Consider the following 144,179-nt stretch of genomic DNA (forward strand, 5'->3'; position numbering starts at 1 on the left):
ATGCAGTCCCAGTCAAAGTTGCAGCAATCTTCCCACAGAAATGGAAGAGAGAATCCTAAAGATTCTATCCAGCAACTAAGGACAGTGAATAGCAAAAGGAATCCTGGGGAAAACGAACACAGCAGCAATTATCACACTTTCTTACTGCCACATATAGGACGAAGAGCTAGGTACCAAAACAGCACAGCCTGGCCTGCAAAGGAGGCACACAGATGCATGGAACAGAATCGAGAGCCCAGAAATCAACTCACACATCTATGGACATCTCATTTTCGACCAGGGAGCCAAGAGGAGAAAGCGGAGAAAAGAGACTCTAGACAGGAAATGGTGGTGGAAAGACTGCACGGCCAGATGTAACACAATGAGAGTAGACCGTGATGGTACACCAGGCACACACACCACCTCGAAATGGATTAAGGCCTTGTATGGAAGACTTGAAACCGTGACATTTCGAGGAGAAAACGCAGGCAGCTTGCTCTTTGCCATCTGGCTTGGCCGCCTATTTGGAAGAAGCATGTGTGACTGGGCAAGGGCAACAAAGGAAACAAGAAACAAGCGGGACTCCAACCAACGCAGAAGCTTCTGCCCAGTCAACGACACCATGGACTCAGTGCAAAGACGTCACAACAACTGCGACAGCAGGTTTGCAAACCACACATCAGAGAAGGGGTGAATAGCCAAAAGATCCAATGAAGTCATATGTCTCCACAGGAGAAAAAACAACGAGCCAAATAAATCCTGGGCAAAAGATGGAAACAGACATTTCTCTCAGGAAGATAGAAAGATGGCCAACAGGCTGTATGTAAACATGCTCATCATTAAGTCTCTGCTCAATGCAAATACGAACGGCACTGAGATAGCTCACAGTGGTCAAAATGGCTATAAGGATGAAGACAGGAACCAACAAGTTTCAGACAGGAGGTGGAGAGAAGGCAAGCCTCCTGCATTGCTGGTGGGAGTGTAAACCGGTGCAGCCACTATGCGCAGTGGTGTGGAATTGCCTCAGAATTTTGAGAATCCATCTACCACATGATCCAGGTATTCCTTTGTGGCATATATATCCAAAGAACTTGGAAACGCTAATGCACAGAGATCCGTGCACCGCTGTGCTCACCACAACCTTACTCCCGATATCGAAGACAGGGAAGCCTCCCTGGTGCCCATCAAGGGACGAATGGACAAGAAAGATGGGCTATAGCCACACAACGGCATAGCACTCAGCTGCAGGAACAGATGATTTCCAGCCATTTGTGACCAACAGAATGGCTCCTGAGGGTTTTAGGGGCATGGAACCAAGCCCCAGAGGGAAGGTCAAATACCATAGGGTCTCACTTACAAGGAGAAGAGGAAAAAAAGGACCAAGAAACAGGTAGCACGTGACATGGGATTTCTGGTTCCCAGAGGGAAAGGTGGCGGGGCCCAGAGGGAGAAATACTTGATTTGACACAAGTGTGTGGTGAGGGCCTGTAATTAGGCTTACGGTGGTGAAGATGATGTAACGTACACAGAAGTCTAAATCTATGAGGATGTAGATCTGAGGTATAGGATGTTATATTGCTGGGTTATGGCAAACAATTCACGTAAAATCAAAACTCCCAAAAGACGTTAAGGTTCACGGCTTAAAGCTTTGGAGTCTGTAAGAAATTAGAGAAGATGAACTTCGAAGGATTGGTAATCACCTCAAAATGCTAAATGATGCTACAGAAAGGTAGACCATTGCAAGGAGACGAAGAGGAACACTACCAAGAGAACGTGTTCCATGCTAAACTCATGAACCAGCGGAAAATGCTACCGTCCATGATGTTACTAACTGCCTTCACGAATGATCGCAGCAGGCCAACATCTTCCCAAGATCAGGCCAAAGGTTTGTCCAAAAGCCCAATTCAGGGTAGGCCCTGTGGTGTAGCAGGTAAGTGCCCAAGTTCTGATTGGGCGGCCCGGGCTTCACCTGCTATCATCAGGGTTGCAGATCAGATTACTAGCATTAGGAAATACAGATTTCACAGTATGGTGGGCACAGAGATCATAAAGAAGTAGAAATTCTGAGGAGACATTTTAAATACACACCAGAAAATGAAGGCTGAGAATATTACAACCTATGAATGCATAAGGTACAATTTCCCAAATGATGAAGGAAGGAAAACATGTGACCTGCCCTGGTGGAATTGTCAGACTCCTAGGAGATGACACGCTCATTGCCCATCAGAGAATTGCCTGGGCAAATTCAACTTGGGAGGAGCTCCAGGAATTTCTCTGGGGAAGGTCCACCCATTTGACCACATCCACAAAAGATAAGAGAGAAAACCGGGGATAATCTTCATGGAAAGAAACCCGTGTCTAGAGGGAATGTTGTAGACCTTTCAAAGTTCGAGGAGAAAGTTAGAAACCGACAAGAAATCCAGAACTGGGAAAACTATCCTACTTGGAAAATGGGAGTAGTCAGACTGGTATGAGATTGCTCTGAAACACTGAATTCATGGAGGTTGTCAGTACAACTTAGAATTCTGAGGGTGTTTATGATATCACGATGAACATGTCACCCAAGATGGCCACATGTTTACAGTCCAAGGATTGGCTTAGGCTAGGAGAATCAAGTGAGAGATACCCAGAAACAGCTTTTCCAAACAGAAACCGGGCACAGAAACTTGAAGAGACCAAAGAGACGCTGATCCAAGGCATGAGAAAGTAATCATTGTGATGATACCTCATGCTTTCTTCGTTTTCTTCCATTCCAAGAGCACTGAATTCCCTTCCGTTTCCTTGTGTCCTCTGCAATTTCTTTCCCAAAGGTTTGCTATTTCTCGGTTTACATATCTTTCACCTGTTTTGTGCAGGTTATCTCTAGATTACTTGTTTTTCTTTCTAGCATGCTTTTTTTTTTGAGGTTCAGTTTTTCTATCATTTGCAACTTTTAATTGGTTTTGTTTAGGCAGATGTTTACTGCTGTGCTCATATCTGCTGGCAACGCTGCCGTATTTGTTGAGGAAGACTGGCCCTGTCTAACACGCTTCGGATCTGCCTCTACACTACCTCGGACGCCTGCCCCTGAAAGGCTGCACGAGCGGTGAGGAGGCTCACCCCCAGAATTCCACGCGGCCAACCACACGCTGCCGACACAGAACACGCGGACGTCACCTATGCAACACTGGCCGGCCCCTTTCGTGTTCCATTGGCAACCTGCAGTTGAGTGGAATGGGACTTGAATATGCTACTTGAGCCGAAATCTGGTCCAGTGTAGACGAGGCCAGGTGGTTTTTCCGGTCCACTGGGATTTGTCAGAATTGGGTCTCTGCTGTCCCAGCAAGCATCATGGACACAGGGTTTCAGAGCCAGCTTGGAGCAGTCTGAGAACTCACCCTTCCCAGTTAGCCCAGGTTTGACATTCACTGCAAATTTTGGGGTTGGGACTTTCTCGGACTTTCAAACGTTCAAGCAGACTCTTTGTAAACACTGACTTCATTCACTGTGGAGTATTCAGGTGTGATTTCTGTTTGCCTTCCATTTTCTGGGAGCTTGTTTTCTTTCCTTAGTCTAATCGTAGTGGTCTTTCTGATCTCTCTCCCTTCGATATGCTTATCAGTGGGTTCTCCTTCATTCTAGGTTAGGAATTCTGTATTTTTTTAGTCACCATATGTTCTGTAGGCCGACGTGTGGGTGCTTTGGTGGTTGTTGGATGTTGTCTTTGAATTTCCATCTGTCAGTTGAAGGAATCTTTGCTATCCTAGCTTGCGTCCAACTGAGAACTGAGGACACGTGTCCATCTTGGTTCGTTTGACATGGTGAGATGAGAAACTCCAGATTAGACGTTGTCCTGGCAACCACCTTCACGGACACAATGGTTCCGAGACAAATTCGATGAGTCTGATGAATTCATCTCTCCAGGTGAGAAATCCTTCCGTCTCTTTCCCTGGATTTGGGAAGTTTCGACGTTCAGCCCTGAACCTTGAACGCTCCCCTAGATTACATCTAGATACTGGCTTACTTTATTTCTACAGAGTCTGTTACTGTTTGATTGACATCCTCAGCTCTGGCATGTGTATTTTTCTTTAAATATCATGGTAATGTTCTAGTTTTCAGTCAACCTCCTTCCATATGGTGTCAAAACACAGAATCAGTACTCCTTCTACGGCAAGAGAAGGGGGAGTTAATTTCATTGGAGCCCAACTGAGCACTGTAGCCTGGGAGGGCAGCCTTCACACAGGAATGAAGCCCTCTGGAAAAGGGTGCTTTTCAGCACACTTCTAGAGCCCTTCCAAACCAAGCTACATACCCCAAGCATGACAGGCGTCCATGCCTTCAAGGCTTCAAAGAGATCTCTTGGGAAACATTAGCATGTAGCCAGTGGGCCTCCGTGAGGCCAGAGCTATGCAAAGGTAGAGTTCTCTTCAAAGGATGTTAGGGGTCTACGAAAGGAGTCCTCGATTCTTCTCTTCAACGTCCCCAAGAGATCATTCTGTACTTTGGATTATGAGTAAGGCAGAAGGACAATGTAGGTCTGATAAGCCCCAAGTCTGGCCTCTTGTTTCAAATCAAGTTCCAAGATTGAATCTGCACGACCTCACCATCTACTTGAGTAGGTGACAATTTTCTCCTCTCAGTGCTTGTCCATCTATTATCGCTTGTTCCCAATGATTCCTTTCTTCTCCCTTGAATCAGAGTCTGTTTGATCCTTTCAAGTTTTTGTTTGGAAAAGCTGTTTCTGGGTATCTCTCACTTGAGTGTCCTAGACTAGGCCAATCCTCGGACTGTAAACATGCGGCCATCTTGGGTGACATGTTCACCGTGATGTCATAAACACCCTCAGATTCTAAGTTGTCCTGACAACCTCAATGCACGCAGTGTTTCAGAGCCGTCTCATCCCAATCTGACTAGTCCCCCTTTCCAGGTAGGATAGTTTTCCTTGCTCTGGATTTCTTGTCGGTTTCTAACTTTCTCCAAGGACTTGAAGGGTCTACTACGTTCCCTCTAGACACCGGTTTCTTTCCTTTAAGCTTATCCAGGGTTTTATCTCTTATCTTTTGTGGATATGGCCAAATGGGTGGACTTTCCCCAGAGAACGTCCGGGAGGCCCTCTCATGTTGAAGTTGCCCAGGCATTCCCCTGATGCACACTGATCGTGTGATCTCTTAGCAGTCTGACAATTCCACCTTGGCAGGTCACATGTTTTCCTTCCTTCATCATTTGGGGAAGTGTTCCTTATGCGTTCATAGATTGTAATATTCTCGTGGATCCTTTTCTGGTGCGTACTCATAAGGTCTCCTCACCATTTCTACTTCTTTATGATCTCTGTGACCACCAGACCTTGAAATCTGTATTTTCTATGCTAGTAATCTGATCCGCACACAAGATGCTAGCCGGTGAAGCCCGGGCCACCCAAGCGGATGTGGGCACTTACCTGCTACACCACAGTCAGGCCCCAAATTGGGCTTTTGGACCAACCTTTGGCCTGAATTAGGGAAGGTGTTGGCCTGCTTCGATCATTCGTGAAGGGAAGCAGTAGTAACATCAGGGACGGTAGCATTTTCCGTTGATTCATGATTTGGCTCAGACCATGTTCTCTTGGTAGTATTCCTCTTCATCTCTTTGCAAAGTTCTACCTTTCTGTATCATCATTAAGCATTTGGAGGCGATTGCTAATCCTTGGATGTTCATCTTCTCTAATCTCTTTCAGCCTCCAAAGCTTTAGGCCGTAAATCTGCACCCGTTTTCGGAGTTTTGATTTTATGTGAATTGATTTCCGTAACCCTGCATTCTAACATCCTATAGCTTTCAAATCTACATCCTCCTAGATTTAGACTTCTGTGTAGGCTACATCATCTTCACCAGTGTAAGTGTAGTTACAGGCCCTCACCACACACTTGTGCCTAATCAACTCTTTGTCCCTCTGTCCCCCGCACCCCTTTCCCTCTGGGAACTGCCAATCCTATGTCACGTGCTACCTGTTTCTTGGTCCATTTTTCCTCTTCTCCTTGTATGTGAGATCCGGTGGTATTTGGCCTTACCCCAGGGCTTGTTTCAGTTCCCCTGATACCGTCAGGAGCCATTCAGGTGGTCACAAATGGCTGTACTGCATCTGTTCCTACAGCTGAGTGCTATGCCATTGTGTGGCTATAGCCCATCTTCCTACTCCATTCGTCGCTTGATGGGCATCATGGAGGCTTCCAAGTGTTGCATATGGCGAGTAAGGCTGTGGGGAAAACAGTGATGCACGGGTCTCTGTGCATTAGTGTTTCCAAGATCTTTGGATATATACGCCACAGAGGAATACCTGGATCATGTGGTAGATGGATTCTGAAAATTCTGAGGCAATTCCACACTAGTGTGCATAGTGGCTGCACTGGTTTACACTCCCACCAGCAGTGCAGGAGGCTTGCCTTCTCTCCACCTCCTCTCTGAAAATTGTGGGTTCCTGTCTTCATCCTTATAGCCATTCTGACCGCTGTGAGCTGCTATCTCAGTGCCGTTCGTATTTGCATTGAGCAGAGACTTAATGTTGATGAGCATGTTTTCATACAGCCTGTTGGCCATCTTTCTATCTTCCTGGGAGAGCTCTCTGTTTCCATCTTTTGCCCTGGTTTTATTGGGCTCGCTGTTTCTTTTCCTGTGAAGACGTATGAGTTCATTGGATCTAATGGCTGTTCACCCCTTCCTGATGTGCGGTTTGCAAACATCTGCTTTCAGTTGTTGCACAGTCTTCGCAGTCAGTCGATGGTGTTGTTGACTGGACAGAAGCTTCTGCATTGGATGGAGTCCCGCTTGTTTCTTGTTTCCTTTGTTTCCCTTGCCCGGTCACACATGCTTCTTCCAAACAGGTGGCTAAGCCAGATGGCAAAGAGCTAGCTGCCTGCGTTTTCTCCTAGAAGTTGCACGTTTTCAAGTCTTCTGTTCAAGGCTTTAATCCATTTCGAGGTGGTGTGTGTTCCTGGTGTAACATCACGGTCTACTCTCACTGTGTTCCATGTGGCTGTGCTGTCTTCCCAGCACCATTTCTTGTCGAGACTCTCCTTTCTCTGCTGTCTCCTCTTGGCTCCCTGGTCGAAAATGGGCTGTCCATATGTGTGTCAGTTGACCTCTGGGCTGTCGATTCTGTTCCATGGGTCTGTGTGCCTCTTTTGGGCTCCAGGCTGTGCTGTTTCCATACCTAGCACTTAGTCCTATATCTGCAAATCAGAAAGTGTGATGGCTGCTGCTTTGTCCGTTTTCCTCAGTATTCCTTTGGCTATTCAGTGTCCTTTGTTGCTGGATAGAAACTCTAGGATTCTCTCTTCCATTTCTGTGGGAAATAGTGCTGCGACTTTGACTGGGACTGCATGGAATCCAGAGATGGCTTTATGTGGTATGGACGCTTCAAGTGTGTTAGTTCTTCCATTCGAAGAACACGGAATAGCCTTCCATTTCCTTGTGTCTTCCGGAGTTTCTTCCCCAGAATCTTTGCTGGATTTCGGTTTCCATAGCTTTCTCCTGTTTGGCCAAGGTTATTGCTAGATATCTTTTACTTCTTACTGGCATGCTTTCTTTTTTGAGGTTCAATTTTTCAATTCTTTGCAACTTTCGATTGGCTTTGTTTTGGCAGAAGTTTATGGCTGCGCTCACATCTGCGGGCCATGCTGCTGTATTTGCTGTGGAAGAGTGGAGCTGTCTAATGTCGCTTCCCATCTACCTCTACACTACCTCACACATCTGCCCCAGAATGGCTGGACGAGCCATGAGGATGCTCACCCACAGGATTAAATGTGGCCGAAGACGGGCTGCCGAACCAGAATGCGCGGACTTCACCACTTCCACACTGGCTGGCCCCTTTCGTGTTTCATTGGCAACCTGCATTTGAGTGGGACGTGACTTGAATATGCTACTTGAGCCCACCTCTGGCCCTGTGTAGATGAGGCCAGCTTCTTTTTCTGGCCCTCTGTGATGTCGGAGGATTTGTCAGAATCGTGTGTCTGCTGTCCTGTCTAGTTTCGTGGATGCAGGCTTTCAGAGCCCGCGTGGAGCAGTCCAATAACTCACCCTTCCCAGTTAGTCCAGGTTTGACCTTCACTGCAGTTTTTGGCGTTGTGACTTTCTCGGACTTTCAAACGTCCAGTCCGAGTCTGTCTAATGACTGAAGTCTTTCACTGTGGATTATTCAGATGTGATTTCTATTGGCCTTCCATTTTCAGGGATTTTTTTCTCTTTTGCAAAGTCTAATCGTTACAGTCTTTCTGACCTATCTCTCTTCGATATGCTTATCAGTCCGTTCTCCTTCATTGCAAGCTATGACTTTTGTATTTCTGTAATCACCATATGTTCTGTATGACGAGGTCTGAGTCTTTTCGTGATTGTTGCGTGTTGTCTTGGAATTTCCATCGGTCACCTGTAGAAAACTGCTATCCTGGCCGAGGTGACACTGAGCCCTGAGAACACGTGGTCGTCTTGGTTGCTTTGACATTCTGAGATCAGAAACTCCAGATTCGAGGTTGTGCTGGCAACCGCCTTCACGGACATTATGTTTCCGAGACATATGAGAGAAATCTGATGAACTCCGCTCCAGGTAAGATACTTTTCTGTCTCATTTCTGGATTTGGGAAGTTTCGAACTTTACTCCTGATCCTTGAGTGTTCCAGTAGATTACGTCTAGATACTGGCTTACTATATTTCTATAGAGTGTTTTACTTGTTCGATTTACATCCTCAGCTCTGGCATGTTTATTTTTCTATAAACATAATTGTAATGTTCTAATTTTGAGCCAACCTCCTTACATATGCTGTCAATACACGATATTAATAATCATTCTACTTCAAGAGATACTTGGAGAGAATTTCATTGAAGCCAAACCAAGCATACTAGACTGGTAGGGCAGCCCTCACAAAGCAACGAAGCCATCTGGAATAGGGTTCTTCTCAGCACAATTCTGGAGCTCTGTCAAACAATGGGACATACACGAAGCATGACGGGGGTCCATTCCTTCAAGGGTTCAAAGAGATATCTTGTGACACATTAGCATGTACCCAATGGGCCTCTGTAATGCCAGAGCTATGGAATGTGAGACTTCTCTTCAATGAATGCTAGGGGCATAGGAAAGGAAGCATCAATCATTGTCTACCGTGTCCTCAGGAGATCATTCTTAATTTTGGATTATGATTAAGGCAGAAGGACAATGTAGGTCTGATAAGCCCCAAGTCCAGCCTCTGGTTTCAAATCAAGTTTCAAGCTTGCATCAGCATGGCCTCCCCATACACTTGAGTAGATTACAATGTTCTCCACTCAGCGCTTGTCCCCTATTATTGCTTCCTCACAATGACTTCTTTCTTACCCCTTTAATCAGCATGTATTCTCTCTCTTCAAGTTTCAGTGCCTGGTTTCTGTTTTTAAATTCTCTTCTGGGTATCTCTAACTTGAGTATCGTAGCCTAGGAGAATCCTCAGACTATAACCATGAGGCCATCTTGGGTGACATGTTCACTGTGATGTCATAAACTCCCTCAAACTTCTAAGTTGTCCCAGCATCTTCTATGCACATGACTACTCTCCCTTTCCAGCTTGAATAGTTTTCCATTTCCTGGATTTCTTGTGGGTTTCTAACTTTACCCTTGAACTTTTAAATGTCTACTACATTCTCTCTAGACATGGTTTCTTTACTTTAAGTTTATCCTGGGTTTTATCTGTTACATTTTGTGAATATGGCCGAATGTGTAGACTTTCCCCAGTGAAAGTCCTGGAGTCCATCCAAAGCTGAAGTTGCCCACTCAAGCCTCTGATGTGCAATGATCGTGTCATCTCATGCAGTCCGCCAATTCTAACTATGCAGGTCACATCACTTCCTTCAGTCTGTATTTAGGGAAGTGTACCAGATGTGTCATAGATTGCAATATTTTCATGTTTTTTTCCTATTGCCTATCTCTAACGTATGCTCACAATTTCGACTTCTTTGTGATCTCTGTACACACCATACCATGAAATCTATCTTTCCCAATGTTACTAATCTGATCAGCACCAGTGATGCGAATCCATGAATCCCAGGCCACCCAATAGGAATGTGGTCACTTACACTCCTGAACACATGGCTGGCCCTGAATTTTACTTGTGGACCCATATTTTTCCTGAACTTGGGAAGAAGATGGCCTGCTGTGATTATTCGTGAATGTAATTACTCGTAACATCATAGACAGTAACATTTTCCCTTGGTTCATGTGTTTAGCACGGAACACATTCTCTTCATAGTATTCCCCATAATCTATTTGCAATGGTCTACTTTCTGTAGCATCATTAAGCATTTGGGGGAGATTCACAGTCCTTGGAAGTTCATCTTCTCTAATCTCTTTCAGCCTCAAATCCTTTATGCCCCAAATCAGCACGCCTTTTTGGATTTTTTCATTCCCTCTGGGAATCACCAATCCAAAGTGAAGGCTGACATCCACAGCTAGAATGTTCACTTTGGCACCAGTGAAATTCTCTCCCATCTCTGGCCGTAGAAGATTATTGACTATGTGTTTTGACAGCATATGTGAGGAAGTTGGCTGAAAATTAGAACATTACATTTATATTCAATGAAAAATAAACATGCCAGAGCTTAGGGTGTAAATCAAACAACTTACAAACCCTACAGAAATAAAGTAAAGCAGTATCTAGATGTAATCTACTAGAAGGACCATGGATCCGGGGTCAAGTTCCAGCCTTCCCAAATTTAGAAAAGAGACATAAAAATATCTTACCTGGAGACAGGAATTCATCAGATTTCTCTAATTTGTCTCAGAAACATTATGTCCATAAGGTGGTTGCCTGGACAACCTAGAATTTGGAGTTTCTGATCTCAGAATGTCAAACCAACCAAGATCACCTCGTGTTCTCAGTGCTCAGTTGGACCTAGGCTAGGATAGCAAAGATTCCCTCAAGTGAACGATGGAAATTCAAAGGCAATGCCCAACAATCATGAAAACACTCACACATCAGCCTAGAGAACACATGGTGATTAAAGAAACACAAAATTCATAACTTTTAATGAAGGAGAATGGACTGATAAGCGTATCTATGGGAGATACCTGAGAAAGACAATGACGAGTGATGTGGATTAAGGCTGCCCCAGCTCGAAAAGCCCAAGGTTACCTGGCCTACATGTCAAAGCATATGACCCAGTGAATTTTTTTTGGTATGAATTAGAGGTGCCCCAGTGAGAGAAGCCCAGGCGATGCTCACCTACATGCCTATCTATATGGCCAAATTCGTATCTAGTGTTATACGACCACACAATAACCAGACTCCATGTGTACTGAAGTCATTTAATGGCTTTTTACATCATCTTTTCTTTTTCCAGGAAAAATGTCACGTACCCATGCCTTATAAAATTTGCCCTTACCCTCAACTCAGGGCAGCAGCAGGACATCTGACTGCCCATGGATCCTTTCCCCATGCATCAGCAGCAGCTCTTCACTGCCCGTGGGTCCAGTTCCCATGCCTGCAGCTCTTCACTACCCATAGGTCCTGTCCCCATGAAGCAACTCTTTACTGCCCATGGGTCCTGTCCCCATGTTATCTTGTACCATTCTCTAAATAAAAGAGCATCTCTGCCAGGCCTTGCGAGACCAAGAAAGCTTTCTTCCGACTCCTCAGCTCACTGACCCACCATCATATATTGTGGCCCCCCTACCGGGAACTTGCTTCATCGGTTTCTGAGCTCAACTTCTGGTAAGTGCCCTTTTCTTCCTTGTGCCTCTCTCTGTTTCGAGGATGAATCTAAATTCACTTCTCCATCAGGAACTGTCTTGGATAGCTGTATGAATCTGCGTTTCCTACCCATGGCTACTCTATGGGGCAAATCATGGCATTCAGCTTGAAGAGAATCAGTACCTTAAGCCTAAGGGCGATGTAGAGTGAATTACCCCATTCCTTCCTGACCCTATCTCTAATATACAAATTTTAGGTGGGCACGGGTCGGCCACTTAAGTCATTAGGATGGTGGGCAATCTGCAAGACTCCCGTGGAAGGTTTCTTTTCCTAAGGTTGGATTGGGATAACTCCCATGGCACCTGACCATGCTCTGAACTGTGTGAATGTCCCAATTGGGACTCAAGTTCAAGGAAAGTACCAAAGTCTAACCTTTGGTTGCGTATGGGAAACCCTTCTCGGAGAATGCCTCCAACACGCAATTGGGTAGAATGTCCCCCAGAGCGGCGGAAAATGCCTCACTAATTTTCTCCATCCTGTTCTCTCTTGTACTTCTCCCTTTGTCTTGGGGACCATTCACCAGGCACCTATTACTGCCAGGCAGAATAGGAAAGATGTTCACCAGGCACCTGTATCTTCCAGGCATCCCAGGGATGATATGCAATGGATGCAATGCTGGGGGACACCCCCATCACCCCTTGTTATAGGAACCCCACAGTAGGAATGACAGGTAGGATGCTGCCCCAGGTTCAGGGGGGATTTTCAAGGTAATGGACCTGTCTCTTTCATCTTTCTTAGAGTTGCAATGGCGATTTTTGTCTCCTTTTGAGCTTTGCAACAGGCAAGCAAAGAAATCTGTCAACAGTCATGGCCTCCACCCCTGGGACCCCAAACTTGGCATTTCTGGGCCTGATCACCCCGGAAAGCCCAAGTAGGGTGCCCTCTCTTGGGGGTTGACTCATTGAGTGTTTTAGTCACCTACTGAGTTGGCTATGAGGGTAGCAGACCTGGGATTTATTCTGTGAACTGTCATGCTACAGTAGTGTGCCCCAGCATGGGAACTGTTGAGTGAGTCTTCTCTTGAGAACCCTCTTTGAGCGGCCATGAGGGTGAGGTCTGATGTCTTCATTTCCTTTATTTGTTTTGCTCATCATGTTCTCTGTTGTCACCAAGTCTTGGTTAAGTTCAGGCTGGACTTGACCAGAACCTGGAACTTCTGTAAAATCGGAAAACTTGAAAACCTTTTGCAAGGAACTTCATTCTCAACCCGGGTACTGGGAGCCCCGGCCTCCAGGCAGTTCAAGCCCTTTGTATGCACTCCTCCCTTCTCCACTTCACTGTCAGTCGGACACTGGCTTTACTGCCATGGGGAATGAGATAAGCATCCCTTAAGACTCATCACTCAGGGTCATTCTAACTAATTAGAAACACTTTCAATTGTATGCGTTATGCCCCAGAAACTCCAGCTGGTAGAAAATGTGTGATGTTTCTCTCTGCCTTTCTGGTGCAGTTGGACAGGTAGATCAACCTAGAACGTCCTTCAAGTTACAGTCCAGTTTCTGAGAAATCAAGAGCAACCGTCCTTAGAAAATCCTTGCAAGACTGGAAATACAGTTCTAGAGGCAGTTCAGATTCCACCTTGTTCCTTTACCATTAAAAGGATTATCTTCCCCCCTCTCCAGGAACTGCTATCTAGCATATCACTCTTTCTTAAGACTGAAAAAAAAAAAGGAGGGGCAGGGATAAATGGCCATAAGTGTGCCCTTGCAAAAAGTCTAGCATCTTGAGGGTCTTCTCCATAGGTCTTAGTAAAAAGGCTCAAAACAAAGTTTTGATTTGTAACTGGTGAGCTTTATATTATTGTACCTGATTCATGGCAGTAGTTTTTAAAACAATAGTTGTACAGTCTCTGTGTATGTGTGTCTATGTGTACATTATATGTGTGATATTTTAACCCCTGGATGGTGTGGCCTAAATTAAGATCTCTGTTTAGTTGGCTTAAAGTAAGTGCTTTCTTAAATTCTAAATGTAGTCCAAATTAACAGAGTGACTTTCAAGGTTAACGTGATGTGAATTAAACTTTGGTAAGTGAAAGCTTGTTTAAGTTTGTTGGTTTCATTGAAAATTGTCTTCTTGTCAGAGTTGTCAGTATTTGCATAGGATGCAGGCATTCAGACTCGGTTTACTAGTCATATAAGTTCACATTGTCTGTTAAATTTGTCAGCAAAATAATAGCTTTAAATGATGACCAGATTTGTCTAATGCCTCATGAGGCTTCCGTAGAAATCTGAACATAATTGTTGGAAACAAATGGTTTAAATACATAAAACTCATAAAAGTGAGTACAATAACTTTTATGGTCTGTATACTTGGGGAAAAAAAACAGCTTCGAAATCCTTTTTGGTAACAATCTTGAGTTTTGCCAAGTTAAGTTAAATGATAAAAAGATGAATATGAGAGTCACTTATGGATAGAACGGAACAGTCACACATTATTGTTAAACATATCTAAGTTATCTACTTTTGGCTTCTTATTGAAGAGGCAAAAAGCGTTTGGGTGTATCAAAAAGCATGCCTTGTTTTTTAGTGCGAAGTGTCATGTTTCTGAAGTTGTGAAGTGTTTAGAATGCTGATATAAAAGACATTTCATAATTGTTTAACTTTTTAGTGTTTACTAGGTCCGTTAAGCGTTAAAGGCTCTAACTAACATATGGAATTAAAGCTACTGGAAATTACTAAGCAAAAGAGCTCTGTATTCAAGGAAGTTAAAATGTATGTTTTCAGTAAAAAAGGTATAAAGAATGGAAATATTTTTGTTTGATGGGTTAAGAAAGATAAATTGCTCCTGATGTACTAGAAAGGAAAAAAGAAAGACTTTGGGACAAGTACTGAAAATGAAAAAGAAAGATGTAGAAGGTTTGTGAAGGAGGAATTCTGAAATGAGTTTTATGCCTGCTCAAGTAGACTAAAGTAAGCTCAATTAAGTGAATGAGTTTGAATGTGAAACATAAGTAGGTGCAGAAATTCAAATTTGGTTTTCTCTAAAAGGATGCATTTTCTTCAACCTTTGATCTGCTCTTGGTAAAGAGGATGTAAGAGCTGTTCCTTTGAGTACGTCTACCTAAGAGACAAATCTGTTTTGTGAAAATAATGGCTGAGGTTACTCTTAATATTTTTGACTCTTTCTGTTATCACTTTGAATGGATACCTGAGCATTGTTTCACCGTGAGTGTAGTTTGCTATTTGAACAACATTTTAAAAACTTTTGATATGGTGTGACAAGCTTCTCCCTCAGAAATATTCAAATCCTGAATGAAGGCGTTCTTTAGACCTGGTAGACAGAAGAATGGTTACTCTGAGGATTTTCAGAGGGTCCCTGAGACTTCTCAAAGAAATTTGCTCTCTCTTCCTACAAGGAGGAAAATGCTAAAGTAATTTGGCTTATTTGGTCTATTAAATTAAGGGGGAAACATTGTGAAATAAGTGACAATAGACTTTCTTAGCTGGTATTTGATGGGTAACTGTTATTAATATAGACGTCTCAAAATTAGATAGCATTCCTAAAATTCTGATCTGCCCTGGTTGTCAGTGATAAGTTCACTTATTATCTGGCAGTGTTATATGTCACAGGATTAGTCAAGTTTCTTTGCCAATTGCCCTTTTGATTTCTTTGTCCATTTGCAGATAGTTGTTGTTTTACTCTGATGCTTTTTCCTTTGCAAATATGTTTCAACTTCCGAGAAATTCCTGGAAAGGATTCTGACACAAAGAGTCTAAACGACAGGTTTCTGATAAACCTTCAGATTGTAAAACTGAACGGAGTAAGAAATGACAGAATTCTAACAGAAACTATGCTCATCGATCTGCTAACAGAAGATTGAGCTCAAGAATTGATTATACAGGACTGTGTGCACTGATTAGGACGATTATAAATTTTTAGGACTTCTGTTTGAAATATTGTTGAGTTTTGATGTGTTGTTTTGTTTTCTCATAATGAAGGAAATCTTTTTCTCTTTTCTCTTATGCTAACTATAACTTACAGCCATTTGGTGAAATTATACCGTTATGAGCAAAACTGAAACATTTATCTTTTTCTCCCTACCTTATCCCTCTGGAATTGGGAAACCCTTTGTGACTGAGTATGGTTATGTAGTGGCAATATTTGCATAAGTTCCATAAGAATCTGTTCTCCTTATAACAGGACACATTGGTTATATTACCAAGGCTTTGACTGGAATGTCATATTTGAAACACACAGGCTCAGATATGACAAGACAGCGTTTCAGGAACAAAGATTGGACTTTCTGGAATACAGCCACTTGGAAACACAGGCCTGGTACCTTGTTTACTGAGATTTTGGCAATCTTACCCTGTAAGTAAGGAAGCTTGCTTATCTGGCGGGTGCAAGGAACCTCTGAATATTTGGGAAGACCTCAAAGAGAACACCACTCAAATCTGTAGGTACTTCAGGCCAAATCTGATGGGAAGTCCTTGGCTTGGCTTTTCTGGCCTCGAGAGGCCTTCACAGTTCAATCTGAGATTCCGCAGGAAAAGATCCAGTGAAGCACATTTAAAAAAGCCTGTATGAACAATTACTATTCTTGCTGCTCTTATGTAAATAATTGGAGCAAGTTGTATTGAAACTACACTTGATTTGCAAGCCTGTTAAGTCTGATTTGGCTATCTTTTGTAAAAATGAGAGTGATTCAAGAGAGAAAAAATTATGTTTCTGTAGAAGCTATAGTAGGCATTCATGGATATTAGATTCTAGTTCTTTTCTTCCGCAATATTCATGTATTATTAATAGTAATGTCTCCTTGTGGCCATCTACCTCTGACACCTGGAAGTTCCCTGGCCACAATCAAACATTTTCCTTCAATACTACTGTCCAAATACTAACTAGATTTGCCTTGTCACACTTGGATCATACAGAACAAGTTCCAAAGGTAATGTCCCCAACTTATTAATACACACAGGATGGACAATACAAAATTTGGGATGAATATATTTGGTTCACTCCTACTAGTGGGCAACTCAGTAAAAGGCCACTTTCTTTTGGGGAAAAAAAAATCACCCCTGTGATACATGGCCTTATAGCACTCGACCTATGAGAAAAAATCCCTGTTAGATGTGTTCTCATATCATAGCCTTAAAAAAAATACTGATTGGTTTCAGACTGACTGGGATACATGGCTCAACACGTGTTGGTTAGCCCCTAATGGTGCTCAGTGGATATGTGGCTCCAATTTATGACCTTGGCTACCACCTACATGGATTGGACGATGCACTCTAGGCTTTGTCTGGATGCAATGTGGAACTACATTTACTATATCTCCTACTGCTAACCTACCCAACTTGCAACAGCACTTGACCAGCCCTGTCTTCCACTGGTATGACCATATTTCCACAATTTTCTTTCACCAATTAGGAATCGACTTTTGTAGTATATTCAAGTCTTGCACATGGAAGTCCTAGACAAATTTACTACGAAGACATTAAATGATACACAATGTAGCATTTCACTGCTCAATTTAGAAGTATCCCAAGTGTGTAAGGCAGTCCTCCAAATCCAAATGGCTCTGGATGTCTTGACAGCAGCACAAGGGGGCACCTGTGCCATTATAAAAACTGAATGTTGTGTCTATATTCCTGACTACCATCAAAATATTTCTGGCTTGGTTTCCCAGCCACCAAATTAAATCCATGTCTGACCAACCCTAAATCTAAATGATTGGTTGAACTCCTAGTCAGGACAAGGTTTCTGCACTACTTCAAAACCTTACTCATTGGGTTAAACATACTGCTTGTATTTCTTATGATATTTTGTTGTCTGTTTCATTGTTTGTCTTATCCATGTCAAAAATATTTCACTTCCTGGACCACCTCTTGTCAATGACTCTCTCATCTCCAGAGGATCTGTATAACTTGTCAATCTTGAACTCAATGGGGCAAGCCTTCTGGTCCACTAAACTGCCTAAGTGTACCTATGGCCCCATTTAGGGACAGCTCTACGACCCTGTACAGCCAGAAGTAGTCACAGAAGACTGACCATCATCCATATCCCCAAAGATTTCCAGTCCAAATAGGTTCAGGGAGGTTTTATGATGTGGATCAGGGCTGCCCCAGCTAGGGAAGCTGAAGGTGACCTGGACTACATGCCAAACTATATGACCCAGTGGATTTTTTTATGGTATGAATTAGGTCTGCCCCAGGGCGAGAAGCCCAGGGCATTCTCACCTACATGCTGATCTATATGGCCAGGTTCGTATCTAAAAATATGACAACACAATGTCCAGACCCCATCTGTACTGAAATCATTTAAAGACATTTTACATCATTATTTCTTTTTAGAGTAAAAATAAGTCATATACCCATGCCTTATGAAAGTAGCCCTAACCCTCTAGTCAGGGCAGCAGCAACAGCTCTGACCAGCCATGGGTCCTGTCGCCAGGCAGCAGCAGCAGTAGCTCTTCACTGCTAATGTGTCCTGTCCCCATGCTATCCTGTACTGTTCTCTCAATAAAAGAACACCAATGCAGGATCTTGAGAGTCCAAGCAATCTTTCATTCGAGTCTTCAGCTCGCTGAGCCCATATCAATGATTCTACCACGGAAAATAAAAAACGGTCCCAGAAAATGGAAGGCACACAGAAATCACACATGAATAATACATAAAGAAAGATGTCAGTTTTAGACATACTCTGAACATTCGAAAGTCGGAGTAAGTCACAATCCCAAAAACCCAAGCGAAGGTCAAACCTAGGCTAACTGGTAAGGGTGAGTTATGAGACTGCTAAAATCAGGCTCTGTAAGCCTGTGTCTATGAAGTTTGCAGGGACAGCAGAGACACAATTCTGAGAAATCCTCTGACATCACAGTGGAGAAGAAAAACAAACTGGCCTCATCTACACAGTGCCCAAGTTGGGCTCAAGTGGCATATTCAAGTCCCATTCCACTCAACTGCAGGTTGCCAATGGAACATGAAAGGTGCCGGCCCGTGGTGCAGTGGTGAAGTCTGCACGTTCTGGGTCGGCATCCCGGGGCTGGCCATGCGGAATCCTGGGGTGAACCGATCACCGCTGGTCCAGCCATTCTCGGGGAGGCATGGAAGGTAGTGTAGAGGCAGCAGGGAAGCAACGTGAGGCAGCGTCAGTATTCCTCAGCAAATACAGCAACATCAACAGCAGATCTGAGCACAGCCATAAACATCAGCCGAAACAAAACTAATGAAAACTTCAAAAGAACAGAAAAACTGAACCTCAGGAAAAAAAGAATAAGATCTCTAGAAATAAGCTTAGCCAAACAGGTGCAAGCTATGGAAATCGAAAACTAGCAAAACTTTGGGGAAAGAAATTCCAGAAGACACAAGCAAATGGAAGGGTATTCCGTGCTATAGGAATGTAGGAACTAAAATACTTGAAACCTCCATAACGGATAAAGCAATCTCTGGATTCCATGCAATCCCACTCAAAGTTGCAGAATCTTTGCCACAGAAATATGAGAATCCTTAAGTCTCTATCCAGCAACAAGGGACCCTGAATACCCAAAGGAATCCTGAGGAAAACGAACAAAGCAGGACATATCACATTTACTGATTTCAACATGTAGGACGAAGTGCTACGTACCGAAACGGCACAGTCTGGTCTCAAAAACAGACACAGAGATCAACGGAAAAGAATCGAGAGCCCAGAGGTCAACTCACACATATATGGACAGCCCATTTGCAATGAGGAAGGCAAGAGGATCAGTGGAGAAAGGAAAGTCTCAAGAAGAAAAGGTGGTGGAAAACTGCACAGCCGTATGTGACACAATGAGAGTAGACCATGATGTTACATCAGGCTCACACACCACCTCGAAATGGATTAAAGCCTTGAACGGAAGACTTGAATCCTTGAAACTTCTAGTAGAAAACCAGGCACCTTGCTCATGGCCATGTGGCATAGCCGCCTATTTGGAAGAAGCATGTGTGACTGGGCAAGGGCAACACACGAAACAAGAAACAAATGGGATTGCATCCAACGCAGAAGCTTCTGCCCAGCCGAGGAAACAATCCACTCAATGCAAAGACAGCACAACAACTGCGAGTGGATGTTTCAAACCACACATCGGAGAAGGACTGAATAGCCAAAAGAGCCAACAACCGCAAATGCCAACACAAGAGAAAAAACAACAAGCCCATTAAAACCTGGGCAAAAGATGGAAACAGAGTTTTACCAAATAAGATAGAAAGATGGCCAACAGCTGTATGAACACATGTTCATAATCATTACGTCTAAGGCCAATGCAAATCCAAATGGCAATCAGATAACAGCACATTGTGGTCAGAATGCCCATAAGGAACAAGACAGGAAACAACAAGTGTCGGAGAGGAGGTGGAGAGAAGGGAAGCCTCCTGCACCGTTGGTGGGAGTGTAAGCCGGTGCAGGAACTACACAAAGTGGTGTGGAATTTCCGCAGAAATTTCAGAATCCATCTACCATATGACCCAGCTATTCCTCTGCAGCGTATTTCTCCGAAGAACTTGGAAACACCAACGCATAGGAATCCCTGCACCGCTGTGTTCACCACAGCCTTAATCCTGATGTCCAGGACTTGGATATCGAGCTGGGGCCCATCAAGGGACGAATGGAGAAGGAAGATTGGCTATAGCCGCACAATGGGATAGCACTCAGCTGCAAGAAAGGGTGCAGTCCAGCCATTTGTGACACCAGAATGGCTCCTGAGGGTATGAGGGGAACTGAAAGAAGCCCCAGGGAGAAAGTCACATACCGTAGGATCTCACTTACAAGGAGAAGAGTAAAATAAGGAGAAACAAACAGGTAGCACATGACAAGGGATTGGTGGTTCCCAGAGGGAATCGGTGGCAGAAGACAGTGGAAGAAAGAGTTGATTAGGCACCAGTGTGTGGTATGGGCATGTCATTAGGCTTACGGTGGTGAAGATGATGTACCATACAAGAAGTCTAAATCTAGGAGGTTGTAAATCTGAAAACAATAGGGTGTTATAATGCAGGGTTATGGCAATCAATTCATGTAAAATCAAAACTACAAAAAGGCAAGCAGGTTTATGACCTAAAACTTTGGAGGCTGAAAGAGATTAGAGAAGATGAACTTCCAAGCATTGATAATCACCTCCAAGTACTTAATAATGCTACAGAAAGGTAGACAGTGGCAAAGAGATGAAGAACAACTCTACCAAGAGAACATGTTCCGTGCTAAACTCAGGATCCAAAGGAAAAGGTTACCGTCCATGATGTTACTACTAATTACCTTTACAAATAATCAAAGCAGGCCAACATCTTCCCCAATTCAGGCAAAATGTTGGTCCAAGAAGCCAATTCAGTGCTGGCCCTGTGGTGTACTGGGTAAGTTCCCACATTCCACTTGGGTGGTACAGGCCTCATCGGCGAGCATCACGGGTGCGGATCAGATTAGTAGCATTAGCAAATATAGATTTCACGGTATGGTGCAGACAGACATCCTAAAGAAGTCGAAATTGTAAAGAGACGTTATGAATACACATCAGAGTAAGAACCATGGGAATATTGCAATCTACGAACGCATCAGGAACACTTCCCCAAATGATGAAGGAAGGAAAACATGTGACCTGCCAAGGTGGCAATGGAGATGACACGATCATTACGCATCAGAGAATTGACCTGGAAAATCAATCTCGGGAGGGACTCCATGGCTTTCTCTGGGGAAAGTCCACCCATTAGGACTCATCCACAAAAGATAAGAGGTAAAACCCAGGATAATCTGAAAGGAAAGAAACTGGTGTCCAGCGGGATTGTAGTAGACCTTTCAAAGTTCGAGGATAAAGTTATAAACAGACACGGAATCCAGAAAAAGGAAAACTATCCTACCTGGAAAGGGGAAGTAGTCAGACTGGTATGAGATGGTCGTGAAGAACTGTGTGCATGGAGGTTTTCAGGACAGCTTAGAATTCTGAGGGTGTTTATGACATCACGGTAAACATGTCACCCAAGATGGCCGCAGGTGTCCAACCCGGGGATTGGCCTAGGCTTGGATACTCAAGTGACAGATACCCAGATACAGCTTTTGCAAACAGAATCTGGGCACAGAAACGTGAAGAGATGCAAGAGACGCTAATTCAATGGATAAGAAAGGAATCATTGGGAAGAAGTGATAACAGAGGGACAAGCACTGAGAGGAGAACATTGCCATGTCCTCAAGTCGATGGGGAGGCCATGCTGATTCAAGCTTGAAACTTGACTTGAAACAAGAGGCCGGACCTTGGGCTTATCAGACCTATGTTGGCCTTCTGCCTTACTCATAATCCAAAGTCAAGAATGATCTCTTGAAGACATTGAAGAGAAGAATAGAGGCCTCGGTCCTAGGTCCCTAGTATTCTGTGAAGAGAAGTCTCACTTTCCATAGCTCTGGCGACATAGGCACCCACTGGGTACATGGTAATGTGTCACTAGGCATCTCTTTGAAGCCTGGAAGGAATGGACCCCTGTCATGCTTGGGCTATGTCTCTTGGTTTGGAAGGACTCAGGAAGAGTGAGCAAAAGCACCCTTTTGCCAAAAGCTTCATTACTGTGTGAAGGCTGTCCTCCCAAGCTACAGTGCTCAGTTGAGATCAATGAGATTCTCTCCCCATCTCTTGCCATAGAAGGAGTATTGATTAGGTGTTTGACACCGCACATAACGATGTTTGCTGAAACTTAGAACATTACCATTCTATTTAAAGGAATATAAACATGCCACAGCTGAGGAGGTAAATTAAACAAATAACAAAACCTGTGGAAATAAAGTAAGCCAGTATCTAGACGTAATCTAGTGGAGCGTTCAAGGATCAGGTGTGAAGTTCTGAACTTTCCAAATCTAGAAACGAGACAGAAGGATCTCTCAGCTGCAGAGAGGAATCCATCAGATTCATCTAATTTGTCTCGGAACCATTGTGTCTGGGAAGGTGGTTTCCATGACAACCTCAAACATGGCGTTTCTGATCTCACAATATCGAACCAACCAAGATGACCACGTTTACTCAGTACTCAGGTGGATCTAGGCTAGGATGGCAAAGATTCCTTCAAATGACCTATGGAAATTCAAAGACAACATCTAACAATCACCAAAGCACTCACACATCAGCCTACAGAACCTATGGTGATTAAAGAAATACCAAACTCCTAACTTGAAATGAAGGAGAACACACTGATAAGCATATCGAAGGGAGATAGCTCAGAACCATGACGATTAGACTATGGAAAAGAAAGCAAGCTCCCAGAAAATGGAAGGCAAACAGAAATCACACTTCAATAATCCACAGTGATTGACTTCAGTGTATAGTTAGGGTCTGCTTGAACGTTTGAAAGTCCGAGAAATTCACAACCCCAAAACTTGCATTGAAGGTCAAACCTGGGCTAACTGTGAAGGGTGAGTTCTGAGACTGCTCCACGCGGGCTCTGAAACCATGTGTCCCGAAAGCCTGATTGGAAAAGAGACACGATTCTGACAAGTACTCCAACATCACAGTGGTCCAGAAAAAGAAGCTGGCCTCATCTACACAGGGGCAGCGTTGGGCTCAAGTAACATGTTAAAGTACATTCCACTCAACTGCAGGTTGCCAATGGGACACGAAAGGGGCCAGCCAGTGGGGCAGCCGTGAAGTCCCTGCGTTCTGAGTCGGCAACCCAGGGTCGGCCACGTGGAATCCTGGGGGTGAGCCTCCTCACGGCTCATCCAGCCGTTCTGGGCCAGGTGTGCGACCTAGTGTAGAGGCATATGGGAAGCAACGTTATACCACGCTACTCTTGCTCAGCAAATACAGCAGCATGGCCAGCAGATGGGAGCACAGCCATAAACTTCTGCCAAAACAAACCAATTAAATGTTGCTAAGAATAGAAAAAAGGAACAGCAAAAAAGAAAGCATGCCAGTAAAAATAAAAAAACATCTAGGAATAACATTGGCCAAACAGGAGAAAGCTATGTCTACCGAAATCTAGCAAAGCTTTGGGCAAAGAAATTCCACAAGACACAAGGAAACGGAAGTCTATTCCATGTTCTTTGAATGGAAGAACGAACACACTTTAAGCATCCATACCGCAAAAAGCAATGTCTGCATTCCATGTCGTCCCAGTCAAAGTTGCAGCAATCTTTCCCACAGAAATAGAAGAGAGAATATTAAAGTTTCTATGTGGCAACAAAGGACCCTGAATAGGAAAAGGAATCCTGAGGAAAACGAACAAAGCAGCATGTATCACACTTTCTGATTGCCAAATATAGGACAAAGCGCTAGGTACCGGTACAGCACAGCCTTTCCCCAAAATAGGCACACAGACCCATGGAACAGAATTGAGCCCAGCAGTCAACTGCCACATATATGGGCAGCCCATTTTCGACACGGGAGCCAAGAGGAGACAGCAGAGAAAGGAGAGTCTCGAAAAGAAACAGTGCTGGGAAGACTTCAGAGCCACAAGTGGCACAATGAGACTAAACCATGATGTTACACCAGGCACACATACCACATTGAAATGGATTAAAGCTTTGAATGGAAGACTTGAAACCATGAAACTGCTGCCGGAAAATGCAGGCAGCTTGCTCTTTGCCATCTGGCATAGCCACCTACTTGGAAGAAGCATGTGTGACTGGGTAAGGGCAACAAAAGAAACAAGAAACAAGCGTGACTCCATCCAACGCAGAAGCTTCTACCCGGCCAACGACTCCATCGACTCAATGCAAAGACAGCACAACAACTGCGACAGGATGTTTGCAGAACAGACATCGGAGAAGGGGTGAACAGCCATAAGATCCAGTGAACTCATACATCTCCACAGGAAAAAAAACAATGAGCCCAACAAAACCTGGGCAAAAGATGGAAACACACATTTCTCCCAGGAAGATAGAAAGATGACCAACAGGCTGTATGAAAACATGTTCCTCATCATTAAGTCTGAGGCCAATGCAAATCCGAAGTGCAATGAGATAGCAGCTCACAGTGGTCAGAATGGCTATAAGGGTGAAGACACGAAACAACAAGTTTCAGAGAGGAGGTGGAGAGAAGGGAAGCCTCCTGCACTGGAGGTGGGAGTTTGAGCCAATGCAGCCACTACACAAAGGAGTGAAAATTCTGAATGTTTCAGAATCCACCTAGCTTATGATCCAGCTATTCCTACGTGACGTATATATCCAAAGATCATGGAAACAGTAATGCACAGAGATCCGTGCACTGCTGTATTCACCACAGCCTTACTCCCGATATCCAAGACTTGGAAGCCTCCCTGATGCCCATCAAGCGACGAATGGAGAAGGAAGATGGGCTATAGCCACACAATGGCATAGCACTCAGCATTAGGAACAGATGCAGTCCAGCCATTTGTGACCACCAGAATGGCTCCTGAGGGTACTAGAGGAACTGAAACAAGCGCCAGGGGTAAGGTCAAATACCACAGGATCTCACGTACAGGAGAAGAGGAAAAACGGACCAACAAACTGGTAGCATGTGACATGGGATTGGTAGTTCCCAGCGGAAAAGTAGGCGAGGGCCAGAGGGAGAAAGAGTTGATTAGGCACAAGTATCGTGAGAGCCTGTAATTAGCCTTACGGTGGTGAAGATGATGTAACCTACGCAGAAGTCTAAATCTATGAGGATGTAGATCTGAAAGCTATAGCATGTTAGAATGCAGGGTTACGGCAATCAATCCACATAAAATCAAAACTCCAAAAAGGGGTGCAGACTTACGGCCTAAAGCTTTATAGGCTGAAAGAGATCAGAGAGGATGAACTTCCAAGGATTGGTAATCACCTCAAAGTGCTTAATGATGCTACAGAAAGGTAGACCTTTGCAAAGTGATGAAGCGGAATACTAGCAAGAGAACATGTTCCGTGCTAAACTCATGAACCAATGGAAAATAATACCTTCCATGATGTTCCTACTGATTCCCTTCACGAAAGATTGAAGCAGGCCAACATCTTCCCAAGTTCAGGCCAAAGGTTGGTGCAGAAGTCTAATTCATTGCCGGCCCTGTGGTGCAGCAGGTAAGTGCCCAACTTCCTCTTGCGTGGCCCAGGCTTCAGGGGCTAGCATCATGGGTACAGATCAGATTTCTAGCATTAGGAAATCCAGATTTCAAGGTATGGTTGGCACAGAGATCATAAAGAAGTAGTAATTGTGAGGAGACCTTATCAATACTCACCAGAAAAAGAACCATGAGAATATTAGAGTCTATGAACGCATCTTGTACGCTTTCCCAAATCATGAAGGAAGGAAAATATGTGACCCACCAAGGTGGAATTGTCAGACTGCCATGAGATCACACGATCATTGTGCATCACAGGATTTCCTGGGCAACGTCAACTTGGGAGGGAGTCCAGGACTGTCTCTGGGGAAAGTCCACCCATTTGGCCATATCCACAAAAGATATGTGATAAAACCCAGGATAATCTTAAAGGAAAGAAGCCGGTGTCTAGAGGGAATGTAGTAGACCTTTCCAAGTTAGAGGACAAAGTTGAAAACCGACAACACATCCAGAACAAGGAAAACTATCCTTCCTGGAAAGGGGGAGTAGTCAGACTTGGAGGAGACTGCTCTGAAACACTGTGTGCATGGAGGTTGTCAGGACAACTTTGAATTCTGAGAGTGTTTATGACATTACTGTGAACGTGTCACCCAAGAAGGCTGCATGGTTACAGTACCAGGATTGGCTTAGGCTGAGATACTCAAGTGAGACATACCCAGAAACAGCTTTTCCAAACAGAAACCTGGCACAGAAACTTGAAGAGATCAAAGAGATGCTGATTCCAGGGATAAGAAAGGTATCATTGTGATGATACTTCATTCTTCCTTCGTTTTCTTCCATTCCATGCGCAATGATGCCCTTCCGTTTCCTTGTATCTTGTGGAATTTCTTTCCCCAAAGCTTTGCTACTTCTCGGTTTACATAGCTTTCACCTGTTTGGCACAGCTTATTCCTAGATACCTTGTTCTTCCTAGTAGCATGCTTTTTTTTCTTTTTTGAGGTTGAGTTTTTCTATCCTTTGCAAGTTTTGATTGGTTTTATTTAGGCAGATGTTTACTGCTGTGCTCACATCTGGTGGCAACGCTGCTGTATTTGCTGAGGAAGACTGGCCCAGTCTAACGTCGCTTCCCATCTGCCTGTTTCCTTTGTTGCCCATTCCTGTCACACACGCTTCTTCCAAATACGCTGCTAAGACAGATGGCAATGAGCATGCTGCCTAGGTTTTCTCCTAGAAGTCTCACGGTTTCAAGTCTTCCATTCAAGTCTTTAATCCGTTTCGAGGAGGTTTGTGTGACTAGTGTAGCATCATGCTCTACTCTCATTGTGTTACGTTTGGCTGTGCAGTCTTCCCAGCACCGTTTCTTATCGAGACACTCCTTTCTCCGCTGTGTACTCCTGGTTCCCTGGTTGAAAATGTGTTGTGCATGTATGCATGTGCATATATGCGTGAGTTGACCTCTGGGCTCTCGATTCTGTTCCATGTATTTGTGTGCCTGTTTTTGGGCCCAGACTGTGCCGTTTCAGTTCCTAGCGCTTCGTCCTATATGTGGAAATCAGAAAGTGTGATACGTCCTGCTTTGTTCATTTTCTTCAGGATTCCTTTGGGTATTCAGTGTCCTTTCCTTCTGGATAGAGACTTTATTATTCTCTCTTCTATTTCTGTGGGAAAGATCACTGCAACTTTGACTGGGATTGCTTGGAATCCACAGATTCCTCTATCCGCTATGGACGTTTCAAGTGTGTTAGTTCTTCCATTCCAACAGCACGGAGTAGTCTTCCGTTTCTTTGTGTCTTCTGGAATTTCTTTAGCCAAAGCTTTGCTAATATTGGTTTACAATGTTTCCACCTGTTTAGTGAAGGTTAGTCCTAGATATCTTATTATTCTTAGTGACATGCTTCTTTTTTTGAGGCTCAGTTTTTCTATTCTTTGCAACTTTTAATTGGTTCTGTTTTGGCAGAAGTTTATGGCAGTGCTCACATCTGCTGGTCGTGCTGCTGTATTTGCTGAGCAAGAGTGGCACTGTCTAACGTCACTTCCCATCTGCCTCTACATTACCTCCCAGGACTCTCCCAGGATGGCTGTACCAGCGGTGAGGAGGCTCAACCCCAAGAGCACAAATGGAAGACCACGGGCTGCGGACCCAGAAGGCACGGACTTCACAGCTTCAGCAGTGGCCAGCCCCTTTCATGTTCCATTGGCAACCTGCTGTTTTGGAATGTGACTTCAATATGCTACTGGAGCCCAGCTCTGGCCCTGTGTAGATGAAGCCATGTTGTTTTCCTGGTCCACTGTGATGTCATAGGATTTCTGAGAATTGTGTCTGTGCTGTGCCAGCAAGCTTCATGGACACAAGGTTTCAGAGCCCGCTTGGAGCAGTCTCAGAAGTCACCCATTCCATTTAGCCCAGGTTTGACCTTCACTGCAGGTTTTGGGGTTGTGACTTTTCTGACTTTCAAACGTTTAAGCAGAATCTGTCTAAACACGGCCGTCTTTCACTGTGGATTATTCAGTTGTGATTTCTGTTTGCCTTACATTTTCTGGGACCTTTTTTTCTTTTCCATAGGCTAATCATCATGGTTTTGCAAAGCTATCTCCCTTCGATATGCTTATCAGTGTGTTCCCTTTTCATTCCAAGTTATAAATTCTGCATTTCTTTGATCACGATATGTTCTGTTGGCCGTTGTGTGAGTGCTTTCGTGATTGTTGGGTGTTGTCTTTGAATTTCCATCGGTCACTTGAAGGAATCTCTGCTATCCTGGCCGAGGTGACACTGAGCACTGAGAACATGTGGGCATCTTCCTTGGTTAGAGATTCTCAGATCAGAAACTCCAGATTTGAGGTTGTCCTGGCAACCATCTTCACGGACACAATGGTTCCACAACAAATTAGACGAATCTGATGAATTTCTCTTTCCAGGTGAGAGATCCTCCTGTCTATTTCTGGATTTGGAAAGTTCGAACTTCACCCCTGATCCTTGAACGCTCTGCTAGATTATGTCTAGATACTGGCTTACTTTCTTTCCACAGGGTTTGTTATTTGTTTGATTTACATCCTCACCTGTGGCGTGTTTATTTTTCTTTAAATATAATGATAATGTTCTAATTTTCAGGCAACATCGTTACATGTGGTGTTGAAACACATAATCAATACTCCTTCTACGGCAAGAGAAGGGGGAGAGAATCTCATTGATCCCAACTTAGGACTCTAGCCTTGGAGTGCAGCATTCACCAAGGAATGAACCCCTCTGCTAAAGGGTGCTTTTGAGCAAGTTCTAGAGTCCTTCCAAACCAAGAGACATACCCCAAGCATGACAGGGGTCCATTCCTTCCAGGCTTCAAAGAGGTGTCTTGTGACACATTAGCATGTAGCCAGTGGGCACCCGTGATGCCAGAGCTATGGAAAGTGAGACTTCTCTTTAAAAAATGCTAGTGGCCTAGGACGGCAGCCTTGATTCTTCTCTACAATGACCTCAAGAGATCATTCTTTACTTTGGATTATGAATGAGGCAGAGGGACAACATAGGTCTCATAGTTCCAACCTCTTGTTTCAAATCAAGTTTCAAGCTTGAATCAGAACAGCCTCCTCTTCGACATGAGGAGATGGCAATGTTCTCCTCTCAGTGCTTGTCCCTCTATTATGGCTTCTTCCCAATGATTCCTGTCCTATCCCTTGAATTAGCGTATCTTTGATCTCTTCAACTTTCTGTGCCCTGTTTCTGTGGGCAAAAGCTGTTTCTGAGTATCCCTCACTTGAATATCCTAGCCTATGTCAATCCTCGGGCTGGAAACCTGTGGCCATCTTGGGTGACATGTTCACTGTGATGTCATAAACACCCTCAGAATTCGAAGTTGTCCTGATGACCTCCATGCACACAGTTCATCAGAACCATCTCATCCCAGTCTGATTACTCCCCCTTTCCAGGTAGGATAGTTTTCGTCGTTATGTATTTCTTGTCTGTTTCTAACTTTCTCCTCGAACTTGAAAAGGTCTGCTACCTTCCCTCTAGACACTGGTTTCTTTCCTTTTGATTAATCTTGGTTTTCTCTCTTATTTTTTGTGGATGAGGATAAATGGGTGGACTTTCCCAAGAGAAAGTCAGGGAGGCCCTCCCAAGATGACTTTTCCCAGGCAATCCTCTGATGCGCAATGATCATGTCATCTCCTAGCAGTCTGACAATTCCACTTTGGCAGGTCACATGTTTTCCTTCCTTCATTATTTGGGGAAGTGTTCCTGATGCGTTCATAGTTTGTAATATTCCCATGGTTCTTTTTCTGGTGTGTACTCATAACGTCTCTTCAAAATTTATATTTCTTTAGGATGTCTGTCTGCACCATACCGTGAAATCTATATTTGCTAATGCTACTAATCTGATCCACACCCATGGTGCTAACCAATGAAGCCCTGGCCGCCCAGGCAGAACGTGGGCACATACCCAGTACACCGCACGGCCGGCACTGAAATGGACTTTTGGATCAAACTTTTGCCAGAATTAGGGATGATGTTGGCCTGCTTTCGTTATTAGTAATGGTAATAAGTAGAAATTCTCTCCCATTATCTCTTGCCGTAGAAAGAGTACTGACTCTGTGTTTTGACACCACATGGAAGGGGGTTGGCTGAAAATTAGAACACTACCATTATATTTAAAGAAAACTACACATGCCAGAGCTGAAGATGTAAGTCAAACCAATAGAAAACCCTGAGGAAATAAAGTAAGCCAGTATCTAGACCTAATCTGGTGGAGCGCCCAAGGATCAGGGGTTAAGTTCGAAATTTCCCAAATCCAGAAAAGAGACAGAAAAATCTGTTACCTGGGGAGAGGAGTTCATCAGATTTTGCTAACTTGTCTCAGAAACATAATGTCCATGAAGGCGGTTGCCAGCACCCCCACGAATCTGGACTTTCTGATCTCAGAATGTCAAATCAGCCAAGACGACCACGCGTTCTCAGGACGCAGTGTCAACTAGACGAGGATAGCAAAGATTCCTACAAGTGACCTATAAAAATTCCAAGACAACACCCAACAATCACGAAAGGACTCACACTTCTGCCTACAGAACCTAAGGTGATTATAGAAATGCAAAACTCATAACTTGGAATGAAGGAGAACGCACTGATAAGCATACCAAAGGGAGATAACTCAGAAAGACCATGACGATTGGACTATGGAAAAGAAAATAAGGTCCTGTCGAAGGGAAGGCCAACAGAAATCACAAGTGAATAGTCCACAGTGATAGACGTCAGTCTTTAGACAGATTCTGCTTGAACACTATGCAGTAGTGTTTCCGAGTTCTTTGGATCAACACGCCGCAGAGGAATAGCTGGATCATATGGGACATGGATTCTTCAAGTTCTGAGGCAGTTCCACACCGCTTGGCGTAGTGGCTGCACCAGTCTGCACTCCCACCAACGGTGCAGGAGGCTTCCCTTCTCTCCACCTCCTCTCTGACACTTGTGGCTTCCTGTCTGCTTCCTTATAGCCATTCTGACCACAGTGAGCTGCTGTGCCCTTGCAGTTTGCATTTGCATTGGGCTGAGACTTAATGACGGTGAACAAGTGTTCATGCACCCGTTGGCCCTCTTTCGATCTTCTTGGCAGAATTCTCTGTTTCCATCTTCTGCCCAGGTTTTCATTGGCTTGTTGTTTTTTTGTTCTTGTGGGGACGTGCGAGTTGATTGCATCTTTGGGCTTTTCACCCCTTGTCCGATGTGAGGTTTGCAAACATCCTCCCCCAGTCGTTGTGCTATCTTTGCATTCAGTCGATGGTTTCCTTCACTGGGCAGAAGCGTCCGCATTTGACGTGGTCCCGTTGGTTTCTTGTTGACTTGGTTGCCCTGGCCCAGTCGGACTTGCTTCTTCCAAACAGGCAGCTCAGACAGATGGCAAAGAGCACTCTGCCTAGGTCTTCTGCTACAAGGTTCACGGTTTCAAGTCTGCCATTCAAGGCTTTAATCCATTTCAGGTGGTGTGTGTGCCAGGTGTAACATCATGGTGTACTCTCGTTGTGTTCCATGTGGCTGTGCAGGCTTCCCAGCACCATTTATGGTAGAGACTCTCCTTTCTCCGCTGTCTCCTCTTGGCTCCCTGGTCGAAAATGGGCTGTCCATGTACGTTTGAGTTGGGCTCTGGGTTCTCGATTCTGTTGCATGGGTCTGTGTGCCTGTTTTGGGGCCCAGATTGTGCCGTCTCGGTACCTAGTGCTTCGTCCTATATGTTGAAATCGGAAAGTGTGCCACGTCCTGCTTTTTTCGTTTTCCTGAGGATTCATTTGCCTAGTCAGGGTCTCCTGTTGCTGGCTAGAAACTTTAGGATTCCCTCTTCTGTCTCTGTGGGAAACATTGCTGCAAATCTGACAGGGATTGCATGGAATTCAGAGATTCCTTTCACTGGTATGGACGTTTCAAGTGTGTTGATGCTTCCATTCCTAGATCCTGGAATCTACTTCTTTCTCCTTGTGTCTTCTTGAATTTCTTTCCCCCAACGTTTGTTAGTTTTCCATTGACATGGCCTTCACCTGTTTTGCTAAGTTTCTTCCTAGAGATCTTATCCTTCTCACTGGCATGCAGTTTTTCATTTTGTCTTTTCAGCTTGTTTTTCTATTCTTTGCAACTTTGAATCGGTTTTGTTTTGGCATAAATGCATCACTGAGCTCAAATCTGCTGGCAATGCTCCTGTATTTGCTGTGGAATTCTGGCCCTGTCTAACGTCCCTTCCCATCTGCCTCTGCACTACCTCGGATGCTTGCCCCAGAATGACTGAAGCAGTGGTGAGCAGGCTCACCCGAGGGCCCACCCGGCCCACCCCAGGCCACCGACCCAGAAGGTGCAGACCCCACCGCTGCACCACCGGCCGGCCCCTTTCATGTTCCATTGGCAACCTGCAGTTGAGGGCAATGGGACTTGAATATGCTACTTGAGCCCAACTCTGGCACTGTATAGATGAGGCCAGGTTGTTGTTCGGGTCCACTGCGATGTCAGAGGATTTGTCATAATCGTGTCTCTGCTGTCCCGGCAAGCTTCATGGACACAGGGTTTCATGGCCCGATTGGAGCAGCCTCATAACTCACCCTTCCCACTTAGCCCAGGCTTGACCTTCGCTGCCGTCTTTTGCCTTGTGAATTTCTCTGCCTTTCAAACGTTCCAGCAGAGTCTGTCTAAAGACGGACATCATCTTTCATTGTGGATTATCCAGGGGTGATTTCTGTTCACCTTCCATTTTCTGGGACCTTATTCTCTTTTCCATAGTGTAATCGTCATGGTATTTCTCAACTATCCCCCTTAGACATGCTTATCAGTCCGTTCACCTTCATTCCAAGTGATTAATTTTGCATTTCTTGAATCACCGTATGTTCTCTAGGCCGAGGTGTGAGTGCTTTCATGACTCTTGGATGTTGTCTTAGAATTTGCACCAGTCACGTGAAGGAGTCTTTGCTGTCCTAGCCCAGGTCAAACTAAGCACTGAGAACACGGGGTCATCTGGGTTGGTTTGACATCCTGAGATCAGAAACTCCAAATTCGAGGTGGTCCTGGCATCCCCCTTCACGGACACAATGTTTCCAAGACAAATTATACAAATGTGATGAATTCCTCTCTCCAGGAATGATATTTTTCTGTCTCCTTTCCGGATCTGGGAAGTTTCGAACTTCACCCCTGATCCTGGAACGTTCCCCTAGATTCCGTCTAGATACGGGCTTACTTTATTTCTATAGGCTGTGCCATTTGTTTGCCTTACATCCTCAGCCCTGGCCTGTTTATTTATCTTGAAACAGAATTCTAGTGTTCTTATTTTCAGCCCACTTTCTTAGATATGGTGTCAAAACATATAATCAACTATCCTTCTATGGCAAGAGGTAGGGGGAGAGAATTTCATTGGCGGCAAACTGAGCACACTAGCCTGGGAGGGCAGCCTTCATGAAGGAACGAAGCCCTGTGGAAAAGGGTGCTTTTCAGCACCCTTGTAGAGCACTTCCAAACAAAGAGACATAGCCCAAGCGTGACAGGGGTCCATTCCTTCAAGGCTTCCAAGACATCTCTTGGGACACATTAGCTATGTGACGCCAGAGCTATGGAAAGTGAGACTGATCTGCAAAGAATGCCAGGGGCCTAGGAAAGGAGGCATCGATTCTTCTCTTCAACGTCCTCAAAACATCATTCTTGACTTTGGCTTATGCTTAAGGCAGAAGAACCACGTAGGTCTGATAAGGCCCAAGTCCGGCCTCTTGCTTCCATTCAAGTCGCAAGCTTGAATCAGCATGGCCTCCCCATAGACTTGAATAGATGACAACGTTCTCCTCTCAGTGCTTGTCCCTCTATTCTCGCTTCTTGCCAAGGATTCCTTTCTTAGGCCTCGAATCAGCGTCTGTTTTATGTCTTCCAGTTTCTGTGTCCGCTTTCTGTTTCTCAAAGCTGTTTCTGGGTATCTCTGCCTTTTATAGCCTAGCCTAGGCCAATCCTCAGTCTGTAACCGTGCGGCCATCTTGGCGGACATGATCCTCGTGATGTCATAAACAACCTCAAAATTCGAAGTAGTCCTGACAACCTGCGTGCACACAGAGTTTCAGAGCCATCTCAGGCCAGTCTGACTCCTCACCCTTTCCAGGTAGGATAGTTTTCCTTTTTCTCGATTTCTTGTCAGTTTCTGACTTTCTCCTCGAACTTTGAAAGGCCTGCTACATTCTCTCTAGACACTGGTTTCTTTCCTGTAAGATTATCCTGGGTTTTATCCCTTACATTTTATGTAGATGGCCAAGTGGGTGGACGTTCCCCAGAGAAAGTCCTGGAGTCCCTCCCAAGTTGAAGTTGCCCGGGCAATCCTCTGATGCGCAATGATCATGTCATCTCCTAGCACTCTGCCGATTCCTACTTGGCAGGTACCATGTTTTCCTTCCTTCTTCCTTTGGGGAAGTGTACCAGATGCGTTCATGGATTGTAAAAGCCTCACGGTTCTTTTTCTGGTGCATATTGATAAGGTTACCTCACCATTGCTACTTAGTTTATGATCCCTGTCCGCACCGTACCATGAAATCTATATTTCCTAACACTGCTAATGTGATCTGCACCCGTGATGTGAAACACTGAGGCCTGGGCCGGCCAAGCGGAATGTGGGCACTTACCCGCTCCACCACAGGGCTGGCCCTGAATTGGACTTTTGGACCATCCTTTTGCCTGAGCTTGGGAACACGTGGGCCTGTTTGGATTATTCGTGAAGGTGATTAGTAGTAACGTCATGGACGGTAACCTTTTCCGTTGGTGCATGGGTTTAGCACACATCATGTTCTGTGGGTAGTATTCCTCTTCATCTATTTGGAATGGTCTACCTTTCTGTCGCATCAGTATGCATTTTGAGGTGATTTTACAGCCTGGGAAGTTCATCTTCTCCAATCTCTTTCAGCCCCAAAGCTTTATGCCGTCATTCTGGACCCCTTTTTGGATTTTTTGCTTTTAGGTGAATTTATTGCCATAACCCTGCATTAGAACATCCCATATCTTTCCGATTTGCATCCTCATCGATGTAGACTTCCGTGTAGCTTACATCATCTTCACCTGCGTAATCCTAATAGCAGGCCCTCACCACACACTTGTGCCTCATCATCTGTTTCACCCTCTCACACCTCCCCGCTTTGTCTCTAGGAACCCCCAATCAAATGTCCCGTGCCACCTCTTCCTGACCGCTTGTTTTTTCTTCTCCTCTTAAGTGAGGTCCTATGGTATTTGACTTTCTCCCTGGGGCTTGCTTCACTTCCCTAAAACCCTCACAGCCATTCTGGTGGTCACAAATGGCTGGGTTGCATCCTTTGATCCGGCTGACTGGTATGCCATTGTGTGGCTATAGCCCATCTTCCTGTTAATTCTTCCATTCCTAGATCCCGTAATATCCTTCTTTTTCCTTGTGTCTTCTATAATTCCTTTCTCCAAAGATTTGCTTGTTTTCGAATTGACATGGCTTTCACCTGGTTTGCTAAGTTTCTTCATAGAGATCTTATTCTTCTTACTGGAAACGTGTTTGTTTTCTTTTGTTTTGTTTTTTTTTGAGCTTCAGTTTTTGTATTCTTTGCAACTTGTAATCGGTTTTGTTTTGGCAGAAGTGCATCACTGAGCTCACATCTGCTGGCAATGCTCCTGTATTTGCTGTGGAAATTTGTCCCTGTCTAATGTCCCTTCCCCTCTGCCTCTACACTACCTCGGCCGCCAGATCCAGGATGACTGAAGCAATGGTTAGGAGGCTCACACTCAGGATTCCACCCGGCCCATCCTGGATCACCGACCTGGAAGTTGTGGACCTAACCACTACATCACTGGCAGGCCGCTTTCATGTTCCTTTGGCCACCTGCAGTTGAGTACAATGGGATTTGAATATGCTACTTGAGCCCAAGTCTGGCACTGTGTAGATGAGAGCAGGTTGTTTTTCGTGTCCACCATGATGTCAGGGGATTTGTCATAATTGTGTCTCTGCTGTCCCGGCAAGCTTCATTGAAACAGGGCTTCAGAGCCTGCTTGGAGCAGTTAGCGCAGGTTTGACCTTTGCTGCCGTCTTTTGGCTTGTGAATTTCTCTGACTTTCAAACGTTCAAGCAGAGTCTGTGTAAAGACTGACATCTCTCATTGTGGATTATTCAGGTGTGATTTTTGTTCACCTTCCATTTTCTGGGACTTTTTTCTTTTCCATATTATACTCATCACGGTCTTTCTCAACTATCTCCCTTAGATATGCTTATCAGTCTGTTCTCCTCAGTTTGTAATGATTAATTTTGTATTTCTTTAATCACTGTATGTTCTCCATTCCAAGGTGTGATTGCTTTCGTGACTCTTGGTTGTTGTCTTTGAATTTGCACCGGTCACTTGTAGGACTGCTTGCTATCCTAGCTGGGTCAAACTAAGCACTGAGAACATGTGGTTATCTGGGTTGATTTGACATCCTGAGATCAGAAACTCCAAATTCGCGTGGTCCTGGCAACCCCTTTCACGGACATACTGCCTTCACAAAGAAATGAAGCCCTGTATAAAAGGGTGTATTTCAGCACACTTGTAAAGCCCTTCCAAACAGAGACACATTAACATGTACCCAGTGAGAACCCATGACGCCAGAGCTTTGGAAAGTGAGACTGATCTTCAGAGAATGCTAGAGGCGTAGGAAAGGTGGCATCTATTCTTCTCTTCAATGTCCTCATGAGAACATTCTTGATTTTGGATTATACTAATGATAGAAGGACACTGTGTCCATGAAGGGGGTTTCAAGGTCCACCTCGAATTTGGAGCTTCTGATCTCAGGATGTCAACCTACCCAGATGATGAACAGGTGGCATGGAACATTTGATTGGGGATTCCCAGAGGCAAAGCAGGTCGGTAGGGGGGTGGGGGAAAGAGATGGTGAGGCACAAGAGTGTGGTGAGGGCCTGTGATTAGGCTTATGCTGGTGACTATGATGTAAGCTATCTGAGAGATATAGGATGTTTTAATGCAGGTTTATGGAAATAAATTCAGCAAAAATCAAAGATCCAAAAAGGGGTCCAGAATGATGCCATAAAGCTTTGGGGGCTGAAAAAGAATCGCTAAGGTGACCTTCCAAGGATGGAAAATCACCTTAAAATTCTTACTGATGCTGCAGAAAGGTAAACCATTCCAAACAGATCAAGAGGAATACTCCCCAAAGAACATGATCCGTGCTAAACCCATGAACAACAGGAAAGGGTTACTGTCCATGATGTTACTACTAATCACCTTCACAAATAATCAAAACAGGCACACGTTTTCCCAAGCTCAGTCTAAAGGTTGGTCCAAAAGTACAATTCGGGGCCGGCCCTGTGGTAGACGGGGTAAGTGCCCACGTTCTGCTTTGGTGGTCCGGGCCTCACTGATTCACATCAGGGGTGCAGATCTCATTAGCAGTGTTAGCAAATATAGATTTCATGGTACGATGCGGACAGAGATCATAAATAAGTAGCCCTTGTGAGGATAGCTTATCAATACGCAAGAGAAAAAGAACCACGAGACTATTACAATCTATGTACGCATTTGGTACACTTCCCCAAAGTACGAAGGAAGGAAAACATGTGACCTGCCAAGGTGGTGTTGGCAGAGTGCTAGGAGATGACACGATCATTTTGCATCAGAGGATTGCCTGGGCAACTTCAACTTGGGAGGGAGTCCAGGACTTTCTCTGGGGAATGTCCACCCACTTGGCCGCCTACACAAGATATAGGAGATACAACCCAGGATAATCTTATAGGAAAGAAACCAGTGTCTAGCGAGATTGTGCTCGGCCTTTCAAAGTTCGAGGAGCAAGTTAGAAACCGACAAGAAATCCAGAAAAAGGAAAACTCTCCTTTCTGGAAAGGGTTAGGAGTCAGACTGGTCTGAGATAGCTCTGAAATTCTGTGTGCATGGAGGTTGTCAGGACAACTTAGAATTTTGACGTTCTTTATGACATCATCGTGAACATGTCCCCCAAGAGGGCCGCATGGTTACAGTCTGAGGATTGGCCTAGGATAGGCTATTAAAGGGAGAGATAACAAGAAACAGCTTTGACAAACAGAAAGCGGGCACAGAAAGTAGAAGAGATCAAACCGACTCTGATTGAAGGGATAAGGAAAGAATCCTTGGCAAGAAGTGAGAATAGAAGGACAAGCACTGAGAGAACATTGTCATCTGTTCAAGTCTAAGGGGGCGGCATGCTGATTCAAGCTTGAAACTTGATTGGAAACAAGATGCCACACTTGGGCCCTATCAGAACTACGTTGTCCTTCTTCCTTAAGCATAAGCCAAAGTCAAGAATGAGGTCTTGAGGACATTGAAGAGAAGAATCGAGGCCTCCTTTCCTAGACCCCTAGCATTCTTTGAAGATCAGTCTCACTTTCCATAGCTCTGGCGTCACGGGGGCCCACAGCGTACATGCTAATGTGTCCCAAGAGATGTCTTGGAAGCCTTGAAGGAATGGACCCCTGTCACGCTTGGGGTATGTCTCTTTGGAAGTGCTCTACAAGTGTGCTGAAAAGCACCCTTTTCCAGAGGGCTTCGTTCCTTTGTGAAGGCTGCCCTCCCAGGCTAGTGTGCTCAGTTTGCCCCCAATGAAATTCTCTCCCCCGACCTCTTGCTGTACAAGGATTATTGATTATTTGTTTTGACACCATATGTAAGGAAATTGGTTTAACATTAGATATTAGAATTCTGTTTCAAGAAAAATAAACAGGCTAGGGCTGAGGATGTAAGGCAAACAAATGGCACAGCCTATAGAAATAACTTAAGCCCATATCTTGACGGAATCTAGGGGAACGTTCAATGATCAGGGGTCAAGTTTGAAACTTCCCAATCCAAAAAAGAGACAGAAAAATATCTTTCCTGGAGAGAGGAATTCATCAGATTTGTCTAATTTGTCTCGGAAACATTGTGTCCATGAAGGGGGTTGCCAGGACCACCTCGAATTTGGAGTTTCTGATCTCAGGATGTCAAATCAACCCAGATGACCACGTGTTCTCACTGCGAGTTTGACCTAGGCTAGGATAGCAAAGACACCTTCAAGTGACCGGTGCAAATACCAAGACAACAACCAAGAGTCACGAAAGCACTCACACCTCGGCCTAGAGAACATACGGTGATTCAAGAAATGCAAAATTAATCACCGGGAATGAAGGAGAACGGAGTGATAAGCATGTCTAAGGGAGATAGCTGAGAAATACCATGATGATTATACTATGGAAAAGAAACAAAGCTCCCAGAAAATGGAAGGCGAACAGAAATCACACCTTGATAATCTACAATGAAAGATGATGTCAGTCTTTAGACAGACTCTGCTGGAACGTTTGAAAGTCATAGAAATTCACAAGCCAAAAAAGGGCAGCGAAGGTCAAGCCTGGGCTAAATGGGAATGGTGAGTTATGAGACTGCTCCAAGCGGGCCAGGAAACCGTGTGTCCGTGAAGCTTGCCAGGACAGCAGAGACACGATTATGACAAATCCTCTGACATCACAGTGGACCCGAAGAACAACCTGGCCTCATCTACACAGTGCGAATTGGGCTCAAGTAGCATATTCAAGTCCCATTCCACTCAACTGCAGGTTGCCAATGGAACATTAAAGGGGCCAGCCGGTGGTGCAGCGGTGACGTCCGAACCTTCTGGGTGGGTGGCCTGACGTGGGGCACGTGGACCAACATGGTGTGCCTCCTCACCACTGCTTCAGTCATTCTGGGGCCGGCATCCAAGGTAGTCTAGAGGCAGATGGAAAGTGACATTAGACAGGGCCAGACTTCCACAGCAAATACAGGAGCATTGCCAGCAGATGTGAGCTCTTCGAGGCAGTTCTGCCAAAATAAAACCAATTAAACGTTGTGAAGTATAAAAAAAATGAAGCTAAAAAAAATAAAAACCAGCTTGCAAGTGAGAAGACTAAGATCTCTATGAAGAACCTTAGCAAAACAGGTGAAAGCTATGTCAATCAACAACTAGGAAACGTTTGGGAAAGAAATTCAAGAAGAAACAAGGGGAAAGAAGGATATTCCTGGATCTAGGAATGGAAGCATTAACACACTTGAAACGTCCATACCAGAGAAAGGAATCTCTGGATTCCATGCAATCCCATTCAATGTTGCAGCAATATTTGGCACAGAGATACAACACAGAACCCGAAAGTTTCTAGCCAGCAACAAGTGACCCTGAATAGGCAAAGGAATCCTAAGGAAAACGATCTAAGCAGGACGTGTCACACTTTATGCTTTCAACATAAAGGACGAAGTGCTAGGTTCCAAAACGGCACAGTCTGGGCCCTAAAACAGGCACACAGACCCATGCAACTGACTTGAGAGCCCCGAGCCCAACTCAAACTTACATGGACATCCAATTTTCAACCAGGGATCCACTAGGAGACAGTGGAGAAAGGAGAGTCTCTACAATCAACGGTGCTGGCAAGCCTGCACAGCCACATGGAGCACAACGAGAGTACACCATGATGTTACACCTGTCTCACATACATTCTGGAAATCGATTAAAGCCTTGAATGGCAGACTTGAAACCATGAACCTTGTAGGAGAAGACCTAGGCAGAGTGCTCTTTGCAATCTGTCTGAGCCACCTATTTGGAAGAAGCAAGTCCGACTGGGCAAGGGCAACAAAGGAAACAAGAAACAAATGGGACCACATCAAATGCACAAGCTTCTGCCCAATCAAGGAAACCAACGACTCAATGCAAAGACAGCACAACAACTGGGAGACGATGTTTGCAAACCACACATCGGACAACGGGTGAAAAGCCCAAACATACAATCAACTTGCACCTCTCCACAAGAAACAAAACAAAAAGCCAATTAAAACCTGGGCAAAAGATGGAAACACAGATTTCTCCCAAGAAGATAGAAAGAGGGCCAACAGGTGCATGAATATTTGTTCACCATCATTAAGTCTCAGGCCAATGCAAATGCAAACTGCAAGGGCACAGCAGCTCACTGTGGTCAGAATGGCTATAAGGAAGCAGACAGGAAACAAGTGGCAGCGAGGAGGTGGAGAGAAGGGAAGACTACTGCACTGCTGGTGGGAGTGGAAACCGGTGCAGCCACTACGCCAAGCAGTGTGGAACTGCCTCAGAAATTTAAGAATCCTTGTCCCATATGATCCAGATATTCCTCTGTGGTGAGTTGATCTAAAGATCCTGGAAACACTATTGCATAAAGACATGTACACTGCCGAGTTCAGCACAGCCTTACTCCCACTAGCCAAGACTTGGAAGCCTCCCTGGTGCTTAGCAAGGGACGAATGCAGAAGGATGGGCTATAGCCACACAATGGTATACCACTCAGCCGGGACAAAGGATGCAATCCAGCCACTTTGATCACCAGAATGGCTGTGAGGGTTTTAGGGGAAGGGAAACAAGCCCCAGGTTGAGAGTCAAAAACCGTAGGATCTCACTTACAAGGAGAAGAATAAACAAGCACTAACCAACAGGTGGCACGGGACATTTGATTGGGGGTTCCCAGAGGCAAAGCGAGGCAGTGAGTGAGGGAGAAAGAGATGATGAGGCACAAGTGTGTGGTGAGGGCCTGTGATTAGGCTTCTGCTGGTGAAGATGATGTAATGTACACAGAAGTCTAAATAGATGAGGATGGAAATCTGAAAGATATAGGATGTTCTAATGCAGGGTTATGGCAACAAATTCACCAAAAATCAAAAATCCAAAAAGTGGTACAGAATGATGGCATAAAGCTTTGGGGGCTGAAAGAGATTAGAGAAGGTGAACTTCCAAGGATGGAAAATCACCTCAAAATGCTTACGGATGCTACAGTAATGTAGACCATTGGATTAGACGAAGAGGAATACTACCAAGAGAACATGATCAGTCCCAAAACCATGAACCAACGGTAAATCTTACAGTCCATGATGTTGCTACTAACCACCTTCACAAGTAATCCAAACAGGCCAACGTCTTCCCAAGTTCAGGCAAAAGGTTGGTCCAAAAGTACAATTCAGGGCCGTCCCTGTGGTGGAGCGGGTAAGTGTCCATGTTTCGCTTGGGCGGCCCAGGGCTCTCTGTTTCACATCACGGGTGCAGATCACATTAGCAGTGTTAGGAAATATAGATTTCATGGTACAGTGCGGACAGGGATCATAAATAAGTGTCAATTGTGAGGATACCTTATCAAGAATCCCCAGAAAAAGAACTATGAGACTATTACAATATATGAGCGCATCTGGTACACTTCGCCAAGGAAGAAGGAAGGAAAACATGTGACCTGCCAAGGTGGAATTGGCAGAGTGCTAGGAGAAGACGCAATCATTGAACATCAGAAGATTGCCTGGGAACTTCAACTTGGGAGGCAGTCCATGACTTTCTCTGGGGAAGGTCCACCCACTTTGCCATCTACCCAAGATATAAGAGATAAAACCCAGGATAATCTTACAGGAAACAAACCAGTGTCTAGAGAGAATGTAGCAGGCCTTTCAAAGTTCGAGGAGAAAGTTAGAAAACGACAAGAAATCCAGAAAAAGAAAAAGTATCCTGCCTGGTAAAGGTGAGGAGTCACACTGGTCTGAGATGGCTCTGAAACTCTATGTGAATGGAGGTTGTCAGGACAACTTAGAATTTTGAGGTCATTTATGACATCACGGTGAACATGTCCCCCAAGATGGCCGGATGGTTACAGTCTGAGGATTGGCCTAGGATAGGCTATTAAAGGGAGAGATACCCAGAAATAGCTTTGACAAACGGAAAGAGGCCATAGAAAGTAGAAGAGATCAAACTGACTCTGATTCAAGGGATAAGAAAGGAATCCTTGGCAAGAAGTGAGAATGGAGGGACAAGCACTGAGAGCAGAACATTGACATCTATTCAAGTGTAAGGGAGGCCGTGCTGATTCAAGCTTGCAACTTGATTGGAAACAAGAGCCTGCACTTGGGCCTTTTCAGACCTAGGTTGTACTTCTGCCTTAAGCATATTCCAAAGTCAAGAATGATGTCTTGAGGACATTGAAGACAAGAATCAATGTCTACTTTCTTAGGCCCCTAGCATTCTTTGAAGATCAGTCTCAATTTCCATATCTCTGGCACCACGGGCCCCACTGGGTACATGCTAATGTGTCCCAAGAAATGTCTTGGAAGCCTTGAGGGAATGGACCCCTGTCATGCTTGGGGTATGTCTCTTTTAGTGGAAGGGCTCTACAAGGGTGAGGAAAAGCACCCTTTTCCAGAGGCCTTCGTTCCTTTGTGAAGGCTGCCCTCCCAGGCTAGAGTGCTCAGTTTCCCTCCAAAGAAATTCTCTCCCCCTACCTCTTGCTCCAGCAGGATTATTGACTATGTGTTTTGACACCATCTGCAAGGAAGTTGGCTGAACGTTAGAACTTTACAATTCTGTTTCAGAAAAATAAACAGGCCAGGGCTGAGGATGTAAGGCAAACAAATGGCTCAGCCTATAGAAATTAAGTAATCCCGTATCTAGGCAGAATCTAGGGGAACGTTCAAGGATCAGTGGTCAGGTTCCAAACTTCGCAAATCCAGAAAGGAGACAGAAAAATATCTTTCCTGGAGAGAGGAATTCATCAGATTTGTCTAATTTGTCTCGGAAACATTTTGTCCATGAAGGGGGTTGCAGGTCCACCTCGAATTTGGAGATTCTGATCTCAGGATGTCAAACCAACCCAGATGATCATGTGTTCTCAGTGCTAAGTTTGATCTAGGCTAGGATAGCAATGATTCCTACAGTGACCAGTGCAATTCAAAGACAACAACCTAAAGTCACAAAAGCACTCACAACCTCGGCCCAGAGAACATACCATGATTAAAGAAATACAAAATTAATCACTTGGAATGAAGGAGAACGGACTTCGAAGCACATCTAAGGGAGATAGCTGAGGAAGACCATGACGAGCATACTATGTAAAAGAAAAAAAGAACCCAGCAAATGGAAGGCGAACAGAAATCACACCTGAATAATCCATAATGAATGATGATGTCCATCTTTAGACAGACTCTGCTTGAACGTTTGAAATTCAGAGAAATTCACAAGCCAAAAAAGGGCAACGAAGGTCAAAACTGGGCTAACTGGGAAGGGTGAGTTATGAGACTGCACCAAGTGGGCTCTGAAACCCTGTGTCCATGAAGCATGACGGGACAGCAGAGACACAATTATGACAAATCCTCTGACATCACATTGGACCCGAAACACAACTTGGCCTCATCTACACAGTGCCAGAGTTGGGCTCAAGTAACATATTCAAGTCCCATTGCACTCAACAGCAGGTGGCCCAGGGAACATGAACGGGGCCAGCCCGTGTTGCTGCAGTGAGGTCCGCACCTTCTGGATCAGTGGCCCGGTGTGGGCCGGGTGGAAGTCTGGGGGTGAGACTCCTCACCACTGCTTCAGGCATTCTGGGGCAGGCGTCCGAGGTAGTGTAGAGGCAAATGGGAAGGGACATTAGACAGGGCCAGACTTCCACAGCAAGTACAGGAGAATTGCCAGCAGATGTGAGCACAGCATTGCATTTCTGCCAAAACAAAACCAATTAAATGTTTCAAAGAATAGAAAAACTGAAGCTAAAAACAAACAAACAAACAAAGAGCTTGCCAGTACGAAGAAGAAGATCTCTCTGAAGAACTATAGCATAACTGGTGAAAGCTATGGCCATTGAAAACCCAAAAACATTTGGGGAAAGAAATTCAAGAAGACACAAGGAAAAAGAAGGATATTCCGGCATGTAGGAATGGAAGAATTAACACACTTGAAAGGTCCATACCGGAGAAAGGAATCTGTGGATTCCATACAATGACAGTCAACGTTGCAGCAATATTTCCCACAGAGATAGAAGAGAGAATCCGTAAGTTTCTAGCCAGCAACAAGAGACCCTGCATAGGCCAGGGAATCCTCAGGAAAATGAACAAAGCATGACATATCAAACTTTCTGATTTCAACATATAGGATGAAGCACTAGGTACCGAAACGGCACAGTCTGGGTCCTGAAACAGGCAGACAGACCCCTGCAACAGAATCGAGAGCCCAGAGCCCAACTCAAACGTACATGGATAGCCCATATTCAACCAGGGAGCCAAGAGGAGACAGTGGAGAAAGGAGAGTCTCTACAATAAACGGTGCTGGGAAGCCTGCACAGCCACATGGAACACAACGAGAGTACACCATGATGTTACACCTGGCACTCACACCACCTCAAAATGGATTAAAGCCTTGAATGGCACACTTGGAAGCAGAGAAACTGGTAGGAGAAGACCTAAGCAGAGTGCTGTTTGCCATCTATGTGAGCCGCTTATTGCGAAGAAGCATGTTTGACAGGGCAAGGGGAACAAAGGAAACAAGAAACTAATGGGATGACATCAAATGCACACGCTCCTGCCCAGTCAAGGAAACCGACTCAATGCAAAGACAGCACAACAACTGAAGGAGGATGTTTGCAAAGCAATCATCAGACAAGGGGTGAAAAGCCCAAAGATACAATTAACTTACACGTCTCCACAAGAAACAAAACAACAAGCCAATGAAAACCTGGGCTAGAGATGGAAACAGAGATCTCTCTCAAGAAGATCGAAAGACAGACAACAGGTGCATGAAAACTTGTTCACCATCATTAAGTCTCAGGAAAATGAAAATCTAAACTGCAAGGACACAGCAGGTCAAAGGGGTCAGAATAGCTATAAGGAAGCAGACAGGAAACACCAAGTGTCAGAGAGGAGGTGGAGAGAAGGGAAGCCTCCTGCACTGCTGGTGGGAGTGTAGCCCGGTGCAGCCACTACGCCAAGCAGTGTGGAAGTGCCTCAGAAATTTAAGAATCCATGTCTGATATGATCCAGCTATTCCTCTGCAGAGTGTTGATCCAAAGAACCTGGAATCACTATTGCATAAAGACATGTGCACCGCTCAGTTCACCATAGCCTTACTCCCGCTATCCAAGACTTGGAAGCTGCCCTGGTGTCCAGCAAGGGACGAATGCAGAAGGAAGATGGGCTATAGCCACACAATGGCATACCAGTCAGCCGGAACAAAGAATGTAATCCAGCCATTTGTGACCACCAGAATGGCTGTGAGGGCTTTAGAGGAAGTGAAACAAGCCCCAGGGAGAAAGTCAAATACCGTAGGATCTCACTGACCTGGTGAAGAAAAAGCAAGCAGTAAAAAACAGGTGGCACTGGACATTTGATTGCGGGTTCCTAGAGTCAAAGCAGGGCGGTGGGTGAGGGTGAAAGAGATGATTAGCCAAAAGTGTTTGGTGAGGGCGTGTGATTAGGTTTATGCTGGTGAAGATGATGTGACATACACAGAAGTCTAAATCGATGAGGATGCAAATCTGAAAGATATAGGATGCACTAATGCAGGGTTATTGCAATAAATTCACCAAAAATCAAAAATCCAAAAAGGGGTCCAGAATGATGGCCTAAAGCTTTGGGGGCTGAAAGAGATTAGAGAAGGTGCACTTCCAAGCATGGAAAATCACCTCAAAATGCTTACCCATGCTACAGAAAGGTAGACCATTCCAAATAGATGAGGAATACTACCCAGAGATCATGATCCATGCTAAACCCATGAACCACGGGAAAAGGTTACTGTCCATGACGTTACTCCTAATCACCTTCACAAATAAAACAGGCCCACCTCTTCGCAAGTCCAGGCAGAAGCTTGGTCCAAAAGTACAATTCAGGGCCGTCCCTGTGGTGGAGCAGGTAGGTGCCCACTTACTCTTCTGGGGCCCGTGCCTCACTGTTTCACATCACGGGTGCACATCACATTAGCTGTGTTAGGAAATATAGATTACATGGTACGGTGTGGACAGAGATCATAAATAAGTAGCAATTGTGAGGATACGTTATCAATACGCACCACAAAAAGAACCATGAGACTATTACAATCTATGAACGCATCTTTTACACTTCCCCAAAGGAAGAAGCAAGGAAAACATGTGACCTGCCAAGGTGGAATTGGCAGAGTGCTAGGAGATGACATGATCATTGGGCATCAGAGGATTGCCTGGGCAACTTCAACTTGGGAGGGAGTCCAGGACTTTCTCTGGGGATGGTCCACCCACTTGGGCATCTACATGAAATATAGAGATACAACCCAGGATAATCTTACAGGAAAGAAACCAGTGTCTAGAGAGAATGTAGCAGGCCTTTGAAAGTTCGAGGAGAAAGTTAGAAACTGAGAAAAAATCCAGAAAAAGGACAACTATCCAACCTGGAAAGGGTGAGGAGTCAGACTGGTCTGAGATGGCTCTGAAACTCTGTATGCATGGAGGTTGTCAGGACAACTTCGAATTTTGAGGTTGTTTGTGACATCACAGTGAACCTGTCCCCCAAGATGGCCGCATGGTTACAGTGTGAGGATTGGCCTATGCTAGGCTATAAAAGGAGAGAGAGCCAGAAACAGCTTTGACAAACGGAAGTGGGCACGGAAACTGGAAGAGATAAAACGGACTCTGATTCAAGGGATAAGAAAGGAATCCTTGGCCAGAAGCGAGAATAGAGGGACAAGCACTGAGAGGAGAACATTGTCATCTATTCAAGTCAATGGGGAGGCCATGCTGATTCAAGCTTGAAACTTGTTTGGAAACAAGTGGCTGGACTTGGGGCTCATCAGACCTACAGTGTCCTTGTGCCTTAAGCATAATGCAAAGTCAAGAATGATGTCTTGAGGACATTGAAGAGAAGAATCGAGGCCTCCTTTCCTAGGCCCCTAAAATTCTTTGATGATCAGTCTCAGTTTCCATTGCTGTGGCAACACGTGGGCCCACTGGGTACATGCGAATGTGTCCCAAGAGATGTCTTGGAAGCCTTGAAGGAATGGAACCCTGTCACGCTTGGGGTATGTCTCTTTGTATGGAAGGGCTCTACAAGGGTGCTGAAAAGCACCCTTTTCCAGAGGGCTTCGTTCCTTTGTGAATGGTGCCCTCCCAGGCTAGAGTGCTCAGTTTAGCTCCAATGACATTCTCTCCCCATACCTCTTGCTGGAGAAGGATTATTGATTATGTGTTTTGACACCATATGTAAGGATGTGGGCTGAAAATGAGAACATTACAATTCTGTTTCAAGAAAAATAAACAGGCCAGGGCTGAGGATGTAAGGCAAACAAATGGCACAGCCTATAGAAATAAAGTAAGCCCGTATCTAGACGGAATCTAGGGGAAAGTTCAAGGATCAGGGGTCAAGTTCGAAATTTCTCAAATCCAGAAAAGAGACAGAAAAATATCTTTCCTGGTGAGAGGAATTCATCAGATTTGTCTAATTTGTCTCGGAAACATTGTGTCCTTGAAGGGGGTTGCCAGGACCACCTCGAATTTGGAGTGTCTGATCTCAGGATGTCAAACCAACCCAGATGACCACGTGTTCTCAGTGCTTAGTTTGACGTAGGCTAGGATGCTAAAGATTCCTACAACTGACCTGTGAAAATTCAAAGACAACAACCAAGAGTCATGAAAGCACTCACACCTCGGCCTAGAGAACATACGGTGATTATAGAAATGCAAGATTAATCATTTGGAATGAAGGAGAATGGAGTGATAAGCATGTCTAAGGGAGATAGCTTAGAAAGACCATGACGATTATACTATGGAAAAGAAAAACAGGTCCCAGAAAATGGAAGTCGAACAGAAATCACACCTGAAGAATCCACAATGAAAGATGATGTCAGTCTTTAGACAGACTCTGCTTGAACGTTTGAAAGTCAGAGAAATTCACAAGCCAAAAAACGGTGGTGTAGGTCAAGCCTGGGCTAAGTGGGAACGGTGAGTTATGAGACTGCTCCAAGCGGGCTCTGAAACCGTGTGCCCATGAAGCTTGCCTGGACAGCAGAGACACAATTATGACAAAATCACTGACATCACAGTGGACCCGAAAAACAACCTGGCCACATCTACACAGTGCCAGTGTTGGTCTCAAGTAGCATATTCAAGTCCCATTGCACTCAATTGCAGGCTGCCAATGGAACATGAAAGGGGCCGTCCGATGCTGCAGCGGTGAGGTCCGCAGCTTAAGGGTTGGTTGCCCAGGGTGGGCCTCGTGGATTCCTAGGGTTGAGCCTCCTCGCCACTGCTCAGTCCTTCTGGGGCAGGCTTCCTGGGTAGTGTAGAGGCAGATTGGAAGGGATGTTACACAGGGCCAGACTTCCCCGTCAAATACAGGAGTCCCAGAGTGTGCCATTTCAGTACCTAGTGCTTCATCCTATATGTTGAAATCAGAAAGTACTCTCGTTGTGTTCCATGTGGATGTGCAGGCTTCCTACCTCCCAATCGAATGTCCCGTGCCACCAGTTGGCTAGTGCTTGTTTTTTCTTCTCCTAGTCAGTGACATCCTATGGTATTTGACTTTCTCCCTGGGGCATGTTTCCCTTCCCCTAAAACCCTCACAGCCATTCTGGTGGTCACAAATGGCTCGAGGTGTCAGTGCTATCGTGACTCTTGGTTGTTGTCTTTAAATTTGCACTGGTCACTTGTAGGAATCTTTGCTATCCTAGCCTAGGTCAAACTAAGCACTGAGAACACGTGGTCATCTGGGTTGCTGTGACATCCTGAGATCAGAAACTCCAAATTCTAGTTGGTCCTGGCCATCCCCTTCACGGACACAATGTTTCCAAGACAAATTAGACAAATCTGATGAATTCCTCTCTCCAGTAAAGATTTTTTTCTGTCTCTTTTCTGTATTTGTGAAGATTGGAACTTGTCCCCCGATTCTTGAACGTTCCCTTGATTCCGTCTAGATATGGACTTACCTTATTTCTGTAGGCTGTGATATTTGTTTGCCTTACAACCTCAGCCCTGTATCTGGGTATCTCTCACTTTTTTATTTCTTGTCAGTTTCTAACTTTCACCTCGAACATTGAAATGCCAGCTACATTGTGTCTAGACACTGGTTTCTTTCCTGTAAGATTATCCTGGGTTGTATCTCTTATATTTTGATTAGATGGCCAAGTGGGTGGCCTTTCAACAGAGAAAGTCCTGGACTCCCTCCCAAGTTGATGTTGCCCAGGAAATCCTCTGATGCACAATGATCGTGTCATCTCCTAGCACTCTGCCAACTCCACCTTAGCAGGTCACATGATTTCCTTCCTTCTTCCTTTGGGGAAGTGTACCTGATGCGTTTGCAGATTGTAATATTCTCATGGTTCTTTTTCTGGTGCGTATAGATAAAGTATCCTCACAGTTGCTACTTATTTATGATCTCTGTCCACACTGTACCATGAAATCTATATTTCCTAACACAGCTAATGTGATCTGCACCCGTGATGTGAAGCAGTGAGGCCCGGCCGCCCAAGCGGATGGTGGGCACTTACCTGATCCACCACAGGGCCGGCCCTGAATTGTACTTTTGGACCAACCTTTTGCCTGAACTTGGGAAGACGTGGGCCTGTTTGGATTATTCGTGAAGGTGATTAGTAGTAACATCATGGACTGTAACCTTTTCCGTTGGTGCATGGGTTTAGCAGGCAGCATGTTCTGTGGGTAGTATTCCTCTTCATCTATTTGGAATGGTCTACCTTTCTGTAGCATCAGTAAGCATTTGGAGGTGATTTTCCATGCTTGGAAGTTCACCTTCTCTAATCTCTTTCAGCCCCCAAAGCTTTATGCAGTCATTCTGGACCCCTTTTTGGATTTTTGATTTTTGGTGAATTTATTGCCATAACTCTGCATTACAACATCCTATATCTTTCCGATTTGCATCCTCATCTATTTAGACTTCTGTGTAGCTTACATCATCTTCACCAGCGTAAGCCTAATCAAAAGCCCTCACCACACGCTTGTGCCTCATCATCTCTTTCACCCTGCCCCACCTCACCGCTTTGCCTCTTGGAACCCAACATCAAATGTCCCGTGCCACCTGTTGGTTCGTGCTTGTTTTTTCTTCTACTCTTAAGTGAGATCCTACGGTATTTGACTTTCTCCCTGGGGCTTGTTTCACTTCCCTAAAACCCTCACAGCCATTCTGGTGGTCACAAATGGCTGGATTGCGTCCTTTGCTCCGGCTGAGTGGTATGCCATTGTGTGGCTATAGCCCACCTTCCTTCTGCATTCGTCCCTTGCTGGGCACCAGGGTGGAATCCAAGTCTTGGATAGTGGGAGTAAGGCTGTGGTGAACTGAGCGGTGCACATGTCTTTATGCAATAGTGTTTCCGAGTTCTTTGGATCAACACGCCTCAGAGGAATAGCTGGATCATATGGGACATGGATTCTTAAGTTTCTGAGGCAGTTACACACAGCTTGCCGTAGTGGCTGTACCGGTTTCCAATCCCACCAGCAGTGCAGGAGGCTTCCCTTCTCTCCACCTCCTCTCTGACACTTATTTCCTGTCTGCTTCCTATTACCCATTCTGACCACAGCGACCTGCTGTGTCCTTGCATTTGGATTTGCATTGGCCGGAGACTTAATGATGGTGAACAAGTTTTCATACACGTGTTGGCCCGCTTTCGATCTTCTTGGGAGAAATCTCTGTTTCCATCTTTTGCCCAGGTTTTCATTGGCTTCTTGTTTTGATTCTTGTGGAGACGTGTGAACGGATTGTATCTTTGGGCTTTGCACCCCTTGTCCGATGTGTGGTTTGCAAACATCCTCTCCCAGTTGTTGTGCTATCTTTGCATTCAGTCGATGGATTCCTTGAGTGGGCAGAAGCATCTGCATTTGACGTGGTCTCATTTGTTTCTTGTTTCCTTTGTTGCCCTTTCCCAGTCAGACATGCTTCTTCCAAATAGGAGGCTCAGACAGATGGCAGAGAGCACTCTGCCTAGGTCTTCTCCTACTAGTTTCACGGTTTCAAGTCTGGCATTGAAGGCTTTAATCCATTTCAAGGTGGTGTGTATGCCAGGTGTAACATCATGGTGTACTCTCGTTGTGTTCCATGTGGCTGTGCAGGCTTGCCAGCACTGCTTATGGTAGAGACTCTCCTGTCTCCACTGTCTCCTTTTGGCTCCCTGGTCAAAAGTAGGCTGTCCATGTACGTTTGAGTTGGGCTCTGGGCTCTCGATTCTGTTGCATGGGTCTGTGTGCCTGTTTACGGGCCCAGACTGTGCTGTTTTGGTACCTAGCGCTTTGTCCTCTATGTTGAAATCAGAAAGTGTGGCACGTCCTGCTTTGTTCATTTTCCTGAGGATTCCTTTGCCTATTCATGGTCTCTTTTTGCTGCCTAGAAACTTTAAAATTCTCTCTTCTATCTCTGTGACAAATATTGCTGCAACTTTGACTGGGATTGAATGGAATCCAGAGACTCCTTGCTCCGGTATGGACGTTTCAAGTGTGTTACTCCTTCTATTCCTAGATCCTGGAATATCCTTCTTTCTCCTTGTGTCTTCTTGAATTTCTTTCCCCAAACGTTTGCTAGCTTTTGATTGCCATAGCTTTCACCTGTTTTGCTAAGATTCTTCATAGAGATCTTATTCTTCTCACTGGCAAGCTGCTTTTATTTTTTTCAGCTTCAGTTTTTCTATTCTTTGCATCTTTTAATTGGTTTTGTTTTGGCAGAAATGCAATGCTGTGCTGACATTTCCTGGCAATGCTCCTGTATTTGCTGTGGAAGTCTGGCCCTGTCTAAAGTCCCTTCCCATCTGACTCTACACTACCTCGGACGCCTGCCCCAGAATGACTGAAACAGTGGTGGGGAGGCTCACCCCCAGGATTCCACCCGGACCACCCTGGCCCACTGACCCAGAAGGTGCAGATCTCACCGCTGCACAACCGGCCTGCCCTTTTCATGTTCCATTGGCAACCTGCTGTTGAGTGCAATGGACCTTGAATATACTACTTGAGCCCAACTCAGGTGGTGGGGGCCGTGGCTACATCATTTCATCAGCTGTTTGACACTGTCCAGCCAATTAGTGCCTAGGTTTTCAGGGTCGCCCCTTGGTGAAGAATAACCGTCCAACCCCTCACATAGTTCTGAAACTTTTGCTGCTTCTAATTGACCTTCATTCCTTTTGCTTTCTTATCCTCTAGTTTTCACTCCTTTGGGTGGCTGCTTGGGAGGCACTACCTCCTGGGAAATTTAGATATAGTAAGAGAATGTGACCACCTGCAGGTAGCTATCAAGATATTTTCAGTTAATTATTGGAGTAGCACACAGTCCCATTTGAGACAATCAGAAAGGAATCCTGCCCAGATACGATGCCTAATTAGGTTTATGGCCTCTGTCTGGTTAATGTTTCCTTCTCCCTCCAGTTCTTTGTCTAAATATATATGCATCGTCCTTCAAAGTTTGTTGGTTAATTGGATGATCAAGAAGTAGCTATATATTATTCTTGACTTTCTGCTTTCTGTTAAAATGTTATAGAGGTTTTCTCCTAAAAGCAATAAATAATAAATAATTGATGAGTAGAAGGGCCGAGGGGTGCAGGGATGCCCCTAGGTGAAGAATGGCCGGCCGACACCCCTGATGTTTTCTGAATTATATGCATGCTTTCTATCAAGGTTATGTCTATACTGATTTCTGTTTTTTATTCTTGAAGATATATAGTTTAGCTTAGCTTTTCAGCCCTTTACTTTACTAACAAAATGTTACTTTCTCTGGCACTGTGTTTAAGGGACTGTTAGCTCCACAATTTAAAAGACAAAGGAATGCTTTCACCCCATAAAGGGAGGGTAAATGTAAAGATGTTTAACTGCCCACTGAGAATGCAGACAGCCCTGAGGATAAGATACCCTGGAGTCGCCTTTTGTTCCCATTAACCATCTACACTAATGGCATAAATGATTGAGGGATGCAGGGATGGCTCCCCCAGGATGTAAACAGCTGTCCTGTCCAGAGGTCTGGACCTTCTCTCTTTGATTTAACTTTACCATGAATTACAACGGGTGTCTAGGTACCTATCTCTTGTAGCTTAGAGACAACAAACACTAGTTAGTTGTGAAGAAGACGATCATTAACCTTATGCTATATAGAATGAAATGCTAATAAATATTCTTGTGCTCGTTTTTTTTACTTCCTTATCTCTGTGAGAATATATGTAGAACCATTTCTGTACTATTCGTGAAAGATATATAAACGACACTTCTGCACAGTAAAGTCGGACATGCTAACACCAACTCAAGTCTCGCGTCACCTTTAGTTTTCCCTCATTGCGCCGACGCCGTCTATCCCTCAGGAAGCTGGACTCAGCCGGGGCAGGACTCCGGCACTCTGGCACTGTGTAGATGAGGCCAGGTTGAGTCTCGGGTCCCCTGTGATGTCAGAGGATTTGTCATAATCGTGTCTCTGCTGTCCCGGCAAGCTTCAGGGACACAGGGTTTCAGAGCCCGCTTGGAGCAGTCTCATAACTCACCCTTCCCAGTTAGTCCAGGCTTGACCTTCGCTGCCGTTTTTTGGCATGTGAATTTCTCTGACTTTCAAACGTTCAAGCAGAGTCTGTCTAAAGATGGAGATCATCTTTAATTGTGGATTCTTCAGGTGTGATTTCTGTTCACCTTCCATTTTCTGGGAACTTTTTTTCTTTTCCATAGTATAATCGTCATGGTCCTTCTCAACTATCTCCCTTAGATATGCTTACCAGTCCGTTCTCCTTCAGTCCAAGTGATTAATTTTGTTTTTCTTTAATCACTGTATGTTCTCTAGGCAGAGGTGTGAGTGCTTTCGTGATTCTTGGTTGTTGTCTTTGAATTTTCACCGGCCAGTTGTGGGAATCTTTGCTATCCTAGCCTAGGTCAAACTAAAAACTAAGAACAGGTGGTAATCTGGGTTGGTTGGACATCCTGAGATCAGACACTCCAAGTTCGCGGGGGCCCTGGCAACCCCCTTAACGGACACAATGTTTCTGAGACAAATTAGACAAATCTGATGAATTCCTCTCTCCAGGAAAGATATTTTTCTGTCTCTTTTCTGGATTTGAGAAGTTTCGAACTTGACCCCTGATCGTTGAACATTCCCCTAGATTCCGTCTACATACGGGCTTACTTTATTTCTATAGGCTGTGCCATTTGTTTACCTTACATCCTCAGCCCGGGCATATTTATTTTTCTTGAAACAGAATTGTAAAGTTCTACTTTCCAGCCAAATTCCTGACATATGAAGTCAAAACACATAATCAATAATCCTTCTACGGCAAGAGGTAGGGGGAGAAAATTTCGTTGGAGCCAAACTGAGCACTGTAGTCTGGGAGGGCAGCCTTCACAAAGAAACGAAGCCCTCCGGAAAAGAGTGCTTTTCAGGGCACTTGTAGAGCCCTTCCAAACAAAGAGACATACCCCAAGCATGACAGGGGTCCATTCCTTCAAGGTTTCCAAGACACCTCTAGGAACACATTAGCATGTACCCAGTAGGCCCCCATGACGCCAGAGCTATGGAAAGTAAGACTGTTCTTCAAAGAATGTTAGGGGCCTGGGAAAGGAGGCCTGGATTCTTCTCTTCAATCTCCTCAAGACATCATTCTTGACTTTGGCTTATGCTTCAGCCAGAAGGACAACGTAGGTCTGATAAGCCCCAAGTCCGGCCTCTTTTTTCCAATCAAGTTGCAAGCTTGAATCAGCATGGCCTCCCCATAGACTTGAATAGATAACAACGTTCTCCACTCAGTGCTTGTCCCACTATTCTCGCTTCTGGCCAAGGATTCCATTCTTATCCCTTGAATCAGAGTCTGTTTGACCTCTTCCAGTTTCTGTGCCAGCTTTCTGTTTGTCAAAGCTGTTTCTGGGTATCTCTGCCTTTAATAGCCTAGCCTAGGCCAATCCTCAGACTGTAACCATGCAGCCATCTTGGGGGACATGTTCACCGTGATGTCATAAACGACCTCAAACTTCTAAGTTGTCCTGACAACCTCCATGCACACAGAGTTTCAGAGCCATCTCAACCAGTCTGACTGATCACCCTTTCCAGGTAAGATAGTCGTCCTTTCTTTCTGGATTTGTTGTCGGTTTCTAACTTTCTCCTTGAACTTTGAAAGGGCTGCTACATTCTCTCTAGACACTGGTTTCTTTCCAGTATAAGATTATCCTTGGTTATATCTCTTATATCTTGTGTACATGGCCAAGTGGGTGGACCATCCCCAGAGAAAGTCCTGGACTCCCTCCCAAGTTGAAGTTGCCCAGGCAATCCTCTCATGCGCAATGATCATATCATTTCCTAGCACTCTGCCAATTCCACCTTGGCAGGTCACATGTCTTCCTTCCTTCCTACTTTGGGGAAGTGTACCAGATGCGTTCATTGATTGTAATATTCTCATGGAGCTTTTTCTGGTGCGAATTGATAATGTATCCTCAGAATTGCTACTTATTTATGATCTCTGTCCGCACCGTACCATGAAATCTGTATTTCCTAACACTGCTAAAGTGATCTGCCCTGGTAATGTGAAACAGTGAGGCCCGGGCCGCCCAAGTGGAAGGTGGGCACTTACTCACTCCACCACAAAGCCGGCTCTGAATTCTTATTTTGGACCAAACTTTTGTCTGAACTTGGGAAGACGTGGGCCTGTTTGGATTATTCATGAAGGTGATTTCTATTAACATCATGGACGGTAACATTTTCCCTTGGTTCATGGGTTTAGCACGCATCATGTTCTGTGGGTAGTATTCCTCTTCATGTATTTGGAATGGTCTACCTTTCTGTAGAATCAGTAAGAATTTTGAGGTGATTTTCCATCCTTGGAAGTTCACCTTCTCTAAACGCTTTCAGACCCAAAAGCATTATGCCGTCATTCTGGACCCCATTTTGGATTTTTGATTTTAGGTGAATTTATTGCCATAACCCTGCATTAGAACATCCTATATCTTTCAGATTTGCATCCTCATTGGTTTAGACTTCTGTGTAGGTTACATCATCTTCACCAGCTAAAGCTGAATCTCAACCCCTCACCGCACACTGGTGCCTCATCATCTCTTTTACCCTCCCCCACCACCCCGCTCTGCATCTGGGAAGTCCCAATAAAATGTCCCGTGCCACCTGTTGGTTAGTGCTTGCTTTTTCTTCTCCTTGTAAGAGAGATCCTACGATATTTGACGTTCTCCCTGGGGCTTGTTTCACTTCCCCTAAAACCCTCACAGCCATTCTGGGTGTCACAAATGGCTGGAATGCAACCTTTGTTCCAGCTGAGTGGTATGCCATTGTGTGGGTATAGCCCAGCTTCCTTATGCATTCTTCCCAGCTGGGCACCAGGGCGGATTTAAGTCTTGGATAACGGGAGTAAGGCTGTAGTGAAATCAGTGGTGCACGTCTCAATATGAGGTAGTGTTTCTGAGCTCTTTGGACAAACACGCCTCAGAGGAACAGCTGGATCATATGGGACATGGATTCTTGAATTTCTGAGGCAGTCCCACACCGCTTGCCATAGTGGCTGCACCGGTTTCCACTCCCACTTGCAGTGCAGGAGATTTCCCTTCTCTCCACCTCCTCTCTGACACTTGTTGTTTCCTGTCTGCTTCCTTCTAGCCATTCTGACCACAGTGAGCTGCTGTGTCCTTGCAGTTTGGATTTGCATTGGCCTGAGACTTAATGATGGGAACAAGTTTTCAGGCACCTTTTGGCCCTCTTTCAATCTTCTTGGGAGAAATCTCTGTTTCCATCTTTTGCCCAGGTTTTCATTGGCTTCTTGTTGTTTTTCTCGTGGAGCTGTGCGAGTTGATTGTATCTTTGGGTTTTTCACCCCTTGTCCGATGTGTGGTTTGCAAACATCATCTCCCAGTTTTGCTGTCTTGGCATTGAGTCGATGGTTTCCTTCACTGTACAGAAGCTTGTGCATTTGATGTGGCCCCGTTTGTTTCTTGTTTCCTTTGTTGCCCTTGCCCAGTCAGACATGCTTCTTCAAAATAGACAGCTCAGACAGACGGCAAAGAGAACTCTGCGTAGGTCTTCTCCTACAAGGTTCACGGTTTCAAGTATGCCATTCAAGGCTTTAATCCATTTCGAGGTGGTGTGTGTGCCAGGTGTAACATCATGGTGTACTCTCGTTGTGTTCCATGTGGCTGTGCAGGCTTCCCAGCACCGTTTATTGTAGAGACTCTCCTTTCTCCACTGTCTCCTATTGCCTCCCTCATCGGAAAGGGGCTGTCCATGTACGTTTGAGTTGTTCTCTGGGCTCTCGATTCTGTTGCATGGGTCTGTGTGCCTGTTTTTGGGTGCAAACTCTGCCCTTTTGGTACCTAGCGCTTCGTCCTCTATGTTGAAATCAGAAAGTGTAACACGTCCTGCTTTGCTCATTTTCCTGAGGATTCCGTTTCCTATTCAGGGTCTCTTGTTGCTGCCTAGAAACTTTAGGATTCTCTCTTCTGTCTCTTTGGAAATATTGCTGCAACTTTGACTGGGATTGCATGGAATCCAGAGATTCTTTTCTGCAGTATGGACCTTTCAAGTGTGTTCATTCTTCCATTCCTAGATCCCGGAATATCCTTCTGTTTCCTTGTGTCCTCTTGAATTTATTTCCCAAAACGTTTGCTAGTTTTCGATTGACATGGCTCTCACCTGTTTTGCTAAGGTTCTTTATAGAGATCTTCTTCTTCTCACTGGCAAGATGTCTCGACCTGTCTAACGTCCCTTCCCTTCTGCCTCTGCACTACCTTGGATGCCGGCCCCACAATGACTGAATGTCTTGAGGACATTGAAGAGAAGTATCGATGCCTCCTTTCCCAGCCCTGTAGCATTCTTTGAAGATCTGTCTCACTTTCCATAGCTCTGGCATCACGGCAGACCACTGGGTACATGCTAATGTGTCCCAAGAGATGTCTTGGAAGCCTTGAAGGAATGGAGCCTTGTCATGCTTGGGGTATGACTCTTTGGAAGGGCTCTACAAGTGTGCTGAGAAGCACCCTTTTCCAGAGGGCTTCGTTCCTTTGTGAAGGCTGCCCTCCCAGGCTAGTGTGCTCAGTTTCGCTCCAATCAAATTCTCTCCCCCTACTTCTTGCTGTAGAAGGATTATTAATTATGTGTTTGGACACCATATGTAAGGAAGTTGGCTGAAAATTTGAACCTTACAATTCTGTTTCAAGAAAAATAAAGAAGCCAGGGCTGAGGATGTAAGGCAAACAAATGGCAGAGCCTATAGAAATGACGTAAGCCCATATCTAGAGGAAATATAGGGGAACATTCAAGGATCAGGTGTCAAGTTCGAAACTTTCCAAATCCGGAAAAAGACAGAAAAATATCTTTCTTAGAGAGAGGAATTAATCAGATTTGTCTAATTTGTCTCGGAAACATTGTGTCCATGAAGGGTTTGCTAGGACCCCCGCGAATTTGGAGTTTCTGATCTAAGGATGTCTAACCAAACCAGATGACCACATGTTCTCAGTGCTTTGTTTGACCTATGCTAGGGTAGCAAAGATTACTACTAGTGACTGGTGAAAAGTCAAAGAGAACCACCAAGAATCATGAAAGCAGTCATACCTCGGCCTAGAGAACATACAGTGATTAAAGAAATACAAAACTAATCACTTGGACTGAAGGAGAACGGACTGATAAGCATGTCTAAGGGAGATAGCTGAGAATGACCATGACAAGTATACTATAGAAAAGAAAAAATGCTCCCATAAAATGGAAGGCGAACAGAAATCACACCTGAATAATCCACAATGAAAGATGTCACTCTTTAGACAGACTCGGCTTGAACCTTTGAAAGTCAGAGAAATTTACTAACCAAAAAACAGCAGCGAAGGTCAAACCTGTGCTAACTGGGAAGGGTGAGTTATGAGACTGCTATAAGTGGGCTCTGAAACCCTGTGTCCATGAAGCTTGGTGGGACAGAAGACACACAATTATGACAAATCCTCTGACATCACAATGTACGCGAAAATCAACCTGGCCTCATCTACACAGTGCCGGAGTTGGGCTCAAGTAGCATATTCAAGTCCCATTGCAGTCAACTGCAGGTGGCCAATGGAACAGGAAAGCGGACGGCCAGAGGTGCAGAAGTGAGGCTCGCACCTACTGCGACGGTTGCCTGGGGTGGGCCAGGTGGAATCCTGGGCGTGAGCCTGCTCACCACTGCTTCAGTCAGTGGGGGGCAGGCGTCCAAGGTAGTGTAGAGTCACATGGGAAGGGACGTTAGACAGGGCCAGACTTCCACAGCAAATACAAGAGCATTGCCAGAGGATGTGAGCACAGCGATGCACTTCTGCCAAAATAAAACCAATTAAAAGTTGCACAGAATAGAAAAACTGACTCTGAAAAAAAAAAAAAACAGCTTGCCAGTTAGAAGAATAAGATCTCTATGAAGAATCGTAGCAAAACAGGTGTTAGCTATGTCAATCAAAAACTAGCAAACGTTTCGGGAAAGAAATTCAAGAAGACACAAGGAGAAAGAAGGATATTCCAGGTTCTAGGAATGGAAGAATTAACACACTTGAAACGTCCATACCAGAGAAAGGAATCTCTGGATTCCATGCAATCCCAGTCAAAGTTGCAGCAGTATTTGCGACAGAGATCGAAGAGAGAATCCTAAAGTTTCTAGGCAGCAACAAGAGACCCTGAATAGGCAAGGGAATCCTCAGGGAAACGAACAAAGCAGCACGTGTCACACTTTCTGATTTCAAATAGAGGAGGTAGCGCTAGGTACCGCAACGGCACAGTCTTGGCACAGAAACAGGCACACAAACCCATGCAAAAGATTCGAGAGCCCAGAGCCCAAATCAAAAGTACATGGACAGCCCCTTTTCGAGCAGGGAGCCAAGAGGACACAGTGGAGAAAGGAGAGTGTCTACAATAAGCGGTGCTGGGAAACCTGCACAGCCACATGGGACACATCGAGAAAAGACCATGATGTTACACCTGGCACTCACACCACCCCGAAATGGATAAGAGCCTTGAATGGCAGACTTGAAACCGTGAACCTTGTAGGAGAAGACATAGGCAGAGTGCTCTTTGCCATCTGAGCCGCCTATTTGGAAGAAGCATGTCTGACTGTGAAAGGGCAACAAAGTAAACAAGAAACAAACGGGACCACATCAAGTGCACACGCTTCTGCCCAGTGAAGGAAAGCATCGACCCAATGCAAAGACACCAAACAACTGGGAAAGGATGTTTGCAAACCACACATCGGACACGGGGTGAAAAGCCCAAAGATACACGTCTCCACAAGAAAAAAAACAAGAACCCAATGAAAACTTGCGCAAAAGATGGAAACAGAGATTTCTCCCAAGAAGAACTAAAGAGGGCCAACAGGTGCATGAAAACTTGTTCACCATCATTATATCTCAGTCCATGGCAAACCCAAACTGCAAGGACATAGCAGCTCACTGTGGTCAGAATGGCTATATGGAAGCAGAAAAAAAACAACAAGTGGCCAGGGGAGGTGAAGAGAAGGGAAGCCTCCTGCAGTGCTGGTGGGAGTGGAAACAGGTGCAGCCACTACTCCAAGCGGTGTGGAACTGCCTCAGAAATTTAAGAATCCATGTCCCATATGATCCAGCTATTCCTGTGCGGCATGTTGATCCAAAGAACTCGGAAACACTACTGCATAAAGACATGTGCACCACTGAGTTCAACACAGCCTTACTCCCGCTATCCAAGACTTGGAAGCCGCCCTGGGGCCCATCAAGGGACGAATGCACAAGGAAGATGGGCTATACTCACTCAATGTCATACCACTCAGCCGGAACAAAGGAGGCAATCCAGCCATTTGTGACCACCAGAATGGCTGTGAGGGTTTTAGGGGAAGTGAAACAAGCCCCAGGGAGAAAGTCAAATACTGTAGGATCTCACTTACAAGGAGAAGAAAAAACGAGCACTAACCAAAAGTTGGCACGGGTCATTTGATTGTTGGTTCCCAGAGGCAAAGCACAGGGGTGGGGAAGGGTGAAAGAGATGATGAGGCACAAGTGTGTGATGAGGGCCTGTGATTCAGCTTACGCTGGTGAAGATGATGTAACCTACACAGATGGTTAAATCCACGAGGATGCAAATCTGAAAGTTATAGGATGTTCTAATGCAGGGTATGGCAATAAATTCACCAAAAATCAAAAATCCAAAAAGGGGTCCAGAATGACAGTATAAAGCTTTGGGGGTTGAAAGAGATTAGAGAAGGTGAACTTCCAAGGATGGAAAATCACCCCAAAATGTTTAATGATGCTACGGAAAGGTAGACCTTTCAAAAGAGATGAAGACAAATACTACCCTGAAACCATCATCCATGCTAAACCCATGAACCAAGGGAAAATGTTACCGTCCATGATGTTACTACTAATCACCTTCAAGAATAATACAAACAGGCCCACGTCTTCCCAAGATCAGGCAAACGGTTGATCCAAAAGTGTAATTAAGGGCCGGTTGTTGGTGGAGCGCGTAGGTGCCCACGTTCTGCTTGGGCGGCCCGAGTCTCACTGTTTCACATCACGGGTGTAGATCACATTAGCAGTGTTAGGAAATATAGATTTCATAGTACGGTGCGGACAGGGATGATAAATAAGTAGCAATTGTGAGGATACGTTAATAATATGCACCAGAAAAAGAATGATGAGAATATTACAATCGATGAAGGCATCTGGTACAATTCCCCAAAGGAAGTGGGAAGGAAAACATGTGACCTGCCAAGGTGGAATTGGCAGAGTGCTAGGAGATGACACGATCATTGCACATCGGAGGATTGCCTGGGCAACTTCAACTTGGGAGGGAGTCCAGGACTTTCTCTGGGGAAGGTCCACACACTTGGCCATCTACAAAAGATATAAGAGATACAATCCAGGATAATCTTACAGGAAAGAAAACAGTGTCTAGAGAGAATGTAGCAGCCTTTTCGAAGTTTGAGGAGAATGTTAGAAAACGACAAGAAATCCAGAAAAAGGACAACTATCCTACCTGGAAAGGGTGACGAGTCAGACTGGTCTGAGATGGCTCTGAAGATCTGTGTGCACGGAGGTTGTCAGGACAACTTAGTATTTTGAGGTTGTTTATGACATCAAGGTGAACCTGTCCCCCAAGATGTCTGCATGGTTACAGTCTGAGGATTAGCCTAGGCTAGGCTATTAAAGGGAGAGATACCCAGAAACAGCTTTGACAAACAGAAAGCGGGCTGAGAAACTGGAAGAGATAAAACAGAGTCTGAATCAAGGGATAAGAGAGGAATCCTTGGCCAGAAGCGAGAATAGAGGGACAAGCACTGACAGGAGAACATGGTCATCTATTCAAGTCTATGGGCAGGCCATGCTGACTCAAGCTTGCAACTTGATTGGAAGCAAGAGGCCGGACTTGAGGCTCATCAGAACTACAGTGTACTTCTGCCTTAAGCATAATGCAAAGTCAACAATGACCTCTTGAGGACGTTGAAGAGAAATATCGATGCCTCCTTTCCTAGGCCCCTAGCATGCTTTAAAGATCAATCTCACTTTCCATAGCTCAGGTGACATGGGGGCCCACTGGGCACATGCTAATGTGTCCGAAGAGATGTCTTGGAAGCCTTGAAGGAATGGAGGCCTGTCACGCTTGGGGTATGTCTCTTTGAGTGGAAGGGCTCTACAAGTGTGCTGAAAATCACCCTTTTCCAGAGAGCTTCGTTCCTTTGTGAAGGTTGCCCTCCCAGGCTAGAGTGCTCAGTTTTGCACCAATGAAATTCTCTACCCCTACTTCGTGCCATGGAAGAATTATAGAGTGTGTGTTTTGACACCATATGTAAGGGAATTGGCTGAAAAGTAGAACATTACAATTCTGTTTCAAGAAAAATAAACAGGCCAGGACTGAGGATGTAAGGCAAACAAATGGCACAGCCTATAAAAATAAAGTAAGCCTGTATCGAGAGGAAATCTAGGGGAACGTTCTAGGATAAGGGGTCAAGTTTGAAACTTCCCAAATCCAGGAAAGAGACAGAAAAATATCTTTCCTGGAGAGAGGAATTCATCAGATTTCTCTAATTTGTCTCGGGAACATTGTGTCCGTGAAGGGGGTTGCCAGGACCAACTAGAATTTGGAGTTTCTGATTAGGATGTAAAACCAACAGAGATGACCATGTGTTCTCAGTGCTTAGTTTGACCTAGTCTAGGACAGCAAAGACTCCTTCAAGTGACCAGTGCAAATTCAAAGACAACAACCAAGAGTCATGAAAGCTCTCACACCTCGGCCTAGAGAACATACGGTGATTCAAGAAATGGAAAATTAATCACCTGGAATGTAGGAGAAGGGACTGATAAGCATGTCTAAGGGAGATAGCTGAGAAATACCATGACGATTATACTATGGAAAAGAAAAAAAGGCCCCAGAAAATGGAAGGCAAACAGAAATCACACCTGGATAATCCACAATGAAAGATGATGTCAGTCTTTAGACAGACTCTGCTGGAAGGTTTAAAAGGCAGAGAAATTCACAAGCCAAAAGACGGCAGCGAAGGTCAAGCCTGGGCTAAGTGGGAAGGGTGAGTTATGAGGCTGCTCCTAGCGGGCCATGAAACCATGTGTCCATGAAGCTTGCCGGGACAGCAGAGACACGATTATGACAAATCCTCTGACATTACAGTGGACCCGAACAACAACCTGGCCTCATCTATACAGTGCCAGAGTTGGGCTCAAGTAGCATATTCAAGTCCCATTGCCCTCAACTGCAGGTTGCCAATGGAACATGAAAGGGGCCGGCCGGTGGTGCAGCGGTGGGGTCCGCACCTTCTGGGTCGGTGGCCCGTGGTGGGCCAGGTGGACCCGCAGGTGAGTATGCTCTCCACTGCTTCAGTCATTCTGGGGCAGGCGTCCGAGGTAGTGTAGAGGCAGATGGGAAGGGACGTTAGACAGGGCCAGACTTCCACAGCAAATACAGGAGCATTGCCAGCAGATGTGAGCTCAGCGATGCACTTCTGCCAAATCAAAACCAATTCAAAGTTTCAAAGAATAGAAAAACTGGAGCTGAAAAGAAAAAAAAAAAAACAGCTTGCAAGTGAGAAGAACAAGATCTCTATGAAGAACCTTAGCAAAACAGGTGAAAGCCATGTCAATGGAAAACTAACAAACGTTGGGGGAAAGAAATTCAAGAAGACACAAGGAGAAAGAAGGAGATTCCAGGATCTAGGAGTGGAAGCAACAACACACTTGAAACGTCCCTACCAGAGCAAGGAATCTCTGGATTCCATGCAATCCCAGTCAAAGTTGCAGCAATGTTTCCCACAGAGACAGAAGAGGGAATCCTTTAGTTTCTAGCCAGCAACAAGAGACCCTGACTAGGCAAAGGAATCCTCAGGAAAACGAAAAAAGCAGGACGTGGCACACTTTCCGATTTCAACATATAGGACGAAGCACTAGGTACCGAGACGGCACAGTCTGGGCCCAAAAACAGGCACACAGACCCATGCAACAGAATCGAGAACCCAGAGCCCAACTCAAACGTACATGGACAGCCCATTTTCGACCAGGGAGCCAAGAGGAGACAGTGGAGAAAGCAGAGTGTCGAAAGTAAACGGTGCTGAGAAGCCTGCACAGCCACATGGAATACAATGAGAGTAGACCATGATGTTACACTTGGCACACGCACCACCTCGAAATGGATTAAAGCCCTGAATGGCAGACTTGAAGGCATGAAAGTTGCAGCAGAAGACCTAGGCAGAGTGCTCTTTGCCATCTGTCTGAGCCACCTATTTGGAAGAAGCATATCTGACTGGGCCAGGGCAACCAAGTAAACAAGAAACAAAAGGGACCACATCAAATGCACACGCTTCTGCCCAGTCAAGGAAACCAGTGACTCAATACCAAGACAGCACAACAACTGGGAGAGGAGGTTTTCAAACCACACATCGGAGCAGGGGTGAAAAGCCCAAAGATACATTCAACTCACAGGTCTCCACAAGAAAAACATGCCAATGAAAACCTGGGCAAAAGATGGAAACAGAGATTTCTCCCAAGAAGATCAAAAGAGTGCCAACAGGTGCATGAAAACTTGTTCACCATCATTAAGTCTCAGGCCAATGCAAATGCAAACTGCGAGGACACAGCAGCTCACTGTGATCAGAATGGCTATAAGGAAGCAGACAGGAAACAAATGTCAGAGAGGATGTGGAGAGAAGGGAAGCCTCCTGTACTGCAGGTGGGAGTGTAAACAGGTGCAGTCAGTACTCCAAGCGGTGTGGAACTGCCTCAGAAATTTAAGAATCCATGTCCCATATGATCCAGCTATTCCTGTGTGGCGTCTTGATCCAAAGAACTCGGAAACACTACTGCATAAAGACATGTGCACCACTGAGTTCACCACAGCCTTACTCCCGCTATCCAAGACTTGGAATCTGCCCTGGTGCCCAGAAAGGGACAAATTCAGAAGGAAGATGGGCTATACCCACACAATGGAATACCTCTCAGCCGGAACAAATGATGTAATCCAGCCATTAGTGACCACCAGAATGGCTGTGAGGGTTTTAGGGGAAGTGAAACAAGCCCCAGGGAGAAAATCAAATACTGTAGGATCTCACTTACAAGGAGAAGAAAAGACAAGCATTAACCATTGGCATGGGACATTTGATTAAGGGTTACCAGAGGCAAAGCGGGGAGGTGGGGTAGGGTGAAACAGATGATTAGGCACAAGTGTGTGGTAAGGGCCTGTGTGTGGTTCAGCTTACTCTGGTGAAGACGATTAACCTACACAGAAGTCTAAACCGCTGAGGAGGCAAATCTGAAAGATATAGGATGTTCTATTGCAGCGTTATGGCAATAAATTCACCTAAAATCAAAAATCCAAAAAGGGGTTCAGAATGAGGGCATAGAGCTTTGGGGGCTGAAAGAGATTAGAGAAGGTGAACTTCCAAGGATGGAAAATCACCTCAAAATGCGTACTGATGCTACACAAAGGTAGACCATTCCAAATAGATGATGAGGAATACTACCCACAGAACATGATGCGTGCTAAACCCATGAACCAACGGAAAATGTTACCGTCCATGATGTTACTACTAATCACCTTCACGAATAATCCAAACAGGCCCACGTCTTCCCAAGTTCATGCAAAAGGTTGGTCCAAAAGTCCAATTCAGGGCCAGCCCTGTGGTGGAGCAGGTAAGTGCCCACGTTCACCTGGCTGGCCCGGGCCTCACTGTTTCACATCACGGGTGCAGATCACATTAGCAGTGTTAGGAAATATAGATTTCATGGTACGGTGCGGACAGGGATCATAAAATAATTAGCAATGGTGAGGTTACATTATCAATACGCACCAGAAAAAGAACAGTGAGGCTTTTACAATCCATGAACGCATCAGGTACACTTCCCCAAAGGAAGCAGGAAGGAAAACATGGGACCTGCCAAGCTGGAATTGGCAGAGTGCTAGGAGATGACACAATCATTGGGCATCAAAGGATTGCCCGGGCAACTTCAACTTGGGAGGGAGTCCAGGACTTTCTCTGGGGAACGTCCACCCACGTGGCCATCTACACAAGGCATAAGAGATACAACCCAGGATAATCTTACAGGAAAGAAACCAGTGTCTAGAGAGAATGTAGCAGGCCTTTCAAAGTTCGAGAAGAAAGTCTGAAACCGACAAGAAATCCAGAGAAAGGAAAACTATCCTACCTGGAAAGGACGAGGAGTCGGACTGGTCGGAGATGGCTCTGAAAGTCTGTGTGCATGGAGGTTGTCAGGACAACTTAGAATTTTGAAGTTGTTTATGACAACACGGTGAATATGTCCCCCATGATGGCCGCATGGTTACAGTCTGAGGATTGGCCTAGGCTAGGCTATTAAAGGGAGAGATACCCAGAAACAGCTTTGACATACAGAAAGCAGGCACAGAAACTGGAAGAGATGAAACAGACTCTGAATCAAGGGATAAGAAAGGAATCCTTGGCAAGAAGCGAGAATAGAGGGACAAGCACTGAGAGGAGAACGTTGTCATCTATTCAAGTCTATGGGGAGGCCAGGCTGATTCAAGCTTGCAACTTGATTGGAAGCAAGAGGCCGGATTTGGACCTTATCAGACCTACGTGGTCCTTCTGCCTTAAGCATGATCCAAAGTCAAGAATGATGTCTTGAGGACGTTGAAGAGAAGAATCGATGCCTCCTTTCCTAGGCCCCTGGCATTCTTTGCAGATCAGTCTCATTCCATAGCTCTGGCGTCACGTGGGCCCCCTGGCTACATGCTAATGTGTCCCAAGAGATGTCTTGGACGCCTTGAAGGAATGGACCCCTGTCACGCTTGGGGCATGTCTCTTTGTTTGGAAGGCCTGTACAAGGGTGCTGAAAAGCACCCTTTTCCAGAGGGCTTCGTTCCTTTGTGAAGGCTGCCACCCACGCTGGAGTGCTCAGTTTGGCTCCAATGAAATTCTCTCCCCGTACCTCTTGCCCTAGAAGGATTATTGATTATGTGTTTTGACACCATATGTAAGGAAGTGGGCTGAAAATTAGAACATTACAATTCTGTTTCAAGAAAAATAAACAGGCCAGGGTTGAGGATGTAAGGCAAACAAATGGCACAGCCTATAGAAATGAGGCAAGCCCGTATCTAGACGGAACCTACGGGAACGTTCAAGGATCAGGGGTGAAGTTTGAATTTTCCCTAATCCAGAGAAGTGACAGAAAAATATCTTTCCTGGAGAGAGGGATTAATCCTATTTGTCTAATTGGTCTCAGACACATTGTGTCCCTGAAGGGAGATGCCAGGACCACCTCGAATCTGGAGTTTCTGATCTCAGGATGTCAAACAATGTTACCGTCCATGATGTTACTAGTAATCACCTTCATGAATAATTCAAACAGGCCCACGTCTTCCCAAGTTCATGCAAAAGGTTGGTCCGAAAGTCCAATTCAGGGCCAGCCCTGTGGTGGAGCAGGTAAGTGCCCACGTTCCGCTTGGGCACCCCGGCCTCACTCTTTCACATCAGGGTTGCAGATCACATTAGCAGTGTTAGGAAATATAGATTTCATGGTACTATGCGGACAAGGATCATAAATAAGTTGCAATTGTGAGGATACCTTATCAAAACACACCAGAAAAAGAACCATGAGAATATTACAATATATGAACGCATCTGGTACACTTCCCCAAAGGAAGAAGGAAGGAAAACATGTGACCTGCCAAGGTGGAATTGGCAGAGTGCTAGGAGATGACACGATCATTGCACATCGGAGGATTGCCTGGGCAACTTCAACTTGGGAGGGAGTCCAGGACTTTCTCTGGGGAACGTCCACCCACTTGGCCATCTACACAAGGCATAAGAGATACAACCCAGGATAATCTTACAGGAAAGAAACCAGTGTCTAGAGAGAATGTAGCAGGCCTTCAAAGTTCGAGAAGAAAGTTAGAAACTGACAAGAAATCCAGAGAAAGGAAAACTATCCTACCTGGAAAGGGTGAGGAGTCAGACTGGTCTGAGATGGCTCCGAAACTCTGTGTGCATGGAGTTTGTCAGGACAAGTTAGAATTTTGAGGTTTTTTATGGCATCACAGTGACCATGTCCCCATCGTTTTCTAACTTTCTCTTCTAACTTTGAAAGGTGTACTACATTCTCTCTACACACCGGTATCTTTCCTTTAAGATTATTCTTGGTTTTATCTCTTATCTTTTGTGGATATGGTTAAACTGGTGGACTTTCCCCAGAGACAGTCCTGGAGGCCATCCCAAGTTGAAGTTGCCCATTCAATTGCCTGATGCACAATGATCATGTGATCTCCCAGCAGTCTGACAATTCCACCTTGGCAAGTCACATGCTTTCGTTCCTTCATCATTTGGGGAAGCGTACCTGATGCGTTCAGAGATTGTAATATTCTCATGGTTCTCTTTCTGGTGTGTATTGATAAGGTCTCCTCACCATTTCTACTTCTTTATGTTCTTTGTGCCCATCAGACCGTGTAATCTGGGTTTCCTAATGCTTGTAATATGGTCTACCCCCGTGATGCTAACCTTTAAAACCCGGTCAGCTCAAGCGGAACATGTGCACTTACCCGCTACACCACAGGGCTGGCCCTGAATTGGACTTTTGGATCAAACTTTGGCCTGAACTTCGGAATATGTTGGCCTGCTTCTATCATTTGTGAAGGGAATCAGTAGTAATATCATGGATGGTAAAATTTTCCATTGGGTCATGAGTTTGGCTAGGACAATGTTCTCATGCTAGTATTCCTCTTCATCTCTTTGCAAAGGTCTACCTTTCAGTAGCATCATTAAGCATTTGGAGGTGATTGCCAATCCTTGGAAGCTCATCTTCTCTAATCTCTTTCAGCCTCCAAAGCTTTAGGCCGTAAATCTGCACCCCTCTTTGGAGTTTTGATTTTATGTGAATTGATTGTCATAACCCTACATTGTAAGATCCTATAGCTTTCAGATCTACATCCTCATAGATTTAGACTTCTGTGTAAGTTACATCATCTTCACCAACGTAAGCCTAATTACAGGCCCTCACCACACACTTGTGCCTAATCAGCTCTTTCTCCCTCCTGTGGCCGCCCCCATTTCCCTCTGGGAACTACCAATCCTATGTCAAGTGCTACCTGTTTGTTGGTCCATTTTTCCTCTTCTCCTTGTGCATGAGATCCTGTGGTATTTGACCTTTCCCCAGGGCTTTTTTCAGTTCCCCTAATACCCTCAGGAGCCTGTCTGGTGTTCACAAATGGCTGCATTGCCTCCGTTCCTACAACTGAGTGTTATGCCATTGTGTGGCTATAGCCCATCTTCCTTCTTCTTTCGTCACATGATGGGGACCAGGGTGGCCTCGAAGTCTTGGATATCAGGAGTAAGGCTGTGGTGAGCACAGTGGTGCACGGATCTCTATGTGTTAGTGTTTCCAAGTTCTTTGGATAAATATGCTGCCAAGGACTACCTGGATCTTATGGTAGATGGATTCTGACATTTCTGAGGCTGTTCCACACAACTTTGCCTAGTGGCTGCACCGGTTTACACTCCCACCATCAGTGCAGGAGGCTTCTCTTCTCTCCACCTCCTGTCCAAAACCTGTGGTTTCCTGTCTTCCTCCTTATAGCCCTCTGACTACTGTGAGCTGCTATCTCAGTGCCGTTCAGATTCACATTGACCAGAGACTTAATGATGATGAGCATGTTTTCATATAGCCTGTTGGCCATCTTTCTATCTTCCTGGGAGAAATGTCTGTTTCCATCTTTTTAACAGGTTTTATTGGGCTCGTTGTTTTATTTCCTCTGGAGACATATGAGTTCATTGGATCTTTTGGCTATTCACCTCTTCTCCGATGTGTGGTTTGCAAACATCCTGTCGCAGTTGTGCTGTCTTTGCATTGAGCCGATGGTGTCATTGGCTGGGCAGAAGGTTCTGCGTTGGATGGAGTCCCGCTTGTTTCTTGTTTCCTTTGTTGCCATTGCTCAGTCACACATGCTTCTTCCAAACAGGCAGCCAAGCCAGATGGCAAAGAGCAAGCTGCCTGCGTTTTCTCCTCGAAATGTCACGGTTTCAAGTCTTCCATTCAAGGCCTGAATCCATTTCGAGGTGGTGTGTGCGCCTGGTGTAACATCAAGGTCTACTCTCATTGTGTTACATGCGGCTGTGCAGTCTACCCAGCACCGTTTCTTGTCGAGACTCTACTTTCTCTGCTGTCTCCTCTTGGCTCCCTGGTCGTAAATGGGCTGTCCATGGATGTGTGAATTGACCTCTGGGGTCTCGATTATGTTGCATGGGTCTGTGTGCCTATTTTGGGGTCCAGGCTCTGCTGTTTCGGGACCTAGCTCTTTGTTCTATATGTGGCAATCAGAAAGGGTGATAATTGCTGCTTTGTTCGTTTTCCTCAGGATTCCTGTGTCTATTCAGTGTCCTTTGTTGCTGGATAGAAAGTTTAGGATTCTCTCTCATATTTGTGTGGGAAAGATTGCTGCAACTTTCACTGGGACTGCATGGAATCCAGACATTGCTTTGTCGTCAAAAATAATCCATAACCAATCTATAAATGAAACTTTGGTGAGCTTACTCTGAGCTTAAATCTGAGGATTAAAACCCGGGGCCTTTCTTCCCAAAGGAAGAAAGAGCATCAAAGAAGTGGGGTGCACAGACTGGTTATATGCTCCCAGAGAGGATGTTTCACATAGGATTAAAATCTCCCATTTACAATAGTCACGAGACTGCTCTGTTGGCACAGTGATTGATGGAAATAGCAGGTAGGTCTTCTGTCTCAGTGAACACAGCAGGGTGGCGGTCTGTTGTCTCCAGCTGACTGGTCACAGGTGGGCTGGGTGGTCAAAGTTGAGTGCAGCAATCTGTTCATAGCCTAGGACAAAATGCTTATCTCTAAGGAAATGTTAATGTTGGGGAAAGTTGCACCTTTATCTCAAGGGCCATAGGAAATGTCTAAGCAGATATGCAATGCGTGCTAAATAGCCATAGTCAGGCCCTTTTGGAAAAAACAAAATCAGGCTGAATTAGGTCTATACCAAATGGCTTCCTCATATACTCCAATATATTCTATTGCTTCCCATTTTTATTTGTCAGCTTTATGCCGTATGGACGTTTCAAGTGTGTCCGTTGTTCCATTCGAAGGGCACGGAATAGCCTTGCGTTTCCTTGTGACTTGTGGAATTTCTTTCCCCAAAACTTTGCTAGTTTTTGGTTTCCATCGCTTTCTCCTGTTTGGCAAACGTTATTCTTAGATATAATTTTCTTCTCACTGGCATGGGTCTTTTTTATTTTGAGGTTCAGCTTTTCTATTCTTTGCAACTTTTAATTGGTTTTGTTTTGGCAGATGTTTATGGCTGTGCTCAAATCTGCTGGCCATGCCGCTGTATTCTCTGAGGAAGAGTGGTGCTCTCTAAAGTTGCTTCCCATCTGCCTCTACACTAGGTCACACGCCTGGCACAGAATGGCTGGAAGATCATTGAGAAGGCTGACCCCCCAGGATTCCACGTGGCTGACCAAGGGCTATCGACCCAAACGAAGTGGACTCCACACTGTCCCACTGGCCAGCCCCTTTCATGTTCCATTGGCAACCTGCAGTTGAGTGGAATGGGACTTGAATATGCTACTTGAGCCCAAATCTGGCCCTGTGTAGATGAGGCCAGGCTGTTTATCTGGCACACTGTGATGTCGGAGGATTTGTCAGAATCGTGTCTCCTCTGTCCAGTCTAGCTTCGTGGACACAGGCTTCAGAGCCTGTGGAGAGCAGTCTCATTACGCACCCTTCCCAGTTTGACCAGGTTTGACATTCGCTGTAATTTTTGGGGTTGTGACTTTCTCAGACTTTCAAGCGTTCAAGCAGAATCTGTCTAAAGACTGACGTCTATCACTGTGGATTATTCACTTGTGGTTTCTGTTGGCCTTCCATTTGACAGGACCTTATTTTCTTTTCCATCGTCCAATCGTCATGGTCTTTCTGAGGTATCTCCCTTTGGTATGCTTATCAGTACGTTCTCCTTCATTCCAAGTTATGAATTTTGCATTTCTTTAATCACCTTAGGTTCTGTAGGCAGAGGTGTGAGTCCTTTCTTGATTGTTGGGTGTTGTCTTGGAATTTCTATAGGTCACTTGTAGGAATCTTTGCTATCCTGGTCGAGTTGACACTGCGCCCTGAGAACTCGTGGTCGTCTTGGCTGGGTTGACATTCTGAGATCAGAAACTCCAGATTCGTGGGGGTCCTGGCAACCGCCTTCATGGACATTATGTTTCTGACACAAGTTAGAAAAATCTGATGAACTCTTCTCTCCAGGTAACAGATTTTTCTGTCTCTTTTCTGGATTTAGGAAATTTCGAACTTCACCCCTGATCCTTGGGAGCTCCACCAGATTAGGTCTAGATACTGGCTTACTTTATTTCCACAGGGTTTTCTATTGATTTGACTTACATCCTCAGCTTTGGCATGTGCAGTTTTCTTTAAATATAATGGTAGTGTTCTAATTTTCAGCCAACCCCCTTCCATATGGTGTCAAAACACAGAATCAGTACTCCTCCTACGGCAAGAGATAATGGGAGAGAATTTCATTGGAGTCCAACTGAGCATGCTAGCCTGTGGGGGCAGCCTTGACACAGGAACGAAGCCCTCTGGAAAAGGGTGCTTTTCAGCACACTTCCAGTGCCCTTCCAAACCAGCAGACATACTCAAAGAGTGACAGGCGTGCATTTCTTCAAGGCTTCAAAGAGATGTCTTGGGACACATTAGCATGTACCCAGTGGGCCCCCATGACTCCAGAGCTGTGGAAAGGGAGACTTCTCTTCAAAGGATGCTAGGGGCGTAGGACGGAGGCTTCGATTCTTCTCTTCAATGTCCTCAAGAGATCATTCTTGACTTTGGATTATGAGTAAGGCAGAAGGCCAATGTAGGACTGATAAGTGACAGGTCCGGCCTCTTTTTTCAAATCAAGTTTCAGGGTTGAATCAGCAGGGCCTCCCCATCTACTTGAGTAGATGACAATGTTCTCCTCTCAGCGTTTGTCCCTCTATTATTGCTTCTTCCCAGTGATTCCTTTCTTATCCCTTGAATCAGAGTCTCTTTGATCTCTTCAAGTTTCTGTGCCTGATTCCTGTTGGGAAAAGCTGTTTCTGGGTATCTCTCACTTCACTATCACAGCCTAGGCAAATACTCGCCCTGGAAACATGCGGCCATCTTTGGTGACATGTTCAGCGTGATGTCATAAACACCCTCGGATTTTTCTAAGTTATCCTGACAACGTCCATGCACACAGTGTTTGAGAGCCATCTCATACCAGTCTGAAGACTCCATCTTTCCAGGTAGGATAGTTCTTCTTGTTCTGCATTTCTCATCAGTTTCTAAGATTCTCCTTGAACATTGAAAGTTCTACTACCTTCCCTCCAGAGACCGGTTTCTTCCCTTAAGATTATCCTGGGTTTTACCTCTTACCTTTTGTGGATATGGCCAAATGGGTGGATTTTCCACAGAGAAAGTCCTGGAGTCCCTCCCAAGTTCAATTTGCCAAGACAATCCTCTGACTCGTGTGATCACCTGACAGTCTGACAATTCCACCTTGTCGGGTCACATGTCTTCCTTCCTTCATCATTTGGGGACGTGTACCTGATACGTTCACAGATTGTAATATTCTCATGGTTTCTTTTCTGGTGCATATTGATAAGTTCTCCTCACAATTTCTACTTCTTTATGATCTCTGTGCCGACCAGACCATTAAATCTGGATTTCCCATTGCTATTAATCTGATCTCCACCCGTGATGCTAGGCGGTGATGCCCGGGCCGCCCAAGAGGAATGTGGGCACTTACTTGCTACACCACAGCACCGGCCCTGAATTGGACTTTTGGAGCAATCTTTCACTGAACTTGGGAAGAAGCTGGCCTTTTTCGATCATTCGTGAAGGTAATTAGTAGTGACCTCATAGAGGGTAACATTTTCCCTTGGTTCATGAGTTTAGCACGGAACACATTCTCTTTGTAGTATTCATCTTAATCTATTTGCAATGGTCGACCATTCTGTAGCATCATTAAGCATTTTGAGGAGCTTCACAACCCTTAGAAGTTCATCTCTCTAATCTCTTTCAGCATCAAAGCTTTATGCTGCAAATATGCACGCCTTTTAGGATTTTTTCTTTCCCTCTGGGAACCACCAATCCAAAGGGAAGGCTGATATACAAAGCTAGAATGTTCAGTTTGGCAACAATGAAATTCTCTCCCCCTATCCCTCGCCATAGAAGAGTATTGCTCATGTGCTTTGACACCATATGTGAGGAAGTTGACTGAAAATTAGAACATTACACTTATATTTAATGAAAAATAAACATGACAGAGATGACTATGTAAGTCGAACAACTAACGAATCCTACAGAAATAAAGTAAACCAACATCCAGATGTTGTCTACTGAAATGATCAAGGATCCAGGGTCCACTTCGAGCGTCCCCAAATTCAGAAAAGAGACATAAAAATATCTTATCTGGAGATAGGGATCCATCAGATTTCTCTAATTTTCTCAGAAACATTATGTCCATATGGTGGTTGCCAGGACAACCTAGAATCTGGAGATTCTGATCTCAGAATGTCAAACCAACCAAGATGACCTCGTGTTCTCAGTGCTTAATTGGACCTAGGCTAGGATAGCAAAGATTCCTTTAAGTGAACGATTGAAATTCAAAGACAATACCCAAAAATCACGAAAGCGCTCACACGTCGGCCTAGAGGACATATGGTGACTAAAGAAATACAAAATTAATAACTTGAATGAAGGAGAACGGACTGATAAGCATATCTATGGGAGACAGCTGAGAAAGACCATGACAATTGATGTGGATTAAGGCCGCCCCAGCTCGAAAAGCTGAAGGTTATCTGGTGTACATGCAGAACTATATGACCCGGTGAATTTCTTTTGGTATGAATTAGAGGTGCCCCAGTGAGAGAAGCCCAGGTCATGCTCACCTACATGTCTATCTATATGGCCAGATTCGTATCTAATATTATATGACCACACAATAACCAGACCCCATCTGAACTGAAATCCTTTAATGACGTTTACATCATATTTTCTTTTTCCAGTAAAAATAAGTCATGTACCCATGACTCATAAAATTAGCCCTTCCCCTCAACTCAGGGCAGCAGCAGGAGCTCTGACTGCCCATGGGTCCTTTCCGCATTCAGCAGCAGCAGCAGCTCTTCACTTCCCATGGGTCCTGTCCCCATGCATGCAGCTCTACACTGCCCATAGATCCTGTCCCCATGCAGCAACTCTTTACTGCCCATGGGTCCTGTCCCCATGTTATCATGTAACGTTCTCTAAATAAAAGAGCACCACTACCAGACGTTGAGAGTCCAAGAAATCTTTCAACTCTTCAGCTAGCTGAGCCTGCATCATATCTTGTGTCCTGTATGGGGAACTTGCTTCGTCAGTTTTTGAGCTCGACTTCTGGTAAGTGCCCCTTTCTTCCTGGTGCCTCTCTCTTTTTCGAGGATGGATCTAAACTCACTTCTCCATCAGGAACTTACTTGGTTAGCTCTATGAATCGATGTTTGTTGCCCATGGCTACTCTATGGTGCAAATCATGGCATTCAGCTTGAAGAGAATCAGTAGCTTAAGCCTCAGGGTGATGTAGCATGAATTAATCCATTCCTTCTTGAGTCTATCTCTAATATATAAATATTACCTGGGCATGCATAGGCCACTCAAGTCATTAGGATGGTTGGCAATCTGCAAGACTCCAGTGGAAGGTTTCTTCTCCCAAGGCTGGATTGGGATACCTCCCATGGCACCTGACCAGGCTCTGAACTGTGCAAATGTCCCAATCAGGAATCGAGTTCAAGGAAACTACCAAAGTCTAACCTTTGCTTGAGTATGGGAAACCCTTCTTCAGAGAATGACTCCAACACGCAATTGGGTAGAATGTCCCTCAGAGCGGCGGAAAATTCCTCACACTTTTTCTCCATTATGTTCTCTCTTAAACTTCTCCTTTTGTCTCGGGGACCATTCACCGGGCACCTATTACTGCCAGGCAGAATAGGAAAGATGTTCACCAGGGACCTGTTACTGCCAGGCATCTGAGGGAAGGTATACAAGGGATGCAATGCTGGCAGACACCCCCGTCACCCCTTGCTATAGGAACCCCACAGTAGGAACAACAGGTGGGATGCTGCCGTAGGTTCAGGGGGCATTTTTCAAGGTAATGGACGTGTCTCTTTCATCTTTGTTAGAGATACAATGGCCATTTTCGTCTCCTTTTGAGCTTTGCAACCGGGAAACAAAGAAATCTTTCAAGAGTCAAGTCCTCCAACACTGGGAGCCCCAACTTTGGCTTTCTGGGCCTGATCACCCTGGCGACCCCAAGTAGGGTGCCCTCTGTTGGCGGTTGACTCATTGAGTATTTTAGTCACCTACTGAGCTGGCTATGAGGGTAGGAAATCTGTGGTTTTTTCTGTGAACAGTCATGCTACAGTAGTGTGCCACAGCACGGGAACTGTTGTGTGACTCTTATCTTGAGAACCCTCTGAGCGGCCATGAGGGTGAGGTCTGGCGTCTTCTTTTCCTTTCTTTGTTTTGGTCATCATTTCCTCTGTTGTCACCAAGTCGAGGTTAAGATAAGGCTGGACCTGATCAGAACATGGACCTTCTGTGAAATCGAAAAACTTGACAACATTTTTCAGGGACTTAACTCTCAACCCGGGTACTTGGAGCCCCGGCCCCCAGTCAGTTCCAGACCTTTGTAGGAACTCATAAAACTCATAAAAGTGAATACAACTCCACCCTTCTCCACTCCACTGTCAGTCGCACACTGGCTTTACTGCCATGGGGAATGCCATGAGCATCCCCAGAGACTCACCACTCAGGGTCATTCTAACTAATTAGAAACACTTTCATTTGTCTGGATTATGGCACAGAAACTGCAGCTGGGAGAAAGTTTGTGAGGTTTCTCTGTGCCTTTATGGTGCAGTTGGACAGGTAGATCAACCTAGAACGTCCTTCAAGTTACAGTCCAGTTTCTGAGAAATCAAGAGCAACCGTCCTTAGAAAGTCCTTGCAAGACTGGAAAGACAGTTCTAGAGGCAGCTCAGTTTCGAACTAGTTCCTTTATCATGAAAAGGATTATCTTCCCCCCTCTCCAGGAACTACTATCTAGCCAATAACTCAGTCTTAAGACTCAAAAAAACAAAAAAAAGAAAGGAGGGGAAAGGATAAATGGCCATAAGTGTGTCATTGCAAAAAGTATAGCATCTAGAGAGTCTTCTCCATAAGCATTAGTAAAAAGGCTCAAAACAAAGTTTACCTTCATAACTGGTGAGATTTATATTATTCTACCTGATTCACGGCAGTAGCTTTTAAAACAATAGTTGTACAGTCTCTGTGTATGTGTGTCTATGTGTACGTTATACATGTGATATTTTTACCCCTGGATGGTATGGCCAAAATAAAGATCTCTGTTTAGTTGGCTTAAAGTAAGTGCTTTCTTAAATTCTAAATGTAGTAGAAATTAACTCAGTGCCTTTAAAAGTTAATATCATGTGAATTAACCTTTGTTAAATGAAAGCTTCTTTAAGTTTGTTGGTTTGATTGAAAATAGTCTTGTTGTCAGAGTTGTCAGTATTCGCATAGGATGCAGGCATTCGGCCTCGGTTTACTAGTCATATAAGTTCACATTGTCTGTTAAATTTGTCAGCGAAATAATATATTTAAATGATGACCAGTTTTGCCTAATGCCTCATGTGGTTTCCGTAGGTAATCTGAACATAATTGTTGGAAACAAATGGTTTAAATACATAAAACTCATGAAATTGAATAAAATAACATTTATGGTCTCTATACTTGGGGGAAAAAAACAGCTTCAAATTCTTTTGGTAACAATCTTGAATTTTGCCAAGTAAAGTTAAATAATAAATATCTGAATATCTGGATCATTTTTGGATAGGATGAAACACTGAATCATTATTAATAAACACATCTAAGTTATCTACTTTTGGCTTCTTCTTGAAGAGGCTAAAAGCGTGTGGGTGTATCAAAAAGCATGCCTTGTGTTTAGTTGTAAAGCGGCGTGTTTCTAAACTTAGGAAGTGTTTAGAATGCTGATATAAAAGACAATCCATAACTGTTTACCTTTTTAGTGTTTACTAGGTCTGTTAAGGGTTAAAGTTCTAATTACCTTATGGAATTAAACCTACTGGAAATTACTAAGGAAAAGAGCTTTGTATTCAAGGAGGTTAAAGTGGATGCTTTCAGTAAAAAAGGTATAAAGAATGGAAATATTTTTGTTTGATGGGTTAAGAAAGATAAATTTGTCGTGATGTACTAGAAAGGAAAAAGCAAAGACTTTGGGTCAAATTCTGAAAACAAAAAAGAAAGTTGTAGAAGGTTTGTGAAGGAGAAATTCTGAAAGGAGTTTTATGCCTGGTCAAGAAGACTAAAGTAAGTTCAATTAAGTGAATGAGTTTGAAAGTTCAAAATAAGTAGGTGCAGAAATTCAAATTTGGTTTTCTCTAAAAGGATACATTTTCTTGAAATTTTGATCTGCTCTTGGTAAAGAGGTCATAAAAGCTATTCCTTTGAGTAAGTCTACGTAAGAGACAAATCTGTTTTGTGAAAATAATGACTGAGGTCACTCTTAAGATTTTTGACTCTGTTATAACTTTGAATAGATACCCGAGCATTGCTTCACAGCGAGTGTTGCTTTCTATTTGAACAAGCATTTGAAAAGCTTTTGATATGTGTTGACAAGCTTCTCCCTCAAAAATATTCAAATGCTGAATGAATGCTTTCTGTTGACATGGTAGGCAGAAGAAAAATTACTCTGAGGATTTTTAGAGGGCCCCTGAGACTTCTCGAAGACATTTGCTCTCTCTTCCTATAAGAAGGAAGATATTAAACTAATTAGGCTTACTTGGTCTATTAAATTACATGGGAAACATTGCGAAATAAGTGATGATAGACTTCCTTAGGTGGTATAAGATGGGTAAATGTTATTAATATAGGTGTCTTAAAATTATATAGCATTCCTAAGAGTCTGATCTTTCCTGGTTAACAGTCATAAGTCCAATTATTATCAGCAAGTGTTATATGTCACTGAAGTAGTCAAGTTTCTTTGTCAATTGCCCTTTTGAGTCCTTTGTCCATTTCCAGGTAGTTGTTGTTTTACTCTGATGCTTTTTGCTTTTGAAATATGCTTCATCTTCCGAGAAATTCCAGGAAAGGGTTCTGACACAAAGGTTCTAAACGACAGGCTTCTGATAAACTTTCAGATTGTAAAACTGAATGGAGTAAGAAATTACAGAATTCTAACAGAAACTAAGCTCATCGATCTGCTAACAGAAAACTCAGCTCAAGGATTGATTAGACAGGACTGTGTGAACTGATGAGGATGGTTGCAAGTTTTTAGAACTTCTGTTTGAAATATTGTTGAGTTTTGATGTGTTGTTTTGTTTTCTCGTAATGAAGGAAAGCTTTTTCTCTTTTCCGTTATGCTAACAATGACCTACAGCCATTTGCTGAAATTATACCTTTATGAGCAAAACCGAAACATTTATCTTTTTCTCCCTACCTTATCCCTAAGGAATTTGGAAACCCTTTGTCACTGAGTATGGTTATTTAGTGGCAATATTTGCATAAGTTCCATAAGAATCTGTTCTCCTTATAACAGGCCACATTGGTTATACTACCAAGGCTTTGACTGGAATGTCATATTTGAAACATACAGGCTCAGATATGACAAGACAGCATTTCAGGAACAAAGATTGGACTTTCTGGAATACAGTCCCTAGGAAACATGGGCCTGGTACCTTGTTTACAGAGATTCTGGCAATCTTTCCCAGTCACTAAGGAAGCTTGCTTATCTGCCAGGTGCAAGGAACCTCCGAATATTTTGCTGGACCTCAAAGAGAACTGAACTCACATCTGTAGGTACTGCAGGCCAAATCTGATGGCAAGTCCCTCTCTTGGCTTTTCTGGCATCTAGAGGCATTCACAGATCAATGTGAGATTACTCTCCCTGGGGCAGCCCCAATTCATACTAGAAAAATATCCACCAGGTCATGTAGTTTGGCATGTAGGCCAGGTCACCTTGGGATTCTCTAGCTTGGGCAGCATTAATCCACATCATAAACCACCCCTGAACCCATTATGACCGGAAATCTTTGGGGATATGAATGATGGTCAGTCTTCTGTAACTAGTTCTGGCTGTACAAGGTCATAGAGCTGCCCCAAAATGGGGCCATAGGTACAGGTAGGAAGTTCAGTGGACCAGAAGTCTTCACCGGTGGAGTTCAAGGGTGACAAGTTGTACAGAGCCTCTGGAGACGAGAGAATCCTTTGACGAGAGGTGGTCCAGGAGGTGAAACATTTTTGACATGCTAAAGACAAACAACGAAAGAGACAACAAATTATAATAAGAAATACAAGCAGTATGTTTAACCCAATGAATAAGATTTTGAAGTACTGCAGAAACCTGGTCCTGACTAGGAGTTCAACCAGTCGTTTACAGTTAAGGTTGGTCAGACATGGATTTAATTTGGTGGCTGGGATAGGAAGCCAGAAATATTTTGATGGTAGTCAGGAATATAGACACAACATTGTTTTTATAATGACACTGGTGCCCCCTTGTGCTGCTGTCAAGACATCCAGTGCCATTTGGATTTGGAGGACTGCCTTACACACTTGGGATACTTCTAAATTGAGCAGCGAAAGGCTATGTTGTGTATCATTTAATGCCTTCATATTAAATTTGTTTAGGACTTCCGTGTGCAAGACGATATTTTCGATTCCTAATTGGGGAAGGAAAATTGCGGAAAGATGGTCATACCAGTGGAAGACAGAGCGGGTCCAGTGCTGTTGCAGGTAGGGTAGCTTAGCAGGAGGAGATATAGTAAATGTAGTTCTACCTTGAATCCAGACAAAGCCTGGGGTGCATCATCTAATCCATCCAGGTGGCCGCCAAGGTAATAAATTGGAGCCACATATCCACTGAGCACCGTTAGGGGCTAACCAATGCATTCTGGGCCGTCTATCCCAGTCAGTCTCAAACTAACCAGTATTTTTTTTTTAAGGCTATGACATAAGAACACATATAAAAAAGATTTTTTCCCAAGGTCAGCTGCTATTAGGCCATGTATCACAGGTGTGGTTGGTTTCTTCCCAACAGAGAGTGGCCTTTTACTGAGTTGCCCACTAGTAAGAGTGAACCCCATATATTCGTCACAAATTTGATATGGTCCATCCTGTGTGTATCAATAAGTTGGGGACTTTACTGTTGGAACTTGTTTTGTTTGATACACCTGTGACAAGGCAAATCTAGTTAGTATTTGGACAGTAGTATTGAAGGAAAATGTTTGATTGTGGCCAGGGAACTCCGAGGTGTCAGAGATAGATGGCCACAAGGAGACATTACGATTAGTAATAGATGAATCTTGCGGAAGAAAAGAGCTAGAATCTAGTATCCATGAATGGCTACTATAGCTTCTACAGAAGCGTAATTTTTTGCTCTCTTAAATCATCCTGATTTTTACAAAAGATAGACAAATTATGGTTAACACTTTTGCAAATAAAGTGTAGTTTCAATACAACTTGCTCCAATTATTTACATAAGAGCAGAAAGAATCGGAATTGCTTATACAGGTTTTTAAAAATCTGCTTTGCTGGAATTTTTTCTGAGGAGTCTCACATTGAACTGTGAAGGCCTCTAGAGGTCAGAAAAGCCAAGCCAAGGACTTGCCATCAGATTTGGCCTGCAGTACCTACAGATTTGAGTTGTGTTCTCTTTAAGGTCACCCAAAATATTTGGAGGTTCCCTGCACCTGCCAGATAAGCAAGATTCCTTAGTGACCACGCAAGATTGCCAGAATCTCTGTAAACAAGGTACCAGGTCCATGTTTCCAAGTGGCTGTATTCCAGAAAGTCCAATCTTTGTTCCTGAAATGCTGTCTTGTCATATCTGAGCCTGTATGTTACAAATATGACATTCCAGTCAAAGCCTTGGTAATATAACAATGTGTCCTGTTATAAGGAGAACAGATTCTTATGGAACTTATGCAAATATTGCCACGAAATGACCATACTCAGTAACAAAGGTTTTGACAATTCCTTAGGGATAAGGTAGGGAGAAAAAGGTAAATGTTTCAGTTTCGCTCATGAAGGTATAATTTCACCAAATGGCTGTAAGTCATAGTTAGCATAAGAGAAAAGAGAAAAAGCTTTCCTTCATTATGAGAAAACAAAACAACACATCAAAACTCAACAATATTTCAAATAGAAGTCCTAAAAAATTACAATCATCCTTATCAGTTCACACAGCCCTGCATAATCAGTTCTGGGGCTGAATCTTCTGTTAGCAGATCGATGAGCTTAGTTTCTGTTAGAATTCTGTAATTTCTTACTCAGCTCAGTTTTACAATCTGAAAGTTTATCAGAAGCCTGTCAGTTAGAACCTTTCTGTCAGAAACTTTTCCTGGAATTTCTCAGAAGACGAAACATATTTGCAAGAGGAAAAATAATCAGAGTAAAACAACAACTACCTGGAAATGGACAAAGGACTCAAAAGGGCAATTGTCAAAGAAACTTGGCTACTTCTGTGACATATTAAACTTCCAGATAATAAGTGGACTTATGATTGATAACCAGGACAGATCAGAATTTTAGGAATGCAATATATTTTTAAGACATCTATATTAATAACATTTACCCATCTAATAACACCTAAGAAAGTCTATCATTACTTATTTTACAATGATTCCCGTGCAATGTAATAGACCAAATAAGTCTAATTAGTTTAGTATTTTCCTCCTTTTGGAAGAGAGAGCAAATGTCTTTGAGAAGTCCCAAGGGCCCTCTGAAAAGCCTCAGATTAATTTTTCTTCTCTCTACCAGGTCAAAAGATAGCCTTCATTTATGATTTGAATATTTTTGAGGGAGAATCTTGTCAAAACATATCAAAAGCTTTTCAAATGCTTGTTCAAATGTGAAGCAACACTCACTGTGAAATATGCTCAGGTATCTATTCAAAGTGATAGCAGAAAGAGTCAATAATCTTAAGAGTGACCTAAGTCATTATATTCACAAAACAGGTTTGTCTCTTAGGTAGACTTACTGAAAGGAATAGCTTTTATAACCTCTTTATCAAGAGCAGATCAAAAGTTCAAGAAAATGTATCCTTTTAGAGAAAACCAAATTTGAATTTCTGCAAATACTTATTTTTAACATTCAAACTCATTCACTTAATTGAACTTACTTTGGTCTTCTTGACCAGGCATAAAACTCCTTTCAGATTTTCTTCTTCACAAACCTTCTAAAACTTTCTTTTATGTTTTCAGTATTTGTCCCAAGGTCTTTCTTTTTTCCTTTCTAGTACATCAGGACGAATTTATCTTCCTTAACCAATCAAACAAAAATATTTCCATTATTTATACCTTTTTTACTGAAAACGTACATTTTAACTTCCTTGAATACAGAGCTATTTTTCTTAGTAATTTCCTCTGGCTTTAATTACGTAGGTTAATTAGAACTTTTAACCCTTAACAGACCTACTAAACACTAAAAAGGAAAACAATTATGAATTGTCTTTTATATCAGCATTCTGAACACTTCATAAATTTAGAAACACGCCACTTTACAATAAAACACAAGGCATGGTTTTTAATACACCCACACGCTTTTAGCCTCTTCAAGAAGAAGCCAAAAGTAGATAACTTAGATGTGTTTATTAATAATGTTTCAGTGTTTCATCCTATCCAGAAACGACCCAGATATTCAGATTTTTATCATTTAACTTAACTTGGCAAAATCAAGATGGTTACCAAAAAGCATTTAGAAGCTGTTTTTCTTTCCCAAACTATACAGACCATAAAAGTTTTTGTACTCACTTTAATGAGTATTATCTATTTAAACCATTTGTTTCCATCAATTATGTTCAGATTACCTACTGAAACCTCATGAGGCCCTAGACAAAACTGGTCATCATTTAAAGCTATTACTTTGCTGACAAATTTATCAGACAACGTGAACTTATATGACTAGTAAACCCATGCTGAAGGCCTGCATCCCTATGCAAATACCGACATCCCTGACAACAAGACTATTTTCAATCAGACCAACAAACTTAAACAGTCTTTCATTTACCAAAGGTTAATTCACATGACATTAACTTTGAAAGGCACTGAGTTAATTTCTACTGCATTTAGCATTTATGTAAACACTTACTATAAGCCAACTAAACAGAGATCTTAATTTTGGTCATACCACCCAAGGCTGAAAATATCACATGTATAACCTACACATAGACACGCATACACAGAGACTGTACCACTACTGTTTTAAAAGCTACTGCCGTGAATCAGGTATAAGAATATAAAGCTCACCAGTTATGAAGGTAAACTTTGTTTTGAGCCTTTTTACTAATACTTATGGATAAGACCCTCGAGATGCTAGACTCTTTCAATGGCACATTTATGGCCATGTCTCCTTTCCCCTCCTTTCTTTTTGTCAGTCTTAAGAGTGAGTGATGGGCTAGATAGTAGTTCCTGGAGAGGGGAGATGATAATTCTTTTCATGATAAAGGAACTAGGTGGAATCTGAACTGCGTCTAGGGCTGTCTTTCTAGTCTTGCAAGGATTTTCTAAGGACAGTTGCTCTTGATTTCTCAGAAACTGGACTGTAACTTGAAAGACGTTCTAGGTTGATCTACCTGTCCAACTGCACCATAAAGGCAGAGAGAAACATCACACATTTTCTACCAGCTGGAGTTTCTGGGGCATAACCCATACAATTGAAAGTGTTTCGAATTAGTTAGAATGACCCTGAGTGGTGACTCTTTGGGGATGCTTATGGCATTCCCCATGGCAGTAAAGCCAGTGTGTGACTGGCAGTGGACTGGAGAAGGGTGCAGTGGCTACAAACACCTGGAACTGGCTGGAGGCCGGGGCTCCCAGTACCCGGGTTGAGAGTTAAGGTCCTTGCAAAATATTTTCAAGTTGTTCGATTTTACAGAAGGTCCATGTTCTGGTCAGGTCCAGCCAGAACTGAACCTCGACTTGGTGACAACAGATGACATGATGAGCAAAACAGAGAAAGGAAAAGAAGACCCCAGACCTCACCCTCATGGTTGCTCTCAGAGGGTTCTCAAGTTAAGAGTCACACAACAGTTCCTGTGTTGTGGCACACTACCGTAGCATGGCAGTTCTCAGAATAAATCACAGGTCTCCTACCCTCATAACCAACTCAGTAGGTGACTAAAATACTCAATGAGTCAACCGCCAAGAGAGGGCACCCTACTTAGGGTCGTTGGGGTGATCAGGCCCAGAAAGCCAAAGTTGGGGCTCCAGTGGTGGAGACCTTGATCCTTGAAAGATTCCTTTGTTTTCCGAGTTGCAAAGTTCAAAAGCAGATGAAAATGGCCATTGTAACTCTAACAAAGTTGAAAGAGACATGTCCATTACCTTGAAGATCACCCCTGACCCTACGGCAGCATCCTACATGTGGTTCCTACTGTGGGGTTCCTATAGCAAGGGGTGATGGGCGTGGCCCCCAGCATTGCATCCCTTGTGTACCTTCCGTGGTATGCCTGGCAGTAACAGCTGCCTGGTGAACATCTTTCCTATTCTGCCTGGCAGTAATAGGTGCCTGTTGAATGGTCCCCAAGAGAAAAAGAGAATTTTAAGAGAGAACAGGATGGAGAAAAATAGTGTAGAATTTTCCACCGAGCTGGGGGACATTCTACCCAATTGCGTGTTGGAGCCATTCTCCGAAGAGGGGTTTCCCATATGCAACCAAAGGTTAGACTTTGGTACTTTCCTTGAACTGTAGTCCCGATTGAGACATTCACACAGTTCACAGCATGGTCAGGTGCCATGGGAGGTATCCCAATCCAGCCTTAGGAAGAGAAACCTTACAGGGGAGTCTTGCAGATTGCCGACAATCCTAATGACTTAAGTGGCCGACCCGTGCCCACCTAAAATTTGTATATTAGAGATAGAGTTAGGAAGGAATAGAGTAATTCACTCTACATCGCCCTTAGGCTTAAGGTAGTGATTCTCTTCAAGCTGAATGCCATGATTTGCCCCATAGAGTAGCCATGGGCAGCAAACGTGGATTCAAGCAGCTATCCAAGAAAGTTCCTGATGGAGAAGTGAATTTAGATCCATCCTTGAAAAAGAGAGATGCACAAAGAAGAAAAGGGCACTTACCAGAAGTCGAGCTCACAAACCTATGAAGCAAGTTTTTGATATGGGCCACAAGATATGATATGGGCTTGGTGAGCTGAAGAGTCAAAAGAAAGATTTCTTGGACTCTCAAATTCTGGAAGTGGTGCTCTTTTACTTATAGAATGGTACAGGACAACATGTCGACAGGACCCATGGGCAGTAAATAGTTGCTGCATGGGGACAGGACATATGGGCAGTGAAGAGCTGCTGCTGCTGCTGCATGGGGAAAGGTTCCATGGGCAGTCAGAGGTCCTGCTGCTGCCCTGAGTTGAAGGTAAGGGCTAATTTTATAATGCATTGGTACGTGACATTTTTACTGGAAAAAGAAAAGATGATGTTAAAAGTCATTAAATGATTTCAGTTCAGATTTGGTCTGGTTATTGTGTGGTCATATAGCATTAAATACCAATCTGGCCATATAGATAGGCATGTAGGTGAGCATGAAATGGGCTTCTATCACTGGGACACCTCTAATTCATACCAAAAAAAAAAAACTCACCGGGTCATGTAGTTTGGTATGTAGGCCAGGTAACCTTGGGCTTTTTGAGCTGGGGCAGCCTTAATCCACATCATTCGTCATGGTCTTTCACAGCTATCTCCCATAGATATTCTTATCAGTCTTTTCTCCTCCATTCCAAGTTATGAATTTTGTATTTCTTTATTCACCATATGTTCTCTAGGGGTCCAGATTTACGGCCTAAAACTTTGGAGGCTGAAAGAGATTAGAGAAGATGAACTTTCAAGGATTGGTAATCACCTCAAAATGCTTGATGATGCTACAGAAAGGAAGACCATTACAAAGAGTTGAAGAAGAACATTACCAAGAGAACACGTTCCGTGCTAAACTCAGGAGCCAAAAGAAAAGGTTACAGTCCACAATGTTACTACTAATTACTGTTACGAATAACCAAAGCAGGCCAACATCATCCCTAGTTCAGGCAAAAGTTTGATCCAAAAGTCCATTTCAGTGCCGGCCCTGTGGTGTACTGGGTATGTGCCCAGGTTCCGCCTGGGCGGCCAGGGCTTCATTGGTTAGCACCACGGGTGTGGATCAGATTAGTAGCATTAGCAAATATAGATTTCACGGTATGGTGCGGAGAGACATCCTAAAGAAATCGAAATTTTGAAGAGACGTTATGAGTACACACCAGAAAAAGAACCATGGGAATATTACAAACTATGAACGCATCAGGAACACTTCCCCAAATAATGAAGGAAGGAAAACATGTGACCTGCCAAAGTGGAATTGTCAGACTGCTAAGAGATGACACGATCATTGCGCATCAGAGGATTGCCTGGAAAGTCATCTTGGGAGCGCCTCCGGGACCTTCTCTTGGGAAAGTCCACCCATTTGGCATCATCCACAAAAGATAAGAGAGAAAACCCAGATTAATGCGAAAGGAAAGAAACCAGTGTCTAGAGGGAAGGTAGCAGACCTTTTCAAGTTTGAGGAAAAAGTTAGAAACCGACAAGAAATAGATAATGACGAAAACTATCCTACCTGGAAAGGGGGAGTAATCAGACTGGGATGAGATGGTTCTGAGGAACTGTGTGCATGGAGGTCTTCAGGACAACTTCGAATTCTGAGGGTGTTTATGACATCACTGTGAATATGTCACCCAAGATGGCCACAGGTTTCCAGTCCGAAGATTGACATAGGCTAGGATATTCAAGTGAGGGATACAAAGAAACAGCTTTTGCCCACAGAAACAGGGCACAGAAACTTGAAGAGATCAAAGATATGCTAATTCAAGGGATAAGACAGGAATCATTGGGAAGAAGCCATAATAGAGGGACAAGCACTGAGAGGAGAACATTGCCATCTCCTCACGTCGAAGAGGAGGCCATTCTAATTCAAGCTTGAAACTTGATTTGAAACAAGAGGCTGGAACTATGAGACCTATGTTGTCCTTCTGCCTCACTCATAATCCAAAGTCAAGAATGATCTCTTGAGGTCATTGTAGAGAAGAATCAAGGCCGCCGTCCTAGGCCACTAGCATGTTTAAAGAGAAGTCTCACTTTCCATAGCTCTGGCATAATGGGTGCCCACTGGCTGCATGCTAATGTGTCACAAGACACCTCTTTGAAGCCTGGAAGGAATGGACAACTGTCATGCTTGGGGTACGTCTCTTGGTTTGGAAGGACTCTAGAAGTGGCTCAAAAGCACCCTTTTGCAGAGGGGGTCATTCCTTGGTGAATGCTGCACTCCAAGGCTAGAGTCCTAAGTTGGGATCAATGAGATTCTCTCCCCCTTCTCTTGCCGTAGAAGGAGTATTGATTATGTGTTTCAACACCACATGTAACGATGTTGCCTGAAAATTAGAACATTATCATTATATTTAAAGAAAAATAAACACGCCACAGTTGAGGATGTAAATCCAACAAATAACAAACCCTGTGGAAACAAAGTAAGCCAGTATCTAGACATAATCTAGCAGAGCGTTCAAGGATCAGGGGTGAAGTTCGAACTTTCCAAATCCAGAAATAGACAGAAGGATCTCTCACCTGGAAAGAGAAATTCATCAGATTCGTCTAATTTCTTGCGGAACCATTGTGTCTGTGAAGATGGTTGCCAGGACAGCCTCAAATCTGGAGTTTCTGATCTCAGAATCTCTATCCAAGGAAGATGCCCACATGTTCTCAGTGCTCAGTGTCACCTCGGCCAGGATAGCAGAGATTCCTTCAAGTGACCGATGGAAATTCAAAAACAACACCCAACAATCATGAAAGCACTCACACAACGGCCAACAGAACATATGGTGATCAAAGAAATGCAAAATTTATAACTTGGAATGAAAATGGAACACACTGATAAGCACATCGAAGGGAGATAGCTTAGCAATACCATGATGATTAGCCTATGGAAGAGAAAAAAAGGTCCCAGAAAATGTAAGGCAAACAGAAATCACAACTGAATAATCCACAGTGAAAGACGGCCGTGTTTAGACAGATTCTGCTTAAACGTTTGAAAGTCAGAAAAGTCACAACCCCAAAACCTGAAGTGAAGGTCAAACCTGGGCTAAATGGAATGGGAGAGTTCTGAGACTGCTCCAAGCGGGCTCTGAAACCTTGTGTCCATGAAGCTTGCTGGCACAGCACAGACACAATTCTCAGAAATCCTATGACATCACAGTGGACCAGGAAAACAACATGGCTTCATCTACACAGGGCCAGAGCTGGGCTCCAGGAGCATATTGAAGTCACATTCCAAAACAGCAGGTTGCCAATGGAACATGAAAGGGGCTGGCCACTGGTGAAGCTGTGAAGTCCGTGCCTTCTGGGTCCGCAGCCCGTGGTCGTCCATTTGTGCTCTTGGGGTTGAGCCTCCTCACCGCTGGTACAGCCATCCTGGGAGAGTCCTGGGAGGTAGTGTAGAGGCAGATGGGAAGTGACGTTAGACAGTGCCACTCTTGCTCAGCAAATACAGCAGCACGACCAGCAGATGTGAGCACTGCCATAAACTTCTGCCAAAACAGAACCAATTAAAAGTTGCAAAGAATAGAAAAGCTGAGCCTCAAAAAAAGAAGCATGTCACTAAGAATACTAAGGTATCTAGGACTAACCTTCACTAAACAGGTGGATACATTATAAACCTATACTAGCAAAGCTTTCGCTAAAGAAATTCCAGAAGACACAAGCAAATGGAAGACTATTCCTTGCTGTTGGAATGGAAGAACTAACACACTTGAAACGTCCATAGCGGATAGAGGAATCTGTGGATTCCAAGCAATCTCAGTCAAAGTTGCAGTGATCTTTCCCACAGAAATAGAAGAGAGAAAAATAAAGTCTCTATCCAGAAGGAAAGGACCCTGAATACCCAAAGGAATCCTGAAGAAAATGAACAAAGCAGGACGTATCACACTTTCTGATTTCCATATATAGGACGAAGCGCTAGGAACCGAAACGGCACAGTCTGGGCCCAAAATCAGGCACACAAATCCATGGAACAGAATCGAGAGCCCAGAGGTCAACTCACGCATATATGCACATGCATACATGCACAACACATTTTCAACCAGGGAACCAAGAGTACACAGCGGAGAAAGGAGAGTCTCGACAAGAAACGGTGCTGGGAAGACTGCAAAGCCAAATGTAACACAATGAGAGTAGAGCATGATGTTACACTAGTCACACACACCACCTCGAAACGGATTAAAGACTTGAATGGAAGACTTGAAACCGTGAGACTTCTAGGAGAAAACCTAGGCAGCATGCTCGTTGCCATCTGTCTTAGCAGCCTATTTGGAAGAAGCGTGTGTGACAGGAATGGGCAACAAAGGAAGCAGGCAGATGGGAAGCGACGTTAGACTGGGCCAGTCTTCCTCAGCAAATACAGCAGCGTTGCCAGCAGATGTGAGCACAGCAGTAAACATCTGCCTAAATAAAACCAATCAAAATTTGCAAAGGATAGAAAAACTGAACCTCAAAAAAGAAAAAAAAGCATGCTACTAGGAAGAACAAGGTATCTAGGAATAACCTGTGCCAAACAGGTGAAAGCTATGTAAACCGAGAAGTAGCAAAGCTTTGGGGAAAGAAATTCCACAAGATACAAGGAAACGGAAGGGCATCATTGCGCATGGAATGGAAGAAAACGAAGGAAGAATGAAGTATCATCACAATGATACCTTTCTTATCCCTGGAATCAGCATCTCTTTGATCTCTTCAAGTTTCTGTGCCTGGTTTCTGTTTGGAAAAGCTGTTTCTGGGTATCTCTCACTTGAGTATCCCAGCCTAAGCCAATCCTGGTACTGTAACCATGCAGCCATCTGGGGTGACACGTTCGCTGTAATGTCATAAACACTCTCAGAATTCAAAGTTGTCCTGACAACCTCCATGGACACAGTGTTTCAGAGCCGTCTCCTCCCAGCCTGACTACTCCCCCTTTCCAGGAAGGATAGTTTTCCTTGTTCTGGATGTGTTGTTGGTTTTCAGCTTTGTCCTCTAACTCGGAAAGGTCTACTACATTCCCTCTAGACACCGGTTTCTTTCCTTTAAGATTATCCTGGGTTTTATCGCATATCTTTTGTGGATATGGCCAACTGGGTGGACTTTCCCCAGAGAAAGTCCTGGACTCCCTCCCAAGTAGACGTTGCCCAGGAAATCCTGTGATGCACAATGATCGTGTGATCTCATGGCAGTCTGACAATTCCACCTTGGTGGGTCACATATTTTCCTTCCTTCATGATTTGGGAAAGCGTACCAGATGCGTTCATAGACTCTAATATTCTCATGGTTCTTTTTCTGGTGAGTATTGATAAGGTCTCCTCACAATTACTACTTCTTTATGATCTCTGTGCCAACCATACCTTGAAATCTGGATTTCCTAATGCTAGAAATCTGATCTGTACCCATGATGCTAGCCCCTGAAGCCTGGGCCACGCAAGAGGAAGTTGGGCACTTACCTGCTGCACCACAGAGCCGGCAATGAATTAGACTCCTGCACCAACCTTTGGCCTGAACTTGGGAAGATGTTGGCCTGCTTCAATCTTTCGTGAAGGGAATCAGTAGGAACATCATGGAAGGTATTATTTTCCATTGGTTCATGAGTTTAGCACGGAACATGTTCTCTTGCTAGTATTCCGCTTCATCACTTTGCGAAGGTCTACCATTCTGTAGCATCATTAAGCACTTTGAGGTGATTACCAATCCTTGGAAGTTCATCCTCTCTGATCTCTTTCAGCCTATAAAGCTTTAGGCCGTAAGTCTGCACCCCTTTTTGGAGTTTTGATTTTATGTGAATTGATTGCCGTAACCCTGCATTCTAACATGCTATAGCTTTCAGATCTACATCCTCATAGATTTAGACTTCTGAGTAGGTTACATCATCTTCACCACCGGAAGGCTAATTACAGGCTCTGATGATACTTGTGCCTAATCAACTGTTTCTCCCCCTGGCCCTCGCCTCCTTTTCCGCTGGGAACTACCAATCCCATGTCACATGCTACCTGTTTGTTGGTCCGTTTTTCCTCTTCTCCTGTACGTGAGATCCTGTGGTATTTGACCTTACCCCTGGCGCTTGTTTCAGTTCCTCTAGAACCCTCAGGAGGCATTCTGGTGGTCACAAATGGCTGGACTGCATCTGTTCCTACAGCTGAGTGCTATGCCATTGTGTGGCTATAGCCCATCTTCCTTTTCCATTCGTCCCTTGATGGGCATCAGGGAGGCTTCCAAGTCTTGGATATCGGGAGTAAGGCTGTGGTGAATACAGCAGTGCACGGATCTCTGTGCATTACTGTTTCCATGATCTTTGGATATATACGTCACGGAGGAATAGCTGGATCATATGCTAGGTGGATTCTGAAACATTCAGAATTTTCACTCCTTTGTGTAGTGGCTGCATTGGCTCAAACTCCCACCTGCAGTGCAGGAGGCTTCCCTTCTCTCCACCTCCTCTCTGAAACTTGTTTCGTGTCTTCACCCTTATAGCCATTCTGACCACTGTGAGCTGCTATCTCATTGCACTTCGGATTTGCATTGGCCTCAGACTTAATGATGAGGAACATGTTTTCATACAGCCTGTTGGCCATCTTTCTATCTTCCTGGGAGAAATGTGTGTTTCCATCTTTTGCCCAGGTTTTGTTGGGCTCATTGATTTTTTTCCTGTGGAGATGTATGAGTTCACTGGATCTTATGGCTGTTCACCCCTTCTCCGATGTCTGTTCTGCAAACATCCTGTCGCAGTTGTTGTGCTGTCTTTGCATTGAGTCGATGGAGTCGTTGGCCGGGTAGAAGCTTCTGCGTTGGATGGAGTCACGCTTGTTTCTTGTTTCTTTTGTTGCCCTTACCCAGTCACACATGCTTCTTCCAAGTAGGCGGCTATGCCAGATGGCAAAGAGCAAGCTGCCTGCATCTTCCGGCAGCAGTTTCATGGTTTCAAGTCTTCCATACAAAGCTTTAATCCATTTCAATGTGGTATGTGTGCCTGGTGTAACATCATGGTCTAGTCTCATTGTGCCACTTGTGGCTCTGAAGTCTTCCCAGCACTGTTTCTTTTTGAGACTCTCCTTTCTCTGCTGTCTCCTCTTGGCTCCCGTGTCAAAAATGGGCTGCCCATATATGTGGCAGTTGACTGCTGGGCTCAATTCTGTTCCATGGGTCTGTGTGCCTATTTTGGGGGAAAGGCTGTGCAGTACCGGTACCTAGCGCTTTGTCCTATATTTGGCAATCAGAAAGTGTGATACATGCTGCTTTGTTCGTTTTCTTCAGGATTCCTTTTCCTATTCAGGGTCCTTTGTTGCCACATAGAAACTTTAGTATTCTCTCTTCTATTTCTGTGGGAAAGATTGCTGCAACTTTGACTGGGACGACAGGGAATGCAGACATTGCTTTTTGCGGTATGGATGCTTAAAGTGTGTTCGTTCTTCCATTCAAAGAACATGGAATAGACTTCCGTTTCCTTGTGTCTTGTGGAATTTCTTTGCCCAAAGCTTTGCTAGATTTCGGTAGACATAGCTTTCTCCTGTTTGGCCAATGTTATTCCTAGATGTTTTTTTCTTTTTACTGGCATGCTTTCCTTTTCGCTGTTCCTTTTTTCTATTCTTAGCAACATTTAATTGGTTTGTTTTGGCAGAAGTTTATGGCTGTGCTCACATCTGCTGGCCATGCTGCTGTATTTGCTGAGCAAGAGTAGCGCGGTATAACATTGCTTCCCATATGCCTCTACACCGGGTCGCACGCCTGGCCCAGAACAGCTGGATGAGCGGTGAGGAGGCTCACCCCCAGGATTCCACATGGCCGACCCTGGGTTGCCGACTCAGAATGCAGGGACTTCACGGCTGCCCCACTGGCTGGCCCCTTTTGTGTTCCATTGGCAACCTGCAGTTGAGTGGAATGTACTTTAACATGTTACTTGAGCCCAACTCTGGCCCTGTGTAGATGAGGCCAGCTTCTTTTTCTGGACCACTGTGATGTCGGAGTATTTGTCAGAATCGTGTCTCTTTTCCAATCAGGCTTCGGGGACACAGGGTTTCAGAGCCCGCGTGGAGCAGTCTCAGAACTCACCCTTCACAGTTAGCCCAGGTTTGACTTTCAATGCAAGTTTTGGGGTTGTGACTTTCTCGGACTTTCAAACGTTCAAGCAGACCCTAACTGAACACTGAAGTCATTCACTGTGGATTATTGAGGTGTGATTTCTGTTTGCCTTCCATTTTCTGGGAGCTTGCTTTCTTTTCCATAGTCTAATCATCATGGTTCTGAGCTATCTCCCTTCGATATGCTTATCAGTGTGTTCTCCTTCATTTCAAGTTAGGAGTTTGGTATTTCTTTAATCACCATAGGTTCTGTAGGCTGATGTGTGAGTGCTTTCGTTACTGTTGGGTGTTGTCTTTGAATTTCCATCGGTCATTTGAAGGAATCTTTGCCATCCTAGCCTAGATCCACCTGAGCACTGAGTAAACGTGGTCATCTTTGTTGGTTCGATATTGTGAGATCAGAAACGCCATGTTTGAGGTTGTCCTGGAAACCACCTTCCCAGACACAATGGTTCTGAGACAAATTAGATGAATCTGATGGATTCCTCTCTCCAGGTGAGAGATCCTTTGGAAAGTTCAGAACTTCACACCTGATCCTTGAACGCTCCACTAGATTACGTCTAGATACTGGCTTACTTTATTTCCACAGGTTTTGTTATTTGTTTAATTTACCTCCTCAGCTGTGGCATGTTTATATTCCTTTAAATAGAATGGTAATGTTCTAAGTTTCAGCAAACATCGTTATGTGTGGTGTCAAACACCTAATCAATACTCCTTCTATGGCAAGAGATGGGGGAGGGAATCTCATTGATCTCAACTGAGCACTCTAGCCTGGGAGGACAGCCTTCACACAGTAACGAAGCTTTCTGCAAAAGGGTGCTTTTGCACACTCTTCCTGAGTCCTTCCAAACCAAGAGACATACCCCAAGGATGACAGGGGTCCATTCCTTCCAGGCTTCAAAGAGATGCCTAGTGACACATTACCATGTACCCAGTGGGTGCCTATGACGCCAGAGCTATGGAAAGTGAGACTTCTCTTCACAGAATACTAGGGACCTAGGACCGAGGCCTCTATTCTTCTCTTCAATGTCTTCAAGAGATCATTCTTGACTTTGGATTATGAGTAAGGCAGAAGGCCAACATAGGTCTGATAAGCTCAAGGTCCGGCCTCTTGTTTCAAGTCAAGTTTCAAGCTTGAATCAGCATGGCCTCCCCATCGACTTGAGGAGATGGCAATGTTCTCCTCTCAGTGCTTGTCCCTCTGTTATCACTTCTTCCCTATGATTCCTTTCTTATCCATTGAATTAGCGTCTCTTGCATCTCTTCACGTTTCTGCGCCCAGATTCTGTTTGCAAAAGCTGTATCTGGGTATCTGTCACTTGAGTATCCAAGCCTAGGCCAATCCTCGGGCTGGAGACCTGCGGCTATCTTGGGTGACATGTTTACCGTGATGTCATAAACACCCTCAGAATTCTAAGCTGTCCTGAAAACCTCCATGCACACAGTTCTTCACGACCATCTCATACCAGTCTCACTACTTCCCCTTTCCAGGTAGGATAGTTTTCCTTGTTCTGGATTCCGTGTCTGTTTATAACTTTATCCTCGAACTTTGAAAGGTCTACTACAATCCCGCTGGACACCAGTTTCTTTCCTTTCAGATTATCCTGGGTTTTATCTCTTATCTTTTGTGGATGAGTCCAAATGGGTGGACTTTCCCCAGAGAAAGCCCTGGAGTCCCTCCCGAGATTGATTTTCCTGGTCAATCCTCTGATGCGTAATGATCGTGTCATCTCCATTTCCACCTTGGCAGGTCACATGTTTTCCTTCCTTCATCATTTGGGGAAGTGTTCCTGATGCGTTCATAGATTGCAATATTCCCATGGTTCTTACTCTGATGAGTATTCATAACGTCTCTTCACAATTTCGACTTCTTTAGGATGTCTGTCTGCACCATACCGTGAAATCTATATTTGCTAATGCTACTAATCTGATCCGCACCCGTGATGCTCGCCGATGAAGCCTGTAGCAGTACACCACAGAGCCGGCACTGGATTGGATTCTTGGACCAACATTTTGCCTGAACTGGGGAAGATGTTGGCCTGCTTTGATTATTTGTAAAGGTAATTAGTAGTAACATCATGGACGGTAACCTTTTCCTTTGGATCCTGAGTTTAGCACGGAACATGTTCTCTTGGTAGAGTTGTTCTTCATCTCTTTGCCAATGTCTACCTTTCTGTAGCATTATTAAGCACTTGGAGGTGATTATCAATGCTTGGAAGTTCATCTTCTCTAATCTCTTTCAGCGTCCATAGCTTTAGGCCATAAACCTGCTTGCCTTTTTGTAGTTTGATTTTACATGAATTGATTGCCATAACCCTGCATTATAACACCCTATTGTTTTCAGATTTACAACCTCCTAGATTTAGACTTCCTTGTATGGTACATCATCTTCCCCACCGTAAGCCTAATGACATGCCCATACCACACACTGGTGCCTAATCAACTCTTTCTTCCACTGTCTTCTGCCACCGATTCCCTCTGGGAACCACCAATCCCTTGTCATGTGCTACAGGTTTGTTTCTCCTTATTTTACTCTTCTCCTTGTAAGTGAGATCCTACGGTATTTGACTTTCTCCCTGGGGCTTCTTTCAGTTCCCCTCATACCCTCAGGAGCCATTCTGGTGTCACAAATGGCTGGACTGCACCCTTTCTTGCAGCTGAGTGCTATCCCATTGTGCGGCTATAGCCAATCTTCATCTCCATTCGTCCATTGATGGGCCCCAGGGCGATATCCAAGTCCTGGACATCAGGATTAAGGCTGTGGTGAACACAGCGGTGCAGGGATTCCTATGCGTTGGTGTTTCCAAGTTCTTCGGATAAATACGACGCAGAGGAATAGCTCGATCATATGGTAGATGGATTCTGAAATTTCTGCGGAAATTCCAGACCGCTTTGCATAGTTCCCGCACCGGCTTACACTCCCACCAACGGTGCAGGAGGCTTCCCTTCTCTCCACCTCCTCTCCGACACTTGTTGTTTCCTGTCTTGTTCCTTATGGGCATTCTGACCACAATGTGCTGTTATCTCATTGCCATTTGGATTTGCATTGGCCTTAGACGTAATGATTATGAACATGTGTTCATACAGCTGTTGGCCATCTTTCTATCTTATTTGGTAAAACTCTGTTTCCATCTTTTGCCCAGGTTTTAATGGGCTTGTTTTTTCTCTTGTGTTGGCATGTGTGGTCGTTGGCTCTTTTGACTATTCAGTCCTTCTCCGATGTGTGGTTTGAAACATCCACTCGCAGTTGTTGTGCTGTCTTTGCATTGAGTGGATGGTTTCCTCGACTGGGCAGAAGCTTCTGCGTTGGATGCAATCCCATTTGTTTCTTGTTTCGTGTGTTGCCCTTGCCCAGTCACACATGCTTCTTCCAAATAGGCGGCTATGCCACATGGCCACGAGCAAGGTGCCTGGTTTTCTACTAGAAGTTTCACGGTTTCAAGTCTTCCGTTCAAGGCTTTAATCCATTTCGAGGTGGTGTGTGTGCCTGATGTAACATCATGGTCTAATCTCATTGCGTCACAGATGGCTGTGCAGTTTTCCAGCACCTTTTCTTCTTGAGACTCTCCTTTCTCCACTGATCCTCTTGCCTTCCTCATTGCAAATGGGCTGTCCGTATATGTGTGAGTTGACCTCTGGGCTCTCGATTCTTTTCCGTTGATCTCTGTGTCTGTTTTTGAGACCAGACTGTGCCATTTCGGTACGTAGCACTTCGTCCTACATGTTGAAATCAGTACATGTGATATGTCCTGCTTTGTTCGTTTTCCTCAGGATTACTTTGGGTATTCAGGGTCCCTTGTTGCTGGATAGAGAATTAAGGATTCTCTCATATTTCTGTGGGAAAGATTCTGCAACTTTGACTTGGATTGCATGGAATCCAGAGATTGCTTTATCCGTTATGGAGGTTTCAAGTATTTTAGTTCCTACATTCCTATAGCACGAAATACCCTTCCATTTGCTTGTGTCTTCTGGAATTTCTTTCCCCAAAGTTTTGCTAGTTTCCGATTTCCATAGCTTGCACCTGTTTGGCTAAGCTTATTTCTGGAGATCTTATTCTTTTTTTGCTGAGGTTCGGTTTTTCTGTTCTTTTCAAGTTTTCATTGGTTTTGTTTCGGCTGATGTTTATGGCTGTGCTCAGATCTGCTGTCGATGTTGCTGTATTTGCTGAGGAATACTGACGCTGTCTGACGTTGCTTCCCAGCTGCCCCTACACTACCTCCCATGCCTCCCCGAGAATGGCTGGACCAGCTGTGATGCGGTTCACCCCCAGGATTCTGCATGGCCAGCCCCGGGATGCCGACCCAGAATGTGCAGACTTCACCACTGCACCAGGGGCCAGCACCTTTCATGTTCCATTGGCAACCTGCAGTTGAGTGGAATGGGACTTGAATATGCTACTTGAGCCCAACTCGGGCACTGTGTAGATGAGGCCAGTTTGATTTTCTTCTCCACTGTGATGTCAGAGGATTTGTCAGAATTGTGTCTCTGCTGTCCCTGCAAACTTCATAGACACAGGCTTACAGAGCCTGATTTTAGCAGTCTCATAACTCACCCTTACCAGTTACCCTAGGTTTGACATTCGCTTGGGTTTTTGGGATTGTGACTTACTCCTACTTTCGAACGTTCAGAGTATGTCTAAAACTGACATCTTTCTTTATGTATTATTCATGTGTGATTTCTGTGTGCCTTCCATTTTCTGGGACCGTTTTTTATTTTCCGTGGTAGAATCATTGATATGGGCTCAGCGAGCTGAAGACTCGAATGAAAGATGGCTTGGACTCTCAAGATCCTGCATTGGTGTTCTTTTATTGAGAGAACAGTACACGATAGCATGGGGACAGGACACATTAGCAGTGAAGAGCTACTGCTGCTGCTGCCTGGGGACAGGACCCATGGGTAGTCAGAGCTGTTGCTGCTGCCCTGACTAGAGGGTTAGGGCTAATTTCATAAGGCATGGGTATATGACTTATTTTTACTCAAAAAAGAAATAATGATGTAAAATGTCTTTAAATGATTTCAGTACAGATGGAGTCTGGACATTGTGTTGTCATATTTTTAGATACGAATCTGGCCATATAGATCAGCATGTAGGTGAGAATGCCCTAGGCTTCTCGCCCTGGGGCAGCCCTAATTCATACTATAAAAAAATCCACTGGGTCATATAGTTTGGCATGTACTCCAGGTCACCTTCAGCTTCCCTAGCTGGGGCAGCCCTGATCCACATCATAAAACCTCCCTGAACCTATTTGGACTGCAAATCTTTGGGGATATGGATGATGGTCACTCTTCTGTGAGTACTTCTGGCTGTACAGGGTCATAGAGCTGTCCCTAAATGGGGCCATAGGTACACTTAGGCAGTTTAGTGGACCAGAAGGCTTGCCCCATTGAGTTCAAGCATGACAAGTTATAAAGATCCTCTGGAGATGAGAGAGTCATTGACAAGAGGTTGTCCAGGAAGTGAAACATTTTTGACATGCATAAGACAAACAATGAAACAGACAACAAAATATCATAAGAAATACAAGCAGTATGTTTAACCCAATGAATAAGGTTTTGAAGTAGTGCAGAAAACTTGTCCTGACTAGGAGTTCAACCAATCATTTAGATTTAGGGTTGGTCAGACATGGATTTAATTTGGTGGCTGGGATACCAAGCCAGAAACATTTTGACGGTAGTCAGGAATATAGATACAACATTCAGTTTTTATAATGGCACAGGTGCCCCCTTGTGCTGCTGTCAAGACATCCAGAGCCATTTGGATTTGGAGGACTGCCTTACACACTTGGGATACTTCTAAATTGAGCAGTGAAATGCTACGTTGTGTATCATTTAATGCCTTCATAGTAAATTTGTCTAGGACTTCCATGTGCAAGACTTGAATATGCTACAAAAGTCGATTCCTAATTGGTGAAAGAAAATTGCGGAAAGATGGTCTAACCAGTGGAAGACAGGGCTTGTCAAGTGCTGTTGCAAGTTGGGTAGGTTAGCAGGAGGAGATATAGTAAATGTAGTTCCACCTTGCATCCAGACAAAGCCTAGAGTGCATCGTCCAATCCATGCAGGTGGTAGCCAAGGTCATAAATTGGAGCCACATATCCACTGAGCACCGTTAGGGGCTAACCAATGCGTGTTGAGCCATGTATCCCAGTCAGTCTGAAACCAATCAGTATTTTTTTAAGGCTATGATATGAGAACACATCTAACAGGGATTTTTTCCCATAGGTCGAGTGCTATAAAGCCATGTATCACAGGGGTGATTCTTTTTCCCCCAAAGAAAGTGGTCTTTTACTGAGTTGCCCACTAGTAGGAGTGAACCAAATATATTCATCCCAAATTTTGTATTGTCCATCCTGTGTGTATTAATAAGTTGGGGACATTACCTTTGGAACTTGTTCTGTATGATCCAAGTGTGACAAGGCAAATCTAGTTAGTATTTGGACAGTAGTATTGAAGGAAAATGTTTGATTGTGGCCAGGGAACTTCCAGGTGTCAGAGGTAGATGGCCACAAGGAGACATTACTATTAATAATACATGAATCTTGCGGAAGAAAAGAGCTAGAATCTAATATCCATGAATGCCTACTATAGCTTCTACAGAAACATAATTTTTTCTCTCTTAAATCACTCTCATTTTTACAAAAGATAGCCAAATCAGGATTAACGGGTTTGCAAATCAAGTGTAGTTTCAATACAACTTGCTCCAATTATTTACATAAGAGCAGCCAGAATAGTAATTGTTCATACAGGCTTTTTAAAATGTGCTTCGCTGGATCTTTTCCTGCGGAATCTCAGATTGAACTGTGAAGGCCTCTAGGGGTCAGAAAAGCCAAGCCAAGGACTTGCCATCAGATTTGGCCTGAAGTACCTACAGATTTGAGTGGTGTTCTCTTTGAGGTCTCCCCAAATATTTGGAGGTTCCTTGCACCTGCCAGATAAGCAAGCTTCCTTACTTACCGGGTAAGATTGCCAAAATCTCAGTAAACAAGGTACCAGGCCTGTGTTTCCGAGTGGCTGTATTCCAGAAAGTCCAATCTTTGTTCCTGAAATGCTGTCTTGTCATATCTGAGCCTGTATGTTTCAAATATGACATTCCAGTCAACGCCTTGATAATATAACCAATGTGTCCTGTTATAAGGAGAACAGATTCTTATGGAACTTATGCAAAAATTGCCACGAAATGACCATACTCAGTCACAAAGGGTTTCCAAATTCAGGAGGGATAAGGTAGGGAGAAAAAGATAAATGTTTCAGTTTTGCTCATAAAGGTATAATTTCACCAAATGGCTGTAAGTTATAGTTAGCATAAGAGAAAAGAGAAAAAGATTTCCTTCATTATGAGAAAACAAAACAACACATCCAAACTCAACAATATTTCAAACAGATGTCCTAAAAATTTATAATCGTCCTAATCAGTGCACACAGTCCTGTATAATCAATTCTTGAGCTGAATCTTCTGTTAGCAGATCGATGAGCATAGTTTCTGTTAGAATTCGGTCATTTCTTACTCCGTTCAGTTTTACAATCTGAAGGTTTATCAGAAACATGTCGTTTAGACTCTTTGTGTCAGAATCCTTTCCAGGAATTTGTCAGAAGTTGAAACATATTTGCAAAAGGAAAAAGCATCAGAGTAAAACAACAACTATCTGCAAATGGACAAAGAACTCAAAAGGGCAATTGGCAAAGAAACTTGACTACTTCTGTGACATATAACACTGCCAGATAATAAGTGAACTCATCACTGACAACTAGGGCAGATCAGAATTTTAGGAATGCTATCTAATTTTGAGACGTCTATATTAATAACATTTACCCATCAAATACCAGCTAAGAAAGTCTATTGTCACTTATTTCACAATGTTTCCCATTTAATTTAATAGACAAAATAAGCCAAATTACTTTAGCATTTTCCTCCTTGTAGGAAAAGAGAGCAAATTTCTTTGAGAAGTCTCAGGGACCCTCTGAAAATCCTCAGAGTAATCATTCTTCTTCCTACCAGGTCTAAAGAACGCCTTCATTCAGGATTTGAATATTTCTGAGGGAGAAGCTTGTCACACCATATCAAAAGTTTTTAAAATGTTGTTCAAATAGCAAACTACACTCACGGTGAAACAATGCTCAGGTATCCATTCAAAGTGATAACAGAAAGAGTCAAAAATATTAAGAGTAACCTCAGCCATTATTTTCACAAAACAGATTTGTCTCTTACTTAGACGTACTCAAAGGAACAGCTCTTACATCCTCTTTACCAAGAGCAGATCAAAAGTTCAAGAAAATGTATCCTTTTATAGAAAAACAAATTTGAATTTCTCCACCTACATATGTTTCACATTCAAACTCATTCACTTAATTGAACTTACTTTAGTCTACTTGAGCAGGCATAAAACTCATTTCAGAATTCCTCCTTCACAAACCTTCTACATCTTTCTTTTTCATTTTCAGTACTTGTCCCAAAGTCTTTCTGTTTTCCTTTCTAGTACATCAGGAGCAATTTATCTTTCTTAACCCATCAAACAAAAATATTTCCATTCTTTATACCTTTTTTACTGAAAACATACATGTTAAGCTCCTTGAATACAGAGCTCTTTTGCTTAGTAATTTCCAGTAGCTTTAATTCCATAGGCTAGTTAGAACCTTTAACGCTTAACGGACCTAGTAAACACTAAAAAGGTAAACAATTATGAAATGTCTTTTATATCAGCATTCTAAACCTTCACAACTTAAGAAACATGACACTTCACAATAAAACTCAAGACATGCTTTTTGATACACCCAAACGCTTTTAGCCTCTTCCATAAGAAGCCAAAAGTAGACAACTTAGATATGTTTAACAATAATGTGTGAGTGTTCCGTTCTATCCAAAAGTGACCCGCATATTCATCTTTATATCATTTAACTTAACTTGGCAAAACTCAAGATTGTTACCAAAAAGGATTTCGAAGGTGTTGTTTTTCCCCAAATATACAGACCATAAATGTTTATGTACTCACTTTTATGAGTTTTATGTATTTAAACCATTTGTTTCCAACAATTATGTTCAGATTACTAGGGAAACCTCATGAGGCATTAGACAAAACTGGTCATCATTTAAAGCTATTATTTTGCTGACAAATTTAACAGACAACGTGAACTTATATGACTAGTAAACCGAGTCTGAATGCCTGCATCCTATGCAAATACTGACAACTCTGACAAGAAGACAATTTTCAATGAAATCAACAAACTTAAAGAAGCTTTCATTTACCAAAGGTTAATTCACATCACGTTAACTTTGAAAGTCACTCTGTTAATTTCGACTACATTTAGAATTTAAGAAAGCACTTACTTTAAGCCAACTAAACAGAGATCTTAATTTTGGCCAGACCATCCAGAGGTTAAAATATCACAGGTATGATGTACACATAGAAACATATACACAGAGACTGTACAACTATTGTTTTAAAAACTACTGCCATGAATCAGGTACAATAATATAAAGCTCACCAGTTACAAATCAAAACTTTGTTTTGAGCCTTTTTACTAATACTTATGGAGCAGACCCTCAAGATGCTAGACTTTTTGCAAGGGCACACTTATGGCCATTTATCCTTTCCCCTCCTTTTTTTTTTTCAGTCTTAAGAATGAGTGATATGCTAGATAGTAGTTCCTGGAGAGGGGGGAAGATAATCCTTTTCATGGTAAAGGAACAAGGTGGAATCTGAACTGCCTCTAGAACTGTATTTCCAGTCTTGCAAGGATTTTCTAAGGACAGTTGCTCTTGATTTCTCAGAAACTGGACTGTAACTTGAAGGACGTTCTAGGTTGATCTACCTGTCCAACTGCACCAGAAAGGCAGAGAGAAACATCACACATTTTCTACCAGCTGGAGTTTCTGGGGCATAACCCATACAATTGAAAGTGTTTCTAATTAGTTAGAATGACCCTGAGTGATGAGTCTTAAGGGATGCTTATCTCATTCCCTACGGCAGTAAAGCCAGTGTCCGACTGACAGTGAAGTGGAGAAGGGTGGAGTGCATACAAAGGGCTTCAACTGGCTGGAGGCCGGGGCTCCCAGTACCCGGGTTGAGAATGAAGTTCCTTGCAAAAGGTTTTCAAGTTTTCCGATTTTACAGAAGTTCCAGGTTCTGGTCAAGTCCAGCCTGAACTTAACCAAGACTTGGTGACAACAGAGGACATGATGAGCAAAACAAAGAAAGGAAATGAAGACATCAGACCTCACCCTCATGGCCACTCAAAGAGGGTTATCAAGAGAAGACTCACTCTACAGTTCCCATGCTGGGGCGCACTACTGTAGCATGACAGTTCACAGAATAAATCCCAGGTCTGCTACCCTCATAGCCAACTCAGTAGGTGACTAAAGCACTCAATGAGTCACCCCCCAAGAGAGAGCACCCTACTTGGGCTTTCTGGGGTGATCAGGCCCAGAAATGCCAAGTTTGGGCTCCCAGGGGTGGAGGCCATGACTGTTGACAGATTTCTTTGCTTGCCTGTTGCAAAGCTCAAAAGGAGACCCAAAACGCCATTGCAACTCTAAGAAAGATGAAAGAGACAGGTCCATTACCTTGAAAATCCCCCCTGAACCTGGGGCAGCATCCTACCTGTCATTCCTACTGTGGGGTTCCTATAACAAGGGGTGATGGGGGTGTCCCCCAGCATTGCATCCATTGCATATCTTCCCTGGTATACCTGGAAGTTACAGGTGCCTGGTGAACATCCTTCCTATTCTACCTGGCAGTAATAGGTGCCTGATGAATGGTCCCCAAGACAAAGGGAGAAGTTCAAGAGAGAACAGGATGGAGAAAATTAGTGAGGCATTTTCTGCCGCTCTGGGGGACATTCTAATCAACTGCGTGTTGGAGGCATTCTCCGAGAAGGGCTTCCCATACGCAACCAAAGGTTAGACTTTGGTACTTTCCTTGAACTGGAGTCCCAATTGTGACATTCACACAGTTCAGAGCATGGTCAGGAGCCATGGGAGGTATCCTAATCCAACCTTAGGAAAAGAAACCTTACAGGGGAGTCTTGCAGATTGCTGACCATCCTAATGACTTAAGTGGCCGACTCGTGCCCACCTAAAATTTGTATATTAGAGATAGGGTCAGGAAGGAATGGAGTAATTCACTCTACATCGCCCTTAGGCTTAAGGTACTGATTCTCTTCAAGCTGAATGCCATGATTTGCCCCATAGAGTAGCCATGGGCAGCAAACGTGGATCTTACACATATCCAAGACAGTTCCTGATGGAGAAGTGAATTTAGATTCATCCTCGAAACAGAGAGAGGCACAAGGAAGAAAAGGGCACTTACCAGAAGTTGAGCTCAGAAACCGATGAAGCAAGTTCCCGGTAGGGGGGCCACAAGATATGATGGTGGGTCAGCGAGCTGATGAGTCAGAAGAAAGATTTCTTGGTCTCTCAAGGCCTGGCAGAGATGCTCTTTTATTTAGAGAATGGTACAGGATAACATAGGGACAGGACCCATGGGGAGTAAAGAGTTGCTTCCTGGGGACAGGACCTATGGGTAGTGAAGAGCTGCAGGCATGGGAACTGGACGCACGGGCAGTGAATAGCTGCTGCTGCTGCATGGGGAAAGGAGCCATGGGCAGTCAGATGTCCTGCCGCTGCCCTGAGTTGAGGGTAAGGGCAAATTTTATAAGGCATGGGTACGTGACATTTTTACTGGAAAAAGAAAAGATGATGTAAAAAGCCATTAAATGACTTCAGTACAGAATGGAGTCTGGTTATTGTGTGGTCGTATAACATTAGATATGAATTTGGCCATATAGATAGGCATGTAGGTGAGCATCGCCTGGGCTTCTCTCACTGGGGCACCTCTAATTCATACCAAAAAAAATTCACCGGGTCATATGCTTTGACATGTAGGCCAGGTAACCTTGGGCTTTTCGAGCTGGGGCAGCCTTAATCCACATCAATCGTCATTGTCTTTCTCAGGTATCTCCCATAGATACGCTTATCAGTCCATTCCCCTTCATTCCAAGTTATGAATTTTGTGATTCTTTAATCACCATATGTTCTCTAGGCTGATGTGTGAGTGTTTTCATGATTGTTGGGCATTGCCTTTGAATTTCCATCGTTCACTTGAAGGAATCTTTGCTATCCTAGCCTAGGTCCAACTGAGCACTGAGAACACGAGGTCACCTTGGTTGCTTTGACATTCTGAGATCAGAAACTCCAAATTCTAGGTTGTCCAGGCAACCACCTTATGGACATAATGTTTCTGAGACAAATTAGAGAAATCTGATGAATTCCTGTCTCCAGGTAAGATATTTTTATGTCTCTTTTCTAAATTTGGGAAGGCTGGAACTTGACGCTGGATCCATGGTCCTTGTAGTAGATTACGTCTAGATACTGCTTTACTTTATTTCTGTAGGGTTTGTAAGTTGTTTGATTTACACCCTAAGCTCTGGCATGTTTATTTTTCATTAAATATAAGTGTAATGTTCTAATTTTCAGCCAGCTTCCTCACATATGCTGTCAAAACACATAGTCAATAATCTTCTACGGCCAGAGATGGGAGAGAATTTCGCTGGTGCCAAACTGAGCATTCTAGCTTTGGATGTCAGTCTTCACTTTGGATTGGTGATTCCCAGAGGGAATGAAAAAATCCAAAATGGCCTGCTGATTTGGGGCATAAAGGATTTGAGGCTGAAAGAGATTAGAGAAGATGAACTGCCAAGGACTGTGAATCTCCTCCAAATGCTTAATGATGTTACAGAAAGTAGACCATTGCAAATAGATTATGGGGAATACTATGAAGAGAATGTGTTCCGTGCTAAACAGATGAACCAAGGGAAAATGTTACCGTCTATGATGTTACGAGTAATTACATTCACGAATAATCACAGCAGGCCATCTTCTTCCCAAGTTCAGGAAAAATATGGGTCCACAAGTAAAATTCAGGGCCAGCCATGTGTTCAGGAGTGTAAGTGCCCACATTCCTATTGGGTGGCCTGGGATTCATGGATTCGCATCACTGGTGCTGATCAGATCAGTAACGTTGGGAAAGATAGATTTCATGGTATGGTGTGTACAGAGATCACAAAGAAGTCGAAATTGTGAGCATACGTTAGAGATAGGCAATAGGAAAAAAACATGAAAATATTGCAATCTATGACACATCTGGTACACTTCCCTAAATACAGACTGAAGGAAGTGATGTGACCTGCATAGTTAGAATTGGCGGACTGCATGAGATGACACGATCATTGCACATCAGAGGCTTGAGTGGGCAACTTCAACTTTGGATGGACTCCAGGACTTTCACTGGGGAAAGTCTACACATTCGGCCATATTCACAAAATGTAACAGATTAAACCCAGGATAAACTTAAAGTAAAGAAACCATGTCTAGAGAGAATGTAGTAGACGTTTAAAAGTTCAAGGATAAAGTTAGAAACCCACAAGAAATCCAGGAAATGGAAAACTATTCAAGCTGGAAAGGGAGAGTAGTCATGTGCATAGAAGATGCTGGGACAACTTAGAAGTTTGAGGGAGTTTATGACATCACAGTGAACATGTCACTCAAGATGGCCTCATGGTTATAGTCTGAGGATTGTCCTAGGCTACGATACTTAAGTTAGAGATACCCAGAAGAGAATTTAAAAACAGAAACCAGGCACTGAAACTTGAAGAGTGAGAATACACGCTGATTAAAGGGGTAAGAAAGAAGTCATTGTGAGGAAGCAATAATAGGGGGACAAGTGCTGAGTGGAGAACATTGTAATCTACTCAAGTGTATGGGGAGGCCATGCTGATGCAAGCTTGAAACTTGATTTGAAACCAGAGGCTGGACTTGGGGCTTAGCAGACCTACATTGTCCTTCTGCCTTAATCATAATCCAAAATTAAGAATGATCTCCTGAGGACACGGTAGACAATGATTGATGCTTCCTTTCCTAGTCCCCTAGCATTCATTGAAGAGAAGTCTCACTTTCCATAGCTCTGGCATTACAGAGGCCCATTGGGTACATGCTAATGTGTTACAAGTTATCTCTTTGAACCCTTGAAGGAATGGACCCCCGTCATGCTTTGTGTATGTCCCATTGTTTGACAGGGCTCCAGAATTGTGCTAGGAAGCACCCTATTCCAGACGGCTTCATTGCTTTGTGAGGGCTGCCCTACCAGGCTAGTATGCTTGGTTTGGCTTCAATGAAATTCTCTCCCCGTATCTCTTGAAGTAGAATGATTATTAATATCATGTATTGACAGCATATGTAAGGAGGTTGGCTCAAAATTAGAACATTACAATTATGTTTATAGAAAAACAAACATGCCAGAGCTGAGGATGTAAATCGAACAAGTAAAACACTCTATAGAAATATAGTAAGCCAGTATCTAGACGTAATCTACTGGAACACTCAAGGATCAGGAGTAAAGTTCGAAACTTCCCAAATCCAGAAATGAGACAGAAAAGTATCTTACCTGGAGCGGAGTTCATCAGATTTCTCTCATATGTCTCGGAAACATAATGTCCGTGAAGGCGGTTGCCAGCACAACCTCGAATCTGGAGTTTCTGATCTCAGAATGTCAAAGCAACCAAGACGACCACGTGTTCTCAGGGCTCAGTGTCACCTCGGCCAGGATAACAGTTTCCTACAGGTGACCGATGGAAATTCCAAGACAACACGCAACAATCACCTAAAGACTCAGACCTCGGCCTACAGAACATATGGTGATTACAGAAATACAAAAGTCATAGCTTGCAATGAAGGAGTACGGACTGATAAGCATATCGAAGAGAGATAGGTCAGAAAGACCATAACGATTAGACTTTGGAAAAGAGAAAAAAATCCCTGAAAATGGAAGGCCAATAGAAATCACATCTGAATAATCCACAGTGAAAGACTTCAGTCATTAGATAGACTCTGACTGGACGTTTGAAAGTCTGAGAAAGTCACAAAGCCAAAAACTGCAGTGAAGTTCAAACCTGGACTAACTGGAAGGGTGAGTTATGGGACTGCTCCACGCGGGCTCTGAAAGCCTGCGTCCATGAAGCTAGACAGGACAGCAGACACACGATTCTGACAAATCCTCCAACATCACAGAGGGCCAGAAAAAGAAGCTGGCCTCATCTACACAGGGCCAGAGGTGGGCTCAAGTAGCATATTCAAGTCACGTCCCACTCAACTGCAGGTTTCCAATGGAACACAAAAGGGTCTGGCCAGTGGGGAAGTGGTGAAGTCCGCGCATTCTGGTTTGGGACCCCTGCTTCGGCCACATGGAATCCTGCGGGTGAGCATCCTCACGGCTCATCCAGCCATTCTGGGGCAGATGTGTGAGGTAGTGTAGAGGTAGATGGGAAGCGACATTAGACAGCTCCACTCTTCCACAGCAAATACAGCAGCATGGCCCGCAGATGTGAGCGCAGCCGTAAACTTCTGCCAAAACAAAGCCAATTGAAAGTTGCAAAGAATTGAAAACTTGAACCTCAAAAAAGAAAGCATGCCAGTAAGAAGTAAAAGATATCTAGCAATAACCTTGGCCAAACAGGAGAAAGCTATGGAAACCGAAATCCAGCAAAGATTCTGGGGAAGAAACTCCAGAAGACACAAGGAGACGGAAGGCTATTCCGTGTTCTTCGAATGGAAGAACTAACACACATGAATCGTCCATACCACATAAAGCCATCTCTGGATTCCATGCAGTCCCAGTCAAAGTCGCAGCGCTATTTCCCACAGAAATGGAAGAGAGAATCCTAGAGTTTCTATCCCGCAACAAAAGACACTGAATAGCCAAAGGAATACTGAGGAAAACGGACAAAGCAGCAGGCATCACACTTTCTGATTTCCAGATATAGGACGAAGTGCTAGGTACGGAAACAGCAGAGCCTGGCGCCCAAAAGAGGCACACAGACCCATGGAACAGAATCCACAGCCCAGAGGTCAACTGACACACATATGGACAGCCCATTTTCGACCAGGGAGCCAAGAGGAGACAGCAGAGAAAGGAGAGTCTCGACAAGAAATGGTGCTGGGAAGACAGCACAGCCACATGGAACACAGTGAGAGTAGACCGTGATGTTACACCAGGGACACACACCACCTCGAAATGGATTAAAGCCTTGAACAGAAGACTTGAAAACGTGCAGCTTCTAGGAGAAAACGCAGGCAGCTTGCTCTTTGCCATCTGGCTTAGCCACCTGTTTGGAAGAAGCATGTGTGACCGGGCAAGGGCAACAAAGGAAACAAGAAACAAGCGGGACTCCATCCAACGCAGAAGCTTCTGCCCAGCCAAAGACACCATAGACTGACTGCGAAGACTGTGCAACAACTGACAGCAGATGTTTGCAAACCGCACATCGGAGAAGGGGTGAACAGCCATAAGATCCAATGAACTCATACGTCTTCACAGGAAAAGAAACAGCGAGCCCAATAAAACCAGGGCAAAAGATGGAAACAGACAGCTCTCCCAGGAAGATAGAAAGATGGACAACAGGCTGTATGAAAACATGCTCATCAACATTAAGTCTCTGCTCAATGCAAATATGAACGGCACTGAGACAGCAGCTCACAGTGGTCAGAATGGCTATAAGGATGAAGACAGGAACCAACAAGTTTCAGAGAGGAGGTGGAGAGAAGGCAAGCCTCCTGCACTGCCGGTGGGAGTGTAAACCGGTGCAGCCACTAAGCGAAGTGGTGTGGAATTGCCTCAGAATTTTCAGAATCCATTTACCACATGATCCAGGTATTCCTCTGTGGCGTATATATCCAAAGATCTTGGAAACACTAATGCACAGAGATCCGTGCATCGCTGTATTCCCCACAGCCTTACTCCCGATATGCAACACTTGGAAGCCTCCCTGATGCCCATCAAGGGACGAATGGAGAAGGAAGATGAGCTATAGCCACACAATGGCATAGCACTCAGCTGTAGGAACAGATGCAGTGCAGCCATTTGTGACCACCTGAATGGCTCCTGAGGGTATCAGGGGAACTGAAACAAGCCCTGGGGAAAGGTCAAATACCACAGGATCTCACGTGCAAGGAGAAGAGGAAAAATGGACCAAGAAACAGGTAGCACGTGACATAGGATTGGCAGTTCCCAGAGGGAAAGGGGGGCGGGGGACGGAGGGACAAAGAGTTGATTAGGCACAAGTGTGTGGTGAGGGCCTGTAATTAGGCTTACGCTGGTGAAGATGATGTAGCCTACACAGAAGTCTAAATCTATAAGCATGTAGATTTGAAAGCTATAGGATGTTAGAATGCAGGGTTACGGAAATCAATTCACATGAAATCAAAACTCCAAAAAGGGGTGCAGATTTACGGCCTAAAGCTTTGGAGGCTGAAAGAGATTAGAGAAGATGAACATCCAAGGATTAGCAATCACCTCCAAATGCTTAATGATGATACAGAAAGGTAGACCTTTGCAAAGAGATGAAGAGGAATACTACCAAGAGAACATGGTCTGAGCCATATCATGAATCAACGGCAAATGTTACCGACACTAATGTTACTACCGCTTCCCTTCACGAATGATCGAAACAGGCCAACATCTTCCCAAATTCAGGCCAAAGGTTGGTCCAAAAGCCCAATTTTGGGCCGGGCTGTGGTGTAGCAGGTAAGTGCCCACATCCGCTTGGGCGGCCCGGGCTTCACCGGCTAGCATCACGCTTGGGGATCAGATTACTAGCATTAGGAAATACAGATTTCAAGGTCTGGTGGTCACAGAGATCATAAAGAAGTAGAAATGGTGAGGAGACCTTATCTGCACGCACCAGAAAAAGATCCAGGAGAATATTACAATCTATGAATGCATAAGGAACACTTCCCCAAATGATGAAGGAAGGAAAACATGTGACCTGCCAAGGTGGAATTATCAGACTGCTAGGAGATCACACGATCAGTGTGCATCAGGGGAATGCCTGGGCAACTTCAACATGAGAGGGCCTCCCGGACGTTCTCTGGGGAAAGTCCACCCATTTGGCCATATCCACAAAAGATAAGAGATAAAACCCGGGATAAGCTTAAAGGAAAGAAACCGGTGTCTAGAGGGAACTTAGTAGACCCTTCAAGTCCTTGGAGAAAGTTAGAAACCGACAAGAAGTCCAGAGCAGGGAAAACTATCCTACCTGGAAAGGGGGACTAGTCAGATTGGGATGAGACACCTCTGAAACACTGTGTGCATTGAGGTTGTCAGGACAACTTAGAATCTGAGGGTGTTTATGACATCACGGTGAACATGTCACCCAAGATGGCCGCATGTTTACAGTCCGAGGATTGGCCTAGTCTAGGACACTCAAGTGAGAGATACCCAGAAACAGCTTTTCCAAACAAAAACTTGAAAGGATCAAACAGACTCTGATTCAAGGGAGAAGAAAGGAATCATTGGGAACAAGCGATAATAGATGGACAAGCACAGAGAGGAGAACATTGTCACTTACTCAAGTAGATGGTGAGGTCGTGCAGATTCAATCTTGGAACTTGATTTGAAACAAGAGGCCAGACTTGGGGCTTATCAGACCTACGTTGTCCTTCTGCCTTACTCATAATCCAAAGTACAGAATGATCTCTTGGGGACGTTGAAGAGAAGAATCGAGGACTCCTTTCGTAGGCCCCTAACATCCTTTGAAGAGGACTCTACCTTTGCATAGCTCTGGCCTCACGGGGGCCCACTGGCTACATGCTAAGGTTTCCCAACAGATCTCTTTGAATCCTTGAAGGCATGGACGGCTGTCATGCTTGGGGTATGTAGCTTGGTTTGGAAGGGCTCTAGAAGTGTGCTGAAAAGCACCCTTTTCCAGAGGGCTTCATTCCTGTGTGAAGGCTGCCCTCCCAGCCTACAGTGCTCAGTTGGGCTCCAATGAAATTAACTCCCCCATCTCTTGCCGTAGAAGGAGTACTGATTCTGTGTTTTGACACCATATGGAAGGAGGTTGACTGAAAACTAGAACATTACCATGATATTTAAAGAAAAATACACATGCCAGAGCTGAGGATGTCAATCAAACAGTAACAGACTCTGTAGAAATAAAGTAAGCCAGTATGTAGATGTAATCTAGGGGAGCGTTCAAGGTTCAGGGCTGAACGTCGAAACTTCCCAAATCCAGGGAAAGAGACGGAAGGATTTCTCACCTGGAGAGAGGAATTCATCAGACTCATCGAATTTGTCTCGGAACCATTGTGTCCGTGAAGGTGGTTGCCAGGACAACGTCTAACCTGGAGTTTCTCATCTCACAATGTCAAATGAACCAAGATGGACACGTGTCCTCAGTTCTCAGTTGGACGTAAGCTAGGATAGCAAAGATTCCTTCAACTGACAGATGGAAATTCAAAGACAACATCCAACAATCACCAAAGCACCTACACGTCGGCCTACAGAACATATGGTGATTAAAAAAATACAGAATTCCTAACCTAGAATGAAGGAGAACCCACTGATAAGCATATCGAAGGGAGAGAGATCAGAAAGACCACTACGATTAGACTAAGGAAAGAAAACAAGCTCCCAGAAAATGGAAGGCAAACAGAAATCACACCTGAATACTCCACAGTGAATGAAGTCAGTGTTTACAAAGAGTCTGCTTGAACGTTTGAAAGTCCGAGAAAGTCACAACCCCAAAATTTGCAGTGAATGTCAAACCTGGGCTAACTGGGAAGGGTGAGTTCTCAGACTGCTCCAAGCTGGCTCTGAAACCCTGTGACCATGATGCTTGCTGGGACAGCAGAGACCCAATTCTGACAAATCCCAGTGGATCGGAAAAACCACCTGGCCTCATCTACACTGGACCAGATTTGGGTTCAAGTAGCATATTCAAGTCCCATTCCACTCAAATGCAGGTTGCCAATGGAACACGAAAGGGGCCGGCCAGTGTTGCATAGGTGACGTCCGCGTGTTCTGTGTCAGCAGCATGTGGTTGGCCGCGTGGAATTCTGGGGGTGAGCCTCCTCACCGCTCGTGCAGCCTTTCTGGGGCAGGCGTCCGAGGTAGTGTAGAGGCAGATGGGAAGCGACGTTAGACAGGGCCAGTCTTCCTCAGCAAATACGGCAGCGTTGCCAGGAGATATGAGCACAGCAGTAAACATCTGCCTAAACAAAACCAATTAAAAGTTGCAAATGATAGAAAAACTGAACCTCAAAAAAAAAAAGCATGCTAGAAAGAAAAACAAGTAATCTAGGAATAACCTGCACAAAACAGCTGAAAGCTATGTAAACCGAGAAATAGCAAACTTTTGGGAAAGAAATTCCAGAGGACACAAGGAAACGAAAGGGAATTCAGTGCTCTTGGAATGGAAGAAAACGAAGAAAGCATGAGGTATCATCACAATGATTCCTTTCTCATGCCTTGGATCAGCGTCTCATTGGTCTCTTCAAGTTTCTGTGCCCGGTTTCTGTTTGGAAAAGCTGTTTCTGGGTATCTCTCACTTGATTCTGCTAGCCTAGGCCAATCCTTGGAGTGTAAACATGTGGCCATCTTGGGTGACATGTTCACCGTGATATCATAAACACCCTCAGAATTCTAAGTTGTACTGACAACCTCCATGCACTCAGTGTTTCAGAGCCATCTCATACCAGTCTGACTACTCCCGTTTTCCAAGTAGGATAGTTTTGCCAGTTTTGGATTTCTTGTCGGTTTCTAACTTTCTCCTCGAACTTTGAAAGGTCTACAACATTCCCTCTAGACACGGGTTTCTTTCCATGAAGTGTATCCCCGGTTTTCTCCCTTATCTTTTGTGGATGTGGTCAAACGGATGGACCTTCCCCAGAGAAATTCCTGGAGCTCCTCCCAAGTTGAATTTACCCAGGGAATTCTCTGATGCGCAATGAGCATGTCATCTCCTAGGAGTCTGACAATTCCACCTGGGCAGGTCACATGTTTTCCTTCCTTCATCATTTGGGAAATTGTACCTTATGCATTCATAGGTTGTAATATTCTCAGCCTTCATTTTCCGGTGTGTATTGAAAATGTCTCCTCAGAATTTCTACTTCTTTATGATCTCTGTGCCCACCATACTGTGAAATCTGTATTTCCTAATGCTAGTAATCTGATCTGCAACCCTGATGATAGCAGGTGAAGCCCGGGCCGCCCAATCAGAACTTGGGCACTTACCTGCTACACCACAGGGCCGACCCTGAATTAGGCTTTTGGACAAACATTTGGCCTGTTCTTGGGAAGATGTTGGCCTGCTGCGATCATTCGTGAAGGCAGTTAGTAACATCATGGACGGTAGCATTTTCCACTGGTTCATGAGTTTAGCATGGAACACGTTCTCTTGGTAGTGTTCCTCTTCATCTCCTTGCAATGGTCTACCTTTCTGTAGCGTCCTTAAGCATTTTGAGGTGATTACCAATCCTTCGAAGTTCATCTTCTCTAATTTCTTACAGACTCCAAAGCTTTAAGCCGTGAACCTTAACGTCTTTTGGGAGTTTTGATTTTACGTGAATTGTTTGCCATAACCCAGCATTATAACATCCTATACGTTTCAGACCTACATCCTCATAGATTTAGACTTCTGTGTACGTTACATCATCTTCACCACCGTAAGCCTAATTACAGGCCCTCACGGCACACTTGTGTCAAATCAACTATTTCTCCCTCTGGGCCCCGCCACCTTTCCCTCTGGGAACCAGAAATCCCATGTCACGTGCTACCTGTTTCTTGGTCCTTTTTTTCCTCTTCTCCTTGTAAGTGAGACCCTATGGTATTTGACCTTCCCTCTGGGGCTTGTTTCCATGCCCCTAAAACCCTCAGGAGCCATTCTGTTGGTCACAAATGGCTGGAGGGCATCTGTTCCTGCAGCTGAGTGCTATGCCGTTGTGTGGCTATAGCCCATCTTTCTTGTCCCTTGATGGGCACCAGGGAGGCTTCCCTGTCTTCGATATCGGGAGTAAGGCTGTGGTGAGCACAGCGGTGCACGGATCTCTGTGCATTAGCGTTTGCAAGTTCTTTGGATATATATGCCACAGAGGAGTACCTGGATCATGTGGTAGATGGATTCTGAAAATTCTGAGGCAATTCCACACCACTTCGCGTAGTGGCTGCACCGGTTTACACTCCCACCAGCAGTGCAGGAGGCTTGCCTTCTCTCCACCTCCTCTCTGAAACTTGTTGGTTCCTGTCTTCATCCTTATAGCCATTCTGACCACTGTGAGCTGCTATCTCAGTGCCGTTCGTATTTGCATTGAGCAGAGACTTAATGATGATGAGCATGTTTTCATACAGCCTGTTGTCCATCTTTCTATCTTCCTGGGAGAGCTGTCTGTTTCCATCTTTTGCCCAGGATTTATTTGACTCGTTGACTTTTCTCCTGTGGAGACATATGACTTCATTGGATCTTTTGGCTATTCACCCCTTCTCCGATGTGTGGTTTGCAAACCTGCTGTCGCAGTTGTTGTGACGTCTTTGCACTGAGTCTATGGTGTCATTGGCTGGGCAGAAGCTTCTGCGTTGGATGGAGTCCCGCTTGTTTCTTGTTTCCTTTTTTGCCCTTGCCCAGTCACACATGCTTCTTCCAAATAGGCGGCCAAGCCAGATGGCAAAGAGCAAGCTGCCTGCGTTTTCTCCTCGAAGTGTCACGGTTTCAAGTCTTCCATTCAAGGCTTTAATCCATTTCGAGGTGGTGTGTGTGCCTGGTGTAACATCACGGTCTACTCTCATTGTGTTACATCTGGCTGTGCAGTCATTCCCAGCACCATTTCCTGTCTAGAGTCTCTTTTCTCCGCTTTCTCCTCTTGGCTCCCTGGTCGAAAATGAGATGTCCATAGGTGTGTGAGTTGATTTCTGGGCTCTCGATTCTGTTCCATGCATCTGTGTGCCTCCTTTGCAGGCCAGGCTGTGCTGTTTTGGTACCTAGCTCTTCGTCCTATATGTGGCAGTAAGAAAGTGTGATAATTGCTGCTTTGTTCGTTTTCCCCAGGATTCCTTTTGCTATTCAGTGTCCTTTGTTGCTGGATAGAAACTTTAGGATTCTCTCTTCTATTTCTGTGGGAAAGATTGCTGCAAGTTTGACTGGGACTGCATGGAATCCAGACATTGGTTTGTCTACAAAATAATCCATAACCAATCTGTAAATGAAAATTTGGGGGAGTTTATTCTGAGCTTCAATCTGAGGATTATAACCCAGGGCCTTTCTACCCAAAGGAAGAAAGAGCATCAGAGAAGTGGGGGTGCACAGACTGGTTGTATTCCCCTCATAGAGGATGTTTCACATAGGATTGAAATGTCCCATTTACAATAGTCGTGAGACTGCTCTGTTGGCACAGCGATTGATGGAAATAGCAGGTAGGTCTTCTGTCTCAGTGAACACAGTAGGGTGGCAGTCTGTTGTCTCCAGCTGACTGGTCACAGGTGAGCTGGGTGGTCAAGGGTGAGTGCAGCAATCAGTTCCTAGCCTAGGGAGAAATGCTTATCCCTAAAGAAATGCTAATGTGGGGGGAAGTTGCACCTTTATCTCAAGGGCCATAGGAAATGTCTAAGCAGATATGCAATGCGTGCTAAATAGCTATAGTCAGGCCCTTTTGGAAAAAACAAAATCAGGCCGAATTAGGTTTATACCAAATGGCTTCCTCATATAGTCCAATATATCCAATTGCTTCCCATTTTTATTTGAGCTTTATTCCGTATGGACGTTTCAAGTGTGTCCATTGTTGCATTCGAAGGGCACGGAATAGCCTTGCGTTTCCTTGTGTCTTGTGGAATTTCTTTCCCCAAAACTTTGCTAGTTTTTGGTTCCCATCGCTTTCTCCTGTTTGTCCAAGGTTATGCGCAGATATCATTTTCTTCTCACTGGCATGGGTTTTTTTTTGAGGTTCAGCTTTTCTATTCTTTGCAACTTTTAATTGGTTTTGTTTGGCAGAAGTTTATGGCTGTGCTCAAATCTGCTGGCCGTGCTGTTCTCTTTGCTGAGGAAGAGTGGCGCTGTCTAACATCGCTTCCCCTCTGCCTCTACACTAGCTCACACGCCTGTCCCAGAATGGCTGGACGAGCGTTGAGGAGGCTCACCCCCAGGATTCCACACGGCTGACCCTGGCCTGCCGACCCAGAACACGTGGACTTCACCGCTGGCCCACTGGCTGGACCCTTTCGTGCTGCATTGGCAACCTGCAGTTGAGTGGAATGTGACCTGAATATGCTACTTGAACCCAACTCTGGCCCTGTGTAGATGAGGCCAGGTTTTTTCTCTGGCCCACTGTGATGTTGGAGGATTTTTCAGAATCGTGTCTCCTCTGTCCAGTCTAGCTTGGTGGACACAGGGTTTCAGAGCATGCATGGAGCAGTCTCATAACTCACCCTTCCCAGTTACGCCAGGTTAGACCTTCCCTGCAGTTTTTGGGGTTGTGACTTTCCCGGACTTTCAATCGTTCAAGCAGCATCTTTCTAAAGACTGACATCTTTCACTGTGGATTATTGAGGTGTGATTTCTGTTGGCCTTCCATTTTATGGGACCCTGTTTGCTTTTCCATGGTCTAATCGTCATGTTCTTTATGAGCTTGTCCTTTAACATGCTTATCAGTGCGATCTCCTTCACTCCATTTTAGGAATTTTGTATTTCTTTAATCACCATATGTTCTGTAGGCCAAGGTGTGAGTCCTTTCGTCATTGTTGGGTGTTGTCCTGGAATTTTCATCGTTCACTTGAGGGAATCTTTGCTATCCTAGCCTAGATCCAACTGAGCACTGACTACACGTGGTCATCTTGGTTCGTTTGACATTGTGAGATGATAAACTCCAGGTTCGAGGTTATCGTGGCAACCACTTTCATGGGCCCAATGGTTCCAACACAAATTAGATGAATCTGATGAATTCCTCTCTGCAGGTGAGAGACCTTCTGTCCCTTTTCTGGATTTGGGAAGTTTCGTGCTTGACCACCGATCCTTAAACTTTCCACTAGATTACGTCTAGATACTGGCTTACTTTATTTCCACAGGGTTTGTTATTTGTTTGATTTACATCCTCAGCTGTGGCATGTTTATTTTTCTTTAAGTATAATGGCAATGTTCTAATTTTCTGCCATCCTTTCTATGTGTGGTTTCGAAACACATAATCAATACACCTTCTACGGTAAGAGATATGGGGAGAGAATCTCACTGATCCCACTGAGCCCTGTAACCTGGGAGGTCAGCCTTCACAAAGGATGGAAGCCCTCTGCAAAAGGGTACTTTTCAGCACACTTCTAGAGCCCTTCCAAACCAAGAGACATACCCAAGCATGGCAGGGGTCCATTCCTTCAAGGCATCAATGAGCTCTCTTGTGACATATTGGCATTACCCAGTGGGCCCCCGTGACTTGAGAGCTGTGGAAAGTGAGAATTCTCTTCAAGAATGCTATGGGCCTAGGAAAGGAGGCCTCGATTCTTCTCTTCAACGTCCTCAATTGATCATTCTTGACTTTGTATTATGTGTAAGGCAGAAGGACAACGTAGGTCTGATAAGCCCCGGGTCCGGCCTCGTTTTTCAGAACACATTTCCAGCTTGAATCAGCATGGCCTCCCCAGACTTCCATAGATGACAATGTTGCCCTCTGAGTACTTGACCCTCTATTGTCTCTTCTTCCCAATGATTCCTTTCTCATCCCTTGAATTAGCGTCTCTTTGATGTCTTCAAGTTTCTGTGCCTGGTTTGTGTTTGGAAAAGCTGTTTCTGTGTACCTCTCACTTGAATATCCTAGCCCAGGCCAATCCTAGAGCTGGAAACCTATGGCCAACTTTGGTGACATGGTCACCGTGATGTCATAAACACGCTCAGAATTCTAAGTTGTCCTGACAACCTCCATGCACACAGTGTTTCAGACCCATCTCATACCAGTCTGACGACTCCCCCTTTCCAGGTGCGATAGTTTTCCTTTTTCTGGACTTCTTGTCGGTTTCTAACTTTATCCTCGAACCTTGAAAGTTCTACTACATTCCTTCTAGACAGTGGTTTCTTTCCTTTAAGATAGTCCTGGGATTTATCTCTTATCTTCTGTGGATGTGGCCAAATGTGTGGACTTTCCCCACAGAAAGTCCTGGAGTCCCTGCAAAGCTGAAGTTACCCAAGCAATCCTCTGATGAGCAATGATCATGTTAACTCATAGCAGTCTGGTGTTTCCACATTGGCAGGTCAGATGTTTTCCTTCCTTCATCATTTGGGGAAGTGTACCTGATGTGTTCATAGATTGTAATATTCTCATGGTTCGTTTCCTGGTGTGTATTCATAAGGTATAGTCACAATTTCTACTTCTTCATGATCTCAGACGGCACCATACCTTGAAATCTATATTTCCTAATGCTCCTAATTGGATCTGCACCTGCGATGCCAGCCTGCCAGTCCCAGGCCGCCCAAGTGGAACATGGACACTTACCCACTACACCAGAGGGCTGGCCCTGAATTGGACTTTTGGACCAACCTTTGGCTTGAACTTGGGAACATGTTGGTCTGCATTGATTATTCGTAAAGGTAATTAGAAGTAACATCGTGGACAGCAACATTTTCAGTTGGCTCAGGGGTTTAGCACGGGTCATGTTCTGTTGGTAGTGTTCCTCTTCATCTCTTTGCAATCGTCTACCTTTATGTTGCATCATTAAGCATTTCGAGGTGATTGTCAATCCTTTAAAGTTCATAATCTCTAAACTCTTCCAGCCTGCAAACTTTATCCCTTAAACCTGCTTGCCTTTATGGAGTTTTGATTTTAGGTGAATGGATTTCCATAACCTAGCATTAGAAAATCCTATAGCTTTCAGATTTACATCCTCATACATTTAGACTTCTGTGTATGCTACATTTTCTTCCCCACAGTAAGCCTAATTACAGGCCCACACCCCACACTTGTGCCTAATCAACTCTTTCTCCCACCGTCCACTGCCACCCGTTCCCTCTGGGAACCACCAATCCCATAGCACGTTCTACCTGTTTGTTGGTCCTTATTTTAATCTTCTGCTCGTAAGTGAGATGCGATGGTATTTGATTTCTCCCTTGGGCTTGTTTCAGTACCCCTCCCACCCTCAGGAGTGATTCTGCTGTCACAAATCGCTGGACTGCACTCTTTCTTACAGCTGAGTGTTTTGCCTTTGTGTGGATATAGCCCAACTTCCTTCTCCATTGGTCCTTTGATGGGCACCAGGGCGGCTTCCAAGTCTTGGATATCGGGAGTAAGGCTGTGGTGAACACAGCGGGGCACGGATCTGTGTGCATTAGTGTTTCGCATTTCTTTGGATAAACACGCTGGAGAGGAATAGCTGGATCATATGGTAGATGGATTTGGAAATTTCTGAGGCAATTTCACATGGCTATGCCTAGTGCCCTCACCGGTTTGCACTCCCACCAGAGGTGCAAGACTCTTCCCTTCTCTCCACCTTCTCTCTGACACTTGTTGTTTCCTGTTTTCTTAATTATAGCCATTCAGAACACAGGGAGCTGTCATCTCATTGCCGTGAGGATTTGCGTTGGCCTTATACTTAATGGTGTTGAACATGTGCTCATACAGCTGTTGGCCACCTTTCTGTCTTCTTGGGGTAAATCTCTGTTTCCATCTTCTGCCCAGGTTTTAATGGGCTTGTTGTTTTTTCTCTTGTGGAGACGTGTGTGGTCATTGGGTCTTTTGGCTATCCAGCCCTTCTCAGATGTGTGGTTTGAAACATCCTCTCCCTGTTGTTGTGCTGTCTTTGCATTGAGTGGACGGTTTCCCCGGCTGGACAGAAGCTTCTACGTTGGATGGAGGCCTGCTTCTTTCTTCTTTTCTTTGTTGCCCTTTCCCAGTCACACATGCTTCTTCCAAACAGGCGGCTACCCCAGATGGCAAAGAGCAAGCTGCCTGTGTTTTCTCCTAGAAGTTTCACTGTTTCAAGACTTCCATTGAAGGCTTTAATCCATTTCGAGGTGGTGTGTGTGCCTGGTGTAACATCATGATCTACTCTTATTGTGTTGCATGTGGCTGTGCAGTCTTCCCAGCACCATTTATTTTAGAGACTCTCCTTTCTCCACTGTCTCCTCTTGCCTTCCTCATTGCAAATGTGCTGTCCATATATGTGTGAGTTGACCCTTGTGTTCTTCATTCTGTTCCATTGGGGTTTGTGCCTGTTTTGGGGACCAGGCTGTGCTGTTTCGGTACCATGCGCTTCGTCCTACATGTTGAAATCAAAGTGTGATACGTCCTGCTTTGTTCGTTCTCCTCAGAATTCCTTTGGGTATTCAGGGTCCCTTGTTGCTGGATAGAGACTTTAGGATTTTCTCTTCTATTTCTGTTGGAAAGATTGCTGCAAATGTGACTGGGATTTCATGCAACCCAGAGATTGCTTTATCCATTGCGGACGTTTCAGGTGTTTCAGATCTTACATTCCTAGAGCACAGAATACCCTTCTGTTTCCTTGTGTTTTCTGGAATTTCTTTCCCTAAAGCTTTGCTAGTTTTTGGTTTCCATAGCTTGCAACTTTTTGTCTAAGCTTATACCTAGAAATCTTATTCTTCTTACTTGCATGTTTTTTTTCCAGAGGTTCAGTTTTTCTATTCTTTGAAACTTTTAATTGCTTTTGTTTTGGCAGATGTTTATGGCTGTGCTCACATCTGGTGGTGATGCTGCTGTATTAGCTTTCAAGAATAATGCTGTCTGACATTGCTTCCCATCTGCCTCTACACTACCTTGGACGCCTGCCCCAGAATATCTGGACCATCGGTGAGGAGGTTCACCTCCAGGATTCTGCATGGTCTGCCCTGGGTGCCGACCCAGAATTTGTGGACTTCACCACTGCACCACTGGCCAGCACCTTTCATGTTCCATTGGAAACCTGCATTTGATGTGGAATGTGAGTTGAATATGCTATTTGGGACAAATCTTGCACTGTGTAGACGAGGCCAGTTTGTTTTTCTTCTCCACTGTGATGTCAGAGGATTTCTCAGAATTGTGTCTCTGCTATCACGGCAAACTTCATCGACTCAGGTTTTCAGAGCCAGATTTTAACAGTCTCATAACTCACCCTGACCAGTTAGCCTAGGTTTGACACTTGCTACAGTTTTTGTGGTTGTGACTTTCTCTGTCTTTCGAACGTTCAGGGAATGTCTAAAACGGACATCTTTCATTGTGGATTATTCAGGTGTGATTTCTGTGTGCCTTCCATTTTCTGGGACGGTTTTTTGTTTTCCATGTTATAATTGTTGATATAGGCTCAGCGAGCTGAAGACTCGAATGAAAGATTTCTCGGGCATTGAATGTCTGGCACTGGTGCTCTTTTATTTAGAGAATAGTATGGGATAGCATGGGGACTGGACCCATGGGTAGTGAAGATTTGCTGCTGCTCCTTGGGGATGGGACCCATGAGCACTCAAAGCTCCTGCTGCTGCCCTGAGTTGAGGGGTAGGGCTAGTTTTATAAGTCATGGGTACATGATTTATTTTTACTGGAAAAAGAAATGATGTGGTAAAATGTCTTTAAATGATTTCAGTGCAGACGGGGTCTGGTTATTGTGCAGTCATTTAACTTTAGATACGGATCTGGCCCTGTAGATCAGCATGTAGGTGAGGATGAGCTGAGCTTCTCACCCTGAGTCAGCCCTATTCTACCTGCTCATATAGTTTGGCATGTAGGCCAGATCACCTTGGGCCTCCCTAGCTGGGGCAGCCTTAATCCATATCATAAACACCCCCTGAACCCATTTGGACTGGAGAGGTTTGGGGATATGGACGATGGTCAGTCTTCTGTAACCACTTATGGCTGTACAAGGGTGCAGAGCTGTCCCTAAATGGGGTCATAGGTACAGGTAGGAAGTTCAGTGGACTGGAAGCCTTCACCTGTGGAGTTCAAGGCTGACAAGGTATACAGAGCCTCTGGAGATGAGAGAATCATATGACGAGAGGTGGTCCAGGAGGTGAAACTTTTTTCACATGCGGAAGACAGACAATGAAACAGACAACAAACTATAATAAGAAATACAAGAAGTATGTTTAACCCAATGTATAACGTATGGAAGTAGTGCAGAAATCTGGTCCTGACTTGGAGTTCAAACAATCGTTTAGAGTTAGGGTTGATAAGACATGGATTTAATTTGGTGGTTGGGATAGGAAGCCAGAAATATTTTGACGGTAGTCAGGAATATAGACACAACATTCAGTTTTTATAATGGCATAGGTGCCCCCTTGTGTTGCTGTCAAGACATCCAGTGCCATTTGGATTTGGAGGACTGCCTTACACATTTGGGATACTTCTAAATTGAGCAGCGAAATGCTATGTTGTGCATCATTTAATGCCTTCATAATAAATTTGTTTAGGACTTCTATGTGCAAGACGACACTTTCGATTCCTAATTAGGGAAGGAAAATTGCGGAAAGATGTTCATACCAGTGGAAGACAGACCTGGTTCAGCGCTGCTGCAGGTTGGGTAGGATAGCAGGAGGAGATGTAGTAAATGTAGTTCTACCCTGCATCCAGCTAAAGCCTAGTGTGCATCGTGCAATCCACTTAGGTGGCAGCAAAGGCCATAAATTGGAGCTGCATAGCCACTGAGCACCATTAGAGACTAACCAAAGCGTGCTGGGCTGTCTATCCCAGTCAGTCCCAAACCAATCAGTACTTTTTTAAGACTATGATATGAGAACACATATAACAGCGAATTTTTCCCATAGGTCGGCTGTTATTAGGCCATGTATCACAAGTGTGATTGGTTTGTTCCCAACAGAGAGTGACCTTTTACTGAGTTGACCACTAGTAGGAGTGAACCAAATACATTCATCCCAAATTTCATATGGTCCATCCTGTGTGTATCCATAAGTTGGGGACTTTCCCTTTGGAACTTGTTGTTTTGGATCCACCTGCGACACGGCAAATCTAGTTAGTATTTGGGGAGTAGTTTTAAAGGAAACTGTTTGATTGTGGCCAGGAAACTCGCACGTGTCAGACATAGATGAGCACAAGGAGACATTACGATTAGTAATAGATGAATCTTGCACAAGAAAGAGCTAGAATCTAATATCCATGAATGCCTACTATAGCTTCTACAGAAACATAATATTTTCTCTCTTAAATCACCCTCATTTTTACAAAAGATAGCCAAATCAGGATTAACAGGTTTGCAAGTTAAGTGTAGTTTCAATACAACTTGCTCCAATTATTTACATAACAGCTACAAGAATAGCAATTGTTTTATACAGGCTTTTTTAAGTATGCTTTGCTGGAAATTTTTATAAGGAATCACAGATTGTACTGTGAAAGACTCTAGAGGCCAGAAAACCAAGCCAAGGATTTGCCATCAGATTCTGCCTGCAGTACTTACAGATTTGAGTGGAGTTCTCTTTCACGTCCCCCAAAGTATTCGGAGGTTACTTGCACCTGCCAGAGAAGCACGCTTCCTTACTTAACTGGTAAGATTGCCAGAATCTCTGTAAACAAGGTACCAGGCCCGTGTTTCCGAGTGGCCGTATTCCAGAAAGTCCAATCTTTGTTCCTCAAATGCTGTCTTGTTATATTTGACCCTGTATGTTTCAAATAAGACATTCCAGTCAAAGGGAGAAGCTTGTCAAAACATATCCAAAGTTTTAAAATGCTTGTTCAAATAGGAAACAACACTCACTGTGAAACAATGCTCAGGTATCTATTCAAAGTGATGACAGAAAGAGTCAAAAATCTTAAGAGTGACCTCAGTCATTATTTTCACAAAACACATTTCTCTCTTGGGTAGACTTACTCAAAGGAACAGCTTTTATAACGTCTTTATCAAGAGCAGATCCAAAGTTCAAGAAAAAGTATCCTTTTAGAGAAAACAAAATTTCAATTTCTGCTCCTACTTCTTTTGAACATTCAAACTCATTCACTTAATTGAACTTACTTTAGTCTACCTGAGTAGGCATAAAACTCTTTTCAGAATTTCTACTTCACAAACCTTCTACAACTTTCTTTTTCGTTTTCAGAATTTGTCAACAACTCTTTCTTTTTTCCTTTCTAGTACATTAGGACAAATTTACATTTTTTCACCCCTCAAACAAAAATATTTCCATTCTTTATACCTTTTTTACTGAAAGCATACATTTTAACTTCCTTGAATACAGAGCTCTTTTCCTTATTAATTTCCTGTAGCTTTAATTCCATAAGTTAATTAGAACTTTTAAGGCTTAACAGATCTACTAAACACTAAAAAGTAAGCAATTATGAATTGTCTTTTATACCAGCAGTCTAAACACTTCATAAATTTAGAAACATGCTGCTTTACAATAAAACACAAGGCATGCTTTTTGATACACCCACACGCTTTTAGCCTCTTCAAGAAGAAGCCCAAAGTAGATAACTTAGATATGTTTATTAATAATGGTTCAGTCTTTCATCCTATCCAAAAAAGACCCGCATATTCATCTTTTTATCATTTAACTTAACTTTTCAAAAGTCAAGATTGTTACACAGAAAAATTTTGAAGCTGTTTTGTTTCAACAAGTATACTGACCATAAAAGTTATTGTACTCACCTTTATGAGTTTTAAGTATTTAAACCATTTGTTTCCAACAACCATGTTCAGATTACCTATGGAAACCTCATGAGGAATTAGACAAAACTGGTCATCATTTAAAGCTATTATTTTACTGACAAATTTAAGAAAGTGAACTTATATGACTAGATAACCCAGGCTGAATGCCTGCATCCTATGCAAATACCGACAACTCTGACAACAAGATAATTTTCAATCAAACCAACAACCTTTAACAAGCTTTCATTTACCAAAGGTTAATTCACATCACGTTAACTTTGAAAGGCACTGAGTTAATTTCTACTACATTTAGAATTTATGTAAGCACTTTCTTTAAGCCAACTAAACAGAGATCTTAATTTTGGCCATGCCATCCAGGGGTAAAAATATCACACATATAATGTACACATAGACACACATAGACAGAGACTGTACAACCATTGTTTTAAAAACTACTCCAGTGAGTCAGGTACAATAATATAGAGCTCACCAGTTATGAATCCACACTTTGTTTTGAGCCTTTTTACTAATACTTATTGTGAAGACCCTCGAGATGGTAGACTTTTTGCAAGGGTGCACTTATGACCATTTATCCTTTCCCCTCCTTTTTTTTTTTTCAGTCTTAAGAATGAGTGATGGGCTACATAGCAGTTCCTTCAGAGGGGGAATGAGAATCCTTTTCATGATAAAGGAAGTAGGTGGAATCTGAACTGCCTCTAGAGCTGTCTTTCCAGCCTGCAAGGATTTTGTAAGGACAGTTGCTCTTGATTTCTCAGAAACTGGACTGAAACTTGAAGGACATTCTAGGTTGATCTACCTGTCCAACTGCACCAGAAAGGCACAGAGATACATCACAAATTTTCTCCCAGATGAAGTTTCTGGGGCATACCCATACAATTGAAAGTGTTTCTAATTAGTTAGAATGACCCTAAGTGGTGAGTCTCTTGGGATGCTTACGTCATTCCCCATGGCAGTAAAGCCAGTGTCGGACTGACAGTGAACTGGACAAGGGTGCAGTGCCTACAAAGGCCTGGAACATGCTGGAGGCCGGGTCTCCCAGTAGCCGGGTTAAGAGTTAAGTCCCTTGCAAAATATATTCAAGTTTTTCAATTTTACAGAATGTCCAGGTTCCGCTCAAGTGCAGCCTGAACTTAAGCTCGACTTGGTGACAACAGAGGACATGATGAGCAAAACAAAGAAATTAAAAGAAGACACCAGACCTCACCCTCATGGCCATTCCCAGAGGGTTATCATGGTAAAAGTCACACAACAGTTCCAATGCTGGGGCACACTACCCTAGCATGACAGTTCACAGAATAAATCACAGGTCTCCTAACCTCATAGCCAATTCAGTAGGTGACTAAAATACTCAATGAGTCAACCGCCAACAGGGGGCACCCTACTTGGCATCACCGGGGTGATCAGACCCAGAAAGCCAAAGTTGGGGCTCCCAGTGTTGGAGGACTTGACTGTTGAAAGATTTCTTTGTTTCCCGGTTGCAAAGCTCAAAAGGAGACGAAATTGGCCATTGTAACTCTAAGAAAGATGAAAGAGACAGGTCCATTACCTTGAAAATCCCCCCTGAACCTAGGGAAGCATCCTACCTGTTGTTCCTACTGTGGGGTGCCTATAGCAAGGGGTGATGGGGGTGTCCCCCAGAATTGCATCCCTTGGATACCTTCCCTGCTATGCCTGGCAGTAACAGGTGCCTGATGAACATCTTTCCTATTCTGCCTGGAAGTAATAGGTGCCTGGTGAGTGGTCCCCAAGAGAAAAGGAGAAGTTTAAGAGAGAACATGATGGAGAAAAATAGTGAAGAAGTTTCCACCACGCTGGGGTCATTCTACCCAATTGCGTGTTGGAGCGATTCTCCAAAGAAGGGTTTCCAATACTCAGCCAAAGGTTAGACGTTGGTACTTTCCCTGAACTGAAGTCCCGATTGGGACATTCACACAGTTCAGATGGTCAAGTGCATGGGAGGTATCCCAATCCAGCTTTAGGGATAGAAACCTTCCACGAGAGTCTTGGAGAATGCCAACCATCCTAATGACTTAAATGGCTGACCCGTTCCCACGTAAAATTTATGTATTAGAGATAGGGTCAGGAAGGAATGGATTAATTCATTCTACATCACTCTTAGGCTTAAGGTACTGATTCTCTTCAAGCTGAATGCCAGATTTGCACCATAGAGTAGCCATGGGCAGCAAACATGAATTCATACAGCTATTCAAGACAGTTCCTGATGGAGAAGTGAATTTAGATCCATCCTCGAAAAAGAGAGAGGCACAAGGAAGGAAATGGCACTTACCAGAATTCGAGCTCACAAACCAATGAAGCGCGTTCCCGATATGGGCCACGAGATATGATGTGGGGTCGGCAAGCTCAAGAGTTGAAAATAAGATTTCTTGGACCCTCAAGGTCTGGCAGTGGTGCTCTTTTATTTAGAGAATAGTACAGGATAGCATGGGGACAGGACCTATGGGCAGTGAAGAGCTGCAGGCATGGTGACAGGACCCATGGGCAGTGAAGAGCTGCTGCTGCTGCTGCATTGGGAAAGGACCCATGGGTAGTCACAGCTCCTGCTGCTGCCTGGAGTTGAGGTTAAGGACTAATTTTCTCAGGCATGGTTACGTGACTTATTTTTCCTGGAAAAAGAAAAGATGATGTAAAAAGTCATTAAATGATTTCAGTTCAGATGGGTTCTTGTTATTGTGTGGTCATATAACCTTAGATACGAAACTGGCCCCATAGATAGGCATGTAGGTGAGCATGACCTGGGCTTCTCTCACTGGGGCACCTCTAATTCATACCAAAAGAAATTCAACGGGTCCTATAGTTCTGCATGTTCACCAGCTAAGCTTGGGCTTTCGAATGGGGGCAGCCTTAATCCACATCAATCCTCATGGTCTTTCACAGCTGTCTCCCATAGATATGCTCATCAGTGTGTTCTCCTTCATTCCAACTTACGAATTTTGTATTTCTTTAGTCACCATATGTTCTCTAGGCCGATGTGAGTGCTTTCGTGATTGTTGGGTTTTGTCTTTGAATTTCCATCGTTCACTTGAAGGAATCTTGGCTATCCTAGCCTAGGTCCAACTGAGCACTGAGAACACGAGGTCATCTTGGTTGGTTTGACATTTTGAGATCAGAAACGCCAAATTTTAGTTTGTCCTGGCAACCACCTTATGGACATAATGTTTCCGAGACAAATTAGACAAATCTGATGAATTCCTCTCTCCAGGTAAGATATTTTTGTCTTTTGTTCTGAATTTGGGTAGGCTAGACCTTGACTTCAGATCCTTCATTGTGCCAGTAGATTACGTCTAGATACTGGTTTACTTTATTTCAGTAGGGTTTGCTAGTTGTTTGGTTTACATCCTCAGCTCTGGCATGTTTATATTTCGTTAAATATAAGTGTAATGTTCTAATATTCAGCCAACTTCCTCACATAAGGTGACAAACCACATAATCAATACTCTTCTATGACAAGAGATAGGCGGAGAGAATTTCATTGGGGCCAAACGGAGCATTTTAGCTTTGATGGCAGCCTTCACTTTGGATTGGTGGTTCCCAGAGGGAAAGAAAAAATCCCAAAAGCTGTGCAGGTTTCCAGCATAAAGCTTTTGAGGCTGAAAGAGATTAGAGAAGATAAACTTTCAAGGATTGTGAATCTCCTCCAAATGCTTAATGATGCTACAGAAAGGTAGACCGTTGCAAATAAATTAAGAAGAATACTACAAAGACAACGTGTTGCATGCTAAATTCATGAACCAAGGGAAAATGTTACCTTCTGTGAGGTTACTACTCATTACCTTCACGAATAATCACAGCAGGCCAGCTTCTTCCCAAGTTCAGGCAAAAGATTGGCCCAAAAGTAAAATTCAGGGCCAGTCATGTGTTCTGGTGTGTAAGAGCCCACGTTCCTAGTCTGTGGCCTGGGACTCATGGATTCGCATCACGGGTGCTGATCAGATTAGTAACATCAGGAGAGATAGATTTCATGGTATGGTGCGGGCAGAGATCATACATAAGTGGAAATTGTGAGCAGACCTTATACATATGCACCAGGAAAACAACATGAAAATATTGCAATCTATGACGCATCTGGTAGACTTCTCAAATACAGAATGGAGGAAGTGATGTGACTTGCATAGGTGGAATTGGTGGACTGCACAGGATGACAAGATCATTGAACATCAGAGGATTGGCTGGGCAACTTCAACTTGGGAGGGACTCGTGGACTTTTTCTGGGGAAAGTCTACATATTTGGCCATATCCACAAAATGTGACAGATAAAACCAAGGATAAACTTAAAGTAAAGAATTCAGTGTCTAGAGAGAATGTAGTAGACATTTAAAAGTCCAAAGATAGTTATAAACAGACAAGAAATCCAGGAAATGGAAAACTATCAGACTGGTATCAGATGGCTCTGAAATACTGTGTGCATGGAAGACGCCGGGACAACTGAGAAGTTTGAGGGTGTTTATGACATCACAGTGAACATGTCACTCAAGATGGCCTCATCTTTATAGTCTGAGGATTGTCCTAGGCTACAATACTCAAGTGAGAGATACACTGAAAAGAATTTAAAAACAGAAACCAGCACTGAAACTTGAAGAGTTAGAATTGCCGCTGATGAAAGGGTTAAGAAAGAAGACATTGTGGAGAAGCAATAAATAACAGAGAGACAAGCACTGAGTGGAGAACATTGTTATCTACTCAAGTAGATGTGGAGGCCGTGCTGATTGAAGCTTTCAAGTTGATTTGAAACCAGAGGCTGGACTTGGGTCTTATCAGACCTATGTTGTCCTTCTGACTTAATCATAATCCCAAATCAAGACAGATCTCCTGAGGACATTGTAGAGAAGGGACGATGCTTCCCTTCCTATGCCCCTAGCACTCATTGAAGAGAAGTCTCACTTTCCATAGCTCTGGCTTTACGGAGGCCCACTGGGTACATGCTAATTTGTCACAATACGTCTCTTTGAACCCTTGAAGGACTAGAACCCCGTCATGCTCCAGGTATATCGCATTGTTTGGCAGGGCTCCAGAAGTGTGCTGAGAATCACCCTTTTCCAGAGGGCTTCATTGCTTTGTGAGGGATGCCCTACCAGGCTAGTGTGCTCAGTTTGGCTCCAATGAAATACTCTCCCCCATCTCTTGGAGTAGAATGATTACTGATGACGTGTATTGACATCATGTGAAAGGAGGTTGTCTGAAAATTAGAGCATTACAATTATCTTTATAGAAAAATAAACATGAGGTTGTAAATCAAACAAATAACACACCTTATAGAAATACAGTAAGCCAGTATCTAGAAGTAATCTAGTGGAACGTTCAAGGATCGGGGGTCTAGATCGAAACTTCCCAAATCCAGGAATGAGACAGAAATGTATCTTACCTGGAACGGAATTCATCACATCTGTCTAATTTGTCTCGGGTACATTATGTTCATGAAGAAGGTTAACATGACAAACTAGAATTTGGAGTTTAAGATGTCAGAACGTCAGACCAACCAAGATGAACACGTTTTCTCCAGCTCACTTTGACTTAGGCTAGCATGACAAAGATTGCAACAAGTGACCAATGTAAATTCAAAGACAACACCCAACAATGAAAAGCACTCACACGTAGAACATAGAACATAGAACATAGGGTGGTTAAAGAAATAGAAAATTGATACCTTGGGATGAAGGAGAACGGGCTGACAAGCATACCAAAGGTGGAAATCTGAGAAAGACCACGATGATTATGCTATGGAAAAACAAAACGGGCTCAAAAGAAGTAAGGCAAACACAAATAACACCTGAATAATCCACAACGAAAGGTGTCAGACTTTAGAAAGACTCTGCTTGAACTTTTGAAAGTCAAAAAGTGACACAAACCAAAAAACTGCAGCGAGGTAAAACCTGGGCTACCTGGAAAGGGTGGGTATGAGACTCCTCCAAACGACCTATGAAACCCTGTGTCCATGAAGCTTGCCAGGAGAGCAGAGACACAATTATGACAAATTCTCTGACATCGCAGTTGACCAAAAATACAAACTGGCTACATCTACTCAGTGCCAGAGTTGGGCTGAAGTAGCCTATTTAAGTCACATTCCACTCAAATGCAGGTTGCCGAGGGAACATGAAGGGGGCTGGTCAGTAATGAATCGGGGAAGTCCACGCACTCTGAGTTGGCAGCCAGGAGTTGGCAGGGTAGAATCCTGGGGGTAAACCTCCTCACCGCTGGTACAGCCATTCTTGGGCGGAAGTGGGACGTAATGTAGAGCCAGATGAGAAGCGACATTACACAGAGCCACTGTTCCTCAGCAAATACAGGAGCATTTCCAGCAGATGTGAGCACAGTGATAAATCTCTTTCAAAAGGAAACAAATTAAAAGTTGCAAAGAATAGGAAAATTGAACCTCAATAAAAAAGGAAAAGGATGCCAGTAAGAAGAATAAGATACCTAGGAATAACCTCACCCCAACAGGTGAAAGCTCTGTAAACAGAAAACTAGCAAACCTTTGCAGAAAGAAATGGGAGAAGACACAAGGAAGCGGAAGGATATTCCATGCTCTTGAAATGGAAGAATTAACACACTTGAAATGTCCACACCGCATAGAGAAATCTCTTGATTCCATGCAGTGCCAGTCAAAGTTGCAGCAATATTTCTCACAGAGATAGAAGTGAGCATCCTAAAGTTCACATCCAGCAACAAAAGACCCCAAATAGCCAAAGGAATCCTGAGGAAAAAGAACAAAGCTCAATGTATCACACTTGCTGATTTCAACATATAGGATGAAGAAATTGAAATGGAAGAAGCGCAGGCTGGGATGCAAAACAGAGAAACAGAACCATGGAACAGAATCAAGAGCCCAGAGGTATAGGGACACATATATGGACAGCCCATTTTCGATCACGGCACCAAGAGGAGACAGTGGAGAAAGGAAAGTCTCTACAATGAATGGTGTTGGGAAGAGTGCAGAGTCTCATGTAAGACAAGGAGAGTAGACCATGGTGTTACACCAGGCACAAACATCAACTCGAAATGGATTAAATCTAGAATGTAATACTGGAAACCATGAGACTTCTGGAAGATAACGTAGGTAGGGTGCTCTTTGTCATTTTTCTTAGCCTCATATTTGGAAGAAGCATATCTGTCTGGGAAAGGGCAATAAAGGAAACAAGAAATAAATGGGACTACATCAAACACAAAAGCTTTTGCATAGCCAAGGAAATCATTGATTCAATGCAAAGACAGCACAACAACTGGGAGAGGATGTTTGCAAACCACACATTGGTGAAGGGGTGAATAGCCAAAAGAGCCAATAAACTCATACGGCTCCACAAGAAAAAAAAAAAAAACAAGCCCCATTAAAATCTGGGCAAAAGCTGGAAACAGAGATTTCTCCCAGGAAGATAGAAAGATGGTCACCAGGCTGTATGAAAACATGTTCATCATCATTAAGTCTCTGGTCAGTGCAAATCTGAAAGGCAATGAGATAGCAGCTCACGGCAGTCAGAATGGCTATAAGGATGAAGACAGGAAATAAGATTCGGAGAGGAGGTGGAGAGAAGAGACGCCTCCTGCACTGCTGGAGGGAGTGTAAACAGGTGCAGCCACGACACGAAACGGTGTGGAATTGCCTTAGAGATTTCAGAATACATCGACCATATGATCCAGCTATTCCTCTGTGGTGTGTTTATCCAAAGAACTTGGAAACACTCATACAGAGAGATCGGTGCACACCTCTATTTACCCTGGCCTTATTCCCGATATCCAAGACTTGGAAGCCTGCCTGGTGCCCATCAAGGGATGAATGGAGAAGGAAGATGGGCTATAGCCACACAAAGGCATAGCACTCAGCTATAGGAACGGATTCAGGCCAGCCATTTGTGACCACCAGAATGGCTCCTGAGGGTATTGGGGGAACTGAAAGAAGCCCCAGGGGTATGGTCAAATACCACAGGATCTCACATACAAGGAGAAGAGCAAGAACGGACCAAGAAACACGTATCACATGACAATGGATTGGCATTTCCCAGAGGGAAAGTGGGGCAGTGGCCAGAGAGAGAAAGTGTTGATTAGGCACAGATGTGTGGTTAGGGACAGTAATTAGGCTTACGTTGGTGAAGATGATGTAACCTACTCTGAAGTCTAAATCTATGTGGATGTAGATCTGAAAGCTATAGGTCATTATAATGTTGGGTTATGGCAATCAATTCACATAAAACCAAAACTCCCAAAAGAGATGCAGATGTACAACCGGAAGCTTTGGAGACAGAAAGAGGTTAGAGGAGATGAACCTCCAAGTATTGGTAATCACCTCAACATGCTCAATGATGCTACAGAAAGGTCGACCTTTGCAAAGAGTTGAAGAGGAATACTACCAAGAGAACATGATCGGTGCTAAACTCATGAACCAACAGAAAACTTTACCGTTCATGATGTTACTACTGATTCCTTCACGAATGATGGAAGCAGGACAACATCTTCACAGGCCAGGTCAAAGGTTGGTCCAAAAGTCCAATTCAGGCAACTTCCAATTGGGAGGGCCCCCAGGACTTTCTCTGAGGAAAGTCCACCCAATTTGGCATATACACAATGGATAAGATATAAAACAAGGGATAATCTTAAAGGAAAGGAACTGGTGGGTAGAGGGAATGTAGCATACCTTTCAAGTTCCACGAGAAAGTTAGCAACTGACAAGAAATCCAGAACAAGGAAAACTATCCTACCTGGAAAGATGGAGTCATCAGACTGATATGAGGTGGCTCTGAAGCACTCTGTGCCTGGAGGTTTTCAGGACAACTTAGAATTCTGAGGGTGTTTATGACGTCACGGTGAACTTGTCACACAAGATGGCAGCAAGTTTAGAGTCCGAGGATTGCCACGGCTAGGATACCCACGTGAGAGATATCCAGAAACAGCTCTGGAGGCCGTGCTGATCGAAGCTTGCAACTTGATTTGAAACAAGAGGCTGGACTTGGGGCATATCAGACCTACGTTTTCCTTCTGCCTTACTCATAATCCCAAGTCAAGAATGATCTCTTGAGGACATTGAAGAGAACAATTGAGGCCTCCTTTCCTAAGCTCCTAGAATTCTTTGAAGAGAGGTCTCCCTTTGCATAGCTCTGGCGTCACGGGGTCCCACTGGGTACATGCTAATGTGTCCCAAGACATCTCTGTGAAGACTTAAAGGAATGGATGATTGTAATGCTTGTGGTGTATCCTTTGGTTTGGAGGGCTGTAGAAGTGTGCTTAAAAGCGCCCTTTTCGAGAGGGCTCCGTTCCTGTGTGAAGGCTGCCCTCCAAGGCTACAGTGCTCAGTTGGGCTCCAATTAAATTCTCTCCCCCACCTCTTGCCATGGAAACAGTATTGATTTCTTGTTCTGACAACATATGGAATGAGGTTTGCTGAAAATTAGCACTTTGCCATTATGTTTAAATAAAAATACACCTGCCAAAGTTCAGAATGAAAATCAAACCAGTAGGAAACCATGTAGAAATAAAAAGCCCAGTATCCAGACGTCATCTTGTGGAGCATTCAATGATCAGGGGTCAAGGTTGAAACTTCCCAAATCCAGGAAAGAGACAGACAAATCACTTACCTGGAGGGAGGAATTCATCAGATTTCTCTAATTTCTCTCGAAAACATAATGTCCGTGAAGATGGTTGTCGGGACAACCTCGAATCTGGAGTTTCTGATCTGAGAATCTCAAACCTACCAAGACGACCATGTGTTCTCAGGGCTAAGTGTCACCTGGGCTGGGATAGCAAAGATTCCTACAAGTGACCGATGGAAATTCCAAGACCACACCCAACAATCACGCAATGACTCACACCTCGGGCTACAGAACCTATGGTAATTAAAGACATACAAAACTCCTAACTTGGAAAGAAGGAGAACGCAGTGATAAGCAAATCGAATGGAGATATCTCAGCAAGACCATAACAAGTAGACTATAGAAAAGAAAAAAGCATCCCGGAATATGGAGGCCAACAGAAATCAAAGCTGACTAATCCACAGTGAAAGACGTCAGTCATTAGACACACTCTGAACGTTTGAAAGTCTGAGAAAGTCACAACGCCAAAAACAGCAGCAAAGGTCAAACCTGGCCTAAATGAGAAGGGTGAGTTATGAGACTGCTCCCCGCGGGCTCTGAAACCCTGTGTCCACGAAGCTAGACTGCACAGCAGAGGCACGATTCTGACAAATCACCCAACATCACAGTGGGTCAGAAAAGCAAGCTGGCCTCATCTGCACAGGGCCAGAGTTGGGCTCAAGTAGCATATTCAAGTCACAATCCACTCAACTGCAGGTTGCCAATGGAACATGAAAAGGGCCAGCCAGTGGGGCCGTGGTGAAGTCTGCACATTCTGGTTCAGCAGCCTGGGGTCTGTGATATGGAATCCTGGGGTGAGCCTCCTCACCGCTCATCCAGCCATTCGGGCAAGGCATCTGAGGTAGTGTAGAGGCAGATGGGAAGCGACGATAGACATCGCCATTCTTCCTCAGGAAATGCAGCTGCATGGCCAGCAGATGTGAGCACAGCCCTAAACTTCTGTCAAAACAAAACCAATAGAAAGTTGCAAAGAATAGAAAAACTGAACCTCAAAAAAGAAAGCATGCCAGTAGGAAGAAAAAGATATCTAGGAATAAACGTGGTCAAACAGCAGAAAGCTATGGAAAAAGAAAACTTGCAAAGGTTTGGGGGAAGATATTACAGAAGACAGAAGGGAACGGAAGGCTATTCCATGCTCTTCCAATGGAAGAACGAACACACTTCAAACGTCCATACCGCATAAAGCAGTGTCTGGATTGCATGCAGTCCCAGTCAAAGTTGCAACAATCATTCCCACAGAAATACAAGACAGAATCCTAAAGTTTCTATCCAGCAGCAAAGGACCCAGATAGCCAGAGGAATCCTCAGGAAAACGAACAAAGCAGCAAGTCTCACACTTTCTGATTTCAACATATAGGACGAAGCCCTAGGTACTGAAACAGCACAGCCTGGCCCCCAAAATAGGCACACAGACTCATGCAACAGAACGAGATGCTGGAGGTCAACTCACACATCTACTGACAGAGCATTTTAGAACAGTGAGCCTAGAGGAGAAAGTGGAGAAAGGTGAGTCACACAAGAAATGGTGCTGAGAAGACTGCACACCAACAGGTAACACAATGAGAGTACACCATGATGTTACACCAGACATACGCACGACCTCGAAATGGATTAAAGCCTTGAATGGAATACTTGAAACCGTGCAACTTCTAGGAGACAACCCAGGCAGCTTGCTCTTTGTCATCTGTCTTGGCTGCCTATTTGGAAGAAGCATGTGTCAGTGGGCAAAGGCAACAAAGGAAACGAAAAACAAGCGGGACTCCATCCAATGCAGAAGCTTCTGCCCAGCCAACGACTCCATTGACTCAATGCAAACAAAGCACAACAACTGCGACAGGCTGTTTGCAAACCACACATCGGAGAAGGGGTGAGTAGCCAAAAGATCCAATGAACTCATACGTCATCACAGGAATAAAAACAACGAGCCCAATAGAACCTGGGAAAAAGATGGAAACAGACATTTCTCCCAGGAAGATAGGAAGATAGCCAACAGGCTGTATGAAAACATGTTCATCATCATTAAGTCTCTGGTCAATGCAAATCCGAACGGCAATGAGATAGCAACACACAGTGGTCAGAATGACTATGAGGATGACGACGGGAAACAATAAGTTTCTCAGAGGAGGTGGAGAGTAAAGAAGCCTCCTGCACTGCTGTAGGAATGTGAACTGGTGCAGCCACTATGCAAAGTGGTGTGGAATTGCCTCAGAAATTTCTGAATCCACCTACCATATGATCCGTCTATTCCTCTGTGGCGTATATATCCAAACATCATGGAAACACTAATGCACAGAGATCGATGCACTGCTGTGTTCACCACAGCCTTACTCCCGATATCCAAGACTTGGAAGCGTCCGTGGTGACCATCAAGAGATGAATGGAGAAGGAAGGTCGGCTATAGCCACACGATGGTATAGCTCTCAGCTGTAGGAATGGATGCAGTCCAGCCATTTGTGACCACCAGAATGGCTCCTGAGGGTCTTAGGGGAACTGAAGCAAGCCCCAGGGATAAGGTTGTATACCACAGGATCTCACGTACAAGGAGAAGAGGAAAAACGGAGCAACAAAAAGGTAGGACGTGACATGGGATTGGTAGTTCCCAAAGGGAAATGGATGCGGGGGTCTGAGGGAGAAAGAGTTGATTAGGCACAAGTGTGTGGTGAGGGCCTGTAATTAGGCTTACAGTGGTGAAGATGATGTAACCTACACAGAAGTCTAAATCTATGAGAATGTAGATGTGAAAAGCTATAGGATGTTATAATGCTGGGTTACAGCAATCAATTCACATAAAATCAAAACTCCAAAGAGGGGTGCAGATTTACGGCCTAAGCTTTGGAGGATGAAAGAGATTAGAGAAGATGAGCTTCCAAGGATTGGTAAGCACCTCCAAATGCTTAATGATGCTACAGAAAGATAGATCTTAGCAAAGAGATGAAGCGGAATACTAGCAAGAGAATATGTTCCGTGCTAAACTCATCAACCAAAGGTAAATGTTACCGTCATTCATGTTACTACTGATTCTCTTCACGAATAATCGAAGCAGGCTAACATCCTCCCAAGATCAGGCCAAAAGTTGGTCCAAAAGTCAAATTCATTGGCGGACCTGTGATGTAGCAGGTAAGTGCCCACGTTCCGCTTGGGCGGCTTGAGCTTCACAGGATAGCACCACGGTTGTGGATCAGATTACTAGCATTAGGAAATCCAGATTTCACGGTGTGGTGGGCACAGAGATCATAAAGAAGTAGAAATGGTGAGGGAAACTGAGCAATACGCACCAGAAAAAGAACCATGAGAATATTACAATCTATGAACGCATCAGGTACACTTCCCCAAATGACAAAGGAAGGAAACATATGACTTGCCTGGTGGAATTGTCAGACTGCTAGGAGATGACACGATAAGTGTGCATCAGGGGATTGCCTGGGCAACTTCAACTTGGGAGGGAGTCCATGACTTTCTCTGGGGATAGTCCACCCATTTCACCATACCCACAAAAGATAAGAGATAAAATCTTTGATAATCGTAACGGAAAGAGACTGGTGTGTAGAGGGAATGTAGTAGACCTTTCAAAATTCGAGGAGAAAGTTAGAAACCGACAAGAAATCCAGAACAAGGAAAACTATCCTACCTGGAAATGGGGAGTGGTCAGACTGGTATGCGATGGCTCTGAAACACTGTGTGCATGGAGGTTGTCAGGACAGCTTAGAATTCTGAGGGTGTTTATGAACATGTCACCCAAGATGGCCACATCTATACAGTCTGACGATTGGCCGTTGTGTGGCTATAGATCATCTTCCTTCTCCATTCGTCACTTGATGGGCACCACGTAGGCTTCCAAGTCTTGGATATTGGGAGTAAGGCTGTGGTGAACAGTGGTGCATGGATCTCTGAGCATTAGTGTTTCCAAGTTCTTTGGATATATATGCCACAGAGGAATAGCTGGATCACATGGTAGATGGATGCTGAAAATTCTAAGGCAATTCCACAGCACTTTGGGTAGTGGCTGCACCTGATTACACTCCCCCCAGCAGTGCAGGAGGCTTCCCTTCTCTCCACCTCCTCTCCTAGACTTGTTGTTCCCTGTCTTCATCCCTATAGCCATTTTGACCACAGTGAGCTGCTGTCTCATTGCCGTTCGCATTTGCTTTGCCAAAGACTTGATGATGAACATGTTTTCATACAGCCTGTTGGCCATCTTTTATCTTCCTGGGAGAAATATCTGTTTCCATCTTTTGCCCAGGTTTTATGGGGATCGTTGTTTTTTTACTGTGGAGACATATGAGTTCATTGGATATTTTGGCTAATCACCCCTTCTCCGATGTGTGGTTTGCAAACATCCACTCGCAGTTGTTGTGCTGTCTTTGCATTGAGTTGGAGTCGTTGGCTGGGCAGAAGCTTCTGCATTGAATGGAGTCCCACTTGTTTCTTGTTTCCTTTGTTGCCCTTGCCCAGTCACACATGCTTCTTCCAAATAATCGGCTAAGCCAGACGGCAAAGAGCAAGCTGCCTGCGTTTTTCTTAGAAGTTGCACCGTTTCAAGTCTTCCATTCAAGGCCTTAATCCATTTCCAGGTGGTGTGTGTGGCTGGTGTAACATTATGGTCTACTCTCATTGTGTTACATGTGGCTGTGCAGTCTTCCCAGCACCGTTTCTTGTCGAGACTCTCCTTTCTTCACTGTCTCCTCTTGGCTCCTTGGTCTAAAATGGGCTGTCGATATATGTGGGAGTTGACCTCTGGGCTCTCGATTCTGTTCCTTGTGTCTATGTCCCTCTTTTTGTGGCCAGCCTTTGCCGTTTTGGTACCTAGCATTTCGTCCTACATGTGGAAATTCGAAAATGTGGTACTTGCAGCCTTGTTCACTTTCCTCAGGATTCCTTTGGCCGTTCCTGCTCCTTTGTTGCTGGATAGAAACTTTAGGATTCTCTCTTCTATTTCTGTGGGAAAGATTGCTGAAACTTTGACGGGGCTTGCATGGAATCCAGAGATTGCTTTATCCAGTACGGACGTTTCAAGTGTGTTCGTTCTTCCATTCAAAGAGCGTGGAATAGACGTCCGTTTCCTTGTGTCTTCTTTAATTTCTTTCCGCAAAGCTTTCCAGTTTGTTGGTCCTTGTTTGTCTCTTCTCCTTGTAAGTGAGCTCCTACGGTATTTGAGTTTCTCCCTGCGAGCTGTTTCACTTCCAATGAAACCGTCAGGAGCCATCCTTCTGGTCACTAATGGCTGGATTCTCTACTTTGTTATGGCTCAGAGATTTGCCATTGTGTTCATAAAGTCCAGCTGCCTTCTCCAATCTTCCCTATCTATTCTTCCTTCTGCCTTGATGGGCATCAGGGCGGCTTTCAAGTCTTGGATAACAGGAGTAAGGCGAGGGTGAACACAGGGGTGCACATATATCGGTGCATGACTTTTTCCAAGGTCTTTGGATAAACACGCCACTGAATAATAGCTGGATCATATGGTAGATGGATTCTGACATGTCTGAGGCAATTCCTCAGGGCTTTGCATCGTGGCTGCCCCAGCTTACACTCACAGCAGCACTGTAGGAGTCTTCCCATCTCTGCAGCTCCTCTCTGACACTTGTTTCCTGACTTTTTACCTATAGTCATTCTGACCATATTGAGCTGCTATCTCACTGCCGTTTGGATTTCAACTGCCCTGAGTCTTAATGATGATTACCATGTTTTCATACACCTGTTGACCATCTCTATCTCTTCTTGGGCGAAATCTCTGTTTCCACCTACTGCCCAGGTTTTAATGGGCTTATTTTTTCTCTCTTGTGGACCCAAATGAGTTCAGTGCATCTTTTGGCTATTCACCCGTTCACCGATGTGTGGTTTTCAAACATCCTCTCCCAGTGGTTGTACTGTCTTTGCATTGAGTCGATGGTTTCCTTGGCTGGGCAGAAGCTTTTGCGTTTGATGTAGTCCCATTTGTTTCTTCTTTCCTTTATTGCCCTTGCCCAGACAGAAAGGCTTCCTCCAAATAGGAGGCTAAGACAGATGACAAAGAGCAAGCTGCCAGCGTTTTCTTCCAGAAGTCTCATGGTTTCCAGTCTTACATTCAAGATTTTAATCCATTTTGAGTTGGTGTTTGTGCCTGGTGTAACACTGTGGTCTATTCTCCTTGTCTTAGGTGAGGCTCTGCAGTCCTCCCAGCACCACTTATTGTAGAGATTTTCCTTTCTCCCCTGTCTCCTCTTGGCGCCGTGGTCGAAAATGGGCTGTCCATATAGGTGTGCATATACCTCTGGGCTCTTGATTCTGTTCCATGGTTCTGTGTGTCTGTTTTGCATCCCAGCCTGTGCCATTTCCATTCCTAGTTCTTCGTCCTCTATATTCAAATCAGAAAATGTGATACATTGAGCTTTGTTCTTTTTCCTCAGGATTACTTTGTTTATTTGGGGCCTTTTGTTGCTGGATGTAAACTTTAGGATGCTCGCTTCTATCTCTGTGAGAAATATAGCTGCAACTTTGACTGGGATTTCATGTAATCTAGAGATTGCTTTAGCCGGTGTGGAGGTTTCCAGTGTGTTAATTCTTCCATTTCAAGAGCATGCAATATCCTTCCGCCTCCTTGTGTCTTCTCCCATTTTTCTTCTGCAAAGGTTTGCTAGTTATCGCTTTACAGAGCTTTCAGCTGTTGGGGTGAGGTTATTCGTAGGTATCTTATTATTCTTACTGGCATTTTTTTTGAGGTTCAATTTTCCTATTGATTGCAACTTTTAA

This window comes from Equus asinus, chromosome 1, assembly GCF_041296235.1.
Source record: "Equus asinus isolate D_3611 breed Donkey chromosome 1, EquAss-T2T_v2, whole genome shotgun sequence".
Taxonomy (NCBI): domain Eukaryota; kingdom Metazoa; phylum Chordata; class Mammalia; order Perissodactyla; family Equidae; genus Equus; species Equus asinus.